General features: G+C 51.0%; 3 protein-coding genes across 11 annotated transcripts; 2 read left to right on the top strand and 1 right to left on the bottom strand.

Annotated features, from left to right (window-relative positions):
• Nucleotides 1-22,484: 22,484 nt before the first annotated feature.
• MON1A (MON1 homolog A, secretory trafficking associated) lies at nt 22,485-26,293 on the bottom strand. Its single transcript, XM_069736015.1, has 5 exons — nt 25,918-26,293; nt 25,436-25,798; nt 24,603-25,368; nt 24,018-24,165; nt 22,485-23,610 (listed from the first exon to the last, which is right to left on the bottom strand). The coding sequence occupies exons 1-5, from the start codon at nt 25,976-25,978 to the stop codon at nt 23,470-23,472; spliced, it is 1,479 nt and encodes a 492-aa protein (XP_069592116.1). The 5' UTR covers nt 25,979-26,293; the 3' UTR covers nt 22,485-23,469.
• Nucleotides 26,294-26,405: 112 nt separating this feature from the next.
• On the top strand, nt 26,406-87,427 carry LOC138647181 (RNA-binding protein 6-like). 7 transcript variants are annotated; one of them, XM_069736002.1, is made up of 20 exons: nt 26,406-26,535; nt 29,439-29,509; nt 30,225-32,088; nt 32,644-32,733; nt 34,431-34,500; nt 43,976-44,049; nt 54,175-54,249; nt 54,327-54,387; nt 54,703-54,882; nt 63,712-63,875; nt 70,939-71,036; nt 73,121-73,157; nt 73,240-73,291; nt 73,386-73,456; nt 81,892-81,981; nt 83,062-83,133; nt 83,509-83,763; nt 83,839-83,901; nt 86,113-86,196; nt 86,779-87,427. In XM_069736002.1, the coding sequence occupies exons 2-20, from the start codon at nt 29,475-29,477 to the stop codon at nt 86,779-86,781; spliced, it is 3,438 nt and encodes a 1,145-aa protein (XP_069592103.1). In that variant the 5' UTR covers nt 26,406-26,535; nt 29,439-29,474; the 3' UTR covers nt 86,782-87,427. The 7 variants fall into 7 exon arrangements, with proteins under 7 accessions (XP_069592103.1, XP_069592106.1, XP_069592101.1 ...); XM_069736003.1 differs by having other exon boundaries at nt 26,410-26,479; XM_069736005.1 differs by lacking the exon at nt 86,113-86,196.
• A 20,308-nt stretch (nt 87,428-107,735) lies between these two features.
• LOC138647180 (RNA-binding protein 5-like) lies at nt 107,736-142,055 on the top strand. Of its 3 annotated transcripts, none has more exons than XM_069735998.1 (24): nt 107,736-107,871; nt 120,489-120,559; nt 126,793-126,958; nt 127,045-127,203; nt 130,170-130,239; nt 130,664-130,737; nt 131,841-131,924; nt 132,004-132,064; nt 132,141-132,206; nt 132,573-132,733; nt 132,810-132,907; nt 133,021-133,108; nt 133,196-133,264; nt 136,617-136,748; nt 136,834-136,936; nt 137,016-137,107; nt 137,185-137,361; nt 137,439-137,585; nt 137,663-137,740; nt 138,810-138,992; nt 139,076-139,150; nt 139,225-139,322; nt 139,427-139,556; nt 141,673-142,055. In XM_069735998.1, the coding sequence occupies exons 2-24, from the start codon at nt 120,543-120,545 to the stop codon at nt 141,796-141,798; spliced, it is 2,454 nt and encodes an 817-aa protein (XP_069592099.1). In that variant the 5' UTR covers nt 107,736-107,871; nt 120,489-120,542; the 3' UTR covers nt 141,799-142,055. The 3 variants fall into 3 exon arrangements, with proteins under 3 accessions (XP_069592099.1, XP_069592098.1, XP_069592100.1); XM_069735997.1 differs by having other exon boundaries at nt 132,555-132,733; XM_069735999.1 differs by lacking the exons at nt 107,736-107,871; nt 120,489-120,559; nt 126,793-126,958; ... (1 more) ...; nt 130,170-130,239; nt 130,664-130,737 and having other exon boundaries at nt 131,662-131,924; nt 132,555-132,733.
• The last annotated feature ends 349 nt before the right edge of the window (nt 142,056-142,404 follow it).

Below are 142,404 nucleotides of genomic sequence, written 5' to 3'. Positions count from 1 at the left end.
TGATCTATGCCAGACTGAGGTTTTCTGCCGGACCCCGCAAGACCGCTTAATGACGATGCCGAGAATGTCTCCAAAGGAAGAAGTGAAGCAGTGGAAAGCTGATGGAGCACGTATGGACAATGGTCGCCGGAAAAAGGACCAACTTGTGTGTCTCCCTAAGCGGATGTACCCTGCTATTGCCACGTGGGCGCATGGGCCCACATATCGAGGTATCTGTCAGACCTGCAATCCCGGTCAACTTCAACGTGTACCCCCGAAGTATCTTGCTAAGCCCGACTATCCTTTCCAAAAGCTCCAGGTGGACCTCATCACGTTGCCGAAGTCTGGAAGGTATGAATATTGTCTGGTGGTTGTCGACATGTTCTCCAGTTGGCCAGAAGTATTCCCCGTTACCAACGTGACTGCAAAGACCACAGCAAAGAAACTGATGATAGAGGTTATATGCAGATATGGTGTTCCAGAAGTTGCTGAAAGTGACCAAGGCCCGGACTTTTCTTCTCATGTGTATCAGGAGGTTCTGACAATGCTTGGATCCACTGTAGCCCTCCATACTCTCCACAATCCAGTGGGAAAGTTAAGAGGCTGAACGGCACACTGAAGGGACAATTGACCAAAATGATGCAGGAGACTACGGCTCCATGGTCAGGGCTCTTACACATTCGTACTACCCCTATTTCAAAACATGGCCTGTCCCCATATGAGATATTGTTTGGTGCTAGGTTCTCAGTTGTAAATTTTCAGTCTCAGTAGTTGTCAGAAGAAACTTACTGTGCTGTTCAATATGTTATTCAGCTTAGTAAAAATGTTGCTAACACCCATGTTTTAGTTTCTTTTTCCCTTCCAGATTCAGCAGAAACCGATATTGGTCACAACTTGAAGTCTGGTGGTCTTATGGTCGTGAAAAGCTATGTCAGTAAAACTTGAAGGAAAGAGCACCTGGATCCACGCTTCACACTGCAAAAGAGACCGAACCAGCGCTTAGTCACAGTGATGATCGAAGGAAAATGTTGTTGTTGTTTTTGGTCCTGAGGCTGGGGGCCATCCTCGCCCCTACCTCCTCGGCCCCTATTGTAAATAAGAATTCCGGTGCCACTATTCTCTGGGTAAACCTAATGGCCCCGGTAAATATCTGGAGATTTGATTTCTGCGATGTAGTCAAGTGCCCCGAGACTCAGCGGGTGGTAGAGGGAATTATCCAGTATTATATATGTGTTACCAGAGATAACAATTGTGCTGGGAAGATATTTTCATAATGTGTTTTATAGTGGATACTATGGGAATTTAGGCCATATACAGCTCCAGGATATTAGCTTCAGACCAACCAAGGCCCCCGTTACCAGTACAGCTAAAACAGGCCCAGGTGAACGTTTGCAACATATAGTTAACAAAGCAATCCCCATTCCAGGTCTTAGTTGGCAAGAAGTCTTCTCCATAGAAACACAAACAGCCCCAAGGACAAATTTATGGTTAGAATGAGTAAGATACAATGTAAGAGTCCAGAATATCTCTGTAGGATGTATTGCTTGTGCTGCAGCGAATATATATCTATACACACATGCATTGTTTTTTCCTGATGACAATACCACTGCCTGTGTTATGAATCTGTTGAAGGGTTTAAAGCCCACTGATTGCTCAGATTATGTCCCACTGATTCATGAAGCACCTAAACTAAAGGTCCCAGGAGGGATAACTGTGTTAGCTGATAATTATACCTGCTATAATTCCCACGACACTACAGGTACACCAGTAGGGGTCTTCGAGACAGGTTTCTGTAAAGAGAACAGTTCCCTAGATACTGATTTGCTAGCTAATCATACACAGTATACAGTGGGGCAAAAAAGTATTTAGTCAGTCAGCAATAGTGCAAGTTCCACCACTTAAAAAGATGAGAGGCGTCTGTAATTTACATCATAGGTAGACCTCAACTATGGGAGACAAACTGAGAAAAAAAAATCCAGAAATTCACATTGTCTGTTTTTTTAACATTTTATTTGCATATTATGGTGGAAAATAAGTATTTGGTCAGAAACAAAATTTCATCTCAATACTTTGTAATATATCCTTTGTTGGCAATGACAGAGGTCAAACGTTTTCTGTAAGTCTTCACAAGGTTGCCACACACTGTTGTTGGTATGTTGGCCCATTCCTCCATGCAGATCTCCTCTACAGCAGTGATGTTTATGGCTTTTCGCTTGGCAACACGGACTTTCAACTCCCTCCAAAGGTTTTCTATAGGGTTGAGATCTGGAGACTGGCTAGGCCACTCCAGGACCTTGAAATGCTTCTTACGAAGCCACTCCTTCGTTGCCCTGGCGGTGTGCTTTGGATCATTGTCATGTTGAAAGACCCAGCCACGTTTCATCTTCAATGCCCTTGCTGATGGAAGGAGGTTTGCACTCAAAATCTCACGATACATGGCCCCATTCATTCTTTCATGTACCTGGATCAGTCGTCCTGGCCCCTTTGCAGAGAAACAGCCCCAAAGCATGATGTTTCCACCACCATGCTTTACAGTAGGTATGGTGTTTGATGGATGCAACTCAGTATTCTTTTTCCTCCAAACACGACAAGTTGTGTTTCTACCAAACAGTTCCAGTTTGGTTTCATCAGACCATAGGACATTCTCCCAAAACTCCTCTGGATCATCCAAATGCTCTCTAGCAAACTTCAGACGGGCCCGGACATGTACTGGCTTAAGCAGTGGGACACGTCTGGCACTGCAGGATCTGAGTCCATGGTGGCGTAGTGTGTTACTTATGGTAGGCCTTGTTACATTGGTCCCAGCTCTCTGCAGTTCATTCACTAGGTCCCCCCGCGTGGTTCTGGGATTTTTGCTCACCGTTCTTGTGATCATTCTGACCCCACGGGGTGGGATTTTGCGTGGAGCCCCAGATCGAGGGAGATTATCAGTGGTCTTGTATGTCTTCCATTTTCTAATTATTGCTCCCACTGTTGATTTCTTCACTCCAAGCTGGTTGGCTATTGCAGATTCAGTCTTCCCAGCCTGGTGCAGGGCTACAATTTTGTTTCTGGTGTCCTTTGACAGCTCTTTGGTCTTCACCATAGTGGAGTTTGGAGTCAGACTGTTTGAGGGTGTGCACAGGTGTCTTTTTATACTGATAACAAGTTTAAACAGGTGCCATTACTACAGGTAATGAGTGGAGGAAAGAGGAGACTCTTAAAGAAGAAGTTACAGGTCTGTGAGAGCCAGAAATCTTGATTGTTTGTTTCTGACCAAATACTTATTTTCCATCATAATATGCAAAAAAAATGATAAAAAAAACAGACAATGTGGTTTTCTGGATTTTTTTTTCTCACTTTGTCTCCCATAGTTGAGGTCTACCTATGATGTAAATTACAGACGCCTCTCATCTTTTTAAGTGGTGGAACTTGCACTATTGCTGACTGACTAAATACTTTTTTGCCCCACTGTATGTACGACATTTATTGGTTATGTGGAGATGGTAAGCTCCGTCCTGGGTTGCCTAATGCCTGGACAGGTCAATGCACCCTTGTTAAACTAACTATGCAGATTAAGATTTTACCTTGGGATCCAGAGATACCTGATGAATATACCGGAAAGAGGAGAAGTCTCGATCAGCTCCACATGAGTTATGAAGAAGATCCATTGGTATATGTCGATGGCATTGGAGTGCCAAGGGGGGTGCCTGACCAATTTAAAGCCCAGAACCAGATCTATGCTGGCTTTGTTTCTTTAATCCCACAGGTGCAGATTAATAAAAATGTTGATTGGATCAATTACATATATTACAGTGAACAAAGGTTTGTCAATTTTATCTGTGATGCTTTCCAAGGTATAGTTGAGGAGTTGAGCCCTAACACTAGAATGACCCTCCAAATCCGACTAGCCCTTGATATGATCTTAGCTGAGAAAGGAGGAGTCTGTGGGATGGTGGGAGAGGAGTGTTGTACCTATATCCCTCAGAACTCTGGGGTAAATGGAAAGACCATGATAGGCCTTAAAAAGATAAATGGGTTAGCAGCAGAATTAAAACCTAATGCTGGAGTAGACACATCTTTCTTTTCCGGTTGGTTGGGTGGGCTCAAAGGATTCCTTCAACAAGCTTGTCTAGTACTGATTGCCCTTCTTGTAGTTGGATCGATAATCCTCTGTTGTGTTATTCCCCTGTATAAAAAGGTTATCACTGAGGCAACTCCGACTGGCACCTTCCTCAACCAAGAAGTAGACTCACCAGAGTACGATGGCACTGATCCGGGGGAAATCCCTAAGTACGCCCCCTCAAGATGTTAGACAAAACCCCTTACTCTCAGATGATGCAAAGAGATTTAGTTTAGGGACAGCGGGAGAACTCCATGTGAAGCTAGTGAAGGGTTCAGCTGCCTGGTGGCCTCTCACAAGGGGAGAGCTTCTGAGGTGTCTGGATGAAGAAATCCACCTCCCCTTTCCCCATCACATGGACAGTCTCGAAGGATCTTTCTTTTTAGGGAAAAACTTAGTGTTTAGGGGGGATTGTCAAGGTAAAAATATACGTCTTTATACACTTTTGTACTTTTATATATTCTTATGCTGTGAAACAATAAGTTTTTCCCCTTCGCTTGCTAATGCAAATTTAACTGTATTTAAGATGGCTGCCAGTATTCACCTTTGCCCCATTTTCAGGCTGAAGGAACAAGTTGCACATTCCAGAAGGACAAGTAACATTTCTCTGGAATTCGAAACTTAACAAGATGTGGACAAAGAAAGATTCATCAGATGATGTCAGAGCCAATCAGAAGGACTGAATACTAGATACATTGCTTAACCCCCGCCTATCCCCGCCCTCTGCACACCTTCCCCCAATAGATCATGTAATATTGTGTATCAGGAAATAAAGTTCAGTTGTTGCTGTGACGTTACACACGAGCGTGCAATGAGTTTGAACCAGCATTGTGTCTGACTCATTCTTATCCGGTACCAACATGCTCCTAATCTGATTTGGAATGACTGGTGGATGAAGGGTATTGTCGTGACGACCCCGACAGTAGTTCCCAAGAAGTATAGGCAGGAGTTACTGCGAATCTCTCATGACATACCCTTGGCCGGGCACTTCGGCGTCAGTCGCACCAGGCATCGTCTGACACAAAACTTCTTTTGGCCGGGGGTAACCTATGATGTTCGTCAGTACTGCCAGACCTGTGACAGTTGCCAGCGCATTGGCAAGAGGGGAGATCGATGCAAGGCCAAATTACGCCCCCTCCCCATTGTGGAGGAACCATTTAGCCGAGTAGCGGTCGGTCTGATAGGGCCGTTAATCAAACCCAGTCCGTCAGGGAAAAGGTATATATTGACAGTGGTAGATTATGCCACACGGTATCCAGAGGCGGTTGCGTTACCTAACATACTGGCAGAGACGGTGGCGGCCGCCCTGCTCCAGGTTTTCTCACGGGTTGGATTTCCCCGAGAGATTATCTCGGACCAGGGTATGCAGTTTACAGTAGAGGTGACCAACCAACTGTGGAAGCTGTACGGCGTAAAGTCCATTAGAAGCGCCCCATACCACCCGCAAACCAATGGGTTGTGTGAACGCTTTAACGGGACGTTAAAACAACTCATTGGGACTTTTATCAGGACCTACAGGGACTGGGAGAAATTCTTGCCTAACCTCCTGTTTGCCTATGGAAAGGTGCCCCAAAAATCCACGGGGTTCTCCCCATTCGAACTGGTATACGGGAGACTGGTAAGGGGACCCCTAGACTTAGTGCTAGAACACTGGGAAGGGGAGGGCATCATAGAAGGGGTACCTATTGTACCCTATGTGCTGGAATTCCGGGACCGCCTACAGGAGCTGACCCAGGCTGTACGTGGGAACATGCAGGTGGCCCAGCAGCGCCAGCGCGTATGGTACGATCGGAGGCCCAGAGAGCGCACCTTGGAAGTAGGGCAGAAGGTCCTGGTGTTAGAGCCCACTAGGCAGAACAAGTTCCAAGCTGCATGGCAGGGGCCCTACCAGGTAGTGGGGAAAATAGCCGACACCACCTATAATGTCGCCGATTGTGACGACCCCAGGGTTATCCGCATGTTCCACGTGAATATGCTGAAGCCCTATCGGGAGCGCCCTGAAGAGGTAGTGGCCATCTGTGCACCTGAAGCAGAGGATTTAGCCGGACTTCCCTTGCTGGATGTCTTAGGGGAAAGGACTCAGTCTAAAACATGGGACCAGGTACACTGGGGTGAAGACCTAGGCCCCCGGGAGAGACAGCAGGCAGAGGAGTTGTTGAGGCAGCGACAGAGGATGTTTTCGGGGAAACCCGGGTACACTCACCTGGCACAACACAAGGTTGAGACCCAGGATCAGACCCCCATGCGACAAAACCCCTTCCGCGTCCCTGAGTCTGTACGAGAAGGGATGCGACAAGAGATACAAGAGATGTTGCTTTTAGGGGTCATTGAAGAGTCAGATAGTCCCTGGGCATCCCCCGTAGTGTTAGTGCCCAAGAAGGATGGGACTACACGGTTTTGTGTAGACTATCGTAAGCTCAATGAGAAAACAGTGACGGATGCATATCCCATGCCGCGTGTGGATGAGTTGTTAGACCGGCTGACGGGGCAAAGTATTTGACCACCATCGATCTATGCAAAGGCTACTGGCAGACTCCCCTTAGTCCTGACGCTATTCCCAAGTCGGCATTTGTCACCCCGTTTGGCTTATTCCAGTTTCGAGTTATGCCATTCGGGATGAAGACTGCCCGGCGACCTTCCAGAGGCTGGCTGACCGGCTTCTGGATGGTCTCCAGGACTATGCGTGTGCCTACCTGGATGACATCACCATCTACAGCGCGACATGGGAAGAGCATCTAAATCACCTAGAGACAGTATTAGACAGGATCCACAAGGCCGGAATCCCCCTAAACCCAAACAAGTGTCACGTGGGCAAAGCAGAGGTTCAGTATTTAGGGCATTGGGTGGGAAGTGGGAAAGAGACCAGAACCAGCCAAGATTGAGGCCATAGCCAAATGGCCCACCCCACGCACTAAAACCCAGGTCATGGCGTTTCTAGGGACAGCGGGGTATTACAGAAAATTTGTTCCCAATTACAGCAGCATAGCCAAGCCCCTCACTGATCTGACCCGTAAGAACCAACCACGCCAGGTAACTGTTGTGAATTCTGTGGCAGAGCTCCCTCCTGTGGTCAAAAGTGGTACTTCGGCTGATTCTGTCTGTGAGCTTCCGTTGGTGGAGGAGAGTGGTACTGCGGCTTCTGAGTTTCCTTCCTCAGGTGATGTGGTGAAGTCGTTAGGTGCTGCTCTATTTAACTCCACCTGGTGCTTTGATCCTGGCCTCCAGTCAATGTTCCAGTATTGGACTTGCTTCCTTCTGGATCGTTCCTGTGGCCTGCTGCTCTGCATAGCTAAGTTTCACTTGTGTTATTTTTGTTTTCTGTTTTTTCTGTCCAGCTTGCTTATTTGGTTTTTTCTTGCTTGCTGGAAGCTCTGGGACGCAGAGGGTGTACCTCCGTGCCGTTAGTCGGTACGGAGGGTCTTTTTGCCCCCTTTGCGTGGTTGTTTGTAGGGTTTTGTGTTGACTGCAAAGTTACCTTTCCTATCCTCGCTCTGTTCAGAAAGTCGGGCCTCACTTTGCTAAATCTATTTCATCTCTACGTTTGTCTTTTCATCTTTACTCACAGTCATTATATGTGGGGGGCTGCCTTTTCCTTTGGGGTATTTCTCTGAGGCAAGGTAGGCTTATTTTCTATCTTCAGGCTAGCTAGTTTCTCAGGCTGTGCAGAGTTGCATAGGGAGCGTTAGGCGAAATCCACGGCTGCCTCTAGTGTGGTTGGAGAGGATTAGGGATTGCGGTCAGCAGAGTTCCCACGTCTCAGAGCTCGTTCTTTGTTTTTGGGTTATTGTCAGGTCACTGTATGTACTCTGACTTCTATGTCCATTGTGGTACTGAATTACCTAATCATAACAGTACTGGAGGCCCAAAGTACTAATGATTCTCAATAGAGGGAAAAAAGAAGTTCTGAGACCATTTTTTTTTTCTTTGCACTGTGTTTTGCCTTTTTTTCCCCTAGACATTTGGGTGGTTCAGGACACAGGTGTGGACATGGTTATTCAGGGTCTGTGCTCTTCGATGGATAATCTCGCTATAAATGTACAAAAGATTCAAGATTTGGGGGTACAGAATCCTATGTTGGAACCAAGAATTCCTATTCCTGATTTGTTTTATGGTGATAGAGCCAAGTTTGTGAATTTCAAAAATAATTGCAAACTGTTTCTGGCCTTGAAACCTTGCTCCTCTGGTGACCCAGTTCAACAAGTTAGGATTATTATTTCTTTATTACGTGGCGACCCTCAAGACTGGGCATTTTCCCTTGCGCCAGGAGATCCTGCATTAAGTAATATTGATGCGTTTTTCCTGGCGCTCGGATTGCTGTACGATGAACCTAATTCGGTGGATCAGGCAGAGAAAAATTTGCTGGCTCTGTGTCAGGGTCAGGATGAGATTGAGATTTACTGTCAGAAATTTCGAAGGTGGTCCATGCTCACTCAATGGAATAAAGGTGCGCTCGCAGCTATTTTCAGAAAGGGTCTCTCTGAAGCCCTTAAGGATGTCATGGTGGGATTTCCTATGCCTGCTGGTCTGAATGAGTCTATGTCTTTGGCCATTCAGATCGGTTGACGCTTGCGTGAGCGTAAATCTGTGCACCATTTGGCGGTATTATCTGAGCATAAACCTGAGCCTATGCTGTGCGATAGGACTTTGACCAGAGTTGAACGGCAAGAACACAGACGTCAGAATGGGCTGTGTTTCTACTGTGGTGATTCCACTCATGCTATCTCTGATTGTCCTAAACGCACTAAGCGGTTCGCTAGGTCTGCCACCATTGGTACAGTACAGTCAAAATTTCTTTTGTCCGTTACTTTGATCTGCTCTTTGTCATCTTATTCTGTCATGGCATTTGTGGATTCAGGCGCTGCTCTGAATTTGATGGACTTGGAGTATGCCAGGCATTGTGGGTTTTTCTTGGAGCCCTTGCAGTGTCCTATTCCATTGAGAGGAATTGATGCTACGCCTTTGGCCAAGAATAAGCCTCAGTACTGGACCCAGCTGACCATGTGCATGGCTCCTGCACATCAGGAGGATATTCGCTTTCTGGTGTTACATAATCTGCATGATGTGGTCGTGTTGGGGTTGCCATGGCTACAGGTCCATAATCCAGTATTAGATTGGAAATCCATGTCTGTGTCCAGCTGGGGTTGTCAGGGGGTACATGGTGATGTCCCATTCCTGTCTATTTCATCATCTACCCCTTCTGAGGTCCCAGAGTTCTTGTCGGATTACCGGGATGTATTTGATGAGCCCAAGTCCGATGCCCTACCTCCGCATAGGGATTGTGATTGTGCTATCGATTTGATTCCTGGTAGTAAATTTCCAAAAGGTCGACTGTTTAATTTATCTGTGCCTGAGCACGCCGCTATGCGGAGTTACGTGAAGGAGTCCTTGGAGAAGGGGCATATTCGCCCGTCATCGTCGCCATTGGGAGCGGGGTTCCTTTTTGTGGCCAAGAAAGATGGTTCGCTGAGACCTTGTATAGATTATCGCCTTCTGAATAAGATCACGGTCAAATTTCAGTACCCCTTGCCGCTGTTATCTGATTTGTTTGCTCGGATTAAGGGGGCTAGTTGGTTCACCAAGATAGATCTTCGTGGTGCGTATAATCTTGTGCGTATTAAGCGAGGCGATGAATGGAAAACTGCATTTAATACGCCCGAGGGCCATTTTGAATACCTAGTTCTGCCATTCGGACTTGCCAATGCTCCATCAGTGTTTCAGTCGTTAATGCATGACATCTTCCGAGAGTACCTGGATAAATTCCTGATTGTATACTTGGATGATATTTTGGTCTTCTCGGATGATTGGGAGTCTCATGTGAAGCAGGTCAGAATGGTGTTCCAGGTCCTGCGTGCTAATTCTTTGTTTGTGAAGGGATCAAAGTGTCTCTTTGGTGTTCAGAAGGTTTCATTTTTGGGGTTCATTTTTTCCCCTTCTACTATCGAGATGGATCCTGTTAAAGTTCAGGCCATTTATGATTGGACTCAGCCGACATCTCTGAAGAGTCTACAAAAGTTCCTGGGCTTTGCTAATTTTTATCGTCGCTTCATCAATAACTTTTCTAGTATTGCTAAACCATTGACCGATTTGACCAAGAAGGGTGCTGATGTGGTCAATTGGTCTTCTGCTGCTGTGGAAGCTTTTCAAGAGTTGAAGCGTCGTTTTTCTTCTGCCCCTGTGTTGTGTCAGCTAGATGTTTCGCTTCCGTTCCAGGTTGATGCTTCTGAAATTGGAGCGGGGGCTGTTTTGTCGCAGAGAAGTTCTGATTGCTCGGTGATGAAACCATGCGCCTTCTTTTCCAGGAAGTTTTCGCCTGCTGAGCGAAATTATGATGTGGGCAATCGAGAGTTGCTGGCCATGAAGTGGGCATTCGAGGAGTGGCATCATTGGCTTGAAGGAGCTAAGCATCGCGTGGTGGTCTTGACTGATCATAAGAACTTGACTTATCTCGAGTCTGCCAAGCGCATGAATCCTAGACAGGCTCGCTGATCGCTGTTTTTCTCCCGTTTTTACTTTATGGTTTCGTACCTTCCGGGCTCTAAAAATGTGAAGGCGGATGCCCTGTCTAGGAGTTTTGTGCCCGACTCTCCGGGTTTATCCGAGCCGGCGGGTATTCTCAAAGAGGGAGTAATTGTGTCTGCCATCTCCCCTGATTTGCGGCGGGTGCTGCAAAAATTTCAGGCTAATAAACCTGATCGCTGCCCAGCGGAGAAAATGTTTGTCCCTGATAGGTGGACGAATAGAGTTATCTCTGAGGTTCATTGTTCGGTGTTGGCTGGTCATCCTGGAATCTTTGGTACCAGAGAGTTAGTGGCTAGATCCTTTTGGTGGCCATCTCTGTCACGGGATGTGCGTTCTTTTGTGCAGTCCTGTGGGATTTGTGCTCGGGCTAAGCCCTGCTGTTCTCGTGCCAGTGGGTTGCTTTTGCCCTTGCCGGTCCCGAAGAGGCCTTGGACACATATCTCTATGGATTTTATTTCAGATCTTCCCGTCTCTCAAAAAATGTCAGTCATTTGGGTGGTTTGTGATTGCTTCTCTAAGATGGTCCATTTGGTACCCTTGTCTAAATTACCTTCCTCCTCTGATTTGGTGCCATTGTTCTTCCAGCATGTGGTTCGTTTACATGGCATTCCGGAGAATATCGTTTCTGACAGAGGTTCCCAGTTTGTTTCGAGGTTTTGGCGAGCCTTTTGTGCTAGGATGGGCATTGACTTGTCTTTTTCCTCGGCTTTCCATCCTCAGACTAATGGCCAGACCGAACGAACCAATCAGACCTTGGAAACATATGAGATGCTTTGTTTCTGCTGATCAGGATGACTGGGTGTCCTTTTTGCCTTTGGCTGAGTTCGCCCTTAATAATCGGGCCAGCTCGGCTACCTTGGTTTCGCCGTTTTTCTGCAACTCTGGGTTCCATCCTCGTTTCTCTTCAGGGCAGGTTGAGTCTTCGGACTGTCCTGGTGTGGATACTGTGGTGGACAGGTTGCAGCAGATCTGGACTCATGTAGTGGACAATTTGATCTTGTCCCAGGAGAAGGCTCAACGTTTTGCTAATCGCAGACGCTGTGTGGGTCCCCGACTTCGTGTTGGGGATTTGGTTTGGTTGTCATCTCGTCATATTCCCATGAAGGTTTCCTCTCCTAAATTTAAGCCTCGTTTCATTGGTCCATATAGGATTTCTGAGGTTCTTAATCCTGTGTCTTTTCGTTTGACCCTTCCAGATTCTTTTTCCATCCATAACGTATTCCATAGGTCATTGTTGCGGAGATACGTGGCACCTATGGTTCCATCTGTTGATCCTCCTGCCCCGGTTTTGGTGGAGGGGGAGTTGGAGTATATTGTGGAGAAGATTTTGGATTCTCGTGTTTCGAGATGGAAACTCCAGTATCTGGTTAAGTGGAAGGGTTATGTTCAGGAAGATAATTCCTGGGTCTTTGCCTCTGATGTCCATGCTCCCAATCTTGTTTGTGCCTTTCATATGGCTCATCCTGGTCGTCCTGGGGGCTCTGGTGAGGGTTCGGTGACCCCTCCTCAAGGGGGGGTACTGTTGTGAACTCTGTGGCAGAGCTCCCTCCTGTGGTCACAAGTGGTACTTCGGCTGATTCTGTCTGTGAGCTTCCGTTGGTGGAGGAGAGTGGTACTGCGGCTTCTGAGTTTCCTTCCTCAGGTGATGTGGTGAAGTCGTTAGGTGCTGCTCTATTTAACTCCACCTGGTGCTTTGATCCTGGCCTCCAATGTTCTAGTATTGGACTTGCTTCCTTCTGGATCGTTCCTGTGGCCTGCTTCTCTGCATAGCTAAGTTTCACTTGTGTTATTTTTGTTTTCTGTTTTTTTTCTGTCCAGCTTGCTTATTTGGTTTTTTCTTGCTTGCTGGAAGCTCTGGGACGCAGAGGGTGTACCTCCGTGCCGTTAGTCGGTACGGAGGGTCTTTTTGCCCCCTTTGCGTGGTTGTTTGTAGGGTTTTGTGTTGACCGCAAAGTTACCTTTCCTATCCTCGCTTTGTTCAGAAAGTCGGGCCTCACTTTGCTAAATCTATTTCATCTCTACGTTTGTCTTTTCATCTTTACTCACAGTCATTATATGTGGGGGGCTGCCTTTTCCTTTGGGGTATTTCTCTGAGGCAAGGTAGGCTTATTTTCTATCTTCAGGCTAGCTAGTTTCTCAGGCTGTGCCGAGTTGCATAGGGAGCGTTAGGCGAAATCCACGGCTGCCTCTAGTGTGGTTGGAGAGGATTAGGGATTGCGGTCAGCAGAGTTCCGACGTCTCAGAGCTCGTTCTATGTTTTTGGGTTATTGTCAGGTCACTGTATGTACTCTGACTTCTATGTCCATTGTGGTACTGAATTACCTAATCATAACAGGTAACCTGGACCCCAGAGTGTGAGGAAGCCTTCCGCCAGCTAAAGGACGCCCTCACCAATACCCCTGTATTGGCCGCACCCGATCCAACTAAACGTTTCCTTGTTCACACAGACGCTTCTATGTTTGGATTGGGGGCAGTACTGAGCCAAGTCGGGCCGGACGGCCAAAAACACGCGGTAGCTTACCTGAGTCGGAAACTACTGCCCCGTGAAGTGAGCTATGCGGCCATCGAGAAGGAGTGCCTGGCAATAATATGGACACTCAAAAAGTTACAACCATATTTGTACGGACGACAGTTTTCCCTCTTAACGGACCATAATCCCCTAGTCTGGCTTAATCTGGTCTCCGGAGACAACGTCAGATTACTGCGGTGGAGTTTAGCCCTGCAACCTCTGGACTTCACCATCCACTACAGACCCGGCAAACAAAACGGTAACGCCAATGTACTAAGTCAACAAACGGAACTTGTACCAACCCCATAAACTTCGGTCATCCCCAAACCGATCCGTTAAGGATCAGACTGTGTATGCTGATCGCGTCGCTGAAAAGGGGAGCCGTGTTACAGAACCCCCAGCACCACGAATATGTTATGCTATATATATATATTATAACCAAACAGAGAACACACAACCGAACAAATGCCCAAAAATAAATTAAATTCAAAATAAATTTATTTATACAAAAATATATACCTGACGAAGGCTGACGCCGAAACGCGCGTCGGGGACTGGCACATCCAGGAGGAGGGCAGCATTACAGGTATAGCCTGCTTTGAGACACTCTATTTTGCTATTTGCAGTAATAACATTATTTACTCGATGTGTTACACGTTACAGTGTCTCCTGATCTATGCAGCAGCTCCCTGTACCCCTTACTAATATTTAAGTATATTAGTATATATTATATGTAGCCGCACATTTCCACATTTTCTAGTACTGGGTTTTACACATCCTACCGCTATAGACATTATATTAACCCCTTTGGGTCTCTCTTAAAGGTGTACCACCCATTTTTTCATTCATTTATTTTTTCATTATTTAATTTTGTTGAGTGCGGTCATATTACATATATATATATATATACATATCTTTTTATAATTATATATATATATTTTTTCTACATATTTTTGTGTATATATATATATATATATATATATATATATATATAATCATTCAATTCTGTGGTTGGCTTTATATTTATTATATATTTTTTCTTCCGCCATTATTCTACCAGTGCAGGATTGTATGTTGCCCTGTCTCCTTGTTGTTGTGCCTCTCTTTTGGTTTCTTTTCCCCCTACCAATTGGTATATATTTTTGTATAAATAAATTTATTTTGAATTTAACCCCTTCATGACCCAGCCTATTTTGACCTTAAAGACCTTGCCGTTTTTTGCAATTCTGACCAGTGTCCCTTCATGAGGTAATAACTCAGGAACGCTTCAATGGATCCTAGCGGTTCTGAGATTGTTTTTTCGTGACATATTGGGCTTCATGTTAGTGGTAAATTTAGGTCAATAAATTCTGTGTTTATTTGTGATAAAAACGGAAATTTGGCGAAAATTTTGAAAATTTCGCAATTTTCACAATTTGAATTTTTATTCTGTTAAACCAGAGAGTTATGTGACACAAAATAGTTAATAAATAACATTTCCCACACGTCTACTTTACATCAGCACAATTTTGGAAACAAAATTTTTTTTTGCTAGGAAGTTATAAGGGTTAAAATTTGACCAGCGATTTCTCATTTTTACAACGAAATTTACAAAACCATTTTTTTTAGGGACCACCTCACATTTGAAGTCAGTTTGAGGGGTCTATATGGCTGAAAATACCCAAAAGTGACACCATTCTAAAAACTGCACCCCTCAAGGTGCACAAAACCACATTCAAGAAGTTTATTAACCCTTCAGGTGCTTCACAGCAGCAGAAGCAACATGGAAGGAAAAAATGAACATTTAACTTTTTAGTCACAAAAATGATTTTTCAGCAACAATTTTTTTATTTTCCCAATGGTAAAAGGAGAAACTGAACCACGAAAGTTGTTGTCCAATTTGTCCTGAGTACGCTGATACCTCATATGTGGGGGTAAACCACTGTTTGGGCGCACGGCAGGGCTTGGAAGGGAAGGAGCGCCATTTGACTTTTTGAATCAAAAATTGGCTGCACTCTTTAGCGGACACCATGTCACATTTCGAGAGCCCCCGTGTGCCTAAAAATTGGAGCTCCCCCACAAGTGACCCCATTTTGGAAACTAGACGCCCCAAGGAACTTATCTAGATGCATAGTGAGCCCTTTAAACCCCCAGGTGCTTCACAAATTGATCCGTAAAAATTACAAAGTACTTTTTTTTCACAAAAAAAGTTTTTTAGCCTCAATTTTTTCATTTTCACATGGACAACAGAATAAAATGGATCCTAAAATTTGTTTGGCAATTTCTCCTGAGTACACCGATACTTCACATGTGGGGGTAAACCACTGTTTGGGCACATGGTAAGGCTCGGAAGGGAAGGAGCGCCATTTGACTTTTTGAATGAAAAATTATCTCCATCGTTAGCGGACACCATGTCGCGTTTGGAGAGACCCTGTGTGCTTAAACATTGGAGCTCCCCCACAAGTGACCCCATTTTGGAAACTGGACCCCCCAAGGAACTTATCTAGATGCCTAGTGAGCACTTTAAACCCTCAGGTGCTTCACAAATTGATCCGTAAAAATGAAAAAGTACTTTTTTTTCACAAAAAATATATTTTCGCCTCAATTTTTTCATTTTCACATGGGCAACAGGATAAAATGGATCCTAAAATTTGTTGAGCAATTTCTCCCGAGTACGCCGATACCTCATATGTGGGGGTAAACCACTGTTTGGGCACACGGCAGGGCTCGGAAGGGAAGGCGCGCCTTTTAACTTTTTGAATGGAAAATTAGCTCCAATTGTTAGCGGACACCATGTCGCATTTGGAGAGCCCCTGTGTGCCTATGCAATGGAGCTCCCCCACAAGTGATCCCATTTTGGAAACTAGACCCCCCAAGGAACTTATCTAGATGCATACTGAGCACTTTAAACCCCCAGGTGCTTCACAGAAGTTTATAATGCAGAGCCATGAAAATAAAAAATAATTTTTCTTTTCTCAAAAATGATTTTTTAGCCTGGAATTTCCTATTTTGCCAATGATAATAGGAGAAATTGGACCACAAATGTTGTTGTCCAGTTTGTCCTGAGTATGCAGATACCCCATATGTGGGGGTAAACCACTGTTTGGGCGCACGGCAGGGCTTGGAAGGGAAGGAGCGCCATTTGACTTTTTGAATGAAAAATTGGCTGCACTCTTTAGCGGACACCATGTCACATTTCGAGAGCCCCCGTGTGCCTAAAAATTGGAGCTCCCCCACAAGTGACCCCATTTTGGAAACTAGACGCCCCAAGGAACTTATCTAGATGCATAGTGAGCCCTTTAAACCCCCAGGTGCTTCACAAATTGATCCGTAAAAATTACAAAGTACTTTTTTTTCACAAAAAAAGTTTTTTAGCCTGAATTTTTTCATTTTCACATGGACAACAGAATAAAATGGATCCTAAAATTTGTTTGGCAATTTCTCCTGAGTACACCGATACTTCACATGTGGGGGTAAACCACTGTTTGGGCACATGGTAAGGCTCGGAAGGGAAGGAGCGCCATTTGACTTTTTGAATGAAAAATTATCTCCATCGTTAGCGGACACCATGTCGCGTTTGGAGAGACCCTGTGTGCTTAAACATTGGAGCTCCCCCACAAGTGACCCCATTTTGGAAACTGGACCCCCCAAGGAACTTATCTAGATGCCTAGTGAGCACTTTAAACCCTCAGGTGCTTCACAAATTGATCCGTAAAAATGAAAAAGTACTTTTTTTTCACAAAAAATATATTTTCGCCTCAATTTTTTCATTTTCACATGGGCAACAGGATAAAATGGATCCTAAAATTTGTTGAGCAATTTCTCCCGAGTACGCCGATACCTCATATGTGGGGGTAAACCACTGTTTGGGCACACGGCAGGGCTCGGAAGGGAAGGCGCGCCTTTTAACTTTTTGAATGGAAAATTAGCTCCAATTGTTAGCGGACACCATGTCGCATTTGGAGAGCCCCTGTGTGCCTATGCAATGGAGCTCCCCCACAAGTGACCCCATTTTGGAAACTAGACCCCCCAAGGAACTTATCTAGATGCATACTGAGCACTTTAAACCCCCAGGTGCTTCACAGAAGTTTATAATGCAGAGCCATGAAAATAAAAAATAATTTTTCTTTTCTCAAAAATGATTTTTTAGCCTGGAATTTCCTATTTTGCCAATGATAATAGGAGAAATTGGACCACAAATGTTGTTGTCCAGTTTGTCCTGAGTATGCAGATACCCCATATGTGGGGGTAAACCACTGTTTGGGCTCACGGCAGGGCTCAGAAGGGAAGGCACGCCATTTGGCTTTTTAAATGGAAAATTATCTCCAATCATTAGCGGACACCATGTCGCGTTTGGAGAGCCCCTGTGTGCCTAAACATTGGAGATCCCCCACAAATTACCCCATTTTGGAAACTAGACCCCCAAAGGAACTAATCTAGATGTGTAGTGAGCACTTTGAACCCTCAAGTGCTTCACAGAAGTTTATAACGCAGAGCCATGAAAAAAAAAAAAAAAAATTATTTTCTCAAAAATGAATTTTAGCCCGCAATTTTTTATTTTCCCAAGGGTAACAGGAGAAATTTGACCCCAAAAGTTGTTGTCCAGTTTCTCCTGAGTACGCTGATACCCCATATGTGGGGGTAAACCACTGTTTAGGCACATGCTGGGGCTCGGAAGTGAAGTAGTGACGTTTTGAAATGCAGACTTTGATGGAATGCTCTGTGGGCGTCACATTGCGTTTGCAGAGCCCCTGATGTGGCTAAACAGTAGAAACCCCCCACAAGTGTCCCCATTTTGGAAACTAGACCCCGAAAGGAACTTATCTAGATGTGAGGTGAGCACTTTGAACCCCCAAGTGCTTCACAGAAGTTCATAACATAGAGCAGTGAAAATAATAAATACGTTTTCTTTCCTCAAAATAATTTTTTAGCCCAGAATTTTTTATTTTCCCAAGGGTTACAGGAGAAATTGGACCACAAAAGTTGTTGTCCAGTTTCTCCTGAGTACGCTGATGCCCCATGTGTGGGGGTAAACCACTGTTTGGGCACACGTGGGGGCTCAGAAGGGAAGTAGTGACTTTTGAAATGCAGAATTTGATGGAATGGTCTGCAGGCGTCACGTTGCGTTTGCAGAGCCCCTGGTGTGCCTAAACAGTAGAAACCCCCCACAAGTGACCCCATTTTGGAAACTAGACCCCCCAAGGAACTTATCTAGATATGTGGTGAGCACTTTGAACCCCCAAGTGCTTCACAGACGTTTACAACGCAGAGCCGTGAAAATAAAAAATCATTTTTCTTTCCTCAAAAATGATGTTTTAGCAAGCAATTTTTTATTTTCTCAAGGGTAACAGGAGAAATTGGACCCCAGTAATTGTTGCGCAGTTTGTCCTGAGTATGCTGGTACCCCATATGTGGGGGTAAACCACTGTTTGGGCACACGTCGGGGTTCGGAAGTGAGGGAGCACCATTTGAATTTTTGAATACAAGATTGGCTGGAATCAATGGTGGCGCCATGTTGCGTTTGGAGACCCCCTGAAGTGCCTAAACAGTGGAAACCCCTCAATTCTACCTCCAACACTAACCCCAACACACCCCTAACCCTAGTCCCAACTGTAGCCATAACCCTAATCACAACCCTAACCCCAACACACCCCTAACCACAACCCTAACCCCAACACACCCCTAAACCTAACCACAACCCTAATTCCAACCCAACCCTAAGGCTATGTGCCAACGTTGCGGATTCGTATGAGATTTTTCAGCACCATTTTTGAAAAATCCGCGGGTAAAAGGCACTACGTTTTACCTGCGGATTTTCCGCGGATTTCCAGTGTTTTTTGTGCGGATTTCACCTGCGGATTCCTATTGAGGAACAGGTGTAAAACGCTGCGGAATCCGCACAAAGAATTGGCATGCTGCGGAAAATACAACGCAGCGTTCCCGCGCGGTATTTTCCGCACCATGGGCACAGCGGATTTGGTTTTCCATATGTTTACATGGTACTGTAAACCTGATGGAACACTGCTGCGGATCCTCAGCCAAATCCGCACCGTGTGCACATAGCCTAATTCTAAAGGTATGTGCACACGCTGCAGAAAATGCTGCGGATCCGCAGCAGTTTCACATGAGTTTACAGTTCAATGTGAACCTATGGGAACCAAAAATCGCTGTACACATGCTGCGGAAAAACTGCACGGAAACGCAGCGGTTTACATTCCGCAGCATGTCACTTCTTTCTGCGGATTCCGCAGCGGTTTTACAACTGCTCCAATAGAAAATCGCAGTTGTAAAAAACCGCAGAAAAACCGCGGTAAATCCACGATAAATCGGCAGCGGTTTAGCACTGTGGATTTTTCAAATCCGCTGCGGAAAAATCCGCATTGGACCAGAATATGTGTGCACATACCGAAACCCTAACCCTAGCCCTAGCCCTAACCCTACCCCTAACCCTAGTGAAAAAAAAAATTCTTTATTTTTTTTATTGTCCCTATCTATGGGGGTGACAAAGGGGGGGGGGTCATTTACTATTTTTTTTATTTTGATCACTGAGATAGGTTATATCTCAGTGATCAAAATTCACTCTGGAACGAATCTGCCGGCCGGCAGATTCGGCGGGCGCACTGCACATGCGCCCGCCATTTTGGAAGATGGCGGCGCCCAGGAAAGAAGACGGACGGACCTCGGGCGGCCAGGTAAGTATAAGGGGGGGGGGGGGGAGATCAGGGCACGGGGGGGCGTCGGAGCACGGGGGGGTGGATCGGAGCATGGGGGGGGTGGATCGGAACACGGGAGGGAGGATTGGAGCACGGGGGAGGATTGGAGCACGGGGTGAGGGATCGCTGTGCGGGGGGGTGGATCGGAGCACGGGGGGGGGGGTCGCTGTGTGCGGGGGGGGGATCGGAGTGCGGGGGGGTTTGATTGGAGCGCGGGGGTGTGATTGGTGCACGGGGGAAGCGGACAGGAGGATGGGGGAGCGGAGCACAGGACGGAGGGGAGCGGAGCACAGATCGGGGGGCGATCGGAGGGGTGGGGTGGGTGCTCATAAGTGTTTCCAGCCATGGCCGATGATATTGCAGCATCGGCCATGGCTGGATTGTAATATTTCACCAGTTTTTTAGGTGAAATATTACAAATCGCTCTGATTGGCAGTTTCACTTTCAACAGCCAATCAGAGCGATCGTAGCCACGAGGGGGTGAAGCCACCCCCCCTGGGCTAAACTACCACTCCCCCTGTCCCTGCAGATCGGGTGAAATGGGAGTTAACCCTTTCACCCGGCCTGCAGGGACGCGATCTTTCCATGACGCATATGCTGCGTCATGGGTCGGAATGGCACCGACTTTCATGACGCAGCGTATGCGTCAAAGGTCGGGAAGGGGTTAATTTATTTTTGGGCATTTGTTCGGTTGTGTGTTCTCTGTTTGGTTATATATATTTTTCCGATTTGTCCTCCTTATGTCCATCTTGGGATACATATAATATACACACACATTGGGCATATTATTGAGTTACTAAAGTACTTATGTATCCCTTGCTCTGAGTTTTTCATTTAATATATATATATTATGTATAATAGGTTCCATGTGAAATGCATCAGTCCACAGGCTGCATCCCTGGGCAGAGGCTGACCTCCCCCACCTTTGTAATTCCCACAGTAAATACCAGCAGGCTCCGGCCCCCTGCGGCTATTGTAATGTATGTCTGGCCTGCTTTTTCTATTGGCCTGCCCTTTGTATCTGTGTTATATATTCTGTGTGTTGTAAAGTGTGTTCTTTTAGACTGGAAATACGTGGAGACGCAGTCAGCTTTTATATGCTCCCATGTAATCAAGAAATTCTAGCCAGCGTCCTTCATTTAGAATCCAGCAAAAGCAGAGTGGACCTCCTGAAACACGGGGGGTTCTGAAATAGGTACTACAGCACAGTAGACCCCGTTACATATGTGTATATATATATATATACTAGATTGTGGCCCGATTCTAACGCATCGGGTATTCTAGAATATGCATGTCCCCGTAGTAGATTCCAGAATTCGCGGCAGACTGTGACCGTCGCCGATTGGTCGAGGCAACCTTTATGACATCATCGTCGCCATGGCAACCATTATGAGATCTACGTCGATACTGTGCCCGTCGCTGAATCAGAAGCGTGGGATTTCTACGTCCTTTATGACATCATCGTCGCTGTGTCCGTTGCTGATAGGCCTCGACCAATCAGAGACGCGGGATTTCCAGGACAGACAGAAAAACCCTTAGGCAATTATATATATAGATATGTGTGTAGGGACATATGTCTAGGGTTATATGTGTGACTAGTGATAATGTAACATCTGTCCTGAAGGCAAGTCGCACCTAGGTGTTAATAGGTACTTCCTTGGGACTAGTAGAAATTCTGTCTCCATCTCTCACCAGGAGGTCTAGCTAGGGCCAAGAAGAAAAGCAACATTTGGCACCTCTAAGGTCTTGGAGGGGAGATGCTAAATTGCGGCCTGAGGTGATGTATTCCTGGGAACCTGGTCACAATATATATTCATTAGTAGAGCGGCCGTGCCCAATCAAACAGACCGCAATTATGATATTAACCTGGGAGGCCGCTCTAGAAACCTGACCTCAGACCAAAGTTATAAATTCAGGCTGCAGACAGAGAATTGTGTTCACATGATGGGGGCAGCCTGAGAAGCTGGTGTGATTCAATCTACATTCTTCCTACCCTCAGGGAGCAGAAAGCAACTACCAGTTAGATAATCTCTGGAAGTTTCTCCTGTTGCCCCAGCTGGCCCCCACAGGCCAATGCCCACGAGCAGCCCCAGCTGGCCCCCACAGGCCATGCCCACAAGCAGCCCCAGCTGGCCCCCACAGGCCATGCCCACGAGCAGCCCCAGCTGGCCCCCTCAGGCCATGCCCACGAGCAGCCCCAGCTGGCCCCCTCAGGCCATGCCCACGAGCAGCCCCAGCTGGCCCCCACAGGCCATGCCCACGAGCAGCCCCAGCTGGCCCCCTCAGGCCATGCCCACGAGCAGCCCCAGCTGGCCCCCAGAGGCCGTGCCCATGAGCAGCCCCAGCTGGCCCCCCCACTCCTCAGGCTGCTGCAATTGTTGGCGAATTTCTTCCGTCGATAACCGGGCGGCTGTGACACTGCCCCCACGACAGCGCAGCAGTGATACACAGGGGTTAATGAAAACTGAAAGTAAAACAATAAGTGACGCCGCACCGGACCTAGGATCCATCACTATTCAGATCAGGAGCAGGAATCTGGTGACTGGATCCCTATTTAATGCACGATCATGAATATTGCTGCCTGGAAAATCCAGAAAAACGTAGAACCAGGAGAGTCTGCACTGAATGTGGACGATAAATCTATCCCAGCCGCTGGTTTCCATAGACTGACAGCAAGCAGAGATTTTGTAAATTTGTTATATTCATGGATAAAGGCTTATTATTCCACATTGACTTATCCTCCAGAGCTGCACTCACTATTCTGCTGTTACATTGTATCTATTCTCCAGTCACCTCCAGAGCTGCACTCACTATTCTGCTGTTACATATCTTATCCTCCAAAGCTGTACTCACTAGTCTTCTATTACATTCGGTCTCATCCTCCAGAGATGCACTCACTATTCTGCTGTTACATCGTATCTATTCTCCAGAGCTGGACTCACTATGCTGCTGTTACATATCTTATCCTCCAGAGCTGCCCTCACTAGCCTGCTGTTACATTGTATCTATTCTCCAGTCACCTCTAGAGCTGCACTCACTATTCTGCTTTTACATTGTGTCTTATCCCCCAGAGCAGCACTCGCTATTCTGCTGTTACATATTATACTCCAGTCAGATTACAATACAAGTGACATGAGGCAGGGGTACAAACAATGCTGCTGCTCATTTTGCTCAGTGTTCATAGGAGAGTGACAGGAGAGCGATGGCGGCAGAACACAGACTGCTGCACCTGTTATAATGTAGTGTTCTTTATAAAGTCTGTGCATCCAGAACAGCAGAAATCCCTGATGATGGATCAGATGCAGTCACTATAACTGTCCATGTGGAAACTTGTTTTTTGGCGCAGGGTCCCTGCAGAGATTCCTCTGCTTGTTTTTTTGGCGCAGGGTCCCTGCAGAGATTCCTCTGCTTGGTTTTTTGGCGCAGGGTCCCTGCAGAGGTTCCTCCGCTTGGTTTTTTGGCGCAGGGTCCCTGCAGAGATTCCTCTGCTTGGTTTTTTGGCGCAGGGTCCCTGCAGAGGTTCCTCTGGTTTGTTTTTGGCGCAGGGTCCCTGCAGAGGTTCCTCCGCTTGGTTTTTGGTGCAGGGACTCTGCGGAGACTCCGCTGCTTAGTGCGGGGTCCAAGCACATACATGGAGGTGCCAGTGGATGGAGGCTGCACTTTTTGGGTCAGTATGTGGGGGAGCTCAGGATGAACAGTTTTTCCTCCTCTTTGCGGATCCAGCGCAGGAGACGGGAGACGCCATTCACGGCGGACGACTTGCTTCCCAGGGGGCTGAAACAGACGTAGAGCTCGAAGGCCTCGGTCACCTGGGGAGAGACACGAGCGTGAGACATGCGCACATCTGCCGCCATGTAGACGCAGGACTCCGGGTGCAGTGAACCACGTGGCAGGTGTCATGGCGGCCATGGATGTTACTGCAGGCCAGAGCCTGCGGCCGCAGAGGTCGGCACACAGGTCGTGAAATTCATAATGCTCCACCATTTTCAATATCTCTACTTGCAGTCAGTGAGTGGGAACGATCCCGGTTACAGGGTCTCAACGTCTCTTGTAAGAAGCCATGGATCAGTTGGACACAGCCAGGACATTGTTTTCAACCTCAATAATTACATTTACTGACAGCAAGCAGAGGTCTCGACCATACTGAGAAATGGAGACATAAATGGTCTTGTGAAGCTGCACTAGTGGGCGCTCAGCAGATGTGGCTGCTACTCACCCAGGCCAGGACGCTCTCTCGGGGCCCCATGTGGTAGACGGTGGTGAGCGGGCGGGAGCTGCAGTGGGCGCGTCCGTGCAGGTGCTGGTACAGCGACACCAGGCGCTTCTGTTCTCCCTCCGTGTTGTACGGAGCGGCCATCGCCGGACTGCGGAGACATCAGCAACATTTACCCAATACCTCCAGCAATCAATATGGAGGTTCTGACTTGTGTGTCTCCGCCGCGCCTCCTGACACTTTGTGCTTCACCTCTGCTTGCTGTCAGTGAACTGGAATATTTACCCCAGCGGCTGAAGCCTGTCCTGACTGTGTCCTGCCCATGGTCAGCCTGGATCCACGGCAGAGGCACAAGTCTGCCGATAGCTTGTTACAATGTTTCAGGGCAGGTAACTTGTTTGCCTCACAGAGGATAGCCTAGACTGATGCATTGTAACGAACCCACAGCAGAGGAAGAACAAGGTCAGGACAGGGTTCACAGCAAGCAGAGATCTTGAGTCACAGTATCAGAAAGCTGGAGGATGACGAATATTCAGTGACATCCTGCAGAGCCCGACACTGGGCGCCGCTGATCTCCGTCCTTCTCACCTGGTGAAGAGCCCTGAGCTCTTGGATTTGTAGAGGAAGTGTCGGAGTTCTGGGATCCCGACCTGTGCGGCGTCGTACGGGGAGTTGGTCAGCGCCTCCGTCAGTGCCGCCCAGGTCCCGCGCTTCTCCAGGCGCTCCACAATCTTCCGCTTGCAGTCGGAGGCGGTGAAGAAGTCCTCGCGGTCGGTGGACACCATCAGGAGGAGCAGCTCCGGCTCGTGGCTCAGGTAGGAGATGTGTGTGTGGAAGAAGCCGGACGGGTTGAACTTTGGGAGGCACACGGGTGTCCAGGCCTCGCCCTCCCGGAAGGAGCTGGAGGAGGTGACCAGGTTGAAGAGCAGGTGGATGTCGATGGGGTGCAGATAGTGGTCCTTCCTCCGGACCAGGGTGAGCAGCTGCTGCTGGGACATCAGGATGGAGAACACCAGGCTCCGGGCCTTGGCCTGCTGCAGACAGTACGTGGCCGTGTCCCGCAGGGCGGGGGGCAGAGGGAGGCAGCGCACAGCGGCCAGGAGGAAGCTGGGGTCCGTGTCCATGGCGGCCAGCAGGTTGTCCGTGATGCGCTCGGAGCCGGAGAGCAGCCGCCGCAGGTCGTAGCTGGGCCGCTGCTGGAACAGGTGGTGGAGCTGCGCCCCGGTCACCAGGCTGACCACCTGGTAGTAGACGTAGAGCAGCTCCTGCGCCATCTCCTGCTCCGACTGCTGCGCGTGCGACACCGAGACCAGCACCAGCGGGGAGCGCCGCACAAACACCGCCGTGTAGCCATCTGCGGGAGGAAGGCGGCATGTAACACAGGCAAGATGGCGGTGACGTTGAGCCCCTCCCCCACACACCTGCATGGATGGAGCGGAGGGCATTCTTCTCGGTCTCCAGGAAGGACACGAGCGCCATCATGACCCCAGCCGTGCTGGACAGCGCCTCCTCGGACCGGAAGCGAGAATACACCGGCTTCCCGGCCTCGCTCAGGACAAACACGTGCTTCTGCTGCCGGTACCAGTCCTCCGCTGGGCTGGCGGGGTCCCCGTGGCTCTGGCCGCTGACGCTCAGCTGCGTGCTCAGCTTACTGAAGTCATGCGTGATCTCCTCCATGCTCTCCGTGTCGCCCTCCACCTCTCCGGTCAGGTCCTCGTAGGACTGGGCGTGGACGATCCGGGCGTGGACGATCCGGGCGTGGACGATCCGGGCCTGGCCGGCCCCTGCGGAGAGAGCGGCAGCGTCAGACATGGCGGCAGACATGGCGGCAGCGGCAGACATGGCGGCAGCGGCAGACATGGCGGCAGCGGCAGACATGGCGGCCCGGGCTGCGGACACTCACCCGGCTCCGGCCCCTGGAGCAGCGCGGGGGCTGGGCTCTCACTCCGCTCGCCAGACGCCATGACAGAAACCGCAGGGAGACGGTGTGTGCCACAACCAAGGACACTGGGCTCCGCAGACAGCACCACAAGTCCCAGCACAACCCCAGGTGTTCACTCTCAGGCTGTCGTCGGCTGGGACTTGTGGTGCCACCAGTGCTTGACATACAGTACACACAGAGCCCTTATAACCGCAGACTATACAATGTACGGCCCACCTAGAGCCGCAGGGGCACTACTACTCCCAGCATGCCGCGCACGGCCCTCATAGTCTCCGCTTCCGCTGCGCCTCTCTGTCTCCTCCGCTGGACTACACTTCCCGGCATCCCGCGCGCGCTGCTCTTCGGGACTTGTAGTCCACACCGGGCCGCTTACGCTGTTTTTGAAGCATGAAGACTGCAGTTCCCGTGATGCAACGCGGGGAGAGGCGAGTGACGTATTTCCGTTCCAGAGCGGAAGTGTCTGCTGTCTTCTTGTGAGAGGGACGGAGAAGAGCTGAGGCGCCGCGGCGTGGACTGGACAGCGGTGCGTGTGCGGGTCTGCGGCTGCTGGGACTTGTAGTGCTACCACACAATATCCAGGTGAACGTGGCGGATAATATCGGCCGGGAGCAGAGGATGCTGGGAGCACTGTCCCTGGCGTTGCTGGGTCTTGTGGTCCCCGCAGTGCTCGTCCTGTTACATAATTACAGGCTCCGCCCCTCCTGGCTGCCGCCATGTTTGGATTTGCTCATCTCAGTTTTGCAGGTTTTATTTAGATTTTTTTTGTCATTTTTAGCAAACATCAGGTTTGGCAGCGACTTCAGCTCAGGCCTCCGATTATTACCATAAAAGGCCCAAAGACATAAACCTGGTTATAGGGGGCAATATAAAGATCAATGGTCGGTGGGTTCTACTGTGCTGCGACCAATGTCAGGGGCAAGGTGCCCAGAAAACGCTCGGGAGGGGGCAATCACAGGGTGTGGGGGGCAATAAGCTCAGGAGGGGGCAATAAGCTCAGGAGGGGGCAATCACGGTGTGGGGGGCAATAAGCTCAGGAGGGGGCAATCACAGGGTGTGGGGGGCAATAAGCTCAGGAGGGGGCAATCACAGGGTGTGGGGGCAATAAGCTCGGGAGGGGGCAATCACAGGGTGTGGGGGCAATAAACTCAGGAGGGGGCAATCACAGGGTGTGGGGGCAATAAGCTCAGGAGGGGGCAATCACAGGGTGTGGGGGGCAATAAGCTCAGGAGGGGGCAATCACGGTGTGGGGGGCAATAAGCTCAGGAGGGGGCAATCACAGGGTGTGGGGGACAATAAGCTCAGGAGGGGGCAATCACAGGGTGTGGGGGCAATAAGCTCGGGAGGGGGCAATCACAGGGTGTGGGGGCAATAAACTCAGGAGGGGGCAATCACAGGGTGTGGGGGCAATAAGCTCAGGAGGGGGCAATCACAGGGTGTGGGGGGCAATAAGCTCAGGAGGGGGCAATCACGGTGTGGGGGCAATAAGCTCAGGAGGGGGCAATCACAGGGTGTGGGGGCAATAAGCTCAGGAGGGGGCAATCACAGGGTGTGGGGGCAATAAGCTCAGGAGGGGGCAATCACAGGGTGTGGGGGCAATAAGCTCAGGAGGGGGCAATCACAGGGTGTGGGGGGCAATAAGCTCAGGAGGGGGCAATCACGGTGTGGGGGGCAATAAGCTCAGGAGGGGGCAATCACAGGGTGTGAGGGGCAGTAAGCTCTGGAGGGGGCAATCACAGCGTGGGGGACAGCAAGCTCGAGGGGGCACTCATGGGGCATGAGGGGCAGCAGGCTCAGGTGGGGGCACTCATGGGGCGTGGGGGGAAATAAGCTCGGGAGGGGGCAATCACAGGGTGTGAGGGGCAGTTAGCTCAGGAGGGGGCAATCATGGGGCGTGAGGGGCAGTAAGCTCGGGTGGGGGCAATCACAGGGTGTGGGGGGCAATAAGCTCATGAGGGGGCAATCACAGGGTGTGGGGGGGCAATAAGCTCGGGTGGGGGCAATCACAGGGTGTGGGGGGCAATAAGCTCGGGAGGGGGCAATCATGGGGCGTGAGGGGCAGTAAGCTCGGGAGGGGGCAATCACAGGGCGTGGGGGGCAATAAGCTCGGGAGGGGGCAATCACAGGGTGTGGGGGGGCAATAAGCTTGGGAGGGGGCAATCACAGGGTGTGTGGGCAATAAGCTTCGGAGGGGGCAGTCACGGGGCGTGAGGGGCAGTAAGCTCGGGAGGGGGCAATTCCAGGGTGTAAGGGGGGGCAATAAGCTCGGGAGGGGGCAATCACAGGATGTGGGGGGGCAATAAGCTCGGGAGGGGGCAATCACGGGGCGTGAGGGCAGTAAGCTCGGGTGGGGGCAATCATGGGGGGTGGGGGCAATCACAGGGTGTGAGGGGCAGTAAGCTCGAGAGGGGGCAATCCCAGGGTGTGGGGGGGCAATAAGCTCGGGAGGGGGCAATAAGCTCGGGAGGGGGCAATCACAGGGTGTGGGGGGGCAATAAGCTCGGGAGGGGGCAATCACGGGGCGTGAGGGCAGTAAGCTTGGGTGGGGGCAATCACGGTGTGAGGGGCAGTTAGCTCAGGAGGGGGCAATCATGGGGCGTGAGGGGCAGTAAGCTCGGGAGGGGGCAATCACGGGGGGTGGGGGGCAATAAGCTCGGGAGGGGGCAATCACAGGTTGTGAGGGGCAGTAAGCTCGGGGGGGCAATAAGCTCGGGAGGGGGCAATCACAGGGCGTGGGGGGCAATAAGCTCGGGAGGGGGCAATCACAGGGTCTGGGGGGCAATAAGCTCGGGAGGGGGCAATCGCAGGGTGTGATGGGCAGTTAGCTCAGGAGGGGGCAATCATGGGGCGTGAGGGGCAGTAAGCTCGGGTGGGGGCAATCACAGGGTGTGGGGGGCAGTAAGCTCGGGAGGGGGCAATCACAGGGTGTGGGGGGCAATAAGCTCGGGAGGGGGCAATCACAGGGTGTGGGGGGGCAATAAGCTCGGGGGGGGCAATCACGGGGCGTGAGGGGCAGTAAGCTCGGGAGGGGGCAATCCCAGGCATGAGGGGCAGGAAAGCGAGGAATAGTACGGAACTTCCATGACTCGTGTGAGAATTCTCCTGTAAGGCGTGATGCCATAAATCATAGTACAGACCAGTGACACAGATAATCGGTCCCTCTATTTGTATGTCATGCAGGATGATATTGGAAGACAAGAAAATAAAAGCTTTATCAGTCCATATCTAATATAAAGGTAGTATAGAGCTTACCCATACTGTGGTGAAGGAACCCCACACACAGACACCGGCGCCCCGACGCGCGTTTCGCTTCTCCAGGGGTTATTGTGCCGCTCCCTTTATGATTGTTGGGCTCCGCCTTCTTGTCCTACACTTGTGGGCAGAGCCTGATGTGGCGGTCCTATCAGGATGTGATCAAGTGCCCATGTTGTATGTGACGCGGGTGATTTTGATTGGCCGCTGAGCTGTCCGTGTTTTCTCTGCAGATTCACCTTCAGGAGACGGACCCTCAGACCAGGAGGATGTGGGACGACCCGCGGCAGACACCCAGATTCCGGTGAGATCATTTATACAACTGTCTTATAGGAGTTCAGTACAAGGATGGAGCGGGGGCCCATACGCTGAGGCATTAATACCGCTCCTCGGCTCGCTCCGCTCTGGTGAAGCAATGGCTGTGATTGGCTGCACTGGTCGGGTGATCCGTGGTACCGTGACCATACAATGGGAAGCCATCGTTCCACCAGAGCGCCTTGCTCTGCCACCCACATAGTCACAGCCAGGTGGCGCCATTCTCTCCACCTTTTCTTTCTGTGACTCTCATCAGACCACCCATCTACAATGTACTAACGTGCTCGTGGGGGTCCAATATTCAGATCTCCCCTCTGGGCCTTTGTACAAGAGCTCCGCTTCTGGCTGGTGACTTCTGTCCTGACATAGCTGCGGTGAGATGCAGCCAGCCCCCTCCACACAGCGTGTGATGGAGCCCGGGGCCTGTACTGATGCAATGTATGGTGCTTTGTCACACACTGACGATGTCCGATCAGAGTGTGCGGGGGCCGTAGTGAGCTTGTGTCCAGTGCTTCCTTCACACTGCGGCACCATTCACACAGGCATCAGGTCTTGGTGCCCCTCCCCGTACAGTCCAGATGAGGCAATGGTCCCACTATCGTCCCCCTCATATAATCATATATACAGCTGACTGCCCCACCCCCTCCTCCCTAAAACGTTGTTTACTATTTTTAATGCACGTTCTGGCCTTTCTTTCCATACAGGGGGCACTTCGGAGAATCAATTCCACCCCTAATACCTCCAGGCTCCAAACCGAGACTGCGAGGACGTCATCCGTTCCACTTCCAGGGTGGCCCATGTCTTCCTAACACCCGCTTTGATAGCCCAGGATCTGCCGTCATGCACAGAGACATGGATGGGCGCTGGGAAGAGGACACGATGCCGGAAGAGGAGCCACATCTCTGGAGGGCGAGAAGTAACACTGACTACAGGGATGACGATTACAGAGGAGAGGAGGTGATGGACATGCGCTACAGGGAGGTGGGCAAGCCAGAAAGCGAGTTCAGGGCCCACTTAGCCCCCGATATGGACTATAGAGAGAGGGCTCAGAGAGGGCCACCTGATGTGGACTACAGATGTGAGGAAGGCCCCACCGTCGCCTACAGAGAGAGATTCCAACCCCCTCCGTTATATAGAGAGCGAGAGAGCCTGGAATCCAGGAGGCGAATGCAGGAAGAGCTAGACCTCCGACGGCAGGAGGTCTTGGAGCACAATCGTCAGAGAGTCACGTCTGTGCTGGACATCTTACTACAGCAGCAACAGAGACAAGAGATGTCCCAGAGAGCGCGCCAGGACAGGGAGACGTCTGCGCCTTCACTTTACCAAGAGTCTGCGGACCGTGACTTACGGTTCAGGAAGCCAGACGCGAACTACGTGGACATGCGCTACATGGACCAAGAGCCAGGCTTGGACTACAGAGAGCGAGTTGTCGTGGATTACTCACACACTTCGGTGGCTGGGGATTATAACACCAGCGAGAATCCACAGCGCGCCCCGGTGCTGCAGGAGACGGCCGGCGTGGCACCTGGGGCCCTGGAGACCGTCGTAACATCGCAGGCTGCCTATGATAATAGAGACCTGAAGATGCCAGGGATGAGGAGAGACGCCGACTATCGGGAGACCGAGAAATCCGATTCTGACTACCGTGGCCGGGATTGCAGAGATGTCAAGACTGTCGACTCAGATTACCGAGGCAAGAAGAGCGCCGATGCAGACTATCGGGACAAAGAGCTCGCTGCTGCCACTGAGACCAGTGAGAAAAAGAGCGCAGGTGCAATGAAGACACAAGACCAGCCCAAGACGGTGAAAAATCCAGAGGCGCTCCAGAGTGTAATGGCCGCTCCAGATCTAGCGCTAGCCTCTCTCCCCAGCACCGGGCAGGTAATCCCATTCTTGTCTTACGACAAACCGCAGATGCCACCTGTGTCCAAGGTAAATGTGGTTCAGGAGCGGGCGCAGTCTGCCGCGAAGAGGGAGGCACCGAGCGAGGCAAACAAGGGCAGCTTCCCCGGGAAACTGGACGTAGACTTCAGAGATCGGCCCAAGCCAGAAGCTCCAGCCCAAGAAGCCAAAGAGAGGCCGAGCAAGGTGATGAGACTCACTGCAGACAGCAAGGAGCCCTGTCCTAGTGACCAAGACCTCCGCAGTAAGGAACCCACCCAGGGGGGATCAGATCAAGACTTCCGTACAGGTAAATTCGTGCAGAAGGACGAGGACCTTCGGGCTGGGAAGAATCCCACCTCAGCTGACCATCTGCAGAACACTGTGCTCTTTGACTTCCTAAGACTAGCAGCCAAGGAGTTAAGGCTGCAGCAAGAGAAAGGACATGTCAGTGATGAGACCAAAGGGCCAGCGGGGTCACATGAACCCCAGAAACCACAAGCAGCCAGAACGTCTAACCCGGCCCCAGCTGCAAGCAGCGTTAAGTCAGCAGGAGCTCCTTCCTCCATGGATTTTCTGGGCCGGCAGGACGCAGACTACAGGAAAAAGGCCTTCAATGATGTCGACCTACGAGTCGGCCATGGCTCCAACAAAAAAACGCGTGAAGACCCACAGCCTGGAAGTAAGGTACGGAGGCAAGGGTGACCGTGCATGTATATATAGAGAGGTGAAAAAAGGGGGCCGCATGGACCTCTACTGGGGATGATGGGTGGAGTTCGGTAACCAGAGCTATAGAGTTGCTATAAAATGGAGCGACTCCTATCTTCTATAACACATTGGGGGCAGTAGTACAGTGCAGGATGTCCCATAAATGTCTGTTCTGTTCCTGATCTCAGAATCTCCGCTTTTAGAGGAGATGAATCTGCTGGACATGATGTCCATGTCAGTGGTGACCGGGGCTGTGGAGTGGGAGGATTAGGGTACCGACCAGGGCTGTGGAGTCTGTAAGCCAAACCTCCGACTCCTCAATGCCCTGGTCCCGGGTGTGCGGCCCTGGTCCCGGGTGTGCGGCCCTGGTCCCGGGTGTGCGGCCCTGGTCCCGGGTCTGCTGCCCCTATGTCTAACCTGTCGCTCAGAGCTGGGAACTAGTACAGTAATGAGAGATGTAGAAAGGTTCAGCATGGTGGATGGAGACGTAATGGCTGACTGGAGTTTGATCTAATGCATTGTTTCACTCCACAGGATAAAGACTACAGGCGGACGGCTGTCCCCGACGGCGCTACCAGGATAATATGGCTGGACGGTCTTCCAACTGGAGCTTCTAGAGAAGATGTAAGTCTGGGTAGCGGGGTCCGCTGGGTGCAATGTGCCAGTTCTGCTGATAATCGTCAATGTTTGAGATGGTGGGTGATCCGTTCATGATTACCCATGACGGGGGTGTGCGGGGGTCTCAATCGTGGCTTATGCCTGAGGAAGGACCCCACTAGTGAGAATGAGGTAAGTATAATGGATGGGTCAAAATTTAGGATTATGCTCTGGCCCTTGTGCAGCAATGTCGTAGTCACCAGCACACATGTTATCGTGGAGTCGCGGTAACTTGGGAATTGTGGGTTTTCTGGGGTCACTTATTGCGAGTTGTTGTCATGAGCCCCCAATCCCATCTCTGCATTCACTGCCTCGCGTTTTACAGATGCAGATCTTTATAGATCAGGGGTAAGATGGGGCAGGAGCTCTATAGATGAGCTGTATGATGGGGGCAGGAGCCCTATAGATGAGCTGTATGATGGGTGCGGGAGCCCTATAGATGAGCTGTATGATGGGGCAGGAGCCCTATAGATGAGCTGTATGATGGGGCAGGAGCCCTATAGATGAGCTGTATGATGGGGGCAGGAGCCCTATAGATGAGCTGTATGATGGGGCAGGAGCCCTATAGATGAGCTGTATGATGGGGGCAGGGAGCCCTATAGATAAGCTGTATGGTGGGGCAGGGAGCCCTATAGATGAGCTGTATGATGGGGGCAGGGAGCCCTATAGATGAGCTGTATGATGGGGGCAGGAGCCCTATAGATGAGCTGTATGATGGGGCAGGAGCCCTATAGATGAGCTGTATGATGGGGGCAGGGAGCCCTATAGATAAGCTGTATGGTGGGGCAGGGAGCCCTATAGATGAGCTGTATGATGGGGGCAGGGAGCCCTATAGATGAGCTGTATGATGGGGGCAGGGAGCCCTATAGATGAGCTGTATGATGGGGGCAGGAGCCTTATAGATGAGCTGTATGATGGGGGCAGGAGCCCTATAGATGAGCTGTATGATGGGGCAGGAGCCCTATAGATGAGCTGTATGATGGGGGCAGGAGCCCTATAGATGAGCTGTATGATGGGGGCAGGAGCCCTATAGATGAGCTGTATGATGGGGCAGGAGCCCTATAGATGAGCTGTATGATGGGGGCAGGAGCCCTATAGATGAGCTGTATGATGGGGGCAGGAGCCCTATAGATGAGCTGTATGATGGGGCAGGAGCCCTATAGATGAGTTGTATGATGGGGGCAGGAGCCCTATAAATGAGCTGTATGATGGGGGCAGGAGCCCTATAGATGAGCTGTATGATGGGGCAGGGAGCCCTATAGATGAGCTGTATGATGGGTGCGGGAGCCCTATAGATGAGCTGTATGATGGGGCAGGAGCCCTATAGATGAGCTGTATGGTGGGGGCAGGGAGCCCTATAGATGAGCTGTATGATGGGTGCGGGAGCCCTATAGATGAGCTGTATGATGGGGGCAGGAGCCTTATAGATGAGCTGTATGATGGGGGCAGGAGCCCTATAGATGAGCTGTATGATGGGGCAGGAGCCCTATAGATGAGCTGTATGATGGGGGCAGGAGCCCTATAGATGAGCTGTATGATGGGGCAGGAGCCCTATAGATGAGCTGTATGATGGGGGCAGGAGCCCTATAGTTGAGCTGTATGATGGGGGCAGGGAGCCCTATGGTGGGATTGTGCCCGTCCTCTCATGGTTTCTCCCTCCACAGATCCTCTCCGCTCTCTCTGGCTCGCGGCCTCTGCCTGAACACGGAGTGAACCTCATCGGATACATGCCAGGTGAGTGATGTCTGACGTCATGATTGACCCACAAGTTCTGTGTCTTGACAACCGGCAGCTCCATAGTGATAGTGTCCCCTGACCTCCGGCCGATGGAAACCACCGCTGTCGGCCCGGGATTTACACTGGACCTTCATGGCATCCTCTTTGGGGGTCCGGAGGATATTGGTTCGAGCCCTCGTGACAGATATAACTGGGGCCGTCACTTTTTTTAGCCGTTGACCTTCACAGATAATAATAATTTTATTTATATAGCGCCAACATATTGCGCAGCGCTTTACAAATTATAGAGGGGACTTGTACAGACAATAGACATTACAGCATAACAATAATCACAGTTCAAAACAGATACCAGGAGGAATGAGGGTCCTGCTGCTCGCAAGCTACAAACTATGAGGAAAAGGGGAGACACGAGAGGTGGATGGTAACAATTGCTTTAGTTATTCGGACCGGCCATAGTGTAAGGCTCGGGTGTTCATGTAAAGCTGCATGAACCAGTTATCTGCCTAAGTATGTAGCAGTACAGACACAGAGGGCTAATACTGCATAAAGTGTATGAGAACATGATGCGAGGAACCTGGTTATGGTAAAAGATATTGAATGGGCCACACAGGGATCGTTAGGTTAATGCATTGAGATGGCAGGCCAGTCTGAACAGATGAGTTTTTAGGGCACACTTAAAACTGTGGGGATTGGGGATTAATCGTATTAACCTGGGTAGTGCATTCCAAAGAATCGGCGCAGCACGTGTAAAGTCTTGGAGACGGGAGTGGGAGGTTCTGATTATTGAGGATGCTAACCTGAGGTCATTAGCGGAGCGGAGGGCACGGGTAGGGTGGTAGACTGAGAACAGAGAGGAGATGTAGGGTGGTGCTGAGCCATGGAGTGCTTTGTGGATGAGGGTAGTAGTTTTGTACTGGATTCTGGAGTGGATGGGTAGCCAGTGTAATGACTGGCACAAGGTAGAGGCATCGGTGTAACGGTTGGTGAGGAATATGATCCTGGCTGCAGCATTCAGGACAGATTGGAGCGGGGAGAGTTTTGCAAGAGGGAGGCCGATTAGTAGAGAGTTACAAAATAGTCCAGACGGGATGAATAAGTGAAACAGTAAGAGTTTTTGCAGAGTCGAAAGTAAGAAAAGGGCGAATTCTAGAAATGTTTTTGAGATGCAGATAAGAGCGAGCCAATGATCGGATGTAGGGGGTGAATGAAAGCTCGGAATCAAGTATGACCCCAAGGCAGCGGGCATGTTGCTTTGGAGTAATGGTGGAACCGCACACGGAGATGGCAATGTCAGGCAAAGGTAGGTTAGTAGTGGGAGAAAACACAAGGAGTTCAGTTTTTGACAGTTTCAGTGTCAGAGAGAGGGAGGACATGATGTTAGAGACAGCGGTAAGACAATCACTGGTGTTTTCTAAAAAGGTCGGCGTGACAACAGGAGAAGAGGTGTATAATTGGGTGTCGTCAGCATAGAGATGGTACTGGAAACCAAATCTACTGATTGTTTGTCCAATAGGGGCAGTATACAAAGAGAAGAGGAGGGGGCCTAGGACTGATCCTTGAGGAACCCCAACAGTAAGGGGAAGGTGAGAGGAGGAGGAACCAGCAAAACATACAGTGAAGGATCGGTCAGAGAGATAGGAGGAGAACCAGGACAGAACGGTGTCCTTGAGGCCGATGGAGCGGAGCATAGCGAGGAGGAGCTGGTGATCCACAGTGTCGAATGCTGTGGAGAGATCTAAGAGAATTAGCCTGGAGTAGTGACCATTAGATTTAGCTGTTAGTAGATCATTAGAGACTTTAGTGAGGGCAGTTTCAGTAGAGTGTAAAGAGCGGAAACCAGATTGAAGAGGGTCGAGAAGAGAGTTATCTGAGAGATAGCGGATAAGACAGGAGTGGACCAGGCGTTCGAGGAGTTGAGAGATGAAGGGAAGATTAGAGACAGGTCTATAGTTAGCGGCACAGTTTTGATCGAGGGAGGGTTTTTAGTGATGGCTGTATGATGGCATGCTTAAATGAGGAGGGAATGATACCAGAAGAAAGAGAGAGGTTGAATATTTTTGTTAGGTGAGAGGGGACAGCCGGGGAAAGGGACTGGAGGGGATGTGACGGAATGGGGTCACTGGTGCAAGTGGTTGGGCGAGAAGATGCAAGGAGCCTGATTACTTCTTCTTCTGTAACTGCTTCAAAGTCAGAGAGTGAACTAGATGCAGTGGGGGAGGGAGGACAGTGCATGGTATGAAGAGATTGGGAGATGATTTCCTGTCGAATGTGGTCAATTTTTTCTTTGAAGTAATTGGCCAGATCGCCAGCGCCTAGATCTGTGGTTGGGGCCTGCTCTCTTGGGTTGAGTAGGGACTGGAACGTGTCAAAGAGACATTTAGGGTTATTGGACAGCGAGGTGATCAGGGTGTTGAAATAGGTTTGTTTGGAGAGGTGAAGGGCAGAGTTGTATGTTTTAAGCATGAACTTATAATGGATGAAATCTTCGGGTAGATTAGATTTTCTCCAGACATTCGGCGCACATGGAGCACCGCTGCAGGAAACGTGTTTGCAGCGTGTGCCACGGTTGTCGCCGTCTGTGCCGAGTTGTTTTATGTATAGGAGGAGCAGCTTCATCCAGAGCACTTTGCAGGGTTTCATTGTAATGCTTCAGAGCAGAATCAGGACATGAGATGGAGAAGATTGGGGCCAATGAGGACTGCAAATTCTTCATAAGTTTCTGGGTATTAATGGCCGGTATGTTTCTATAAGTGTGGAAAGTGGGGTTGACCTGAGCGGGATGGCAGTTCTTGATAGAGAATGAAAGAAGGTTGTGGTCAGAGAGCGGGAGAGGGGAGTTTGTGAAATCATGCACTGAGCAAAGCCGGGAGAAGACCAAGTCGAGGGAGTTTCCATCTTCATGCGTTGGAGAGTTAGTATGATGAGAGAGGCCAAAAGAGGAGGTTACAGATAAAAGGTGAGAAGGGGAGAGGGGAAAAGCAATGGGGATGTTGAAATCACCCATGATGAGGGTGGGGATGTCACAGGAGATAAAGGAAGCCAGGTGGCAAAGTGATCCAGGAACTGATGAGGGGCCAGGAGGACGATACACCACCGCCACCAGATATTTACAGCTGAACTGTAGATTCCTGGGAGCCGGATCCAGTTCTTCAGACGATCGGTCAGGTGTGTGGTGCTCGGCTCCTGGCGGGGGGCTGTATGCGCTCAGTCCATGGGGTGCTGTATGCGCTCAGTCCATGAGGCGCTTGGGGTGTTCGGCTTCTGGCGGGGGCGGTATGCTCAGTCCAATGCACCGCTCGGCTCCTGGCGGGGGGGCGGTATGCGCTCAGTCCATGCACCGCTTGGGGCACTTGGCTCCTGGCGGGGGGCGGTTTGCGCTCAGTCCATGCACCGCTCGGGGCGCTCGGCTCCTGGCAGGGGGTGGTTTGCGCTCAGTCCATGCACTGCTCGGGGTACTCGGCTCCTGGTGGGGGGTGGTTTGCGCTCAGTCCATGCACCGCTCGGGGTGCTCGGCTCCTGGTGGGGGGCGGTTTTCGCTCAGTCTATGCACCGCTCGGGGTGCTCGGCTCCTGGTGGGGGGTGGTTTGCGCTCAGTCCATGCACCGCTCGGGGTGCTCGGCTCCTGGTGGGGGGCGGTTTGCCCTCAGTACATGCTCGGCTCCTGGCAGGGTGCGGTATGCGCTTAGTCCATGCACCGCTCGGGGCGCTCGGCTCCTGGTGGGGGGCGGATTGTGCTCAGCCCATGCACCGCTCGGGGTGCTCGGCTCCTGGAGGGGGGGCGGTTTGTGCTCAGTCCATGCACCGCTCATACAGGAGCCGAGCGCTCTGCTTCCTGGCTTCTCATATCTCCCCAGCCTACAAAGTAATCACAGGGGTCTTCAGACCCCTACCTCTGCATCTTTGTACCCTTTTACAATGACATCTGAGCCTGACATTTTAGATGACTTTAAAGGAGTCTCCTGCCTCCAGATTAATTACATATGATTTGTAATGGTGTAGAATACCAGTAGTAGTAACACTTCAGTCCTGTGCTGATGCTTTCCTGGTCTTCACCGGGGTCAAGAGATGATGTCGCCATTAATAATTGATTTTGCCCACACGAGGTCTCTGGGGCCCAGGGAGCGGTCGGCACCCGACATCGCCCCACTACTAGCTGCATTACAAGCTCCAAGAAGTAACTTTGGCTTCATCTGGAGGGCGTTCTCTTCAGACACTGGCATGTCTGGCGGCCTGTGCCGGCCATACCCCTTGGCGGCCTGTGCCGGCCATACCCCTTGGCGGCCTTGTCACGGATCCCTTCTCCATGGTGTCACTTATTTGTCACGTGCCTGCTCTCACGTGACTTGGGGTTGTGCCTGCAAGGGTTAATCTATCTCCCCACTCAATCCAGCATTCAACCTCTGTCCTATGCTGTAATGGGAGCATAAATCACACACCGACCCAGGCCACACACCCGCTCATACGCGCTGCCACCACTCATCGAATACACAGGCGATGAGTCCTGGAAGTAATAATACTAATAAAAATATGTCTAGCACTCATAAGGCTCACACACCTTTAGGCTATGGATTCTTTTAGAAAATTCAAGGTTCAACTTGTTAAAGTTTTACACTTTAATAATAAAAGGTTCAATGCTTACAATAAGAAAAAGGTATAAAAATATGATAATAAAAAGACATACAACTTATGCAAAACAGTGTCAAAATAAACAGGAGAAAACTTACAGAAATCATCTAACTGGTAGTTTGCTTTCTGCTTCCTGAGGGGGGCGTGGATGGAGTTGGTGGAACACATCAGCTTCTCAGGCTGCCCTCACATGTGAACACAATTCTCTGTCTGCAGCCTAAATTTATAACTTTGGTCTGAGGTCAGGTTTCTAGACCGGCCCCTCAGGCCAATATCATAACTGCTGCCTGTTTGATTGGGCCACGGCCGCGCCCCCAATGAATATATTATTTTCTCTTGTGGAGAGGTTCTCAGGGATAGATTACCTCAGGCCGAAATTTAGCATCTCCCCTCCAAGACCTCAGAGGTGTCAAGTGTTCCTTTGTTCTTGGCCTTAGCCAGACCTCCTGGTGGGATATGGAGACAGAATTTCTACTAGTCCCAAGGAAGTACCTATTAACACCTAGGTGCGACTTGCCTTCAGGACAGATGTTACATTATCACTAGTCACATATATTACCCTAGATGTATATGTATACATACATACACACACACACACACACACACACACACACACACACACACACACACACACACACACCTACACACCTACACACACCTGTGCCAGCCATACCCCATGGCTGTCAGCGTACATACAGGCATCTACATTTCCTTTTTGTGCAGAACAGAATAAGCAACTGCCCCCGATGCTGGACTGCCCAATCCTTATCCTCACAGATGACAAGACCCCCCCATGTACCTTAGGTGGTGGTCCGGCCAGGAGCTTACAATAATCTGCAGAGAAATATATTGTCTGTGCCCCCCATAAACCTCAAATCTGAGATGTCTGCAGGACCTGATGTCAGGGCAGTAGATGAGGATTCTTTACATACGCAGCTCCTTGTGTAGGTCCCCTCCTGTGGTGTTGGCTGGCGGGGGTCCCCTCCTGTGGTGTTGGCTGGCGGGGGTCCCCTCCTGTGGTGTTGGCTGGCGGGGGTCCCTCTGCTCTTGTGCGTCTCATGTACCTGGTTATGGAGAAGCCGATTATCCCTTGTGCAGACACTGAGCCCTCATCTGTGTGTGATGTACAGTCATGGCCGTCAGTGTTGTCAGCCTTGAATTTGTTCCAGAACATGAAGTGTTTCCTCCAGAACATTATCACAATTCCCCGTGTTTGTTACTCAGGTTTGTTTCCTTTATGTGTTTTGGAACACAACAAAAAAACTGAAAAAAGTAAAATTGAACATAAATTCTCACAAAACCACAAAAATGGTCCGGACCAAATTGCTGACACCCTCCACCCAATATTTGGCTGCACGTCCTGTGGAATAAACCTCTGCGATCAGTCGCTCCCTATCACCATCACAGCTTCTTCCTCCTCTCTGCCAGGCTCTTGGACTTTTCCTACAATCTGCTCCCGCTCTCATATTTCATCTTCTCCCTACAGTCCTTGTGAGATCTCTCCACAGGGGATCTATGGGATTCAGATCCACACTCATTGGTGCTACTTCAGAACCCTCCGGCGCTTTGTTTCCATCCATTTCTGGGGCCGCCTTCAAGTTTATTTGGGGGTCAATGTCCTGCTGGTAGACCCGTGACCTAGGGCACACACTCAGCTTTCTGACGCTGGGCACTACATTGCCACCCAAAATCCTTTGGTAAACGCCAGGTTTAGTGATGCCTTGCACAGAGTCTGGGCCCCCAGTGCCAGAGGCATCAAAACATCGGTGACCCTCCACCATATCTGACTGTAGGTACAGTGTTCTTTTCTTTGTAGGCCTCATTCCGTTTTTTTTTTTTTTTTTTAAACCGTAGAATGATGTGCTTTACCAAAAAGCTCAATCTTGGTCTCATCTGTCCACAATACACTTTCCCAGAAGCATTTTGGCTTACGTCCATTTTGGCAGACTGCAGTCTAGCTTTTTTTATGACTGTCAGCAGTGGGGTCCTCCGGGGTCTCCTGCCATAGTGATTAATTTCATTCACATGTGAACGGATAGTTCACGTTGACAGTGATGCACCCTGAGCCGACAGGACAGCTTGGATTTCTTTGGCCCTCGATTGGGGCTGCTTATCCACCGTTCAGACTATGCGGTATTACAACCTTTCAATAATTTTTCCCTGCCGTCCACGTCCAGGGAGATTAGCTACAGTGCCATGGGTTGTAAACGTCTTGATTATGTTGTGCACCGTGGACAAAGGAACATGAAGATCTCTCATTTTTGGGGTTTTGCGTGAAATTATGTCCAATTTGGCTTTTGCGAGGAACAAGAGCTGGGAAATAGATATCCCCCTGCCGTCACCAATCTGGCGGAGCTTACACAGTCACAGCTCTCTGGCGCCCCCTTAGCCTCAGGTCACTTTGGGAACTGACTGACCTAGGATATGTAGTCGCCAGAGAGGCTGCCCTGTCACATACTGGTTATCGGGGCACTCGGCAGTGAGGGCGGTGTATATTGTGAGGCAGTGACTCATGTCACAGGTAGGGTCGCTGTGTCTTCTCCCCAGGTTGTGCATGCAGTCATGGATTTCCGATCTGGGTTTTCCATATGGCTGAAGGCCACAGGTTTGTGTTAAAAGCCCTGCAGTAAGAGGTATTAGTGTGTCAGGTGTGTGAGGTTCACGTCAGTGTCAGTCTGGTATGTGCTGGTGTGCAGAGCAGAGGCCTGCAGAGCGCTGGCTGAGTGCATGGAGGCACAGGCCAGCAAAGCCAGCACCCAGGGCAGCTGAATAGCCTGGCACCCGCAGCGAATACAGCGATGCATGTCGTCTATGGTACTGGTCTCGGATGTGGACAGTCCTGTGCCCGAAAGACAGATGTGGACAGTCCTGTGCCGAAAGAGGACTAGCATGTGTAACGATTGCAAACAGGTGGATATGGTGCCCTGCTGCTATCCGCAGGATATCCTGGGCTGTGTACGGTTTTGTGAGTAAAGAGACTGTGATACAGCGATGGAGGACACCCACGGGAACTTGTTGGAGGGGGCTGGTGTGTGTAGTGTCTGAACATATGAGGCTGTGTGTGTGTATGGAGACTGTAATATGGCGTGCGGCCGCCCAGGGATACTGGACAAGGAGAGCTCCGGCCTGTTTAGGGACTGTAAATCTAAAGCCATGTGATATGTCTTGCTATACGGGTGTGAACTGAACACTGATAATATACACTGAAGTTATATGCATTTGTGTGAATTGGACTTTAATGCTGTGAGGAAACACATTAAAGAGACTTTTGTTTTGGAACTTTGTGGGTCACTGCCTCTTCACTGCGTCCGATGCTACTACAATCTTACAATATATATCACCAGTCCCAGGCCGGGAATATATAATAACACCAGAATGGTATACTGCCACCAGTTCCTCGTTAGATATAAGCCCAGTCCGTTAACAAGCTTATATGGGGTCAGAAACCAACCCTAGGTAGCGTATAAGGACTAGTCGGACTCACGGACGTGGGAAATCGGATTTGAGACAAAAGAGCAGCCCAAGATTAATTGATATTTTAATTGATGAAAGGCGCACTAGAAACTACAAATTTATACAGGGTAATATACAGATAATACATCCAGAGGTACAGATAAAGGGAGAGTACAGGTTGGGGGTGGCAGTTAGCTGTATGTGTCATGTTACCATTCTTATAACTTGTGGATGGAGGGAAGCTCTCGTATCCACAGGCACCTTCTTAGTTTCTGGTCCGTCTCCACGCGTGACGCGGTTCTGTGGCAGAACAATGACACTTGCTGAATGTGTGTAGCTAGCTTTTAACCCCTAGTTCGCCCCCTCCCATATTCGCAACTGCCCCTTTGAGTTGGACTGAAATCTCCCCTGACCTCCTAGCTGAAATAATTCCCAATATCTAGGATGGGTCATAACTTCCTAGTGGGAGGTCCAAATGGAACGACTGACGTCTCAACAGGTTCGTTGGGGCTGGACCGATGCGGAGAGTCCAAACTCTGGTCGGCTAAGTAGTTCTGGAGAGCCAGTCTCGATAGCTCGGTATCTGGGACACCTATAGAAAGACGAGACACAGGGGTGCGTGCAGGGGGCTCCCAGGGTTCTGGTGGTATATCGGACCTCTCATAATTCATCTCTAGGTGTCGGTGCCCCTCGGTCAACGCTTTCCCTTGATAGCTGACTGATGCGGGGCTCCCAGCTCTGCTCCTCCTCGCCTTCATTAACACGTGGCCTCTAATTCTCTGGCCAGATGGCAGGTTCTTGTTCTTTTGGGAATTCGTGTACTTATCCCATGGGTGGGAGGCACAATTCAGGGGTGAAGGGAGATCTGTGGTTAATCTATTGGGCCTGAAATTAATAAATCAAAATGGAGTCTCTTTCGTCGCTCACGCTTTTCTTTTCTTTTTTTTTTTTTTTTGTGGTGTTCCAATAAACACAAAGGAAATAAACCGGAGTATTAACAAACCTGGAGAATTGTAATAATTATCTGGGAGAAATACTTTATTTTCTGGAACAGTTTCAGGGGTGCCAACACTTTCGGCCATGACTGTATATGTATGGGCTGAGACGTCTTGTCCAGTCATGTCTTGTGACCCCATCGCTGCTGGGGGATGATGCTATGGACGCTGCTCCTCGGGGGCTGTGTGTTCAGTAGGGTTATTACGGGGGGACGCTGAGACTCATGTGATGGGTGAATGTGGTCCTGGTGGTGGTACTCCCTCCACGTCTCATTGTACTCTATGTGCAGTATGTCGGGGAGAACACTGTATATTTTGGGGGAGGGGGGCTGGAAGTAAATGCCATTTTTCTGGATGTAATACTGACTGAGATCCCGTCTATCACATGCTGTCCCCAGGTTACAGCTCCGGCTCTGTCTGCGTGGAGTTTTCCCTCGTGGAAGAGGCCGTCGGATGCATGGAAGCCAACAAGGTTACTTCTCCACCCGTGCAGCGGTGCCCTGGAAAGATGGAGGGGAGACTGGGAAACTCGGGGTCTCCTATGGCCCCAGTAGATGGTCCGCTAGTTTGTAGGGTGCAGCTATTTACCTGCCCCTGACACACTATGGGAACATCTGCACGGCATATAACCAATGTGTATAGCCCAGCGGAGGACGTGATATATAGCCCAGCGGAGGATGCGGTATATAACCTGTGTATATATCCCAGCAGAGGACGCGGTATATAACCTGTGTATATAGCCCAGCAGAGGACGCGGTATATAACCTGTGTATATAGCCCAGCAGAGGTCGCGGTATATAACCTGTGTATATAGCTGAGGACGCGGTATATAACCTGTGTATATAGTCGAGCGGATGACGCGGTATATAACCTGTGTCTATAGCCCAGCACAGGACACGGTATATAACCTGTGTCTATAGCCCAGCACAGGACACGGTATATAACCTGTGTATATAGCCCAGCACAGGACACGGTATATAACCTGTGTCTATAGCCCAGCAGAGGTCGCGGTATATAACCTGTGTATATAGCCGAGCGGAGGACGCGGTATATAACCTGTGTATATAGTCGAGCGGAGGACGCGGTATATAACCTGTGTCTATAGCCCAGCACAGGACACGGTATATAACCTGTGTCTATAGCCCAGCACAGGACACGGTATATAACCTGTGTATATAGCCCAGCACAGGACACGGTATATAACCTGTGTCTATAGCCCAGCACAGGACACGGTATATAATATGTGTCTATATCCCAGCGGAGAATGCGGTATATAACCTGTGTATATAGCCCAGCGGAGGATGCGGTATATAACCTGTGTATATAGCCCAGCGGAGGATGCGGTATATAACCTGTGTATATAGCCCAGCAGAGGACGCGGTATATAACCTGTGTATATAGCCCAGCAGAGGTCGCGGTATATAACCTGTGTATATAGCCGAGCGGAGGACGCGGTATATAACCTGTGTATATAGTCGAGCGGAGGACGCGGTATATAACCTGTGTCTATAGCCCAGCACAGGACACGGTATATAACCTGTGTATATAGCCCAGCACAGGACACGGTATATAATGTGTCTATATCCCAGCGGAGAATGCGGTATATAACCTGTGTATATAGCCCAGCGGAGGATGCGGTATATAACCTGTGTATATAGCCCAGCGGAGGATGCGGTATATAACCTGTGTATATATCCCATCGGAGGACGCGGTATATAACCTGTGTATATATCCCAGCGGAGGACGCGGTATATAACCTGTGTATATATCCCAGCGGAGGACGCGGTATATAACCTGTGTATATAGCCCAGCGGAGGACGCGGTATATAACCTGTGTATATAGCCCAGCGGAGGACGCGGTATATAACCTGTGTATATAGCCCAGGGGAGGATGCGGTATATAACTCTCCGCTGTCCCTTCTCCTCGTCGGCTGGTCTGCTGTCCCCTCGTCGGCGGCTCTGCTGTCCCCTCGTCGGCTGCTGCTGTCCCCTCCTCGGCTGCTCCGCTGTCCCCTCCCCTCGTCTGCTGCTCCGCTGTCCCCTTGCCTCGTCGGTGGCTTTGCTGGGAATGTTTTTAGCGGTGGGGTTGCTGCACCCGGTAACTTACAATGAGGAGAGGAAAGTCCTTGATATAATGCTGCACACGCTGAGGGGTCTCCTGCCGCTGCTATTGTCGAGTGCTGATAACGGCCCCTCAGCCTTACATGGGGCCTGCACTTGAGGCTCCAGCAGCCACTAGATTTGGCGTCTAATGACATAATGTGGCATTATTATTATTATTTATTATCATAGCGCCATTTATTCAATGGCACTTTACATGTGAGGAGGGGTATACATAATAAAAACATGTTGCCACCAATTGTCACGGATCCCTACTCCGTGGTGTCACTTACTCGTCACTTGCCTGCTCTCACACGTGACTTGGGGTTGTGCCTGCAAGGGTTAATCTATCTCCCCACTCAATCCAGCATTCAACCTCTGTCCTATGCTGTAAAGGGAGCATAAATCACAGACCGAACCAGGCCACACACCCGCTCTTACGCGCTGCCACCACTCATCGAATACACAGGCGATGAGTCCTGGAACTAATAATACTAATAAAAATGTCTATCACTCATAAGGTTCACACACCTTTTGGCTATGGATTCTTTAGAACATTCTAGCTTCAACTTGTTAAAGTTTTATACTTTAATAGCAAAAAGTTCAATGCTTACAATAAGAAAAAGGTATAAAAATATAATAAAAAGACATACAAGTTATGCAAACAATGTTAAAATAAATAGGAGAAAACTTACAGAAATCATCTAACGGGTAGTTTGCTTTCTGCTCCCTGAGGGGGCGGGGGGGTGAATGGAGTTGGAACACATCAGCTTCTCAGGCTGCCCTCACATGTGAACACAATTCTCTGTCTGCAGCCTAAATTTATAACTTTGGTCTGAGGTCAGGTTTCTAGACCGGCCTCCCAGGTTAATATAATTGCGGTCTGTTTGATTTGGCACGGCCGCGCTACTAATGAATATATATTATTTTCCTCTGGAGACACTTGTGAGGTGGTTCCCAGGAATACATCACCTCAGGCCGCAATTTAGCATCTCCCCTCCAAGACTTCAGAGGTGCCAAATGTTGCTTTTGTTTTCATCCCTAGCCATACCCCCTGGTGAGATCTGGAGACAGAATTTCTACTATTCCCAAGGAAATACCTATTAACACCTAGGTGCAACTTGCCTCCAGGACAGATGTTACATTATCACCAGTCACACATATAAACCTAGACATATGTCCCTACACACATATAGATATATGTATATATATTCATATTTCACCACAATGTACAATAATCTTAAACAATACAAGTCACAACTGGTACAGGAGGAGAGGACCCTGCCCGCGAAGGCTCACAGTCTACAAGGGATGGGTGAGGATACAGGAGGAGAGAGGACCCTGCCCGCGAGGGCTCACAATCTACAAGGGATGGGTGAGGATACAGTAGGTGAGGGTAGAGCTGGTCGTGCAGCGGTTTGGTCGATCGGTGGTTACTGCAGGTTGTAGGCTTGTCGGAAGAGGTGAGTCTTCAGGTTCTTTTTGAAGGTTTCGATGGTAGGTGAGAGTCTGATATGTTGTGGTAGAGGGTTCCAGAGTAGGGGTGATACGCGAGAGAAATCTTGTATACGATTGTGGGAAGAGGGGAGTAGAGAAGGAGATCTTGTGAGGATCGGAGGTTGCGTGTAGATTAGTACCGGGAGACGAGGTCACAGATGTATGGAGGACACAGGTTGTGGATGACTTTGTATGTCATGGTTAGGGTTTTTGAACTGGAGTCGTTTGGTAATGGGGAGCCAGTGAAGGGATTGACAGAGGGGAGAGGCCGGGGAATAGCGGGGGGACAGGTGGATTAATCGGGCAGCAGAGTTTAGAATAGATTGGAGGGGTGCGAGAGTGTTAGAGGGGAGGCCACAGAGCAGGAGGTTGCAGTAGTCAAGGCGAGAGATGATGAGGGAATGGACTAGGGTTTATGCAGATTCTTGGTTGAGGAATGTACGGATCCGTGAAATATTTTTGAGTTGAAGGCAGCAGGAAGTGGAAAGGTTTGAAGGAGAGATCAGTGTCAAGGATTACCCCGAGGCAGCGCGCTTGTGGGACTGGGGAGAGTGGGCAGCCATTTACTGTAATGGATAGGTTCGTTGGAGGGTCACGTGAGATAAGGGAAAGATGATGAATTCTGTTTTGTCCATGTTACGTTTTAGAAATCTAGCGGAGAAGAAGGATGAAATAGTGGACAGACATTGAGGGATTCTGGTTAGTAGGGAGGTGATATATGGTCCAGTGATGTAGATCTGTGTGTCGTCAGCATAGAGGTGATACTAACATAGTAACATAGTAAGGCCGAAAAAAAACATTTGTCCATCCAGTTCAGCCTATATTCCATCATAATAAATCCCCAGATCTACGTCCTTCTACAGAACCTAATAATTGTATGATACAATTACTGAAAGCCATGAGATTCTATGAGCTGTCCCAGGCCAAAGGTGTAAATGGAGAAGAGCGGGGGCCCCAAGGACTGAACCTTGTGGGACTCCGACAGATAGGGGGCGAGGTGAGGAGGGGGTGTGTGAGTGGGGGACGCTGAATGTCCGGTCAGGTATGACGAGATCCAGGATAGGGCCAAGTCTGTGATGCCAAGGGGTGAGAGGGTCTGTAGTAATAGGGAATGGTCCACTGTGTCAAAGGCAGAGGACAGGTTCAGGAGGAGGAGGACAGAGTAGTGTCGCTTGCTCTTGGCGGTTAATAGGTCATTGGTGACCTTAGTTAGGGCAGTTTCAGTGAAGTGGTGTGACCGGAAGCCAGATTGTAAGCGGCCGAAGAGGGAACAGGAAGATAGATTGGAGGACAGTTCAAGATGGACATGTTGTTCCAGTAGTTTTGAGGCATAGGGGAGAAGTGATATAGGGCGATAGTTAGATACAGAGGATGGGTCAAGAGAGGACTTTTTGAGGATAGGTGTGATGGAGGCATGTTTAAAGCTTGAGGGGAAAACACCAGTTGTTAGTGATAGGTTGAAGAGATGGGTTAGAGTTGGGATGAAGACTGTGGAGAGGTTTGGGATGGAAGTGGGATGGGATCGGGTCAAGTGCACAGGTGGTGAGATGTGATCTTGAGAGTAGAGTGGAGAGTTGATCTTCTGTAATGGTGGAGAAGTTGGTTTTGGAGGTGGAGGGCTGGGAAGTCGGGAGGAAGGGCTCTGGGGGTTGTCGACTAAAACTGTCTCTGATGTTGTTAATCTTCTGCTTGAAAAATGAGGCAAAGTCTTCAGCGGAGATAAATGGGGAGAGGAGGTGCTGGGGGACGGAGGAGAGCGTTGAAGGTGTTGAATAACTGTTTAGGGTTGTGAGACAGGGAGGATATGAGAGATGAGAAGTAGGTTTGTTTAGCTGTGGCGGGGATTTAGTCGGGGATCGTCTCCTGGGATTTGATTTCTGCCAGTAGAGATGGTTTGGGGAAGGAGTGATTTCTGGTGGGTCCGTCGGATGGTTCCACTGATGTCGAGGGACATGGACGCCGAGCAATTTTAAGGGGTTTGGAGCGTTGGCACCGTGATGTGACATCCAGGAGGATCTTGCGTCTTAGATCTGCTGCTCTGGAGTGCGGCACACTGGTGCTAGGGCCCCAATGCTCACATCTCTCGGTATCTCTTTCGGTGCGCCCTGTTCCCGTGCCTTCTCTGCGCTGTAATCCAAGCGTGACTATTTCACAAATTACTGACTGAGCAGCTGTAAACCTGGTGCGACCGCACTGCGAAATGCACTGGCAAGAACCCTTTAGGCGATGATCCCCACGGTTCATCCATGATGTGGTGAGCGGCCTCGTGGCTCCTGGGTCTCTGTCCCTGGCTGGGCGGCCTGGTGGCACCAGGCTCTCTGTCCCCAGCGGGGGGGGGGGCCTGGTGGCTCCGGGGTCTCCGTCCTTGGCTGGGGGGGCCTGGTGGTGCTGTGGTTTCCGTCCCTGGCTGTGTGTCTGCGGGGTCTCCATCCCCGGCTGGGCGGCCTGGTGGCGCTGGGCGGCCTGGTGGCTCCCGGGTCTCCGTCCTCGGCTAGGGGGCCTGGTGGCGCTGTGGTCTCCGTCCCCAGCTGTGCGGCCTGGTGGCACCGGTCTCTCTGTTTCTGGCTTGGGGGGCCTGGTGGCGCTGTGGTCTCCGTCCCTGGCTGTGCGGCCTCGTGGCTGCGGGGTCTCTGTCCCCGGCTGGGCGGCCTGGTGGCACCGGGCTCTCTGTCCCCAGCTGGGGGGCCTGGTGGCTCTGGAGTCTGTCCTCAGCTGGGGGGCCTGGTGGCTCTGGGGTCTCCATCCTCGGCTGGTGGCTCTGGGGTCTCCGTCCTTGGCTGGTGGGGCCTGGTGGCTCCAGGTTCCCCGTCCACGGCTGGTGGGGCCTGGTGGCTCCAGGTTTTCCGTCCTCGGCTGGGCGGGCCTGGTGGCTCCGGGGTCTCCGTCCTCGGCTGGGGCGGCCTGGTGGCTCCGGGTTCTCCGTCCTCGGCTGGGGTGGCCTGGTGGCTCTGGGTTCTCCGTCCTCGGCTGGGGCGGCCTGGTGGCTCCGGGTTCTCCGTCCTCGGCTGGGGCGGCCTGGTGGCTCCAGGTTCTCCGTCCTCGGCTGGGGCGGCCTGGTGGCTCCAGGTTTTCCGTCCTTGGCTGGGGCGGCCTGGTGGCTCCAGGTTCTCCGTCCTCGGCTGGGCGGGCCTGGTGGCTCCGGGGTCTCCATCCCCACCTGTGCGGCCTGGTGGCTCCAGGTTTTCCGTCATCGGCTGGGGCGGCCTGGTGGCTCCAGGTTTTCCGTCCTCGGCTGCGGCGGCCTGGTGGCTCCAGGTTCTCAGTCCTTGGCTGGGCGGGCCTGGTGGCTCCGGGGTCTCCATCCCCATCTGTGCGGCCTGGTGGCTCCAGGTTCTCCGTCCTCGGCTGGGCGGGCCTGGTGGCTCCGGGGTCTCTGTCTCAGCATGGAGTCTCCGTGGGTGCGCGGGGGGTCCCTGGATAGTGGTTTGATGGAAATGGCGGCTCTTGTAATCTCATGGTTGTACTGTGCGTCTCTTTGTCACATCTGACGGTGGATGTGAGGATGGCGGCTGCTGAAGAGCTGAAGTCCGTCCTGTGAGAAGAGATGGCGGGGTCTGATCACATGAGGGTCTCCGGGGTGAGTCGGCGGCCCCCCGTCCTGGGAGGGCAGCGGCCGCTGGGACATGTCCTCTGCGTTCTGTAGATGCGGAGGTAGATTTTCTATCCTCCTTCCAGAGAGCAGCGGTGCCGAGCAGCGTCAGATTTGCAGAGATTTCCCATCACCCGGAGAAGGTGATTTCCAGCGACTCGGGTCAGTGTACAATAATATAATAATTATAATAATAATTTTTATTTATATAGCGCCAACATATTCCGCAGCGCTTTACAAATTATAGACGGGAATTGTACAGACAATAGACATTACAGCATAACAGAAATATAGTTCAATACAGATACCAGGAGGAATGAGGGCCCTGCTCGCAAGCTTACAAACTATGAGGAAAAGGGGAGACACGAGAGGTGGATGGTAACAATTGCTTTAGTTATTCGGATCGGCCATAGTGTAAGGCTCAGGTGTTCATGTAAAGCTGCATGAACCAGTTACCTGCCTAAGTATGTAGCAGTACAGACACAGAGGGCTAATACTGCATAAAGTGCATGAGAACATGATGCGAGGAACCTTTTTTTTTTTTTTTTTTTTTATAAATAGGCCACACAGGGATCGTTAGGTTAATGCATTGAGGCGGTAGGCCAGTCTGAACAAATGAGTTTTTAGGGTACGCTTAAAACTGTGGGGATTGGGGATTAATCGTATTAACCTAGGTAGTGAATTCCAAAGAATCGGCGCAGCACGTGTAAAGTCTTGGAGACGGGAGTGGGAGGTTCTGATTATTGAGGATGCTAACCTGAGGTCATTAACGGAGCGGAGGGCACGGGTAGGGTGGTAGACTGATACCAGGGAGGAGATGTATGGTGGTGCTGAGCCATGGAGTGCTTTGTGGATAAGGGTAGTAGTTTTGTACTGGATTCTGGAGTGGATGGGTAGCCAGTGTAATGACTGGCACAAGGTAGAGGCATCGGTGTAACGGTTGGTGAGGAATATGATCCTGGCTGCAGCATTCAGGACAGATTGGAGCGGGGAGAGTTTTGCAAGAGGGAGGCCGATTAGTAGAGAGTTACAAAATAGTCCAGACGGGATGAATAAGTGAAACAGTAAGAGTTTTTGCAGAGTCGAAAGTAAGAAAAGGGCGAATTCTAGAAATGTTTTTGAGATGCAGATAAGAAGAGCGAGCCAATGATCGGATGTAGGGGGTGAATGAAAGGTCAGAATCAAGGATGACCCCAAGGCAGCGGGCATGTTGCTTTGGAGTAATGGTGGAACCGCACACGGAGATGGCAATGTCAGGCAAAGGTAGGTTAGTAGAGGGAGAGAACACGAGGAGTTCAGTTTTTGACAGGTTTAGTTTCAGATAGAGGGAGGACATGATGTTAGAGACAGCGGTAAGACAATCCCTGGTGTTTTCTAAAAAGGTCGGCGTGACAACAGGAGAAGAGGTGTATAATTGGGTGTCGTCAGCATAGAGATGGTACTGGAAACCAAATCTACTGATTGTTTGTCCAATAGGGGCAGTATACAACGAGAAGAGGAGGGGGCCTAGGACTGATCCTTGAGGAACCCCAACAGTAAGGGGAAGGTGAGAGGAGGAGGAACCAGCAAAACATACAGTGAAGGATCGGTCAGAGAGATAGGAGGAGAACCAGGAGAGAACGGTGTCCTTGAGGCCGATGGAGCGGAGCATAGTGAGGAGGAGCTGATGATCCACAGTGTCGAATGCTGCGGATAGATCCAGGAGAATCAGCATGGAGTAGAGACCATTAGATTTAGCTGTAAGTAGGTCATTAGAGACTTTAGTGAGGGCAGTTTCAGTAGAGTGTAAAGAGCGGAAGCCAGATTGAAGAGGGTCAAGAAGAGAGTTATCTGAGAGATAGCGGGTAAGACGGGAGTGGACCAGGCGTTCGAGGAGTTTAGAGATGAAGGGAAGATTAGAGACAGGTCTATAATTTGCGGCACAGTTTTGATCGAGGGATGGTTTTTTAAGTAATGGATGTATGATGGCATGCTTAAATGAGGAGGGAATGATACCAGAAGAAAGAGAGAGGTTGAATATTTTTGTTAGGTGAGAGGTGACAGCCGGGGAAAGGGACTGGAGGAGATGTGACGGAATGGGGTCACTGGTGCAAGTGGTCGGGCGAGAAGATGCAAGGAGCCTGCTTACTTCTTCTTCTGTAACTGCTTCAAAGTCAGAGAGTGAACTAGATGCAGTGGGGGAGGGAGGACAGTGCATGGTATGAAGAGGTTGGGAGATGATTTCCTGTCGAATGTGGTCAATTTTTTCTTTGAAGTAATTGGCCAGATCGTCAGCACAGAGATCCGTGGTTGGGGCCTGCACTCTTGGGTTGAGTAGGGACTGGAACGTGTCAAAGAGACGTTTAGGGTTATTGGACAGGGAGGTGATGAGGGTGTTGAAGTAGGTTTGTTTGGAGAGGTGAAGGGCAGAATTGTATGTCTTTAGCATGAACTTATAATGGATGAAATCTTCGGGTAGATTAGATTTTCTCCACAGACGTTCTGCGCACCTGGAGCACCGCTGCAGGAAACGTGTTTGCAGCGTGTGCCACGGTTGTTGCCGTCTGTGCCGAGTTGTTTTATGTATAGGAGGAGCAGCTTCATCCAGAGCACTTTGCAGGGTTTCATTGTAATGCTTCAGAGCAGACACAATAACTCAGACTAGTTTTCTTAAAGGGCCAATCCAACCCTTGGACATTGGTCACTGTGTACTGCACGGTTCTTCTTCCTTTCCTTCTCCAGTACAGTTCCTCTCCATTTTGGAGATTGTTGTCAGTGAATTGTGCACCAAGAATCTGATCCTCCACAACTGGGGAATTGTTACAATGTACCAGTGTAGGCGAGACCTACTGCCTGTATGCCCGGTCAGGGGACAGGGCAATGTGCGGCATCTTGGCCACACTGACACATTGTGAGACTGAGGACCGAGGGTCGGCAGAGATCTCACAATGGCGAGAAGTGAAGGATCCAGAACTGCTCATTACACAGTGATGGACGGCAGACGCTCTGCGTGGACGCGTCCCTGCCAGGGGCTGTGCACGCCGTATATGCTGGGGGTCACTTAGTTTTTCTGACGCTGTCTGTCAGTTTCTGCACAAGGAATACGTTGGCGGCTCCCCTGACCCCGGCACCTCCGCTAATACCAGTGTAGCCAATGATATGGATCAGAACCACATCTGGACAGAAGGATCCGGCGAGTGCAGCCTTTCTTGTTACTTTCTCCGATATAATACACGTTCTTTATGCACGCACCACCCAGAAGAGATCCGACGAGGCTATTTCTGAGGACTTGGGTCTAAATAACACACAGAATAAAGTGACTTGGTGCCTGGAATCACCCTCCTTTTTATAAATACGTTGGCGGCGGCGCCTCTTCTGTTTTCGCTTCCCGCCTCGTTGTTTGCTGTTTTATATGTTTCTTTCGGTTTTTAGGGCGTCCTACATTTTAAAGGAAAGAAAGTCAGTCTGAAGTATAAGTCCAATTCAGACCGGTGGAACTGTCAGCAGGTGAGCTGTGTGGCCCCGGACCGGCAGGACATGTGGCCCCGCTCCTCCTCTCATCTTCTCTGTTGTCTCTCCCGCAGTGCAAGGCAGTGAACATCGTATCTAAGGAAAGGTGCTGGCAGTGCAGCGCACTCCGGGCAGGTAGGTCACCGGACTATGCTCCTCATCCTCCTCTGCTTCTCTCCTACACATAGTAGTAACATCCAGAGCTGCGCTCCCATATTCTGCAGTCACTCCCACAATGCACCACAGCGAGACGGATAGCCGAGGTCCTGCAGCCTGAGAGAACCAGAAGTGACCGGAGTATAAGGGGTTAAACAGCACCTCGTATTCTATGGTGTATGATACCTGGCAGGCCTGTGACACGCCCCATCACCCCGGCCTCCCGATCCAGAAGTGAGGGCCACCAGAGCCATCAGAGTATCTAAATTTAATCTAAATCCTTCTTTCATGTAGGGTCCGACCACCTGCCTCTCCGAGATGCCCAGAAAGACGCTACAGTGTCACCTTCTGCTACTTCTCGGCGTGCCATGAAGCGTGCGGCCAACCTGAGCGTCTCTGGCCACAGTCCTGATGATCATAAAGGCTCCTCGCCTAAGAAAGAGAAGGAGCAAAACCTCACCAAGTCAGGCAAAAGTGAGTAACGGGTGGGAGATGGGGAGCTCCGAGAGAAATAGGCAAGGGATGACAATTACCGAGAGAAACGGGCAGGGGATGGCGAGCACCGAGAGAAACGGGCAGGGGATGGGGAGCACCGAGAGAAACGGGCAGGGGATGGCGAGCACCGAGAGAAACGGGCAGGGGATGGCGAGCACCGAGAGAAACGGGCAGGGGATGGCGAGCACCGAGAGAAACGGGCAGGGGATGGCGAGCACCGAGAGAAACGGGCAGGGGATGGCAAGCACCGAGAGAAACGGGCAGGGGATGGCGAGCACCGAGAGAAATGGGCAGGGGATAGAACGGGGAGGAAATGGTTGAAAAAGTAAAGGTGGCTGTGAATTTAGGAGGCAGTGATCATGCTATTCTTGAATTTTGGATTATAAGAGGAGGAAGACCAACAGGGACTCGGTCTTTAAGGTCGGACTTCAGAAAGGTCAGATTTTAATGGACTTGGCAAGAGGGTAGGAAAGGTCCAATGGCCGGATGTTGTAAAGGACAGAAATGTCCAAGAAGGATGGGAGACTTTACTAAATGAAACTCTCACTGCACAATCGGTAACTATCCCAAAAAGGACAAATTGGAAGCATTTAAAGAGACCAGTATGGATGAACACAGATCTTAATCACTTGTTAAAAAGGAAAAAAGAAATGTATATTAAATGAAAAGAGGGGGCATATCTACAAAAGAATATAATGTCTGCAGGGAATGCAGGGCAAGAGTTAGAAAAGCAATAAAAAAGGATTTGGAGGTATGTAAAAAGTAAAAGAAAAGTCAAAGCTGCTATAGGACTTATACAGGATCAAAAGGATGAGGTGGTCAGAAATTATATTGAGAAACCAAACTTTAAAATTCCTATTTTGCCTCTCTGTTCTCTAAGAAAGCAAATGTATCATCACCTGATCTTCACGGTGTCATCGAAGGAATAAAAGAATCCACACTATCCATAAACAGAGAGATGGTGAGGGAACACTGAGCTAGTTTACATGAATTTACATCTGGCCCAGATGAATTACATTCTAGGGGACTGAAAAGAGTTAGCAGAGGAAATTGCAGAACCACTAGCCAGAATCTCTGAAATATCCTGGAGAACAGAAGATTGTAGAAGGGCAAATGTCCCTATCTGCAAAAAAAGGAAAGAAGACGGAGCCAGGAATTTACAGACCAGTGAGTCTTCTGTCTGTGAACAAATTATTACACAACATGTATGTAAGTACTTGGATAAGAATACAGTAATTAACCAGAGCCAGCATGGGTTTGTAGCAAACAAGTCATATCAGACTCCTCTAATTTCCTTCTATGATGGAATCACTGACTGGATGGATCAGGGAAATGCGGTAGATATAGTATATCTCGACTTCAGCAAAGTATTTGATAAAGTCTCTCATACCACCCTTATTGAAAAAATGACCCAAGTATGGGATTGACAAGGCTACGGTTAGGTGGATTCATAACTGGCTCAGTGATCTTTAGTGATAATAAATGGTTGCACATCCAATTGGAAAAGTGTTTCAAGTCGGGTACCACAAGGCTCTGCCCTGGCTCCAGTGCTACAAGTGGTGACCACAAGGCTCTGTCCTGGCTCCAGTGTTACAAGTGGGGACCACAAGGCTCTGTCCTGGCCCCAGTGTTACAAGTGGGGACCACAAGGCTTTGTCCTGGCCCCAGTGTTACAAGTGGTGACCACAAGGCTCTGTTCTGGCCCCAGTGTTACAACTGGGGACCACAAGGCTCTGTCCTGGCCCTAGTGTTACAAGTGGGGACCACAAGGCTCTGTCCTGGCCCCAGTGTTACAAGTGGGGACCACAAGGCTCTGTCCTGGCCCTAGTGTTACAACTGGGGACCACAAGGCTCTGTCCTGGCCCCAGTGTTACAAGTGGGGTACCACAAGGCTCTGTCCTGGCCCCAGTGTTACAAGTAGGGACCACAAGGCTCTGTCCTGGCCCTAGTGTTACAACTGGGGACCACAAGGCTCTGTCCTGGCCCTAGTGTTACAACTGGGGACCACAAGGCTCTGTCCTGGCTCCAGTGTTACAACTGGGGACCACAAGGCTCTGTCCTGGCCCCAGTGTTACAAGTGGGGACCACAAGGCTCTGTCCTGGCCCCAGTGTTACAAGTGGGGACCACAAGGCTCTGTCCTGGCCCCAGTGTTACAAGTAGGGACCACAAGGCTCTGTCCTGGCCCTAGTGTTACAACTGGGGACCACAAGGCTCTGTCCTGGCCCTAGTGTTACAACTGGGGACCACAAGGCTCTGTCCTGGCCCTAGTGTTACAAGTAGGGACCACAAGGCTCTGTCCTGGCCCTAGTGTTACAACTGGGGACCACAAGGCTCTGTCCTGGCTCCAGTGTTACAACTGGGGACCACAAGGCTCTGTCCTGGCCCCAGTGTTACAAGTGGGGACCACAAGGCTCTGTCCTGGCCCCAGTGTTACAAGTAGGGACCACAAGGCTCTGTCCTGGCCCTAGTGTTACAACTGGGGACCACAAGGCTCTGTCCTGGCCCTAGTGTTACAACTGGGGACCACAAGGCTCTGTCCTGGCCCTAGTGTTACAAGTAGGGACCACAAGGCTCTGTCCTGGCCCTAGTGTTACAACTGGGGACCACAAGGCTGTCCTGGCCCTAGTGTTACAACTGGGGACCACAAGGCTCTGTCCTGGCCCTAGTGTTACAAGTAGGGACCACAAGGCTCTGTCCTGGCCCTAGTGTTACAAGTGGGGTACCACAAGGCTCTGTCCTGGCCCCAGTGTTACAAGTGGGGTACCACAAGGCTCTGTCCTGGCCCCAGTGTTACAAGTGGGGTACCACAAGGCTCTGTCCTGGCCCCAGTGTTACAAGTAGGGACCACAAGGCTCTGTCCTGGCCCCAGTGTTACAACTGGGGACCACAAGGCTCTGTCCTGGCCCCAGTGTTACAAGTGGGGTACCACAAGGCTCTGTCCTGGCCCCAGTGTTACAAGTAGGGACCACAAGGCTCTGTCCTGGCCCCAGTGTTACAACTGGGGACCACAAGGCTCTGTCCTGGCCCCAGTGTTACAACTGGGGACCACAAGGCTCTGTCCTGGCCCTAGTGTTACAAGTAGGGACCACAAGGCTCTGTCCTGGTCCTAGTGTTACAACTGGGGACCACAAGGCTCTGTCCTGGCCCTAGTGTTACAACTGGGGACCACAAGGCTCTGTCCTGGCCCCAGTGTTACAACTGGGGACCACAAGGCTCTGTCCTGGCCCTAGTGTTACAAGTAGGGACCACAAGGCTCTGTCCTGGTCCTAGTGTTACAACTGGGGACCACAAGGCTCTGTCCTGGTCCTAGTGTTACAACTGGGGACCACAAGGCTCTGTCCTGGCTCCAGTGCTCAACATTTTTGTAAATGATTTAGATAAGGGAACTGAAGGTAAACTGATCCAATTTGCACTCCGAGTTCAATCGATGATTACAGCACAGTACGTCTCCATGTTGTCTGTTTGTTCAGCCTGAGCTATCCCTTTGCTTAATGGCTACCTCGGCCCCCAGGGGACTAATTGTCATCACCCGAGGACTAATGTGAGTCAGAGGTGAATCAGGCCAGGGCTTCCGTACCTCATCATTTTTCCTGACAGTGTTTATTATATACCACCCTCAGTTTTTGAATTTCCACAAAAATTTAAAATAACCAATAAATTTCGTTCAACTTCACAATTGTGTTCCACTTGTTCATTCTTCACCAAAAATGTACATTTGGTATCTTTGTTTGAAGCTCATCAAGAGAATGCCAAGAGTGTGCATAGCAGTCATCAAAGCAAAAGGTGGATACTTTGGAGAACCTAGAATATAAGACATAATTTCAGTTGTTTCACACTTTTTTGTTAAGTACCGTATATACTCGAGTATAAGCTGACCCCCCCCCCCCTAATTTTGCCACAAAAAACTGGGAAAACTTATTCACTCGAGTATAAGCCTAGGGTGGGAAATGCAGCAGCTACTGGTAAATGTCAAAATAGATACCAATAAAAGTAGTTAATTGAGACATCAGTAGGTTAAGTGTTTTGGAATATTCATATTGAATCAGGAGCCCCATATAATGCTCCATACAGTTTATGATGGGCCCCATAAGATGCTCCATATTAAAATATGCCCCGTATAATCCTGCATAAATGTGGATTATGGCCCCATAAGATGCTCCATACAGATATTTGCCCCCATATCATGCTGCACATGGCCACATGCAGATGCCCCATACAGATATTTGCCCCACATAATGCTGCACATGGCCACATAAGATGCCCCATACAGATATTTGCCCCCATATAATGCTGCACATGGCCACATAAGATGCCCCATACAGATATTTGCCCCCATATAATGCTGCACATGGCCACATGCAGATGCCCCATACAGATATTTGCCCCCATATAATGCTGCACATGGCCACATAAGATGCTCCATACAGATATTTGCCCCCATATAATGCTGCACATGGCCACATGCAGATGCCCCATACAGATATTTGCCCCACATAATGCTGCACATGGCCACATAAGATGCCCCATACAGATATTTGCCCCCATATAATGCTGCACATGGCCACATAAGATGCCCCATACAGATATTTGCCCCCATGTCATGCTGCACATGGCCCCATAAGATGCTCCATACAGATATTTGCCCCCATATAATGCTGCACATGGCCACATGCAGATGCCCCATACAGATATTTGCCCCACATAATGCTGCACATGGCCACATAAGATGCCCCATACAGATATTTGCCCCCATATAATGCTGCACATGGCCACATAAGATGCTCCATACAGATATTTGCCCCACATAATGCTGCACATGGCCACATAAGATGCCCCATACAGATATTTGCCCCCATATAATGCTGCACATGGCCACATAAGATGCTCCATACAGATATTTGCCTCCATATAATGCTGCACAAATGCTGATTATGGCCACATAAGATGCCCCATACAGATATTTGCCCCATATAATGCTGCACATGGCCACATAAGATGCTCCATACAGATATTTGCCCCATATAATGCTGCACATGGCCACATAAGATGCTTCATACAGATATTTGCCTCCATATAATGCTGCACAAATGCTGATTATGGCCACATAAGATGCCCCATACAGATATTTGCCCCCATATAATGCTGCACATGGCCACATGCAGATGCTCCATACAGATATTTGCCTCCATATAATGCTGCACATGGCCACATAAGATGCTCCATACAGATATTTGCCCCCATATAATGCTGCACATGGCCACATGCAGATGCCCCATACAGACATTTGCCCCATATAATGCTGCACATGGCCACATGAGATGCTCCATACAGATATTTGCCCCCATATCATGCTGCACATGGCCCCATAAGATGCTCCATACAGATATTTGCCCCCATATCATGCTGCACATGGCCACATAAGATGCTCCATACAGATATTTGCCCCCATATCATGCTGCACATGGCCACATAAGATGCTCCATACAGATATTTGCCCCCATATCATGCTGCACATGGCCACATAACATGCTCCATACAGATATTTGCCTCCATATAATGCTGCACATGGCCACATGCAAATGCCCCACACAGATATTTGCCCCATATGCTGTTGCTGCGATTAAAAAAAAAAAAAAAAATTACATACTCATCTCTCCGGCACTTGCTATACTCACCTTTCCTGTTCCGCCGCTGTGTCTTCCCATCCTCTGCACCGATGTTCAGGAAGAGGGGGATGTGCACTAATCACGTCACCGCGCCCTCTGACCTGAGCGTCACTGCAGAAGACACAGCGGCGCCGACGGTGGAACGAGGAGCAGGTGAGTATTGCGCACTGGCCCCGTCATAATCACCTGTTCCTGGCGCCGGCGCTGCAGGTCTGTTCCCCGGCACCGCATTTTCTTCCTGTAGTGAACAGTCACCGTTACCGCTCATTACAGTAATGAATATGCGGCTCCACCCCTATGGGAGGTGGAGCCGCATATTCATTACTGTAATGAGCGGTACCATGTGACCGCTCAGTACAGGAAGAAACTGCAGCGCCAGGGAAGCAGGGACCGCGCCAGGAGTAGGTGAGTATAATTAGACAGCCACCGCCCCCCTCACCTGCCGCCCCCTGCGCATGACTCGAGTTTAAGCCGAGAGGGGGACTTTCAGCTCAAAAAAGTGGGCTGAAAATCTCGGCTTATACTCGAGTATATACGGTATATAATTCCACATGTGTTAATTCATAGTTTTGATGCATTCAGTGTGAATGTACAATTCTCATAGTCATGAAAATACAGAAAAATCTTTAAATGAGAAGGTGTGTCCAAACTTTTGGTCTGTACTGTATACACATATACACACTAGATGGTGGCCCAATTCTAACGCATCGGGTATTCTAGAATATGCATGTCCACGTAGTATATTGCCCAGCGACGTAGTATATAGCAGAGCCACGTAGTATATTGCCCAGGCACGTAGTATATTGCCCAGCGACGTAGTATATAGCAGAGCCACGTAGTATATTGCCCAGGCACGGAGTATATTGCCCAGCGACGTAGTATATAGCAGAGCCACGTAGTATATTGCCCAGGCACGGAGTATATTGCCCAGCGACGTAGTATATAGCAGAGCCACGTAGTATATTGCCCAGGCACGTAGTATATTGCCCAGCACATTGCCACGTAGTATAGAGACGTAAAAAAATAAATAAACATATACTCACCTTCCGAAGGCCCGTTGGAAGTCCTGCTATACTTACCATCCGCCGCCTTTGCCGCTCTTCGCCACGCTCCTGGGACCGCTCCATTGCAAGCGGCAAGGTCCTTGTCGTGCAGGACCTGCTGTGACATCGCGGTCACATGACAGTGACGTCACTGCAGGTCCTTTTCGCGCAGGCGCACTGGACTTGTGATGACGTCGCGGTCACATAACCGTGATGTCATGGCAGGTCCTTCTGCCACACCATCCGTGCGACCGGAACGTGCCAGTTGCATCGCGAGGAGCGGGAAAGGCGGCGTAGGTGAGTATATAATCATTTTTTTAATTATTATTTCTAACATTCGATGTTTTTACTATTGGCGCTGCAAAGGCTGCGTCAATAGTAAAAAACATGGTCACACAGGGTTAATAGCAGCGGTAACGGACTGCATTACACCGCGGCATAACGCGGTCCGTTACCGCTGCCATTAACCCTGTGTAAGGGCAGACTGGAGGGGATTATGCGGGCGCCAGGCAGTGAGTGCGGGGAGTAAGGAGCGGCCATTTTCTTCCGGACTGTGCGCGTCGCTGATTGGTCGCGGCAGCCATGACAGGCAGCTGCCGCGACCAATCAGCGAACGAATAACCGTACCCCTTAGACAATTATATAGTAGAATATATATATATATATATATATATATATATATATATATATATATATATATCTACACATATACAAACAAAATTGGAACAGCATCTACAAAATACCTTGTGCCGTGCAGAGCTTTCCCAGCCAGTAGTCCAATGACTTCCAACAATATAAGCAAAAAAAGAAAAGCAGCACACAAAAATAAAGAAGACGTGGACTTTATTGCCGTTCAGGCAATAAAGTCCACGTTTTCTTTATTTTTGTGTGCTTTTCTTTTTTTGCTTATATATATATATATATATATATATATATATATATATATATATATATATATATATATATATATATATATATATATATATATATATATATATATATAATGTATATATATGTATGTGTGTGTAGGGACATATGTCTAGGGTTTTATGTGTGACTAGTGATAATGTAACATCTGTCCTGAAGGCAAGTCACACCTAGGTGTTAATAGGTACTTCCTTGGGACTAGTAGAAATTGTCTCCATATCCCACCAGGAGGTCTAGCTAGGGCCGAGAAGAAAAGCAACATTTGGAACCTTCTAGGTCTTGGAGGGGAGACGCTATTTGCGGCCTGTGGGAATCTATCCCTGAGAACCTTTCCACAAGAGAAAATAATATATTCATTGGGGGCGCAGCAGTTATGATATTAACCTGGGAGGCCGGTCTAGAAACCTGACCTCAGACCAAAGTTATAAATTTAGGCTGCAGACAGAGAATTGTGTTCACATGATGAGGGCAGCCTGAGAAGCTGATGTGATCCAATCTACCTTCTTCCTTCCCTCAGGGAGCAGAAAGCAACTACCAGTTAGATAATTTCTTTAAGTTTTCGCCTGTTTATTTTGACACTGTTTTGCATAAGTTGTATGTGTTTTTATTATCATATTTTTATACCTTTTTCTTATTGTAAGCATTGAACTTTTTTCTATTAAAGTATAAAACTTTAACAAGTTGAACCTTGAATGTTGTAAAGAATCCATAGCCTAAAGGTGTGTGAGCCTTATGAATGATATACATATTTTTATTAGTATTATTGTTAGTTCCGGAACTCATCGCCCGTGTATTCGATGAGTGGTGGCAGCTCCTATGAGGGGTGTGTGGCCTGGGTCAGTGTGTGATTTATGCTTCCATTACAGCATAGGACAGAGGTTGAATGCTGGACTGAGAGTGGGGAGATAGATTAACCCTTCCAGGGGAGATAGATTAACCCTTCCAGGCACAACCCCAAGTCACGTGTGAGAGCAGGCACGTGACGAATAAGTGAAACCACGGAGAAGGGATCCGTGACAGTGGCAAAGGCCTTGTGTGGGACTATTGAGGCGGACTGTTGGCAACATACAGGAGTTCAGGGAGGACTATCACTTAATGATGTTGATTCTCCCAACTACTGTCAGAGGGACCGCTGTTCTAGTTTAAGACTTGTCATCTTCTCAATCCACAGTCATCGTCATCAATGGAATCCCGCTATGTACGACACCAAGGAACGTGGTGAAAGCACTGCAGCCGTTCGTGCCATACCTGTTGGTGGGTAAGGTCGAAATTGTGAAGAAAAAACGCCGGAACAATCAGGAGAAGATGGCCTTCATTGAGCTCAGGAGCCACAAGGTAGAGATCCGGGCCGCGACAGATGGGCGACTCTGGGGTTATGGCCGTTCTCCATGTGAATCTGGGTTACACCCCTGATCTTCCCATAGTGTCCTGGATGTTATCGGGTGGGGACACGTGCTGGCCACAGTCTTACCCTGGGTGGAAGCGGGGCCTTGTGCTCCAGTATGCCCCAAAGATTGCCTTTTAAACCTCATTCCTCTGTGTCAGGGTCACACGGATATTTACTGCACCCCTCCGTGACATACAGTTGTGGCCAAAAGTATTGACACCCCTGCAATTCTGTCAGATAATACTCAGTTTCTTCCTGAAAATGATTGCAAACACAAATTCTTTGTTGTTTGTTCTTTGTTCATGTATCTTCCTCCTTCTTCTCCTCTCGCTTCCTCAAGCTCCATGTGGACAAATCTGAACTCATCATCTTCCTCCATCACGAATATCTTCCCTACCTGATCTATCTATCAAAATAAATGAAATCACACTTTCCCCTGTCCCCAAAATCTGCTCCCTCGGAGTAACCCTTGACTCTGCCCTGTCCTTCAAACCGCACTTCCAAGCTCTCGCCACCTCCTGTCGCCTCCAACTCAAAAATATTTCCAGAATCCGTCCTTTCCTCAACCCACACTCTACCAAAATGCTCGTGCACGCCCTCATCATCTCCCGCCTCCATTACTTCAACATCCTCCTCTGTGGCTTACCTCTAACACTCTCGCACCCCTCCAGTCCATCCTTAACTCTGCTGACCGACTAATTAATCACTCTCCTCGCTACACTCCTGCTTCCCCTCTTTGCAAATCTCTTCACTGGCTCCCAATTTCCCAGCGTATCCAGTTTAAATGACTAACACTGACCTACAAAGCCATCCGTAACCTTTCTCCTCCGTTTATTTCCACACTAATCTCTCAATATCTTCACTCACGTAATCTCCGGTCCTCCCAAGACCTCCTCCTTTCCTCCACGCTTATTCGCTCCTCACCCAACCGCCTTCAGGACTTCTCCTGAATATCCCCCATCCTCTGGAATTCTGTGCCCCAACAAGTCCGGTTATCTACCACATTTGGATCCTTCAAAAGAAACCTGAAAACCATCTCTTCAAAGAAGCTTACAGCCTGTAATGATCACACGGCCACCTCAACACCATTGGTGCTACTGCAACCCTCGCATAATCCTGTAGAATGTAAGCCCGCAAGGGCAGGGTCCTCTTCCCTCTGTACCAGTCTGTCATTGTTCGTTTTTTAGTATATAAATAAAATAATAATAATTTAATTTGTCTTAAATGAAAAAACACAAAAAGAATCGTCCTAAAGCCAAATTGGATATAATTCCACACCAAACATAAAAAAGGGGGTGGACAAAAGTATTGGCACTGTTAGAAAATCATGTGATGCTTCTGTAATTAGTGTAATTAACAGCACCTGTAACTTACCTGTGGCCCCTAACAGGTGTTGGCAATAACTAAATCACACTTCCAGCCGGTTGACATGGATTAAAGTTGACTCAACCTCTGTCCTGTGTCCTTGTGTGACCACATTGAGCATGGAGAAAAGAAAGAAGACCAAAGAACGGTCTGAGGACTTGAGAAACCAAATTGTGAGGAAGCATGAGCAATCTCAAGGCTACAAGTCCATCTCCAAAGACCTGAATGTTCCTGTGTCTACCGTGCGCAGTGTCATCAAGAAGTGTAAAGCCCATGGCACTGTGGCTAACCTCCCTAGATGTGGACGGAAAAGAAAAATTGACAAGAGATTTCAACGCAAGATTGTGCTGATGTTGGATAAAGAACCTCGACTAACATCCAAACAAGTTCAAGCTGCCCTGCAGTCCGAGGGTACAACAGTGTCAACCCGTACTATCCGTCGGCGTCTGAATGAAAAGGGACTGTATGGTAGGAGACCCAGGAAGACCCCACTTCTTACCCCGAGAGATAAAAAAGCCAGGCTGGAGTTTGCCAAAATTTACCTGAAAAAGCCTAAAACGTTTTGGAAGAATGTTCACTGGTCAGATGAGACAAAAGTAGAGCTTTTTGGGCAAAGGCATCAACATAGAGTTTACAGGAGAAAAAAAGAGGCATTCAAAGAACAGAACACGGTCCCTACAGTCAAACATGGCGGAGGTTCCCTGATGTTTTGGGGTTGCTTTGCTGCCTCTGCCTCTGGACTGCTTGACCGTGTGCATGGCATTATGAAGTCTGAAGACTACCAACAAATGGTTCAGCATAATGTAGGGCCCAGTGTGAGAAAGCTGGGTCTCCCTCAGAGGTCATGGATCTTCCAGCAGGACAATGACCCAAAAACACACTTCAAAAAGCACTAGAAAATGGTTTGAGAGAAAGCACTGGAGACTTCTAAGGTGGCCAGCAATGAGTCCAGACCTGAATCCCATAGAAACCTGTGGAGAGATCTAAAAATGGCAGTTTGGAGAAGGCGCCTTCAAATATCAGGGACCTGGAGCAGTTTGCCAAAGAAGAATGGTCTAAAATTCCAGCAGAGCATTGTAAGAAACTCATTGATGGTTACCGGAAGCGGTTGGTCGCAGTTATTTTGGCTAAAGGTTGTGCAACCAAGTATTAGGCTGAGGGTGCCAATACTTTTGTTTGGCCCATTTTTGGAGTTTTGTGTGAAATGATCAATGTTTTGCTTTTTGCTTCATTCTCTTTTGTGTTTTTTTCATTTAAGACAAATTAAATGAAGATAATAATAACAAAGAATTTGTGATTGCAATCATTTTCAGGAAGAAACTGAGTATTATCTGACAGAATTGCAGGGGTGCCAATACTTTTGGCCACAACTGTATGGTGGAAGTCAATTCTACCAAGCAGAATAATTTCAGAACTATTTCCGCTCCTCTGTTGCCTAGAATTTGTACATAATCCACCGAGAAACTGAAATCTTTTGAAGTGGGGGAAAAAAAAAAAAAAGTAAAATAATGCAGATGTATAAATCTACACGCCCTTACACTAATAGTTTGCTGCAGTCTCCTGTGAATTTCAGGCATTCTGTGTTTTTGGGTTGGGGGTCGATTGCTCGGCACATCTGGGATTGATGATCTTTGCCGACTCCTCGTGGCAGCAGCTCCACATGTCAGATTTGCGGGGACATCTCCTGTGTAGAGCGCCCTCTTCAGGTCACCACAGATTGCGGGGACATCTCCTGTGTATAGCGCCCTCTTCAGGTCACCACAGATTGCGGGGACATCTCCTGTGTACAGCGCCCTCTTAGGTCATCACAGATTGCGGGGCACCTCCTGTGTACAGCGCCCTCTTCAGGTCACCACAGATAGCGGGGACATCTCCTGTGTACAGCGTCCTCTTCAGGTCACCACAGATTGCGGGACATCTCCTGTGTACAACGTCCTCTTCAGGTCACCACAGATTGCGGGGACATCTCCTGTGTACGGCGTCCTCTTCAGGTCACCACAGATTGCGGGGACATCTCCTGTGTATAGCGGCCTCTTCAGGTCACCACAGATTGCGGGACATCTCCTGTGTAGAGCGCCCTCTTCAGGTCACCACAGATTGCGGGGACATCTCCTGTGTACAGCGCCCTCTACAGGTCACCACAGATTGCGGGGACATCTCCTGTGTACAGCGCCCTCTTCAGGTCACCACAGATTGCGGGGACATCTCCTGTGTACGGCGTCCTCTTCAGGTCACCACAGATTGCGGGGACATCTCCTGTGTACAGCGCCCTCTTCAGGTCACCACAGATTGCGGGGCATCTCCTGTGTACAGCGTCCTCTTCAGGTCACCACAGATTGCGGGGACATCTCCTGTGTACAGCGTCCTCTTCAGGTCACCACAGATTGCGGGGACATCTCCTGTGTACAGCGCCCTCTTCAGGTCACCACAGATTGCGGGGACATCTCCTGTGTACGGCGTCCTCTTCAGGTCACCACAGATTGCGGGGCCTCTCCTGTGTACAGCGCCCTCTTCAGGTCACCACAGATTGCGGGGACATCTCCTGTGTACAGCGCCCTCTTCAGGTCACCACAGATTGCGGGACATCTCCTGTGTACAACGTCCTCTTCAGGTCACCACAGATTGCGGGGACATCTCCTGTGTACAGCGCCGTCTTCTGGTCACCACAGATTGCGGGGACATCTCCTGTGTACAGCGTCCTCTTCAGGTCACCACAGATTGCGGGGACATCTCCTGTGTACAGCGTCCTCTTCAGGTCACCACAGATTGCGGGGACATCTCCTGTGTACAGCGTCCTCTTCAGGTCACCACAGATTGCGGGGACATCTCCTGTGTACAGCGTCCTCTTCAGGTCACCACAGATTGCGGGGACATCTCCTGTGTACAGCGTCCTCTTCAGGTCACAACAGATTGCGGGACATCTGTGTACAGCGCCCTCTTCAGGTCACCACAGATTGCGGAGACATCTCCTGTGTACAGCGTCCTCTTCAGGTCACCACATATAGAGGGGACATCTCCTGTGTACAGCCCCCTCTTCAGGTCACCACAGATTGCGGGGACATCTCCTGTGTACAGCGCCCTCTTCAGGTCACCACAGATTGCAGGGACATCTCCTGTGTACAGCGTCCTCTTCAGGTCACCACAGATTGCGGGGACATCTCCTGTGTACAGCGCCCTCTTCAGGTCACCACAGATTGCGGGGACATCTGTGTACAGCATCCTCTTCAGGTCACCACAGATTGCGGGGACATCTCCTGTGTACAGCGCCCTCTTCAGGTCACCACAGATTGCGGGGACATCTCCTGTGTACAGCGCCCTCTTCAGGTCACCACAGATTGCGGGACATCTCCTGTGTACAACGTCCTCTTCAGGTCACCACAGATTGCGGGGACATCTCCTGTGTACAGCGCCGTCTTCTGGTCACCACAGATTGCGGGGACATCTCCTGTGTACAGCGTCCTCTTCAGGTCACCACAGATTGCGGGGACATCTCCTGTGTACAGCGTCCTCTTCAGGTCACCACAGATTGCGGGGACATCTCCTGTGTACAGCGTCCTCTTCAGGTCACCACAGATTGCGGGGACATCTCCTGTGTACAGCGTCCTCTTCAGGTCACCACAGATTGCGGGGACATCTCCTGTGTACAGCGTCCTCTTCAGGTCACAACAGATTGCGGGACATCTGTGTACAGCGCCTTCTTCAGGTCACCACAGATTGCGGAGACATCTCCTGTGTACAGCGTCCTCTTCAGGTCACCACATATAGAGGGGACATCTCCTGTGTACAGCCCCCTCTTCAGGTCACCACAGATTGCAGGGACATCTCCTGTGTACAGCGTCCTCTTCAGGTCACCACAGATTGCGGGGACATCTCCTGTGTACAGCGCCCTCTTCAGGTCACCACAGATTGCGGGGACATCTGTGTACAGCATCCTCTTCAGGTCACCACAGATTGCGGGGACATCTCCTGTGTACAGCGCCCTCTTCAGGTCACCACAGATTGCGGGGACATCTCCTGTGTACAGCGCCCTCTTCAGGACACCACAGATTGCGGGGACATCTCCTGTGTACAGTGGCCTCTTCAGATCACCACAGATTGCGGGGACATCTCCTGTGTACAGCGCCCTCTTCAGGACACCACAGATTGCGGGGACATCTGTGTACAGCATCCTCTTCAGGTCACCACAGATTGCGGGGACATCTCCTGTGTACAGCGTCCTCTTCAGGTCACCACAGATTGCGGGGATATCTCCTGTGTACAGCGTCCTCTTCAGGTCCCCACAGATTACGGGACATCTCCTGTGTACAGCGCCTCTTCAGGTCACCACAGGTTGCGGGGACATCTCCTGTGTACAGCGCCCTCTTCAGGTCACCACAGATTGCGGGGGCATCTCCTGTGTACAACGCCCTCTTCAGCTCACCACAGATTGCGGGGACATCTCCTGTGTACAGCGTCCTCTTCAGGTCCCCACAGATTGCGGGGAGATCTCCTGTGTACAGCGCCCTCTTCAGGTCACCACAGATTATCCCTTGTGTCCATGTCTGGACTCGCCGCTCCCGAATGTCCATCTTCTTCTGGTGAAGCCGATATTTTGGTGATTTGGAGGTAATTTAGAGTCGTGTAGCTGACAGGTGAAATTCCTCCTCATCTTTAGCTTTTAGTGAAATATAACTTTTGGAATTCTGGCAACAAACTTCCCCCTCGGTCTCCTCAGACAGAACATGTTTCCTACTTCTGGCTGATGTGATGGAGGTTTTGGCAGAACATCTCTGGCCTCGATGTTCTTCTTTGTGAGGAAAGGCTCCATCTTGCCCCTTCTGACCCCGCTGGTCGGACAGATGAATACATGGGATTGTCACCACCAGCTTTACTGCAGATCCTCTAATGTTGCTGTCAGCCTCTTGCTTTCTCCGGACCAATTTTGTTCTGGTCTTTTGATAAATTTCTGAGGGACGTCCAGTTCTCGGTGATGTCCCTGTTCTGCAGGATTTCAGCCCCTTTTTTATGACATCTTCAGTGTACGTAGTAGATCTGATGTTTGGAAAATGCTTTCATTTTTCTCCTGACAACTTTCCACGCTGATATCCTCTGCTGTGTTGTCAGCTGTTTACAAAATCCTCTGCGAGCAGCGACACTTTCTCTGGGGTTCATCAGTCGCTGTAAATGATGGCGGCCAAGCGCTGACTACTGTTTAACACGAGGAGATGTGATTGGCTGGTTCTGAGCACAACCCCAGCCCCGATATGAGGGTGTGCACACTTATGAACCACATTATTGTAGTTATTTTTATGTTCCGTCAAAATGCCTTCAGTTTGTTCTCAGTGGATTTGCGCAGGATTTGGGCGACATTAATGGGGGAGAAGTCCTGAAATGTTTCTTCGTAGTAGGATTATTTTACATGACAGAAACCTGGGATTTATTGGGCGTGTAGACTTGTTATATCCCTTGCACCCCAATGAAGTCCAGGACAGTTTTATGAGGGTTTTTTTTAATATACATTTTTCTGAACCACATTTCACAATGAAAGTCTGATTCTCGCTATTCAGGGAATTCACGTAGAACTCGCCTTGTCAGTCTCCGGTTATTTCACTGACCGCTGGGGGTTCTCTTTTTTCAGTGTGTGTATACCGTATACTTCTCTTGTAGGAAGCCGTCCGTCTCACCACGTTGATTCGTTACCGGATACCTCCGCTCTCAATTGAAGGGAAGCCGGTGACCATGGACTTGGCTCATGCGGATAGGAAGTGAGTGTTAAGTGTCCGACCTGCCATGAGAATTAAAACTGACTTTATATAGTAATTCCATTTTCTAAATCTGAACTTGTCTTACTGCCTGTAGTCACTGAGCACAATCCTGATTACAAGTATCAGTGTAATCAGTATAACGGCACCGACCTGACACTGCCTGTAGTCACTGAGCACAATCCTGATTACAAGTATCAGTGTAATCAGTATAACGGCACCGACCTGACACTGTAGTCACTGAGCACAATCCTGATCACAGGTATCAGTGTAATCAGTATAACGGCACCGACCTGACACTGCCTGTAGTCACTGAGCACAATCCTGATCACAGGTATCCGTGTAATCAGTATAATGGCACCGACCTGACACTGTCTGTAGTCACTGAGCACAATCCTGATCACAGGTATCAGTGTAATCAGTATAACGGCACCGACCTGACACTGCCTGTAGTCACTGAGCACAATCCTGATCACAGGTATCAGTGTAATCAGTATAACGGCACCGACCTGACACTGTCTGTAGTCACTGAGCACAATCCTGATCACAGGTATCAGTGTAATCAGTATAACGGCACCGACCTGACACTGCCTGTAGTCACTGAGCACAATCCTGATCACAAGTATCAGTGTAATCAGTATAACTGCACCGACCTGTCACTGTCTGTAGTCACTGAGCACAATCCTGATCACAGGTATCAGTGTAATCAGTATAACGGCACCGACCTGACACTGTAGTCACTGAGCACAATCCTGATCACAGGTATCAGTGTAATCAGTATAACGGCACCGACCTGACACTGTAGTCACTGAGCACAATCCTGATCACAGGTATCAGTGTAATCAGTATAACGGCACCGACCTGACACTGCCTGTAGTCACTGAGCACAATCCTGATCACAGGTATCAGTGTAATCAGTATAACGGCACCGACCTGACACTGTAGTCACTGAGCACAATCCTGATCACAGGTATCAGTGTAATCAGTATAACGGCACCGACCTGACACTGCCTGTAGTCACTGAGCACAATCCTGATCACAGGTATCCGTGTAATCAGTATAATGGCACCGACCTGACACTGTCTGTAGTCACTGAGCACAATCCTGATCACAGGTATCAGTGTAATCAGTATAACGGCACCGACCTGACACTGCCTGTAGTCACTGAGCACAATCCTGACCACAGGTATCAGTGTAATCAGTATAATGGCACCGACCTGACACTGTCTGTAGTCACTGAGCACAATCCTGATCACAGGTATCAGTGTAATCAGTATAACGGCACCGACCTGACACTGTCTGTAGTCACTGAGCACAATCCTGATCACAGGTATCAGTGTAATCAGTATAACGGCACCGACCTGACACTGCCTGTAGTCACTGAGCACAATCCTGATCACAAGTATCAGTGTAATCAGTATAACTGCACCGACCTGTCACTGTCTGTAGTCACTGAGCACAATCCTGATCACAGGTATCAGTGTAATCAGTATAACGGCACCGACCTGACACTGTAGTCACTGAGCACAATCCTGATCACAGGTATCAGTGTAATCAGTATAACGGCACCGACCTGACACTGTAGTCACTGAGCACAATCCTGATCACAGGTATCAGTGTAATCAGTATAACGGCACCGACCTGTCACTGTCTGTAGTCACTGAGCACAATCCTGATCACAGGTATCAGTATAACGGCACCGACCTGACACTGTAGTCACTGAGCACAATCCTGATCACAGGTATCAGTGTAATCAGTATAACGGCACCGACCTGACACTGTCTGTAGTCACTGAGCACAATCCTGATCACAGGTATCAGTGTAATCAGTATAACGGCACTGACCTGACACTGCCTGTAGTCACTGAGCACGATCCTGATCACAGGTCACTTTAAGGTCAAATGACAGTAAGTCCGTAAACAGCTGCTGCCATGACAACACTAGAACTAGCACATGGTACGTCAGCGCCGCAGTGATCGGATCAGGAGACCATTGGAGATGCCGGTCACGCACCGCCCTACTTACACGACGCGCTGCTATCAGGCGGCAAAGTAGTAAATCTTCACCTCTTTTCCACATCTCCACAGGCTCAAAAAGAAAAATGTTAAAGCTGCGACAAGGAGGGTGAGTCCATGCCCGTCTCCCCTGCCTCCTGCGGACGCCCTTGCTGCGGACCACCATTAACCACTTGTCTGTCTGTTTACAGAAACGCCAAGCGCAAAAGAGGTCTGCCGCTCGCCCAGGACACAAGGGGCACAGTAAGAACGGGGAGAGGGTCCTGATCCTGGCTTAATTTTGACTTTGGGGAAGATTTTTACTTCATTTGTTAATTGTCCTTTTATTTTGCATCAGCTGATCGTCCGATTTATGACCCCAGAATCGGCAGATATGTGAACCCCCAACCCAGTAACTGCGAAAACCAGGTAAATTCTGGACCCACCTTAGTCTGGGGTGCATGTTCTTCCAACTCAAGAGCTGCAATCACAATTCAAAACTGATAAGTGGGAACCCTGTCTCCCCCCACCCCCTGAAAGGTATTATAGGATCTCAGCTACACTGCCGAGGGGATGTCCGTCCACAAGCTTTTCTGCGAAAAAAAAAAACGCATTGCGGTAAAAAAAAGCACCATGTTCATTAATTTTGCGTTTTTCCCGCTATTCTATGTATCTGGGAAAAACGCAAGAAAAAACGCATCAAAAATGCGCAAAAAAACACATCAAAACCGCGAAAAAAAAAACGCATGCAGATTTCTGGCAGAAATGTCAGGTTTTTGTCAGGAAAATTTCTGCCAGAAATCCTGACGTGTGTACATAGCCTAAGAGCTGATGTAGTTACTCTGTAGACGTGGGCGTCAGCTGTAGTAAATATACAGAAGCCCGGTGCAGTGAAGTATATATATGTATGGATGTATGACCAGCAGTTAAGCCCCCGTCACACATAGCGAGATCGCTAGCGAGATCGCTGCTGAGTCACAAGTTTTGTGACGCAACAGCGATCTCAGTAGCGATCTCGCTATGTGTGACACGTAGCAGCGATCAGGCCCCTGCTGTGAGATCGCTGGTCGTGTCGGAATGGCCTGGGCCATTTTTTGATCGTTGAGGTCCCGCTGGGTAGCACACATCGCTGTGTTTGACACCTTACCAACGACCTCGCTGACAGGACGTCCCATTGAATCGTCATGAAATAGCATCGTTCTACAGGTCGCTACAGGTCGCCGCATCGCTGCTGCGTCGTTGGTGAGATCTCACTGTTTGACATCTCACCAGCGACCACATAGCGACGCTTGAGCGATCCCTGACAGGTCGTATCGTTGTCGGAATCGCTCAAGCGTCGCTATGTGTGACGGGGCCTTAAATTGGCATCAGTCCTGAGACTGCAGCTCTCACACAGGTCCTTACATGTGTTATCCTGAGAAAAGGCAGTCTCCTGGCTCCAGTCACCCCAGGGGGCCTTGCTCAGACACTTCACACCTTCTGACTCCTATGAAGAGATGCCAAATTTCAGCCTGACACTGTATATTTACTCAGAGAACGACAGATTACATGAAGAGTGTTCAAAGAAAAATGTTAAAATAGCCAGGATCCAGTCACAAACCAAGGATTAGAATATTAACCTGAGAGGCTGCTCTAGAAATCTGACCTCCAGGTTAAAGGGAACCTGTCACCCCCGTTTTTTGAGATTGAGCTATAAATACTGTTAAATAGGGCCTGCGCTGTGTGTTCCTATAGTGTATGTAGTGTACCCCGATTCCCCATGTATGCTGAGAAATAACTTACCAAAGTCGCCGTTTTCGCCTGTCAATCAGGCTGGTCAGGTCGGGAGGGCGTGGTGACATCGCTGGTTCTTCCTCAGCTTTACGTTGGTGGCGTAGTGGTGAAGACACAGCGCGCGATCTGCGCTGTCATCCCTTTCGTCGGTGGGGGCGGCCATCTTCCTGGGGCCGCGCGTGCGCAGATCGAGTGCTCTGCTGCACGGGGCTTCAGGAAAATGGCCGCGGGATGCCGCGCGTGCGCATTAGAGATCGCGGCGGCCATTTTCCCAAAGCCGAGATGCAAACTCGGCTTTGGGAAAATGGCCGCCGCGATCTCTAATGCGCACGCGCGGCATCCCGCGGCCATTTTCCTGAAGCCCCGTGCAGCAGAGCACTCGATCTGCGCACGCGCGGCCCCAGGAAGATGGCCGCCCCCACCGACGAAAGGGATGACAGCGCAGATCGCGCGCTGTGTCTTCACCACTACGCCACCAACGTAAAGCTGAGGAAGAACCAGCGATGTCACCACGCCCTCCCGACCTGACCAGCCTGATTGACAGGCGAAAACGGCGACTTTGGTAAGTTATTTCTCAGCATACATGGGGAATCGGGGTACACTACATACATTATAGGAACACACAGCGCAGGCCCTATTTAACAGTATTTATAGCTCAATCTCAAAAAACGGGGTGACAGGTTCCCTTTAACTATAAATCAGGCCTTTACACATAGAAAGTTGCTCACAGATTGAGGGGCAGCCACGCTGGTGTGAGCCATTCCATATTCATCCCCCCTCAGGGAGCAGAGTGCCGGACTGCAAACTTTAGATATTTCTGTCAGTTTTCTCTTTTTATTTTTATAACTGTTTTGCATATTTGGATGTCATTTTTTATTTCTGTATTTTTATTATCTTTTATTCTTAGCACTGTACCTTTTTATATTAACCCCTTAATCCCATTGGACGTACTATCCCGTCAAGGTGATCTGGGACTTAATTCCCAGTGACAGGACAGTACGTCCAGCGCGATCAGCTGCGCTCACGGGGGGAGCGCGGCCGATCGCAATCGGGTGTAAGCTGACTATCGCAGCTCACTTCCGGCACTACGTGCCAGGAGCGGTCACGGACCGCCCCCCGGCACATCGCGATCAATCATGATCGCAGTGTTCGGCGGTATAGGGAAGCATCGCGCAGGGAGGTGGCTCCCTGCGTGCTTCCCTGAGACCCTCGGAGCAACGCGATGTGATTGCGTTGCTCAGATGGTCTCTTACCTCCTCCTCTCTGCAGGCCTGGATCCAAAATGGCCGCGGGGCTGTATCCAGGTCCTGCAGGGAGGTGGCTTCTCAGCGCCAGCTCAGAGCAGGCGCCGGGAAGCTTCCAGAAGTGCACGTCAGATCGCTGATCTGACACAGTGCACAGCAAAGTGTCAGATCAGCGATCTTACACTATAACATGATGCCCCCCTGTTCTGTCCCCACATGAGGCGAATGGAGGTGTCGTTGACTATAAAGGGTTGTGAGAGAGAAAATCGTACCTTCAGTATTTCCTCGCTATAGGGCAGACAGGACCGATGCTGCTCAGTGTCCGAAGAGATGATGCACACAAGGGATTGTGCAACCCAGAATTGTTTATTTTGTAAATCTGGACATACGGTGTATAACTGGTAATACAGTACTTTCTCCAGAAATGCAGGTGTAGACAAGGTACAGTAAGATGTAACACCAAGTATGACTGCAAGTGTGAGCAACAAAAAATCGAAAGACTGATGCCTTCCTAAGCCCAGTTCAAGAGCATCCTCTCACAACAGCATGAAACTGAAATGGCTGCTAGAGGAAGAGAAGACTTGACCCCTGAACCGGAAGTGGGAGACATGCCTACAAGAATTAATGAATAACCAGCTGCCATACGGAAAACGGCCACTGGGTGGCAGCAGAGAAAAGTATAACAACATACATAGCATGAATATATATAAAACTAAAGAACACAACTTACACGGAACAGCACACTCCCCGTCTGAAATTCCGTAAGGGATTTCACTATATTAATGTCCTTGAAATAAAGTCCAACAATCTAGAAAATGAAACCAAACATGCATGCAATGCCATAACAACTTTAAACGAGATAAGACATTAATTTAAGTCAGTTCCTGAGATAATCCAAAGGAAAACCCATCTTCGGATCAGAGAATCTGCACTAGGCCAAACTATCTCTGACCCACTGTAATCCAATGGGCAAAAGTACTATTGCAGAGTTCTGTTTATAGTTTATCCTACCGGAATGTCCTTGATCGAGAGTGGTTTTTGGCAGACGTGCCAACCATGACAGTCTTTGTCTCCATGTGAATTGTGATAAGATCTCGCAATGTGGACTAACCTTGTGATAGTCTTGACAAATTTCATCCAATTGGAGAAGCGTTCGAAGCGCTGGCAACCGAGGGTGGAGGTTGGTTTAGCGTTCGTGGCCAGAGCACTGACCTCGGAGCGGACTTCTGGATCATCATCCGGATCCTGGATGCTGAAGGCTTCCTGGAAACATTCACTTCCCTTCTGTTCCAGCAGAAACTTTGGACCTGAAAGCCAAGAAGAGTTAGCGAAAGAATTTATAGACATAGGTCTAGTGGCATGGTCGGCTGGATTAAGATCAGATGGGATATAGTGCCACTGTTCAGGTTTGGAAGACCTTGTTATTTTCTCAATGCGGTTACTGACGTACACGTAGAAGCGCCTTGTTTGGTTGTAGATGTAACCTAAGACAACTTTACTGTCACTGTAGTATTGTACGTCATCTATGTGAGTGTCCAGCTCATGCTGAATAAAGTCTGCGAGTTCTACTGCAAGCACAGCCCCACAGAGTTCCAGCCTGGGAATAGTGTGGTCAGGCTTGGGAGCCAACTTAGCTTTGCCGAAAACGAACCCAACATGATCTTGATTGTCAGATCCCGTTACCTTCAGGTAGACAACAGCTGCAATGGCCTCCGTGGATGCATCCGAGAACACATGGAGTTCCGTCCTAGTGCTAGCAGCAAGTGAGATTCCAGCGTAGCATCTCGGTATATGGATTTCATCCCAAGCACACAAAGACTGCTTCCAGGTTTCCCATTTTGGTTCCTTATCAGGAGGTAGAGGGGTATCCCAGTCCTTGACAGTTTCGGACAGCTGTCTCAGAAGGGATTTACCTTGTATGGTAATTGGTGCCACGAATCCCAGTGGGTCATACAGGCTATTTACCACTGACAGGACACCATGTTTAGTGAATGGTTTGTCTTCACAGTTGATTTGGAAACCGAAGGTGTCGGCTGACAGGTTCCACCTCAGGCCTAAGCTTCTCTGCACAGGCGGACGGTCTGGTCCCAGGTCTATGTCCTTGAATCCAGGTGCGTGGTCACTTGACTCAAAGGCTCTCATGACAGCCGGGCTGTTTGAAGCAATTTTGTGCAGTCTAAACTTCGCTCGGCACAGCATATGTTTGGTCCTTTTAAGTAGGTCGATTGCCGCTTCTTCTGTGGGTAGAGATTTTAGTCCATCATCTACGTAGAAGTCTTTCTCTACAAAGTCTCTGGCGTCTGTTCCATACTCGGACTCTCCTTCTTGTGCGGTTCTCCGCAGGCCAAATGTTGCCACTGCGGGTGAAGGGCTGTTCCGGATACATGCACCCGCATGCGATACTCCACCATCTCTTTGCTGGGGTCATTGTCCTTGTACCACAGGAACCTGAGGAAATTCCTGTGGTCCTCTCTGACTATGAAACAGTGGAACATCTGTTCAATGTCGGCGGTGATGGCAATGGGCTCTTTCCTGAACCTCATCAACACTCCTACTAGGTTGTTTGTCAGATTAGGACCTGTGAGGAGGACATCATTGAGAGATGCGCCTTGATGTTTGGCGCTTGAATCAAAGACCACTCTAATTTGTTTAGGTTTCTTCGGGTGATATACTCCAAATGAGGGTAGGTACCAGCACTCTTCATTTTCCTTTAAGGGAGGCGCTGGCTCCGCATGGTTGTTATGGAATATTTTGCCCATAAAGGTGATGTTCTTTCATCTCCGGTTTATTGCTTAGCGTGCGCTGGAGAGAGTTGAATCTGGACAAGGCTTGTTCACGATTGTTCGGGAGCCTTTCCCTGGTAGCTCGGAAGGGTAAGGGAAAAACCCAGTGATTGGTCTCGTCCTTACGGAACTCATTGTCCATTATCCTGATGAATTACTTGTCTTCCATAGACGGGGCTACTTTGTCATCCTTAGTGGTATGAAACACCGATCTTCCCAAGACGTCTGCATAGGGAGAAGGGATAACATCAGGCAGCTGTACAGGATCTGGAAGCTTTTCCTTCACCTCATAGTGATGAGGACATGGTTTGCAGAAAGTAGTGCGCCCGTCTCGGCGTATGTAGGTCTTAAAGGAATGGACTCCTGTTCGGTCCAAGCATACATTTCCTATGACTACCCACCCCAAGTCAAGTCTCTGGGCGTAGGGGGTGTAGTCAGGACCATTACACTGTTGGCGGACCTTATGTATCCTCAAATTGTCTCTGCCGAGCAGAAGTAGGATTTCAGCATCTGTGTCCAAAGGTGGGATAACGCTGGCTAGGTGCCTTAAATGTGGTTGGTGGAAAGCAGCTTCCGGGGTAGGGATCTCATCCCTTTGGTCTGGTATTTGATCGCACTCGATTAGCGTAGGTAGGGGTATTTCTAAGTCTCCGTTGATAGGAGAAGCAATGAAACCTTGTGCTCTTCTGCCCCTAGTCTCTATGCGCCCCAAGCAAGTATTCAGAGTGTAGGGCATTGCTGGTCCCTTGATTCTAAAGGCTTCAAAGAACTTAGGTCCAGCTAGAGATCGATTGCTCTGATCATCAATGATGGCATACGTTTTTACTGCCTTCCCTAGTTGCCCTTCCGGATAGACTCTGATTAGGCATATCCTGGCACAGCATTTAGCACTTTGACTCTTCCCACATACCTCTGAGCATGAGCAGGAAACCGCTGTGGTGGACTTGGCGTGGTTCTGTGGCTCCCCGCCATGGCTTGTAGCGCGACCAGAGGTAACTGCAACTGCTGGATCGCCGGTGACTGAGGCTGGGTGCAAGGCTGATGGGTGTCTGTAACTATGACACTCTTCACACTTAATGACAGATTTACAGTCCTTGGCCATGTGTTCTGATGAAGCGCAGCACTTGAAACATACCCCAAGTTCGCTGAGGATTTTCTTGCGCTCTTGCATGGTTTTGGACCTGAAGCCTCTACATTTGTTCAGTGAGTGTGTTTTTTTTTTTGTGGATGGGACACTCACGATTGAAGGACTTATCACTCGACGGAATAGTGTTCTGCTTATCGGCAGGTACTGCAGGAGATGGCAGGTTTTTCTTCCTGACGCTTACACTGTTCCTCGAGTCTTTGCGTCTATGTGCGGTGCCTTCATACCTAGATTACGGTGTTGCTGGAGCTGCAGTGTTAGACTCCAGGAAGTCGAGGCTAGGGTCGTTCCTCATTTGGGCCTGTTCGTCAATGAACTTGCAGAACTGAATGAACGGAGGAAAGGTGACGTCATGTGACCTTTTATACCTGGAGACGCACACTGCCCACTTCTCTTGCAGACTATGTGGCAGCTTTGAGACAATTGGGTCCACCCCATGGGCAGAGTCCAGGTAGCACAGTCCAGACAGACGAGGGTCTCTTTTAGCAAGTTCCAGCTCCATAAGCAGGTCACTTTTTTTTACTTCGGCTAATGCGATTTCTTCCTCCATTTCTGTTTGAAGAATCTTTGCTTGAGCCTCTGCTTCTGTTTGAAGAATCTTTGCTTTATCCTCTGCTTCTGCTTCCTTTTCTGTGTATGAACGTCTTAGTTTGGATCGCTCTGCGTTTAAACGGGCCTCTAAAATTCTGTTGCTGAGGGCTGAAGTCCTTGAGCAGGATGATTTGTATGACCGAACAGAGTGTTTAGACGAGGCTGACCTGTGCGATCTAGTTTCTTGCAGATGGGCGATACGAAGCTCCACTTTATCTTTGGCGTCTTGCACAGCGGCGTCCCTTTCTCTGTGGAATCTGCCTTGCTTAACTCTGAGAGGGCCTCGTCGATTTTAGAGTCTTTCAGGAAGGCAGCGTACTTTGCGGACAGTCTCTTGTATCTGCCGTGGGCCACGTCTAGCTGTCTTATAGTGTCCTGTAAACTCGCTGCATCATCTTTGTGGCGTTGGACGCTTGACATGAGGGAGGTGACAGGTTAGATAATACTCACCCAGGGGCGGTGCTGCTGCGGTCTGGTTCTGATGGACGTCGCGGTCCGGGGCCTCCCATCTTCTTATGATGACGTCCTCTTCTTGTCTCCCTGCCGCGGCTTCGGCGCAGGCGTACTTTGTCCTGTTGAGGGCAGAGCACAGTATTGCAGTGCGCACGCAGCGGGAAAGGTCAGAGAGGCCCAGCGCCTGCGCACTGCAGTACTTTGCTCTGCCCTCAATAGGACAAAGTACGCTTGCGCCGGAGCCACAGCGTGAAGACCAGAAGAGGACGTCATCTGATGAAGATGGGAGGCACGGGACCGGACCGCGACACCCATCGGATCGGACCGCCCCTGGGTGAGTATAATCTAACCTCTTTTTCTCATCTTTCAGGACACATCGGGGCTTATCTACAGCATTACAGAATGCATTACAGAATGCTGGAGATAAGCCCCTGATGCCGGTGGGCTTAGCTCACCCTCGATTTTGGGGGTGACAGGTTCCCTTTTAAAGTGTGTGAGCCTTATGATTGGCAGACAGTAGTAATATTTCCGGTACTCATCGCCCGTGTATTCGATGAGTGGTGGCAGCGTGTATGAGCGGGTGTGTGGCCTGGGTCGGGGGTGATTTATACTCCCATTACAGCATAGGACAGAGGTTGAATGCTGGACGGAGAGTGGGGAGATAGATTAACCCTTGCAGGCACAACCCCAAGTCACGTGCTGAGAAGTGGGTACGTGACATTTGGCTGTCCCCCAGGTCTGGGACTGTGAGGCGGACGTCCTGACTGTCATTCAGCTTTCCTGGAGGCGGCAAGAATCTGATGGGGATAATGCAGTAACCAGGTATTACAACCCCTGTCCTGCCTGTTCCTCTGATAGTCCGTCTTGTCTCCTCAGCGTAAAAATGACAATCGTAAGCAAACTCCAGGCAGCAGCAAAAAGGTGCCAGCGAGCCGCCCGCCGAGGAGAGGCTTCACCGAGGAGAAGGTGAGCGGGTGATGGAGTGCCTCCCCTCCGCCACCTTGTGCTGCGCGCTCGCCCTCCCCTCTGCTGCCTTGTTCTTCGTGCTCAGTCTCCCCTCCTTGTGCTGTGCTCTCGCCCTCCCCTCTTCCTTTTGCTGCGTGCGTCGCCCTCCACCGCCTTTTGCTGTGCGCTCGCCTTCCCCTCCTCAGCCTCCTTGTGCTGTGCGCTCGCCCTCCTCAGCCTCCTTGTGCTGTGCGCTCGCCTTCCACAGCCTCCTTGTGCTGTGCGCTCGCCCTCCCCTCTGCTGCCTTGTTCTTCGTGCTCAGTCTCCCCTCCTCCTTGTGCTGTGCTCTCGCCCTCCCCTCTTCCTTTTGCTGCGTGCGTCGCCCTCCACCGCCTTTTGCTGTGCGCTCACCTTCCCCTCCTCCGCCTTCTTGTGCTGTGCGCTCACCCTCCTCAGCCTCCTTGTGCTGTGCGCTCGCCCTCCACAGCCTCCTTGTGCTGTGCGCTCGCCCTCCACAGCCTCCTTGTGCTGTGCGCTCGCCCTCCACAGCCTCCTTGTGCTGTGCGCTCGCCCTCCACAGCCTCCTTGTGCTGCGCGCTCACCCTCCACAGCCTCCTTGTGCTGTGCGCTCGCCCTCCACAGCCTCCTTGTGCTGTGCGCTCGCCCTCCACAGCCTCCTTGTGCTGCGCGCTCGCCCTCCACAGCCTCCTTGTGCTGCGCGCTCGCCCTCCACAGCCTCCTTGTGCTGCGCGCTCGCCCTCCAGCCTCCTTGTGCTGCACGCTCGCCCTCCACAGCCTCCTTGTGCTGCGCGCTCGCCCTCCACAGCCTCCTTGTGCTGCGCGCTCGCCCTTCACCGCCTCCTTGTGCTGCGCGCTCGCCCTTCACCGCCTCCTTGTGCTGCACGCTTGCCCCGCCCTGTGCTGCACGCTTGCCCCGCCCTGTGCTGCCCGCTTGCCCCGCCCTGTGCTGCCCGCTTGCCCCACTCCGTCGCTCTGTGCTGCGCGATTGCCCCACTCCGTCGCCCTTTGCTCCGCTCTCTTCCTCCCCTCAGCCGCCCCGCGTCTTTTTATGCTTTCTCACTGCTCGGTTTTATTTTCAGGATTTGGAAAACGATCCGTTTAAGAGACCGCTGCCCCCTCCAGTGACAAGCAGGGTTGAGCCGCCCCCAGAGGTAATTTCTGTACATGTGTAATTCCTGGTGGTGTCTCAGCCGACTGATATCAACTCCTCATTAGTGATGAGTGTGCACGGGTAAGGCGTTATCTGAGCGTACTCCAGTGCTAATGGAGAATCTGTAGCGTGCTCGAATACTGTGTACGAGTCCCCGTGGCTGCATGTTGTGTGTTGGCAGCAACACATGCAGGGAATGGCCTAACAAACAATCAATTGCTGCATGTTTTGCAGCTGTCTAACACACAAGACATGCAGCTGTGGGGACTTGTACACAGTATTTGAGCACGCTGTAGATTCTCCATTAGCACTCGACCATGCTCCGATAACGTCTTATCCGTGCACGCTCGCTAGTGTCCTCATCCTTTCTCTGCAGCCAAAGGACAACCCTCTAATAAAGCTTCTGGGGGAATATGGTGATGACAGCGAGGAAGAGGAGGAAGAGTTGCCGCCGCCCCGGGCATCTCCAAGCCCTGCTCCAAAACCTACCCCGAAGCCCGCTGCACCCAGCACTGAGGTCACCCGTGACGAGGTAACAGATTGGAAGAAGATGGCTTGTCTGTTATGTCTCCGTAAGTTTCCCAATAAGGCGGCATTAATCCGGCATCAGAAGTTATCAGATCTGCACAAGGTAGGACCCCGCACGGCACAGTGTAACGCCCCCGCCTTGCTACATAACGTGTGTAATGCTGTCCCCTCTCCACAGAGAAACCTCGCCATCCAAAAGCTCAGAAAGTGCTACAACCAGCAGGCCTACCTGGAGCAGAAGGTAGGGGGCGCTCACAACGTCTGAGGCTTGTTACATACTAGTCTTCTGCCTATGTGTTATTTCCCACTGTGTCTCATCTGGTATTGGCCCCTGGAGGAGGCTATAGCTCCCTCCGACATTGGCCCCTAGAGGAGGTTATGCCCCCCAGACATTGGCCCCTGGAGGAGGTTATAGCCCCCCAGACATTGGCCCCTGGAGGAGGTTATAGCTTCCTCCGACATTGGCGCCCGGAGGAGGTTATAGCCCCCTCCGACATTGGCCCCTGGAGGAGGTTATAGCCCCCTCCGACATTGGCCCCTGGAGGAGGCTATAGCTCCCTCCGACATTGGCCCCTAGAGGAGGTTATGCCCCCCAGACATTGGCCCCTGGAGGAGGTTATAGCCCCCTCCGACATTGGCGCCTGGAGGAGGTTATGCCCCCCAGACATTGGCCCCTGGAGGAGGTTATGCCCCCCAGATATTGGCCCCTGGAGGAGGTTATAGCCCCCTCAGACATTGGCCCCTGGAGGAGGTTATGCCCCCCCAGACATTGGCCCCTGGAGGAGGTTATAACCCCCTCAGACATTGGCGCCTGGAGGAGGTTATGCCCCCCATACATTGGCCCCTGGAGGAGGTTATAGCCCCCTCCGACATTGGCGCCTGGAGGAGGTTATGCCCCCCAGACATTGGCCCCTGGAGGAGGTTATAGCCCCCTCCGACATTGGCCCCTGGAGGAGGTTATAGCCCCCTCCGACATTGGCCCCTGGAGGAGGTTATAGCCCCCTCCCAACATTGGCCCCTGGAGGAGGTTATGCCCCCCCCCCCCAGATATTGGCCCCTGGAGGAGGTTATAGCCCCCTCCGACATTGGCGCCTGGAGGAGGTTATAGCCCCCTCCGACATTGGCGCCTGGAGGAGGTTATGCCCCCCAAACATTGGCCCTTGGAGGAGGTTATAGCCCCCTCCGACATTGGCCCCTGGAGGAGGTTATAGCCCCCTCCGACATTGGCCCCTGGAGGAGGTTATAGCCCCCTCCGACATTGGCCCCTGGAGGAGGTTATACCCCCCAGACATTGGCCCCTGGAGGAGGTTATAGCCCCCCAGACATTGGCCCCTGGAGGAGGTTATAGCCCCCCAGACATTGGCCCCTGGAGGAGGTTATAGCTTCCTCCGACATTGGCGCCCGGAGGAGGTTATAGCCCCCTCCGACATTGGCCCCTGGAGGAGGTTATAGCCCCCTCCGACATTGGCCCCTGGAGGAGGTTATAGCCCCCCAGACATTGGCCCCTGGAGGAGGTTATAGCCCCCCAGACATTGGCCCCTGGAGGAGGTTATAGCCCCCTCCGACATTGGCCCCTGGAGGAGGTTATAGCCCCCTCCCACATTGGCCCCTGGAGGAGGTTATAGCCCCCTCCGACATTGGCCCCTGGAGGAGGTTATAGCCCCCTCCGACATTGGCCCCTGGAGGAGGTTATAGCCCCCAGACATTGGCCCCTGGAGGAGGTTATAGCCCCCAGACATTGGCCCCTGGAGGAGGTTATAGCCCCCAGACGTTGGCCCCTGGAGGAGGTTATAGCCCCCAGACGTTGGCCCCTGGAGGAGGTTATAGCCCCCTCCCAACATTGGCCCCTGGAGGAGGTTATAGCCCCCTCCCAACATTGGCCCCTGGAGGAGGTTATAGCCCCCAGACATTGGCCCCTGGAGGAGGTTATAGCCCCCAGACATTGGCCCCTGGAGGAGGTTATAGCCCCCAGACATTGGCCCCTGGAGGAGGTTATAGCCCCCAGACATTGGCCCCTGGAGGAGGTTATAGCCCCCTCCCAACATTGGCCCCTGGAGGAGGTTATAGCCCCCTCCCAACATTGGCCCCTGGAGGAGGTTATAGCCCCCTCCCAACATTGGCCCCTGGAGGAGGTTATAGCCCCCAGACATTGGCCCCTGGAGGAGGTTATAGCCCCCGACATTCTGTAGGATTTCAGTGTCACTGACCCAGTCAAGACTAGCAGAATGAAAGCCTCCATTCTTTACACTGAAGGCTGTGATAAATCTAGAAGACTCTGCACAATAAATTAAATGTAACAAAGTGACAGTGGATCAGCTGTACATACAGCTCCCATTAGACCTGTATAGATCCAGTAGCTGCTGTCCCCTGTACCCCGTTGTGTATGTCTGGGGGCTGCTGTGCGGGGGGCTGTATGGAGCGGCCGCACATTGAATGTGGATGTTATTGGCAGGAGGATGAGGCCATACAGAGGAGGCTGCTGCAGGCCAGGAGAGAGCTGGAGAGGCTGGAGCGAGCGGAGGAAAGCGCGCAGCAGGTGACTACTCTGCGCACACTCCGACTGCATGTCTCGCCCCTCCGGCTGCATGTCTCGCCCCCTGTCTTTGTGCCGCCCTCTGCAGTCAGTGACGCCTGTCTTGTCATTTTACTCTGATAAGAAAGGGACGTCCTGGACTCCGAGGTTCTGATACAGGCAGGTGATGTGCGCTCCAGTATATGGTGTCACCCCGGCCAGAACTTCCAGAGATTCATTTCTAGTCATCTCTGGTGCAGATCTGTCAGGAAGTGGGAGAGTTCCCGGTGCACCTTCCTGTGCAACAGGAATGAATTTCCCAGCCGCATCCTACATGTCAGGCTGATGGTGGGAGCGGTCGGGGGGCCCTGCTGGACTGTCCAGGCTGGAACATGATCCTGAGCCTGGACAGCTACTGTCCTCTGTTATCAGCAGCACGTGAAGCATGGCGGGGAGATTCCAGGACTAACTAAATGGACACAGTTCTTCTGAGTTGGCACTGCGTAGTGATGTCATGGCACAGCGCCCTGTCTGTTTTCACGTGTGCCCCTCTCCCCACCTGTCAATGCGCTACGCACCTCACAGTCTCCTCTACTTACATTACAGTGAACAAAAAGCGAAGAGCACATCCGGTGGGAGAAACGTACCGGGAGAACGTAGAGGGATGGATCCTGGAGCGAACTCCACCGTTTGTGTATGCCGCCTCCTGGGTGCACCGCTGTCTGCGTACGCCGCCTCCTGGGTGCACCGCTGTCTGCGTACGCCACCTCCTGGGTGCACAGCTGTCTGCGTACGCCGCCGCCTCCTGGGTGCACAGCTGTCTGCGTACGCCGCCGCCGTCTCCTGGGTGCACAGCTGTCTACGTACGCCGCCTCCTGGGTGCACCGCTGTCTGCGTACACCGCCGACGCCTCCTGGGTGCACCGCTGTCTGCGTACGCCGCCTCCTGGGTGCACAGCTGTCTGCGTACGCCACCGCCGTCTCCTGGGTGCACAGCTGTCTGCGTACACCGCCGCCGCCTCCTGGGTGCACAGCTGTCTGCGTACGCCGCCGCCGTCTCCTGGGTGCACAGCTGTCTGCGTACGCCGCCGCCGTCTCCTGGGTGCACAGCTGTCTGCGTACGCCGCCGCCGTCTCCTGGGTGTGCTGCTGTCGGCGTACACTGCCGCCGTTTGGGTGCGCTGCTGTCTGCGTACACCACCGCTGTCTCCTTGTTGCTGTTATGTGTTTTTATAATAAAATGATAAAACTATTGTAGTGAAACGTCCTTGTCCATAAGTCACCGGTGCAGAGGATGAGGACGAGGCTCCTCCCACAGCAGGGCGGCGTACATACTGGGGGATGACTTTACATGTATATTTGAAGTGTAGGTGACGTTTCGATGTACACGTGGACTATAAGGCTCTGTGCACACGTTCAGGATTTGCAGCAGTAAGAGCGGTGTGTAAAATACTCGTCATTTGATGCATTTTCCATATTTACTTGAATGGATGAAAAACGCTGAGAGAACAGAAAAATGAGCAGCGAGAGCACGAACGGCAGGAATCCAACTCAATTTGTTGCCATTTTTTTGTGGCAAAAACACAACCTAACTTGGGTGTGAATATTAACCTAAGGGACAGCAAAACTTGTGAAGACAAGAACTGGGGGGTCTCCGTAACGAAGAACAGCCCACCGAAGAGATTCTAACTTCAGGATCTACTGGCTGGAGGGCAGCTCATTTCTTTGTAGCACTTAGGGTCTGGTTGCTAGGTGCGGCTCATTTCTTTGTAGCACTTGGGGTCTGGTTGCTAGGTGCGGCTCATTTCTTTGTAGCACTTAGGGTCTGGTTGCTAGGTGCGGCTCATTTCTTTGTAGCACTTAGGGTCTGGTTGCTAGGTGCGGCTCATTTCTTTGTAGCACTTGGGGTCTGGTTGCTAGGTGCGGCTCATTTCTTTGTAGCACTTGGGGTCTGGTTGCTAGGTGCGGCTCATTTCTTTGTAGCACTTAGGGTCTGGTTGCTAGGTGCGGCTCATTTCTTTGTAGCACTTAGGGTCTGGTTGCTAGGTGCGGCTCATTTCTTTGTAGCACTTAGGGTCTGGTTGCTAGGTGCGGCTCATTTCTTTGTAGCACTTGGGGTCTGGTTGCTAGGTGCGGCTCATTTCTTTGTAGCACTTGGGGTCTGGTTGCTAGGTGCGGCTCATTTCTTTGTAGCACTTAGGGTCTGATTGCTAGGTGCGGCTCATTTCTTTGTAGCACTTGGGGTCTGGTTGCTAGGTGCGGCTCATTTCTTTGTAGCACTTAGGGTCTGGTTGCTAGGTGCGGCTCATTTCTTTGTAGCACTTGGGGTCTGGTTGCTAGGTGCGGCTCATTTCTTTGTAGCACTTAGGGTCTGGTTGCTAGGTGCAGCTCATTTCTTTGTAGCACTTGGGGTCTGGTTGCTAGGTGCGGCTCATTTCTTTGTAGCACTTAGGGTCTGACTGCTAGGTGCGGCTCATTTCTTTGTAGCACTTGGGGTCTGGTTGCTAGGTGTGGCTCATTTCTTTGTAGCACTTAGACCAGGGGTGTCAAACTGCATTCCTCAAGGGCTGCAACCAGGTCATGTTTTCAGGATTTCCTTGTATTGCACAGGTGATAATTTAATCACCTACACACATAATGATTGCAGCACCTTGTGCAAAGCTAAGGAAATCTTGAAAACACGCATGGTTTGCGGACCTCGAGGAATGCAGTTTAACACCCCTGACCTAGGGTCTGGTTGCTAGGTGCGGCTCATTTCTTTGTAGCACATCGGGTCTGGTTGCTAGGGGCGGTTCCTTTTTTTGTAGCACATCAGGTCTGGTTGATAGGGGCAGTTCCTTTCTTTGCATATCTTCAGGTGTGGTTGCTAAGTGCGTGTAGTGAAATATGTATAGGTATGAATGTATGACTTGCAGTAATTTAACCTTTTTATCATCTGTCCTGAGACTGCAGGGGTCACAGCATATGTTATCCTGAGAAGGCAGTCTACTGTCTCCAATCTCACCAGAGGGCCTTGCTAAGAACCAGGAAGGGGAAACATAGTAACATAGTTAGTAAGGCCGAAAAAAGACATTTGTCCATCCAGTTCAGCCTATATTCCATCATAATAAATACCCAGATCTACGTCCTTCTACAGAACCTAATAATTGTATGATACAATATTGTTCTGCTCCAGGAAGACATCCAGGCCTCTCTTGAACCCCTCGACTGAGTTCGCCATCACCACCTCCTCAGGCAAGCAATTCCAGATTCTCACTGCCCTAACAGTAAAGAATCCTCTTCTATGTTGGTGGAAAAACCTTCTCTCCTCCAGACGCAAAGAATGCCCCCTTGTGCCCGTCACCTTCCTTGGTATAAACAGATCCTCAGCGAGATATTTGTATTGTCCCCTTATATACTTATACATGGTTATTAGATCGCCCCTCAGTCGTCTTTTTTCTAGACTAAATAATCCTAATTTCGCTAATCTATCTGGGTATTGTAGTTCTCCCATCCCCTTTATTAACGTTTCACACCTTCTGGCCCTTTTGAAGAGAGAGATGTCAATTACATTCTGACACTATCTATGAGAAACGTTACACAAAGAGTTTCAGAGGAAATAATATATTCATTGGTGGCGTGGCTATGGTCCAGTCACAAACCAGCAATTATAACATTAACCTGAGAGGCTGTTCTAGAAATTTGACCTTCAGGTTGACTCTAAATTAGGCCTACACATAAAGAAAGATGTTCGCGTGTGGGGGCAGCCTGGAAGCTGTGAGCCATTCCATATTTCTCCCTCCCCCAGGGACAGAGATTCAGACTGCAAAGTTCGGTATTTCTGTAAGTTATCCCTTTTATTTTGTAACTTTTTGCATATTTGTATGTCACTTTTTGTTCCCATATTTTTCTACATTTTATTGTAAGCCCTGTACCTTTTCTATTAAAGCTTAAAACTTTAATAAGTCTGAACCTTGTATGCTCTTAAAGAATCCACAGCCTTAAAGGGAAGGTGCCACCAGTTTTCTCATATTTTGTTTTTTTGTGAAATTAAGCTTAAAATAGTAATTAAAATGTATTAATGCAATGTTTGCACTGTTTGCAAACATTTCTATATGAAAAATATTATATATTTTTCTACAAATATACATATTTACCACTAGGGGGAGCATTTTCCGTTTTAGACCTCAAGCAGCTATAGTAAGATTTAGCAGCTCTGCCCCAGGGATATTAGTCTAAGTTCACATTAGCGTTGCGCCGCTGTTGCGTCGGCGACGCGCCCCTATGTTTAACATAGGGGACGCGTGCGTCTTTTTGGTTGCGTTTTTCGCCACGTGCGTCGTTTCCGACGCTGGCGTCGGACGCACGAAAACGCTACAAGTTGCATTTTCTGTGCGTCCGATTTTGGTCATAAACGACGCACGCGTCGCAAAACGCGCGCGTTTTTGCGCGCGTTTTTCGATGCGTTGCGTCGCCGACGCAGGGCGGCGCAACGCTAGTGTGAACGTACCCTTAGACCACCCAAAAGGGGAGGGAAATGGTGATGTCAGCAGTTACTGCCCCAACAGTAAGAATGAAGAGCAGCATCACAGGGCAGAGCCATTTTGTGTGTGACCGCCCTGTGACCTGCTGTCACCAGCAGTTACTGCATCAGAGGAGCAGAACACAGTGGGCTCAGCAGAATCTGGACCCCAGAAGAGTGAAGACATGTGGTGTGAATGGAGCAGCATTAGGAGCTGTCTGGGAGCTCCAGCTCTGCAGTGAATAGCCCGGCATTATGGAGGGAGGGGAGAGATGCATTGTATGGCTCAGGCCGGGGTCACACTAGACCGTAATACGGACGAGTGCAATGCGATAAAAAATCGCACAGCGCTCGTCCCAATGTTAATCAATGGGGCAGCTCCCATCATCCGATATTCTCTCGGCCGTATTCAGGATCCGAGTGAAATCGCAGCATGCTGCAATTCTCAGCGTATCTTGGCCGAGAATCGCCAATGAAAGTCTATGGGGGTGAGAAAAAATCGCAGAGCACACGGACCGTCAGTGTGACGTGCGAGAAATTCTCAGGCATTGGGCAGGTGACAGGAAAGGCTCAGCCATTATTTGCTCATTTTGCAAGTGTGTGAGAAAATCTCACCATACGGACGCCATACGGATGTCACACGGATGCCAAACGGATCATTGGATGCGAGAAAATCGCATCCTCGCACTGCACACGGATCACTGTTTTGGTAACATTTGTGCAATTCTCGTCCATCAAAATCGGACCGTTTTTTTATACGTTGTGTGTGTCCCCGGCCTAAGAGTGACTGATGGGAGAGAGAGACGTGAAGTATGATGAGTGAGACACATATGGAGTGTGATGGGGAGATACACCTTGAGGCTGTGTGCACACGTTCAGGATTTTTCGCATTTTTTTGCGTTTGTTCGCTATAAAAATGTGATAAAAACAATTTAAAAATGCATACATATGCATCCCATCATTTATAATGCATTCCGCAATTTTTGTGCATATGTTGCGTTTTTTCTGGGGGGAAAACGCATCGCAGTAAAAAACGCAACATGTTCTGCGCATGTCGTGTCTCCTCCTTTGATGTGGGCTCCGGCGCTGAGCCCACATCAAAGTCACGACATGTCGGCTGTTTTGTACAGCTGACATGTGCGCGCAATAGCGGCAGGTGAAATCGCAATTAACCCGCCGCTATTAACCTGTTAAATGCCGCTGTCAAATGCTGACAGCGGCATTTAACTACCGCTTCCAGCCGCGCGGCCAGAAATGGGCGTATCGTCCACCCCTGTCACATGATCAGGGGTTGGCGATGCGTCAGGATGGTAACCATAGAGGTCCTTGAGACCTCTATAGCTACTGATGCCGGCCTGCTGTGAGCGCCACCCTGTGGTCGGCGCTCATAGCAAGCTTGTAATTCAGCTACGGAGCAGCAATCTGATGATCGCTGCTATGTAGCTGAGCCGATCGAGTTCTGCCAGCTTCTAGTTTCCCATGGAGGCTATTGAAGCATGACAAATGTAAAAAAAAATGTTTTTAAAAATATGAAAAAAAAAAATAAAAATTAAAGTTTAAATCACCCCCCTTTTGCCCCATCAAAAATAAAACCATAAAAAAATCAAACTTACACATATTTAGTATCGCCGCGTTCAGAATCGCCCAATCTGTCAATAGAAAAAAACATGACTGACATGTGCCCGCAATAGCGGCAGGTGAGATCGCGATTCAACCGTTCCTCTGTAGGTGTTTTCCGTCCGGCGGAAACAGCTGTTTTGACGGATCCTGCAAAAAACGGATGAAACGTGTGGCCATCCGGCGCTAATACAACTCAATGAGAAAATAACAGATCCGGCGGAAAAAACTGATCTGGCAGAAAAAAAAGTAAATTGTGGAAAAAAACGGATCTGGCGTGAAAAAACGGATCCGGCGGAAAAAACGGATCTGGCAGAAAAAAAAGGAACTTGTGGGAAAAAAACGGATCCGGCGGAAAAAAACGGATTAGGCGGGGAAAAAAGGATCCGATGGAAAAAAAACTGATCTGGCAGAAAAAAAGGGAAATTGTGGAAAAAAACTGATCCGGCGGGAAAAGACGGATCAGGCGGGAAAAAAAGGATCCGATGGAAAAAAACTGATCTGGCAGAGAAAAAAGGAAATTGTGGAAAAAAACGGATCTGGCGGGAAAAAACAGATCAGGCGGGAAAAAAAACTGATCTGACAGAAAAAAAGGAAATTGTGGAAAAAAACGGATCAGGCGGGAAAAAAAGGATCCGATGGAAAAAAAACCTGATCTGGCAGAAAAAAAAGGAAATTGTGGAAAAAACCGGATCCGGCGGGAATTAACGGATCCAGCAGGAAAAAATGGATCCGGCGGAAAAAAAGGATCTGGCGGAAAAAAACGGGTCCGGCGGGAAAAAATGGATCCGGTGGAAAAAACGGATCTGGCGGAAAAAAACGGATTCTGCAAATGTGCTCGCAGGATGCGTTTTTTCCCCATAAACTTGTATTAGCGACAGATCGTGACGGATGGCCACACGTCGCGTCTGTCGTGCAACGGATCCGTCGTGTTTTGGCGGACCGTCGGCACGAAAAAACGTTCAAGTGAACTTTTTTTGTCCAGCGCGTCCGCCATTTTCTACCGCGCATGCGCTGCCAAAACTCCGCCCCCTCCTTCTAGACTTCAGAACGGGCAGTGGATGTGTTGAAAAACTGCATCCGCTGCCCACGTCGGGCACAAATTTCACAACGTGCGTCGGTACGTCGGCCCGACGCATAGCGACGGATTCGTACCGACGCAAGTGTGAAAGAGGCCTTTGTGAGGGTTGAATAAATAAAAAAAAAAAAACGCGTGGGCGCCCGTGCAATTTTCTGCGCCAGAGGGGGAAAGCGATCGCCCGGGGGCCAATATTTGTAGCCTGCTATGAATACCAGCCCGCAGCTGTCTGCGTAGTCTTTACTGGCTATTAAAATAAGGGGACCCCAAAAAAAAAAATTGCGTGGGGTCCCCCTATATTTTATAGCCAGAAAGGCTACGCAGACAGCTGCAGGCTGATATTCATAGCCTAGAGAGGGGCCATGGATATTGCCCCCCCCCCCCCAGGCTACAAATACCAGTCCGCAGCCGCCCCAGAAATGGCGCATCTGTAAGATGCGCCAATTCCGGCACTTAGCCCCTCTCTTCCCACTCCCGTGTAGCGGTGGGATATGGGGTAATAAGGGGTTAATGTCACCTTGCTATTGTAAGGTGACATTAAGCCGGGTTAATAACGGAGAGGCGTCAATAAGACGCCTATCCGTTATTAATCCAATAGTAAGAAAGGGTTAAAAAAACACGCACACATTACATAGTTACATAGTTATTAAGGTTGAAGGAAGACTATATGTCCATCTAGTTCAACCCATAGCCTAACCTAACATGCCCTAACATGTTGATCCAGGAAAAAAGTATTTTAATATTCTTAATTTCACAATACTTACCATACTTCAGCGCCTGCAAAAAACGTAAAAAAAATAATAAACCGTATATTACCTGTCCGCCATAGTCCAATTAATATCGAGTGTCCCACGACGATCTCCCCTATAGAACAGTGACATCGGGCGATGTCACTGCTCTATAGGACCCTCAGTGACACACTGACAGGAGACAATGGCTCCTGCAGTGCATCACTGAGAGGTTACCTTAGGACAAGGTCTCACTTTATGGCAATTGCTGCCTGGGAAAATTTCTCATACACCAATGGCATAAAGTGAGACTAGGGACTTTTTTTTTACAGCGGCGGAGGAATACAGTGGTGGAAGGATACCTTCCTGCTGTCATTGTGTTCCTGGAGCCCCTGGAGAGCAGTCGCATTATCTGATGCTGCTGCTCTCCACGGGAGATCGTCGTGGGACACTCGTGGATTTCTGCGGACAGGGAGTATATTGGTTGTTTGTTTTTTTTAATATTTTTTTTACAGATGACACTGGCTTCGGGGAACAAAGTGACAAGTAATGGTGAGTATGAAATCTATGTTTAATGTACTGTATGTCTATATGTATGTAATGTATGAATGTATTGTATGTAGCATGTATGTAGCATGTATGTAGCATGTATGTGGCATGTATGTGGCATGTATGTATGGAGTATTTTTTTTTTTTCATTCAACACATTAGCCGGATGATTGGACTATTACTGTCCCATAATTGGCTAATGTGTCAATCACTGTCATTGTAGCAGGCATCGTCCGATGGGACTTGTAGTCCCATCGGACGATGCTTGCATACACGCACAGAGACCCCCCCCCACGCCGCACAGAGACCCCCCCCACGCCGCACAGAGACCCCCCCCCCACGCCGCACAGAGACCCCCCCCACGCCGCACAGAGACCCCCCCACGCCGCACAGAGACCCCCCCACGCCGCACAGAGACCTCCCCACGCCGCACAGAGATCCCCCGACGCCGCCCAGAGACCCCCCCCCACGCCGCACAGAGACCCCCCCACGCCGCACAGAGAGAGAGAGCGACACAGGGGGAGAGTGCAGTTTACCGCAGATCACTGGGACTGTGTGCAAGTGGGGAGGCGGAGACAGAGCAGGAGAAGCACACGGCAGCGTGTGAGAGCAGAGGAGGTCTGCCCAGAACCTGCAGTACAGAGGAGAAGTGAGGGCTTCTGTCCTGCGATAGAGAGTAAGTGGAGCTCAACAAATAGCACTGGACTATAATAAAAAGGCAGCTAGTCACACCTACAGCAGTGAGTTGTGCAGCCCACAGAGGCGCGCCCAGCTCCCTGCTAATGCTGCTGCAATGTTACAGATAGGGTCCGAGCCGGTCTATTATCTCCTATGTCCATGGGGTGCCGTAATCTGACACTGATAGTGACGTGCTACTGCTGCAAATCCAAGATGTCAGCCCCCAGTTCCTTCTTTCTACTCATATATCACACGAAATCTGTTTTACATGCATTCAAATCTGGGTTATAACAGCATGTTATGCTACATTACATTGATTAATTAATGATCTACAAACGCGGTACCTTCCCTTTAAAGTGTGTGATCCTTATGATTGACAGACAGTAGTAGTAATATTTCCGAGACTCATCGCCTGTGTGTTCGGTGAGTGGTGGCAGCGTGTATGAGTGGGTGTGTGGCCTGGGTCGGTGTGTGATTTATGCTCCCATTACAGCATAGGACAGAGGTTGAATGCTGCACTGAGAGTGGGGAGATAGATTAACCCTTGCAGGCGCAACCCCAAGTTTAAGGGAGGATATTAGCGAAGGAAATGAGGATGTCGAGTCCATATTACTTGTACGATGGACTCCTCGCCAGAGACGGACTACACCTCAACAAACCTGGGAAACACACATTCGCCAGAAGACTCGCTACACTCATCAGGAGGGCGCTAAACTAGAAGAAGAGGGGACGGGAAGAAAAACATTAGACTCGAACAAAGACGACCCAGGAAAACATACTCAGAAGGGAGGTAAGAACATTTCTAAAATAATCCACAGCGAGGAGATTGGAACAAAACAAAATCCTCTAAACTGCATGCTCGCAAACGCCAGAAGCCTGACAAACAAGATGGAAGAACTAGAAGCAGAAATATCTACAGGTAACTTTGACATAGTGGGAATAACCGAGACATGGTTAGATGAAAGCTATGACTGGGCAGTTAACTTACAGGGTTACAGTCTGTTTAGAAAGGATCGTAAAAATCGGAGAGGAGGAGGGGTTTGTCTCTATGTAAAGTCTTGTCTAAAGTCCACTTTAAGGGAGGATATTAGCGAAGGAAATGAGGATGTCGAGTCCATATGGGTCGAAATTCATGGAGGGAAAAATGGTAACAAAATTCTCATTGGGGTCTGTTACAAACCCCCAAATATAACAGAAACCATGGAAAGTCTACTTGTAAAGCAGATAGATGAAGCTGCAACCCATAATGAGGTCCTGGTTATGGGGGACTTTAACTACCCGGATATTAACTGGGAAACAGAAACCTGTGAAACCCATAAAGGCAACAGGTTTCTGCTAATAACTAAGAAAAATTATCTTTCACAATTGGTGCAGAATCCAACCAGAGGAGCAGCACTTTTAGACCTAATACTATCTAATAGACCTGACAGAATAACAAATCTGCAGGTGGTTGGGCATTTAGGAAATAGCGACCACAATATTGTGCAGTTTCACCTGTCTTTCACTAGGGGGACTTGTCAGGGAGTCACAAAAACACTGAACTTTAGGAAGGCAAAGTTTGACCAGCTTAGAGATGCCCTTAATCTGGTAGACTGGGACAATATCCTCAGAAATAAGAATACAGATAATAAATGGGAAATGTTTAAGAACATCCTAAATAGGCAGTGTAAGCGGTTTATACCTTGTGGGAATAAAAGGACTAGAAATAGGAAAAACCCAATGTGGCTAAACAAAGAAGTAAGGCAGGCAATTAACAGTAAAAAGAAAGCATTTGCACTACTAAAGCAGGATGGCACCATTGAAGCTCTAAAAAACTAATAGGGAGAAAAATACTTTATCTAAAAAACTAATTAAAGCTGCCAAAAAGGAAACAGAGAAGCACATTGCTAAGGAGAGTAAAACTAATCCCAAACTGTTCTTCAACTATATCAATAGTAAAAGAATAAAAACTGAAAATGTAGGCCCCTTAAAAAATAGTGAGGAAAGAATGGTTGTAGATGACGAGGAAAAAGCTAACATATTAAACACCTTCTTCTCCACGGTATTCACGGTGGAAAATGAAATGCTAGGTGAAATCCCAAGAAACAATGAAAACCCTATATTAAGGGTCACCAATCTAACCCAAGAAGAGGTGCGGAACCGGCTAAATAAGATTAAAATAGATAAATCTCCGGGTCCGGATGGCATACACCCACGAGTACTAAGAGAACTAAGTAATGTAATAGATAAACCATTATTTCTTATTTTTAGTGACTCTATAGCGACAGGGTCTGTTCCGCAGGATTGGCGCATAGCAAATGTGGTGCCAATATTCAAAAAGGGCTCTAAAAGTGAACCTGGAAATTATAGGCCAGTAAGTCTAACCTCTATTGTTGGTAAAATATTTGAAGGGTTTCTGAGGGATGTTATTCTGGATTATCTCAATGAGAATAACTGTTTAACTCCATATCAGCATGGGTTTATGAGAAATCGCTCCTGTCAAACCAATCTAATCAGTTTTTATGAAGAGGTAAGCTATAGGCTGGACCACGGTGAGTCATTGGACGTGGTATATCTCGATTTTTCCAAAGCGTTTGATACCGTGCCGCACAAGAGGTTGGTACACAAAATGAGAATGCTTGGTCTGGGGGAAAATGTGTGTAAATGGGTTAGTAACTGGCTTAGTGATAGAAAGCAGAGGGTGGTTATAAATGGTATAGTCTCTAACTGGGTCGCTGTGACCAGTGGGGTACCGCAGGGGTCGGTATTGGGACCTGTTCTCTTCAACATATTCATTAATGATCTGGTAGAAGGTTTACACAGTAAAATATCGATATTTGCAGATGATACAAAACTATGTAAAGCAGTTAATACAAGAGAAGATAGTATTCTGCTACAGATGGATCTGGATAAGTTGGAAACTTGGCCTGAAAGGTGGCAGATGAGGTTTAACAATGATAAATGTAAGGTTATACACATGGGAAGAAGGAATCAATATCACCATTACACACTGAACGGGAAACCACTGGGTAAATCTGACAGGGAGAAGGACTTGGGGATCCTAGTTAATGATAAACTTACCTGGAGCAGCCAGTGCCAGGCAGCAGCTGCCAAGGCAAACAGGATCATGGGGTGCATTAAAAGAGGTCTGGATACACATGATGAGAGCATTATACTGCCTCTGTACAAATCCCTAGTTAGACCGCACATGGAGTACTGTGTCCAGTTTTGGGCACCGGTGCTCAGGAAGGATATAATGGAACTAGAGAGAGTACAAAGGGGGGCAACAAAATTAATAAAGGGGATGGGAGAACTACAATACCCAGATAGATTAGCGAAATTAGGATAATTTAGTCTAGAAAAAAGACGACTGAGGGGCGATCTAATAACCATGTATAAGTATATAAGGGGACAATACAAATATCTCGCTGAGGATCTGTTTATACCAAGGAAGGTGACGGGCACAAGGGGGCATTCTTTGCGTCTGGAGGAGAGAAGGTTTTTCCACCAACATAGAAGAGGATTCTTTACTGTTAGGGCAGTGAGAATCTGGAATTGCTTGCCTGAGGAGGTGGTGATGGCGAACTCAGTCGAGGGGTTCAAGAGAGGCCTGGATGTCTTCCTGGAGCAGAACAATATTGTATCATACAATTATTAGGTTCTGTAGAAGGACGTAGATCTGGGGATTTATTATGATGGAATATAGGCTGAACTGGATGGACAAATGTCTTTTTTCGGCCTTACAATGTTACTATGTGCTGAGAAGCAGGTACGTGACAGTGCGGCTCCTTTGCAGCTCGTCAGGTCTGGCTGATATGGACGGTTCCTTTCTTTGCAGTGTACTATGCTAAACTAATTATATATCAGTAATGATGCTGGGGGGGGGCTCTGCGACTGCCTGTTAGGTTTAATGGCTCCTTACATGCATACTGTGTAATATGAGATATATATATTGTGCAGTGATCTTATGTATAGGTATTGTGTGACTAGGAACATCTGTCCTGAAGGTTGCAGGTTCGCGCCCAGGTGTTAATATGTATTTTCCTGGGACAAGTAGAATACTGTCTCCAATCTCACCAGGGGGTCCTGCTGGAAGCCAAGAGGAAAGGTAACATTTGACACCTCCTAGCTTTTGGAAGAGAGATGTTAATTACGGCCTGATAGTATCTCTTTGAGAACTTTTACACAAAGGATCTCAAGAGAAAATAATATTCATTGGTAGCGCAGCCGTGGTCCAATCAAAAAAACAAGCAATTATATTAAACTGAGGGGCTGGTTTAGAAACCTGACCTCCAGACCAAAGCTATAAATTAGACCTGTGTACCTAGAATCGTGCTCACATAATGGGGGCGGCTGAGCTGTTGTGATCCAATCTACATTCATCCTACCCTCAGGGAGCAGAAAGCAGACTACCAAGTTAGATGATTTCTGTAAGTTTTCTCCTGTTATTTTATACTGTTTTACATAGTTGTATGTCTTTTTATTACCATATTTTTTATAACTTTTTTTAATGTAAGCACTGAACCTTTTTGTATTAAGAGTATAAAACTTTAACAAGTTAAACCTTGAATGTGCTAAAAGAATCCATAGCCTAAGGCAGGGCTGCCACTAGAAATTTCTGGGCCCTATGCTGGCAAAATTTCCGGGGCCCCCTTGAGACTCCGCCCAGGCTCCACCCCAGCCCCGCCTCCACGCTCCACCCCTCGAACTGTCCACAGTCCCACCACTCTTTCTTGGAAAAACTCCACTGCTCACCTATCACACATTAACAGTTCCCATCACCAGATCACACATATAGCCGGCAGCTTTTGTTTTGGCCAAAAGATTTGTTAAGCCACCAAAATGACAAGGTAGACACTTTTGGCCGGGCCCTACTCTACTGTAACCTATTAAATATTTGTTAAAATATGCAATACAATTTAGGTATATTTTTCTTTATTTTTCAATTTTTAAAATGACCTATAATACCACATACAAGGAACAAATACCACAGCACCATGACCAGACACCATATCACCACAGTGACCTATAATACTATCTACAAGGCACAAATACCGCTACACCATGACCAGATGACATATTACCACCACAGTGATCGAATAATATCAAATACAAGGAACAAATACCACAACATCATGACCAGACCACATATTACCACCACCACATAGTGACTGAATACTACAATACTAATCAATAATAAAAAAAAACCCCACAATACTATCACCATCAGTGCCCATTATACACAGGAGATCTGTACTTAGTAAGCAGTGTCTGTGTACAGGTAATACAGTGATCACCAGTGACATTATACACAGGAGCTCTGTATATAGTGTATAGGTAATCCAGTGATCACTGGTGACATTATACACAGGACCTCTGTATATAGTATACAGTGTATAGTGTCAGTGTATAGGTAACACACTGACTCACCAGTGACGTCTCTAGGTGAAGTCCTTCATCTTTCATACAGCACAGACCGCCATCACTTCATCCAGCCAGGACTCGTCTCTGCAGGAAATAACACCGTTATCTCGAGTTCCACTTGCAGAACACCTTACTTAATTTTCCCAACTTCTACATTACACCACATGAAGAAGGCGACATAGTATCACTCTACACAGTAATAGGACCGCCCCCCCATTTAGAACAGTATACTCAAAAAAATAAAATAAATACATCACTGCAGTAATAATATCCCTTAATTAGCCCCTATGGTAATAATATTCGCCATCCTAGCCCCCGTGTGTCTCATTCCTGGCGTCAGCTATATGTTCTCCCATCCTGCCCTAATGAGTATCCATCCTGCCCCATATGATCTCCCCATCCTGCCCCATCTGTCTCCAGTCATGCCCCAGTGTTTCCAGTCATGCCGCCATGTCTGTCATCCTGCCCCCTGTGTCTCCAATCATGCCCCGTTTCTCCATTCTGCCCGTGTCCAGCAATCTGCCCGTGTCCAGCAATCTGCCCCTGTCCAGCTTTCTGCCCCCCGTGTCCAGCGTTCTGCCCCCCGTGTCCAGCGTTCTGCCCCCCGTGTCCAGCGTTCTGCCCCCCGTGTCCAGCGTTCTGCCCCCCGTGTCCAGCTTTCTCCCCCCCCCCCCTTCCCCCAGATCGCCGCTCTCAATAAAAAAAAAATAATAATTCTTACCTGCCGCGCTCCTGCTCTCTCCACGCAGCTGCAGCGTGCACTCGCCGGCGACAATGACGTCAGACGCCGGCGACCTGCACGCTGCGGCTGTTAACTATTGACGTGCGGGCCCGCACGTCAATAGCGTTAAACAGCTGCAGCGCCGGCCGCTGCTAAGGGCCCGGTTCGGCTGCCGGTAGGGTCCCGGTGAGCAGGTAAGAGGGGGCCCGATGCGGGCCCCCTCTGCTCACCGGGCCCCATACGCCAGTCACGGCTGTAATGCCCTGATGGCGGCCCTGGCCTAAGGTGTGTGAGCCTTATGAGTGGTAGACATTAGTATTAATATTTCCGGGACTCATCGCCCGTGTATTCGGTGAGTGGTGGCAGCGTGTATGAGCGGGTGTGTGGCCTGGGTCGGTGTGTGATTTATGCTCCCCTTACAGCATAGGACAGAGGTTGAATGCTGGACTGAGTGGGGAGATAGATTAACCCTTGCAGGAACAACCCCAAGTCACGTGTGAGAGCAGGCAAGTGACGAATAAGTGACACCACGGAGAAGGGACCCGTGACAGACAAATATGCTGAATACTTCTTGTCACCTCAAGGAAGAGTAGACTGGCAGGATGAGAGAGTTTGAAAATTGTGTTTTGTACATTATCAAAATTATTTCACCTTGTGTTACCCAAAGTATTGTACCCGATTGGGATTTTCCCAACATTTACTACCTTTTTTTTACCCAATATTACCTTGTTTATTACCTTTTGTTAATCAATGTACTGTACATTATTGCGTTTTCCCAAACGCTTATTACCTTTTTTATAAAACAAAGTATTGTACTTTTTTACCAATGGTAAACCTTATGTAATAAATGACACATTTTTTTAAACCAAAAAAAGTGATTTATTTTATAAAAAAAAAAAACTTTCATAAATGTAAAAACGGTGGGGGGGGGGGGGGGATAATACTGGAGGGGCTGTCAGATTGGGACACTTCGACAGTGGGAGTATTGAGAGAGGATGGTGGTGGAAGAAGGATCAGGAGGAAAAACAGAAGAAGGTGTGGAGAAAGTAAGAGAACGGGTGGACATGAAACCGAGAGTAGGGATGGGAATTTGGAAGGTATGAGGGGTGGAGGGATTGGGATACAGAAGAAGTGGAGGGTGTGTTTGGGGCAGGATGGGTGGTGTAGGAGACTGGTGTTACTGGGTACGGAGTGCAGGTACAGATGAGGTAGGGAACTGGTATGGGGCAGGATGCTGGTATTGTAAAGGGGGTGGCGGAGGGACTGGCTGGAGGGGGCCAGGTGTGAGAGCAACTACTGCGGCGAGTGAAGGGTCTTGGGAGGTAACTTGCGCTAGAGCAGACTGGCAGGCTTGCATTACATGCGTCTGCTGGTCAGGAGAGAGCTTTTCTATGCGCTCGACAACCGCCTGGAAAAACGTGTGGTTAGCCGATCAACTTGCTATCCAGGCGTGTGTGCAGCTCAAGAATACTGTTGCTGAGCAAATTAAAGCCTGCAGTCATTTGCTCAAACAACAATTTCAGACAGTTCTGGAAGGCTGCATTCAGATGGAAGAAATCAGGCGCATAGCTCTGTACCTGACCCCTCTGGCGCTGCCGCCCAGAACCCACAGGTGTACTAGAGGTGGCAGCAGAGGGGTGGGGTAAAGGAAAAGCTATATCCTCACCAGCAGCTTCATGCAACGCAGGCGGCCATAATGCTCCAGCGCTGGTGGATGGGACCGAGGGATCAGATGTGAGGGAAGGTGCAGAGGGGACGGTCGGAGTGTCACTTGGTGGCGAACTCCTGAGGGATCGCCCCAGAAGAGTTCAACTCTGCTGCAGGCTCCCAAGTGCTGCAGACGGTGCTGTGGAACAAAGAAAAAAAAAGGTAATATATTGATATTACATGGCCCTGGCTGAAACCAAAAATAAGGTTAGACATGTAAACATTAAAATGGGGGGGTAATATTTACTTTCGGCTCACCATCGTTGTCCTGAGGAATGACAGGGCTCTAGCATACTTATACTTGCTCCTGCATCCTCCGGATCCACTCGGGGCCCGCATCTCCTTGTTGAACTCCTTCTTGAAGCGATCCCGGAGTGACCGCCACTGCTTGACAATTCTTTCCCCTGTAAAGTCGAAGCACAAATTGGTTAGTATACAACACATTCCATCCAGCTACATAACTGAAATGTGAATACTTACGTGCTTGATTCTGGGCTTGTGCTGAGTGAGCAGCCGCCATCTTGGATACGGGGCATACGAACAGAGATTGGCGTGACTCCATTTTGTCTCCTATTCAAATTCACCATGTCGCACATCTGCAGGGATGAACACTCCTGGTTCCCACCTTTCCCCCTACCTGCATACAGTTCCTTTTAGTACGGTAATGAACTGAGCGCAGTGTAGCAGGCAGATGGCACTTCACAGCTTGAGTGAGGAAGCCACTCCAGCAGGGGACATGGAGGTGCTTGGGAGCTCAATTAAAGCATACATGTCAGGTGGCTCCAGGAGCCTAAGTCTATTATCTGCCCAGCCGGATCGTCTCCGCCGTGAAATTATGAATTATAGACGCGTCGTCCGAGGTACAGGCTCATAAAAAATATCCTCATGGCCCTAAAGAAATTGTGCATCTGACAGTGCAACTCCCGGGTCCGTGGGAGTTCTGGAAACTGATATAGAGTTCAGCCTCCCACAGCGACCTAATGGGTCCAGGTTTGATCCCTGTACGACCGGCAGAACAAACCACATGCGCTGGTACTGCCTGTATACTGATCCGATCATCCTGAGACAAGTTATTCCATTTATTAGGTATTGGGAATAAATCTTGCAGGGAAGCTGAGGGGTGGAGATTGCTAGCCCACCCAGTTACAGGGGGGAGGGACACGGAAGGTTTAAGAGCTGAGGACACTTGAAGAGTGACTCTCACTCAACAGAAGAAGATGATGATGAACTAAGGAACAGGGTATGCCAGCCAGAGGGGAGCAAGCACACATTTTCTGGGGGCTGCCCGGCAACTAAGTCTTGTACCTGTGGAATGCAGAGCCCCCCGGCTTTCATAAGCGACCTTCAACCTGGTAAATTGACCTACAGCTTTATACCTCTAAGCCTTGTATTATGATTGTTATATTTTACTCTGACTGTAACTCTTGATATATTTTGACTGTATATTTCTTGTAATTACCTAGTGCGCCCTTAAGGCAATTAAATCAAATTAATTTTGGGCTGATACTTTTACTCTGATTGCGAATCTTAGAATACCCAGCGTGGGTAACAGGGCAGTCATTTGCTCTAGGTGCAGTTCCCTTATTGACCTGAGAGACAAAGCGGGCGCTGGAGAACTGTTGCCGGAGAGCTGGGCCTGTGTAGTGACATCTCGGATTGGTGACGTGGAAGGAACCGGGTTTCCTTCACATTAGTGGCAGCGTGTGGGATCAGAGTAATACTGTGCGTGGGACCCCTACTCATAGACACTAAAGACTACCAGTGTTAACTTTCGCTGCTGGGGTCTTAAGGTCAGCCCAGCACTAGACGGTCAGAGTGTAGATGTAAGTTGTGTGCAAGGTCAGGGTTACAGCTGTGTCAGTAACCAGAGGTTCCAAAGATGGCGGATGGCACCAGGAGTGCAGTGAGGGCGCAGGCCAGTGCTATGGTCTATGAGGCGGTGCTGGTGGACGGCACTGTTCAAGGCGAGGGGGAGCTCAGCCCGGACTCCCCAAGGAGCCAGCCACCCGTGCTTAGTCCAGCAAGGGACTACCCACCACCTGCCCGCCCCAGCCTGTCCACATCAGAGGCCCTTGTTGTAGCAGCAGTGGCACTTCTCGAGGCGGGGAATGAAGACGCTTATATGAGACTCATGGCAGCTGCAGAGAAAGCAGCGGAGGCCGAGCGTGCAGAACGCCGAGGAGCGAGAGCGGGCAGAACGCCGTGAGGCAGCGGAGCGAGCAGAGAAAGCTACAGAGTGGGCAGCGGAGCAAGCAGCGGCAGAGAGAGCAGCAGAGCGCAAGCACCTACTGGAGACAGCTCAACACACGCTCCCGCACCACCAGAGTCCAGGGCTTCCAAAGTCCGGGACAAAGACTTCCCTCTGCTTGAGGATGGAGACCTGATACCTTCTTGCTGGCCTGTCACGGATCCCTTCTCCGTGGTGTCACTTATTCATCACATGCCCGCTCTCACACGTGACTTGGGGTTGTGCCAGCAAGGGTTAATCTATCTCCCCACTCTCAGTCCAGCATTCAACCTCTGTCCTATGCTGTAAAGGGAGCATAAATCACACACCCGCTCATACACGCTGCCACCACTCACCGAATACACGGGCGATGAGTCCCAGAAATAATAATACTAATAAAAATATGTCTATCACTCATAAGGCTCACACAGCTTAGGCTATGGATTCCTTTAGAACATTCAACGTTCAACTTGTTAAAGTTTTATACTTTAATAATAAAAGGTTCAATGCTTACAATAAGAAAAAGCTATAAAAATATGATAAAAAGACATACAACTTATGCAAAACAGTATAAAATAAACAGGAGAAAACTTACAGAAATTATCTATCTTGTAGTTTGCTTTCTGCAGAGACAGTCGCTGACTGTGAAAAGCAGGAATCCAGCGACGGACGCCGTCTTTTCAAACTGAGCATGAGCGGAAGAATTTCTAATTACTGTAATTTAACCCATTTTTCCATTCAGGGAAAAAATCTTTCGAATTTTGTTCCTTTAAATTCTTGTGGCAGCTGCTCCGACAAAAAAATCCAGAGCATCCGGTTTTTATAATCTGCACAGGATGCGACTCTTCAACACTAGATTGTAAAAAACTGATGTGTGAAAGACACTGGGCAGCCATGTGCCCTCCCATCCGTCGCCCCTGCCCCCCAAGGCTGTGCCCCCCCATCCATCCCTGCCCCCCACGGCTGTGCCCCCCCCATTCTGCACCCTTGCCCCCCACGGCTGTGCCTCCCCATCCATCGCCCCTGCCCCCCCATCTTGTGCCCCTGCCCCCCAAGGCTGTGCCCCCCCCATCCGTCCCTGCTTCCCACGGCTGTGCCCCCCCATCCATCCCTGCCCCCCATCTTGTGCCCCTGCCCCCCACGGCTGTGCCCCCCCATCCATCCCTGCCCCCCACGGCTGTGCTCCCCCATCCTGCGCCACTGCCCCCATTTTGTGCCCCTGCCCCCCCATCCTGCGCCCTTGCCCCCCACGGCTGTGCCTCCTTATTCGTCCCTGCCCCCCCATACTGCACCCCTGCCCCACGGCTGTGCCCCCCCCATCCTGCGCCCCTGCCCCCCCATCCTGCGCCCCTGCCCCCACGGCTGTGCCCCCCCATCCGTCCCTGCCCCCCATCCTGCGCCCCTGCCCCCACGGCTGTGTCCCCCCCCATCCTGCGCCCCTGCCCCCACGGCTGTGCCCCCCCCCATCCTGCGCCCCTGCCCCCACAGCTGTGCCCCCCCATCCTGCGCCCCTGCCCCCACGGATGTGCCCCCCTATACTGCGCCCCTGCCCCCACGTCTGTGCCCCCCCCATCCTGCGCCCCTGCCCCCACGGCTGTGCCCCCCCCCATCCGGCGCCCCTGCCCCCACGGCTGTGCCCCCCCATCCGTCCCTGCCCCCCATCCTGCGCCCCTGCCCCACGGCTGTGCCCCCCCATCCTGCGTCCCTGCCCCCACGGCTGTGCCCCCCCCATCCGTCCCTGCCCCCCATCCGGCACCCCTGCCCCCACGGCTGTGCCCCTCCATCCGTCCCTGCCCCCCATCCTGCGCCCCTGCCCCACGGCTGTGCCCCCCCATCCTGCGCCCCTGCCCCACGGCTGTGCCCCCCCATCCTGCGCCCCTGCCCCCACGGCTGTGCCCCCCCCATCCGTCCCTGCCCCCCATCCGGCACCCCTGCCCCCACGGCTGTGCCCCCCCCATCCGTCCCTGCCCCCCATCCTGTGCCCCTGCCCCCCACGGCTGTGCCCCCATACCCCCCCCCTCCCCCCGCCCCCCATCCTGCGCCCCCGCCCCCCTCATCCTCCCCATCTTTCCGGCAGAATTCGGATGATGACTGTTGAGCTGTGGTTCTCTGTTATCAGCCGCAGTGAGGGCCTCATGTAGTGCGCAGATGACCCTGGTGACTAATATATGCCCCCCCCCCCGTGAGGTTCTGCAGCAGCTAGTGACAGTATGACGTAATTATGACCCGCGCCTGTGACGAGGTTGTGCAGCAGCTGTGACCGCGGGACTCGCCGCCATCACTCTCCTCCTGGCTGACAGCTCCTCCTCCCATGATGCCCCGCGGCTCTCGGCCTCCAGTTGCTGTAACCGCCAGCGCATGCGCCAGACGTGGAAGCTTCGAGGCGCAGAGCCGGGCGCGCTGCACTCTGGGTAGGAGACGGGTGGATCCGCCGCCATTTCGTGCAGAAAGAGAGAAACGAGAAGACGCCGCGACCAAGGAGCGGCCTGAAGGTGAGTGCGGCCCGGGCTGTATACTGAGGTGTATAGTGCGGGGGGAGCCGTATACTGAGGTGTATAGTGCGGGGGGAGGGGAGGGGAGGGGAGCCGTATACTGAGGTGTATAGTGCGGGGGGAGGGGAGCCGTATACTGAGGTGTATAGTGCGGGGGGAGGGGAGCCGTATACTGAGGTGTATAGTGGGGGGGAGGGGAGGGGAGCCGTATACTGAGGTGTATAGTGCGGGGGGAGGGGAGCTGTATACTGAGGTGTATAGTGCGGGGGGAGCTGTATACTGAGGTGTATAGTGCGGGGGGAGGGGAGCTGTATACTGAGGTGTATAGTGCGGGGGGAGCCGTATACTGAGGTGTATAGTGCGGGGGGAGGGGAGGGGAGCCGTATACTGAGGTGTATAGTGCGGGGGGAGGGGAGCTGTATACTGAGGTGTATAGTGCGGGGGGAGCTGTATACTGAGGTGTATAGTGCGGGGGGAGGGGAGCTGTATACTGAGGTGTATAGTGCGGGGGGAGCCGTATACTGAGGTGTATAGTGCGGGGGGAGCCGTATACTGAGGTGTATAGTGCGGGGGGAGCCGTATACTGAGGTGTTTAGTGCGGGGGGAGGGGAGCCGTATACTGAGGTGTATAGTGCGGGGGGAGCCGTATACTGAGGTGTATAGTGCGGGGGGAGCCGTATACTGAGGTGTATAGTGCGGGGGGAGCCGTATACTGAGGTGTATAGTGCGGGGGGAGCCGTATACTGAGGTGTATAGTGCGGGGGGAGCCGTATACTGAGGTGTATAGTGCGGGGGGAGCCGTATACTGAGGTGTATAGTGCGGGGGGAGCCGTATACTGAGGTGTATAGTGCGGGGGGAGCCGTATACTGAGGTGTATAGTGCGGGGGGAGCCGTATACTGAGGTGTATAGTGCGGGGGGAGCCGTATACTGAGGTGTATAGTGCGGGGGGAGCCGTATACTGAGGTGTATAGTGCGGGGGGAGCCGTATACTGAGGTGTATAGTGCGGGGGGAGCCGTATACTGAGGTGTATAGTGCGGGGGGAGCCGTATACTGAGGTGTATAGTGCGGGGGGAGCCGTATACTGAGGTGTATAGTGCGGGGGGAGCCGTATACTGAGGTGTATAGTGCGGGGGGAGCCGTATACTGAGGTGTATAGTGCGGGGGGAGCCGTATACTGAGGTGTATAGTGCGGGGGGAGCCGTATACTGAGGTGTATAGTGCGGGGGGAGCCGTATACTGAGGTGTATAGTGCGGGGGGAGCTGTATACTGAGGTGTATAGTGCGGCCCGGGCTGTATACTGAGGTGTATAGTGCGGGGGGAGCCGTATACTGAGGTGTATAGTGCGGGGGGAGCTGTATACTGAGGTGTATAGTGCGGCCCGGGCTGTATACTGAGGTGTATAGTGCGGGGGGAGCCGTATACTGAGGTGTATAGTGCGGGGGGAGCCGTATACTGAGGTGTATAGTGCGGGGGGAGGGGAGCTGTATACTGTGGTGTATAGTGCGGGGGGAGGGGAGCTGTATACTGAGGTGTATAGTGCGGGGGGAGCCGTATACTGAGGTGTATAGTGCGGGGGGAGCCGTATACTGAGGTGTATAGTGCGGGGGGAGGGGAGCTGTATACTGAGGTGTATAGTGCGGGGGGAGGGGAGCTGTATACTGAGGTGTATAGTGCGGGGGGAGCTGTATACGAAGGTGTATAGTGCGGGGGGAGCCGTATACTGAGGTGTATAGTGCGGGGGGAGGGGAGCCGTATACTGAGGTGTATAGTGCGGGGGGAGGGGAGCCGTATACTGAGGTGTATAGTGCGGGGGGAGCTGTATACTGAGGTGTATAGTGCTGGGGGAGGGGAGCTGTATACTGAGGTGTATAGTGCGGGGGGAGCCGTATACTGAGGTGTATAGTGCGGGGGGAGGGGAGCCATATACTGAGGTGTATAGTGCGGGGGGAGGGGAGCCGTATACTGAGGTGTATAGTGCGGGGGGAGGGGAGCCGTATACTGAGGTGTATAGTGCGGGGGGAGGGGAGCTGTATACTGAGGTGTATAGTGCGGGGGGAGGGGAGCCGTATACTGAGGTGTATAGTGCGGGGGGAGGGGAGCCGTATACTGAGGTGTATAGTGCGGGGGGAGGGGAGCCGTATACTGAGGTGTGTAGTGCGGGGGGAGGGGAGCCGTATACTGAGGTGTGTAGTGCTGGGGGAGGGGAGCCGTATACTGAGGTGTATAGTGCGGGGGGAGGGGAGCCGTATACTGAGGTGTATAGTGCGGGGGGAGGGGAGCCGTATACTGAGGTGTATAGTGCGGGGGGAGGGGAGCCGTATACTGAGGTGTATAGTGCGGGGGGAGGGGAGCCGTATACTGAGGTGTATAGTGCGGGGGGAGGGGAGCCGTATACTGAGGTGTGTAGTGCTGGGGGAGGGGAGCCGTATACTGAGGTGTATAGTGCTGGGGGAGGGGAGCCGTATACTGAGGTGTATAGTGCGGGGGGAGGGGAGGGGAGCCGTATGCTGAGGTGTATAGTGCGGGGGGAGGGGAGCCGTATACTGAGGTGTATAGTGCGGGGGGAGCTGTATACTGAGGTGTATAGTGCGGGGGGAGCCGTATACTGAGGTGTATAGTGCTGGGGGAGGGGAGCTGTATACTGAGGTGTATAGTGCTGGGGGAGGGGAGCCGTATACTGAGGTGTATAGTGCGGGGGGAGCTGTATACTGAGGTGTATAGTGCGGGGGGAGGGGAGCCGTATACTGAGGTGTATAGTGCTGGGGGAGGGGAGCCGTATACTGAGGTGTATAGTGCGGGGGGAGGGGAGGGGAGCCGTATGCTGAGGTGTATAGTGCGGGGGGAGGGGAGCCGTATACTGAGGTGTATAGTGCGGGGGGAGCTGTATACTGAGGTGTATAGTGCGGGGGGAGCCGTATACTGAGGTGTATAGTGCTGGGGGAGGGGAGCTGTATACTGAGGTGTATAGTGCTGGGGGAGGGGAGCCGTATACTGAGGTGTATAGTGCGGGGGGAGCTGTATACTGAGGTGTATAGTGCGGGGGGAGCTGTATACTGAGGTGTATAGTGCGGGGGGAGGGGAGGGGAGCCGTATACTGAGGTGTATAGTGCGGGGGGAGCCGTATACTGAGGTGTATAGTGCGGGAGGGGAGGGGAGCCGTATACTGAGGTGTATAGTGCGGGGGGAGCTGTATACTGAGGTGTATAGTGCTGGGGGAGGGGAGACGTATACTGAGGTGGGGAGGGGTTGCAGTGTATAGGAAGGTGTATGGCGGTGGGGGGGAGGGGTTGCAGTGTATAGGAAGGTGTATGGCGGTGGGGGGGAGGGGTTGCAGTGTATAGGAAGGTGTATGGCGGTGGGGGGGGAGGGGTTGCGGTGTATGGCGGTGGGGGGGAGGGGTTGCGGTGTATGGCGGTGGGGGGGAGGGGTTGCGGTGGGGGGAGGGGTTGCGGTGTATGGCGGTGGGGGGAGGGGTTGCGGTGTATGGCGGTGGGGGGAGAGGGGTTGCGGTGTATGGCGGTGGGGGGGAGGGGTTGCAGTGTATAGGAAGGTGTATGGCGGTGGGGGGGAGGGGTTGCAGTGTATAGGAAGGTGTATGGCGGTGGGGGGGAGGGGTTGCAGTGTATAGGAAGGTGTATGGCGGTGGGGGGGAGGGGTTGCGGTGTATGGCGGTGGGGGGGAGGGGTTGCGGTGTATGGCGGTGGGGGGGAGGGGTTGCGGTGTATGGCGGTGGGGGGAGGGGTTGCGGTGTATGGCGGTGGGGGGAGGCGTTGCGGTGTATGGCGGTGGGGGGAGAGGGGTTGCGGTGTATGGCGGTGGGGGGGAGGGGTTGCAGTGTATGGCGGTGGGGGGGTTGCGGTGTGTAGGGAGGTGTGTGGCGGTGGGGGGGAGGGGTGTGGTCATGGAGTTCACCCTGTGACTAATTGCTGTTCGGAGGGGGGGGGGGTGGAGTCGTCATGGAGCTTTGGGCCCTTTGGTGCCTTTTTTGTTTTTAATCTGTGTAGTGTTTGATAGTGTCGCGCCTCGGTGTCTTTGAAGTGAGTGCACCCCGCACGCCGTGGTTGTGATGTCCTGAGTGTGTGTAGTGCCGCAATCCTGCCGCTTGTGAAGCGTAAAGTGCCGTTCCTGCTTTTTCAGGAGACTGAGCTGCTGATACCATGTTAGTTTCCTGTGAGAAGACCCCACATGCACTGCCAGTGTCTGAATCCGGATACTCTGGGCTGCAGTTCTTCGGTTCTGTACTGAATCCGGATACTCTGGGCTGCAGTTCTTCGGTTTCGTGCTGAATCCGGATACTCTGTGCTGCAGTTCTTCGGTTTACTGTATCCGGATACTCTGGGCTGCAGTGCTTCGGTTTCTTACTGTATCCGGTTACTCTGGGCTGCAGTTCTTCGGTTTCGTGCTGAATCCGGATACTCTGGGCTGCAGTTCTTCGGTTTCTTACTGTATCCGGATACTCTGGGCCGCAGTGCTTCGGTTTCTTGTTGTATCCGGATACTCTGGGCTGCAGTTCTTCGGTTTCGTGCTGAATCCGGATACTCTGGGCTGCAGTGCTTCGGTTTCTTACTGTATCCGGATACTCTGGGCTGCAGTTCTTCGGTTTCTTGTTGTATCCGGATACTCTGGGCTGCAGTTCTTCGGTTTCGTGCTGAATCCGGATACTCTGGGCCGCAGTTCTTCGGTTTCGTGCTGAATCCGGATACTCTGGGCTGCAGTTCTTCGGTTTCTTACTGAATCCGGATACTCTGGGCTGCAGTTCTTCGGTTTCGTGCTGAATCCGGATACTCTGTGCTGCAGTTCTTCGGTTTACTGTATCCGGATACTCTGGGCTGCAGTGCTTCGGTTTCTTACTGTATCCGGTTACTCTGGGCTGCAGTTCTTCGGTTTCGTGCTGAATCCGGATACTCTGGGCTGCAGTTCTTCGGTTTCGTGCTGAATCCGGATACTCTGGGCCGCAGTTCTTCGGTTTCGTGCTGAATCCGGATACTCTGGGCTGCAGTTCTTCGGTTTCTTACTGAATCCGGATACTCTGGGCTGCAGTTCTTCGGTTTCGTGCTGAATCCGGATACTCTGTGCTGCAGTTCTTCGGTTTACTGTATCCGGATACTCTGGGCTGCAGTGCTTCGGTTTCTTACTGTATCCGGTTACTCTGGGCTGCAGTTCTTCGGTTTCGTGCTGAATCCGGATACTCTGGGCTGCAGTTCTTCGGTTTCTTACTGTATCCGGATACTCTGGGCCGCAGTGCTTCGGTTTCTTGTTGTATCCGGATACTCTGGGCTGCAGTTCTTCGGTTTCGTGCTGAATCCGGATACTCTGGGCTGCAGTTCTTCGGTTTCTTACTGGATCCGGATACTCTGGGCTGCAGTTCTTCGATTTCGTGCTGTATCCGGATACTCTGGGCTGCAGTTCTTCGGTTTCTTACTGATTCCGGATACTCTGGGCCGCAGTTCTTCGGTTTCGTACTGAATCCGGATACTCTGGGCTGCAGTTCTTCGGTTTCTTACTGTATCCGGATACTCTGGGCTGCAGTGCTTCGGTTTCTTACTGTATACGGATACTCTGGGCTGCAGTTCTTCGGTTCTGTACTGAATCCGGATACTCTGGGCCGCAGTGCTTCGGTTTCTTACTGTATCCGGATACTCTGGGCCGCAGTTCTTCGGTTTACTGTATCCGGATACTCTGGGCTGCAGTTCTTCGGTTTCGTGCTGAATCCGGATACTCTGGGCCGCAGTGCTTCGGTTTCTTACTGTATCCGGATACTCTGGGCTGCAGTGCTTCGGTTTACTGTATCCGGATACTCTGGGCTGCAGTTCTTCGGTTTCGTGCTGAATCCGGATACTCTGGGCCGCAGTGCTTCGGTTTCTTACTGTATCCGGATACTCTGGGCTGCAGTTCTTCGGTTTCTTACTGTATCCGGATACTCTGGGCCGCAGTTCTTCGGTTTCTTACTGTATCCGGATACTCTGGGCCGCAGTGCTTCGGTTTCTTACTGTATCCGGATACTCTGGGCTGCAGTTCTTCGGTTTCGTGCTGAATCCGGATACTCTGGGCCGCAGTGCTTCGGTTTCTTACTGTATCCGGATACTCTGGGCTGCAGTGCTTCGGTTTCGTACTGAATCCGGATACTCTGGGCTGCAGTGCTTCGGTTTCGTGCTGAATCCGGATACTCTGGGCCGCAGTGCTTCGGTTTCTTACTGTATCCGGATACTCTGGGCCGCAGTTCTTCGGTTTACTGTATCCGGATACTCTGGGCTGCAGTTCTTCGGTTTCGTGCTGAATCCGGATACTCTGGGCTGCAGTTCTTCAGTTTCTTACTGTATCCGGATACTCTGGGCTGCAGTTCTTCGGTTTCGTGCTGAATCCGGATACTCTGGGCTGCAGTTCTTCGGTTTCTTACTGTATCCGGATACTCTGGGCTGCAGTTCTTCGGTTTCTTACTGTATCCGGATACTCTGAGCTGTAGTTCTTCGGTTTCGTGCTGAATCCGGAGACTCTGGGCTGCAGTTCTTCGGTTTCTTACTGTATCCGGATACTCTGGGCTGCAGTTCTTCGGTTTCTTACTGTATCCGGATACTCTGGGCTGCAGTTCTTCGGTTTACTGTATCCGGATACTCTGGGCTGCAGTTCTTCGGTTTCTTACTGTATCCGGATACTCTGGGCTGCAGTTCTTCGGTTTCTTACTGTATCCGGATACTCTGGGCTGCAGTTCTTCGGTTTACTGTATCCGGATACTCTGGGCTGCAGTTCTTCGGTTTCTTACTGTATCCGGATACTCTGGGCTGCAGTTCTTCGGTTTCTTACTGTATCCGGATACTCTGGGCTGCAGTTCTTCGGTTTTGTGCTGAATCCGGATACTCTGGGCTGCAGTTCTTCGGTTTCTTACTGTATCCGGATACTCTGAGCTGTAGTGCTTCGGTTTCGTGCTGCATCCGGATACTTTGGGCTGCAGTTCTTCGGTTTCTTACTGTATCCGGATACTCTGGGCTGCAGTTCTTCGGTTTTGTGCTGAATCCGGATACTCTGGGCTGCAGTTCTTCGGTTTCTTACTGTATCCGGATACTCTGAGCTGCAGTTTTTCGGTTCTGTACTGAATCCGGATACTCTGGGCTGCAGTTTTTCGGTTCTGTACTGAATCCGGATACTCTGGGCTGCAGTGCTTCGGTTTCGTGCTGAATCCGGATACTCTGGGCCGCAGTTCTTCGGTTTCGTGCTGAATCCGGATACTCTGGGCTGCAGTTCTTCGGTTTCGTGCTGAATCCGGATACTCTGGGCTGCAGTTCTTCGGTTCTGTACTGAATCCGGATACTCTGGGCTGCAGTTCTTCGGTTTCTTACTGTATCCGGATACTCTGGGCCGCAGTGCTTCGGTTTCTTACTGTATCCGGATACTCTGGGCTGCAGTTCTTCGGTTTCGTGCTGAATCCGGATACTCTGGGCCGCAGTGCTTCGGTTTCTTACTGTATCCGGATACTCTGGGCCGCAGTTCTTCGGTTTACTGTATCCGGATACTCTGGGCTGCAGTTCTTCGGTTTCGTGCTGAATCCGGATACTCTGGGCCGCAGTGCTTCGGTTTCTTACTGTATCCGGATACTCTGGGCTGCAGTGCTTCGGTTTACTGTATCCGGATACTCTGGGCTGCAGTTCTTCGGTTTCGTGCTGAATCCGGATACTCTGGGCCGCAGTGCTTCGGTTTCTTACTGTATCCGGATACTCTGGGCTGCAGTTCTTCGGTTTCTTACTGTATCCGGATACTCTGGGCCGCAGTTCTTCGGTTTCTTACTGTATCCGGATACTCTGGGCCGCAGTGCTTCGGTTTCTTACTGTATCCGGATACTCTGGGCTGCAGTTCTTCGGTTTCGTGCTGAATCCGGATACTCTGGGCCGCAGTGCTTCGGTTTCTTACTGTATCCGGATACTCTGGGCTGCAGTGCTTCGGTTTCGTACTGAATCCGGATACTCTGGGCTGCAGTGCTTCGGTTTCGTACTGAATCCGGATACTCTGGGCTGCAGTGCTTCGGTTTCGTGCTGAATCCGGATACTCTGGGCCGCAGTGCTTTGGTTTCTTACTGTATCCGGATACTCTGGGCCGCAGTTCTTCGGTTTACTGTATCCGGATACTCTGGGCTGCAGTTCTTCGGTTTCGTGCTGAATCCGGATACTCTGGGCTGCAGTGCTTCGGTTTCGTGCTGAATCCGGATACTCTGGGCTGCAGTGCTTCGGTTTCGTGCTGAATCCGGATACTCTGGGCTGCAGTGCTTCGGTTTCGTGCTGAATCCGGATATTCTGGGCTGCAGTGCTTCGGTTTCTTACTGTATCCGGATATTCTGGGCTGCAGTGCTTCGGTTTCGTGCTGAATCCGGATACTCTGGGCTGCAGTGCTTCGGTTTCGTGCTGAATCCGGATACTCTGGGCTGCAGTGCTTCGGTTTCGTGCTGAATCCGGGTATTCTGGGCTGCAGTGCTTCGGTTTCGTGCTGAATCCGGATATTCTGGGCTGCAGTGCTTCGGTTTCTTACTGTATCCGGATATTCTGGGCTGCAGTTCTTCGGTTTCGTGCTGAATCCGGATACTCTGGGCTGCAGTGCTTCGGTTTCGTGCTGAATCCGGATACTCTGGGCTGCAGTGCTTCGGTTTCTTACTGTATCCGGATACTCTGGGCTGCAGTGCTTCGGTTTCTTACTGTATCCGGATACTCTGGGCTGTAGTGCTTCGGTTTCGTGCTGCATCCGGATACTCTGGGCTGCAGTTCTTCGGTTTCGTGCTGAATCCGGATACTCTGGGCTGCAGTTCTTCGGTTTCTTACTGTATCCGGATACTCTGGGCTGCAGTTCTTCGGTTTCGTGCTGAATCCGGATACTCTGGGCTGCAGTTCTTCGGTTTCTTACTGTATCCGGATACTCTGGGCTGCAGTTCTTCGGTTTCTTACTGTATCCGGATACTCTGAGCTGTAGTTCTTCGGTTTCGTGCTGAATCCGGAGACTCTGGGCTGCAGTTCTTCGGTTTCTTACTGTATCCGGATACTCTGGGCTGCAGTTCTTCGGTTTACTGTATCCGGATACTCTGGGCTGCAGTTCTTCGGTTTCTTACTATATCCGGATACTCTGGGCTGCAGTTCTTCGGTTTACTGTATCCGGATACTCTGGGCTGCAGTTCTTCGGTTTCTTACTGTATCCGGATACTCTGGGCTGCAGTTCTTCGGTTTCTTACTGTATCCGGATACTCTGGGCTGCAGTTCTTCGGTTTTGTGCTGAATCCGGATACTCTGGGCTGCAGTTCTTCGGTTTCTTACTGGATCCTGATACTCTGGGCTGCAGTTCTTCGATTTCGTGCTGTATCCGGATACTCTGGGCTGCAGTTCTTCGGTTTCTTACTGATTCCGGATACTCTGGGCCGCAGTTCTTCGGTTTCATACTGAATCCGGATACTCTGGGCTGCAGTTCTTCGGTTTCTTACTGTATCCGGATACTCTGGGCTGCAGTGCTTCGGTTTCTTACTGTATACGGATACTCTGGGCTGCAGTTCTTCGGTTCTGTACTGAATCCGGATACTCTGGGCCGCAGTGCTTCGGTTTCTTACTGTATCCGGATACTCTGGGCCGCAGTTCTTCGGTTTACTGTATCCGGATACTCTGGGCTGCAGTTCTTCGGTTTCGTGCTGAATCCGGATACTCTGGGCTGCAGTTCTTCGGTTTCTTACTGGATCCGGATACTCTGGGCTGCAGTTCTTCAGTTTCTTACTGGATCCGGATACTCTGGGCTGCAGTTCTTCGGTTTCGTGCTGAATCCGGATACTCTGGGCTGCAGTTCTTCGGTTTCTTACTGTATCCGGATACTCTGGGCTGCAGTTCTTCGGTTTCTTACTGTATCCGGATACTCTGAGCTGTAGTTCTTCGGTTTCGTGCTGAATCCGGAGACTCTGGGCTGCAGTTCTTCGGTTTCTTACTGTATCCGGATACTCTGGGCTGCAGTTCTTCGGTTTACTGTATCCGGATACTCTGGGCTGCAGTTCTTCGGTTTCTTACTGTATCCGGATACTCTGGGCTGCAGTTCTTCGGTTTCTTACTGTATCCGGATACTCTGGGCTGCAGTTCTTCGGTTTACTGTATCCGGATACTCTGGGCTGCAGTTCTTCGGTTTCTTACTGTATCCGGATACTCTGGGCTGCAGTTCTTCGGTTTCTTACTGTATCCGGATACTCTGGGCTGCAGTTCTTCGGTTTTGTGCTGAATCCGGATACTCTGGGCTGCAGTTCTTCGGTTTCTTACTGTATCCGGATACTCTGAGCTGTAGTGCTTCGGTTTCGTGCTGCATCCGGATACTTTGGGCTGCAGTTCTTCGGTTTCTTACTGTATCCGGATACTCTGGGCTGCAGTTCTTCGGTTTTGTGCTGAATCCGGATACTCTGGGCTGCAGTTCTTCGGTTTCTTACTGTATCCGGATACTCTGAGCTGCAGTTTTTCGGTTCTGTACTGAATCCGGATACTCTGGGCTGCAGTTTTTCGGTTCTGTACTGAATCCGGATACTCTGGGCTGCAGTTCTTCGGTTTCTTGCTGTATCCGGATACTCTGGGCTGCAGTGCTTCGGTTTCGTGCTGAATCCGGATACTCTGGGCCGCAGTTCTTCGGTTTCGTGCTGAATCCGGATACTCTGGGCTGCAGTTCTTCGGTTTCGTGCTGAATCCGGATACTCTGGGCTGCAGTTCTTCGGTTCTGTACTGAATCCGGATACTCTGGGCTGCAGTTCTTCGGTTTCTTACTGTATCCGGATACTCTGGGCCGCAGTGCTTCGGTTTCTTACTGTATCCGGATACTCTGGGCTGCAGTTCTTCGGTTTCGTGCTGAATCCGGATACTCTGGGCCGCAGTGCTTCGGTTTCTTACTGTATCCGGATACTCTGGGCCGCAGTTCTTCGGTTTACTGTATCCGGATACTCTGGGCTGCAGTTCTTCGGTTTCGTGCTGAATCCGGATACTCTGGGCCGCAGTGCTTCGGTTTCTTACTGTATCCGGATACTCTGGGCTGCAGTGCTTCGGTTTACTGTATCCGGATACTCTGGGCTGCAGTTCTTCGGTTTCGTACTGAATCCGGATACTCTGGGCTGCAGTGCTTCGGTTTCGTACTGAATCCGGATACTCTGGGCTGCAGTGCTACGGTTTCGTGCTGAATCCGGATACTCTGGGCCGCAGTGCTTTGGTTTCTTACTGTATCCGGATACTCTGGGCCGCAGTTCTTCGGTTTACTGTATCCGGATACTCTGGGCTGCAGTTCTTCGGTTTCGTGCTGAATCCGGATACTCTGGGCTGCAGTGCTTCGGTTTCGTGCTGAATCCGGATATTCTGGGCTGCAGTGCTTCGGTTTCGTGCTGAATCCGGGTATTCTGGGCTGCAGTGCTTCGGTTTCGTGCTGAATCCGGATATTCTGGGCTGCAGTGCTTCGGTTTCTTACTGTATCCGGATATTCTGGGCTGCAGTGCTTCGGTTTCGTGCTGAATCCGGGTATTCTGGGCTGCAGTGCTTCGGTTTCGTGCTGAATCCGGATATTCTGGGCTGCAGTGCTTCGGTTTCTTACTGTATCCGGATACTCTGGGCCGCAGTTCTTCGGTTTCGTGCTGAATCCGGGTATTCTGGGCTGCAGTGCTTCGGTTTCGTGCTGAATCCGGATACTCTGGGCTGCAGTGCTTCGGTTTCGTGCTGAATCCGGGTATTCTGGGCTGCAGTGCTTCGGTTTCGTGCTGAATCCGGATATTCTGGGCTGCAGTGCTTCGGTTTCTTACTGTATCCGGATACTCTGGGCCGCAGTTCTTCGGTTTCGTGCTGAATCCGGATATTCTGGGCTGCAGTGCTTCGGTTTCTTACTGTATCCGGATATTCTGAGCTGCAGTTCTTCGGTTTCGTGCTGAATCCGGATACTCTGGGCTGCAGTGCTTCGGTTTCGTGCTGAATCCGGATACTCTGGGCTGCAGTGCTTCGGTTTCTTACTGTATCCGGATACTCTGGGCTGTAGTGCTTCGGTTTCGTGCTGCATCCGGATACTCTGGGCTGCAGTTCTTCGGTTTCGTGCTGAATCCGGATACTCTGGGCTGCAGTTCTTCGGTTTCTTACTGTATCCGGATACTCTGGGCTGCAGTTCTTCGGTTTCGTGCTGAATCCGGATACTCTGGGCTGCAGTTCTTCGGTTTCTTACTGTATCCGGATACTCTGGGCTGCAGTTCTTCGGTTTCTTACTGTATCCGGATACTCTGAGCTGTAGTTCTTCGGTTTCGTGCTGAATCCGGATACTCTGGGCTGCAGTTCTTCGGTTTCTTACTGTATCCGGATACTCTGGGCTGCAGTTCTTCGGTTTCTTACTGTATCCGGATACTCTGAGCTGTAGTTCTTCGGTTTCGTGCTGAATCCGGATACTCTGGGCTGCAGTTCTTCGGTGTCTTGTGCAGGGTGCTGCTTCTGAATGTGAGGTTGGCATGCTGGGCCCCCTGTAGTGCCATCTGTGTACTGGCCGCCGGGCACCCTGCTGCTGGATGTGTACTGCTTTTGTCAGGTGGTGACCAGTGCTGCAGAGACACATGACAATGGAGTTCTGGAAACTGACGTGGGTCTATTTTCTTTTTCATCTTCAGTTGCATCAACCATAACCCCCGAGAGGATCCAGACTGGACACTTGGAGGCCTGCCATGGGCTCAGACAAGCGGTAAGTCAGCTGCTGTTAATGATTTTTAGGCCGGGGTCACACTTGTAACTCGCGCCTCAATACCTGGCAGCATGGAAACACCTGCATCCGCACACTGCGGTCCCAAGTGGCGGCGGCGGTGCCAGGTATTGAGGCGCGAGTTGCAGGCGTGACCCCGGCCTTAGCTGCTGTGCTCTTAACACTGCGTGAATTCTCGGATTTGTTTGTTTCTTGTGCCCTTTATCCTCTTCCGGTTTTCAGGGCTGCAGCAATATTTGTACAGTCAGTGCCCGGGTCAGGAGCTGCATCGGGCTGTGGGTTTGTGTATATATGTGTGTGTGTATATATATATTTGTATGTGGCAAAATTATGCAAAACATTTTCGATGCTTCTTCCAGTGGCACATTGCGCAGCACTGCTGCTGCTACTATACTTAGGGCAAACATCTAATGCCTCATCTAAGAGTAGGTGGGGAAGGGATAGGAAAAAGTCAGAATGAAAGAAAAAATGGCACGTAACATCAGTTGGTTAGTTACATAGTCTTCGCATGGAGAACAGATGCGATTGAACAAACTGTTATGGGCGGCACGGTAGCGCAGTGGTTAGCACTGCAGCCTTGCAGCGCTGGGGTCCTGGGTTCTAATCCCACCAAGGACAACATCTGCAAAGAGTTTGTATGTTCTCTCCGTGTTTGCGTGGGTTTCCTCCGGGCACTCCGGTTTCCTCCCACATTCCAAAGACATACTGATAGGAATTCTAGATTGTGAGCCCAATCGGGGACAGTGATGATAATGTGTTCAAACTGTAAAGCGCTGCGGAATATGTTAGCGCTATATAAAAATAAAGATTATTATTATTATTATTAATACAGGCCGTAAGATTCTCCATACGTCTCATTTCTTTAATCTTCTTTCATGGAGGGAGATGATCTTCCAGTACGAGGCTAATAGACACTTCACCGATGTTAGGATATGGAGGAGCAGCCTGGCAGGGTCCTTTGTCATGGGCAGGGGGGCAACATTAAGCAAAAAAGTCACAGGATCCATTGGAATCTGTACATCTAACACCTGAGAAATCAACCCCTGTACTCCCTGCCCAGAATGGGGCTATAGTCTGGCAATCCCAGAATGTATGTGTCAGTGAGCCCCCAGGCATCTCCAGCATTTATCTGACGAGGCAGGGTAAATATTATGTAAAACCTCCGGGTATGATACCAATGCATCAGTATCTTGTGCTGATTTTCCCTTTGTCTTCTGCATGGTGACGATTTAGCTGCCTTAAGGTACCGTCACATTTAGCGACGCTGCAGCGATCCAGACAACGATCCCGATTGCTGCAGCGTCGCTGGAGAGTTGTCACACAGACAGCTCTCCAGCGACCAACGATGCCGGTTCCCAGGTAACCAGGGTAAACATCGGGTTACTAAGCGCAGGACCGCGCTTAGTAACCCGATGTTTACCCTGGTAACCAGTGCTAATATGAAAAAAAAAACAACACTACATACTTACCTTCCGCTGTCTGTCCCCCGGCACTGGGCTTCTCTGCACTGACTGTGAGCACAGTGGCCGGAAAGCAGAGCGGTGACGTCACCGCTGTGCCCTGCTTTCCGGCCGGCGCTCACAGTGCAGAGAAGCCCAGCGCCGGGGGACAGACACCGGAATGTAAGTATGTAATGTTTGGTTTTTTTTTTACGTTTACGCTGGTAACCAGGGTAAACATCGGGTTACTAAGCGCGGCCCTGCGCTTAGTAACCCGATGTTTACCCTGGTTACCAGTGAACACATCTCTGGATCGGCGTCACACACGCCGATCCAGCGGGTGATCAGCGACCAAAAAAGGTACTGATCATTCCCAGCGACCAACGATCGCCCAGCAGGGGCCTGATCGTTGGTCGCTGTCACGCATAACGATTTCGTTGCTACGTCACAAAAAGCAACGATATCGTTAACGAAATCGTTGTGTGAAGGTACCTTTAGTTTACTGAGTAGTTGATGTGGTAGGCTTGTTTGAAGAGATGGGTTTTTAAAGCGCTCTTGAATAGGTCGGGGCTAGGTATCAGTCTGATCGTCTGGGGAAGTGCATTCCAGAGAGCTGGCGCAGCACGAGAGAAGTCCTGGAGACAGAGGTGCGAGGTTCGGATTACGGGGGATGTTAGTCTTAGGTCATTTGTAGAACGGAGGGCACGTGTAGGGCGATAGACGGAGATGAGAGAGAAGATATAAGGCGGTGCAGTACTGTGGAGATCTTTGTGGGTGAGAGAGATGAGTTTATACTGGACCCTGTAGTGAATGGGTAGCCAGTGTATTGACTGGCACAAGATGGAGGCATCGGTGAAGCGGCTGGACAGAAATGACTCTGGCTGCCGCATTCAAGATGGATTGGAGAGGAGAAAGTTTGGAAAGAGGGAGACCGATCAGAAGAGAGTTGCAGTAGTCCAGACGGGAATGAATGAGAGCGACAGTAAGAGTCTTAGCAGTTTCAACGGTGAGAAAAGGTCGGATTCTGGAGATGTTTTTAAGATGCAGGTGACAAGAGCGAGTGAGTGATCGGATATAGGGAGTAAAGGAAAGTTCGGTGTCGAATATGACCCCAAGACAGCGGGCATGCTGCTGGGGAGTTATGGTTGAACCCTCCAGGGTAATTTCGATGTTTGGTAGAGTGAGGTTAGTAGAAGGGGGAAACACAAGAAGTTCAGTTTTGGGGAGATTTAGTTTCAGGTAGAGGGAGGACATGATGTTAGAGACAGCAGACAGACAATCCTTGGTATTTTGAATTGGGGCAGGGGTGATGTCGGGGGAAGAAGTGTATAATTGGGTGTCGTCAACATAGAGATGATACTGGAACCCAAATCTGCTGATTGTCCAATAGGGGCCGTGTATAGAGAGAAAAGGAGGGGCCCCAGGACTGAGCCCTGCGGAACCCCGATAGTAAGGGGACAAGGAGAGGAAGAGGAGCCGGCAAAAGATACAGTGAAGGAGCGGTCAGAGAGGTAGGAGGAGAACCAGGAGAGGGCTGTGTCCTTGAGGCCTATAGAGCGGAGCATAGTGAGAAGGAGCTGGTGATCCACAGTGTCAAATGCTGCGGAGAGGATGCTACTGTCACTTTACAGATGTCTCCACTCGGTGTGGATAGTGTGGTCTTCCCTGTGGAAACTGCTAAAATATTCTTTGTATGTAGGCTCCATGGAGCCCTCTGATACCAGGGTATCATCCACTACGCTTTATTAGTATAAGGCATGTTTTGATACCTTTGTCTGGGATGTTCATACTCCTTCTGAATAGTAGCTCCCTATAGAACTCTAATTATAGAGATATCGAAGTCCTTTCTCCTTTAAATTCCTCCCCTGGACGATTGGGTTTCTGCAGCAGAAAGTCCTCGGGATCATGGAGGAAACTGCAGTTCAAGTTGCATTCCAAAGGGCTGACGTGGTATATACTCCACTGCACGCTTTGGTGTAGACACCCGGAGATGATCGGAGTATGCGCACAACCTGGGAACACCGGATGTGTTCTGTCCTACGTTTCCAAGAGGCGGAAGTAAGAGTTACGACACGCCTCTCGGCATCGGAATCAGGGCACCGGACGTTATACGCAGGCGTTCCAGAGGGAATCGGGCACATGCGCAAAACACTTCCTAGGGCAAGGTGCGGGCACTGCATGTGATGAATTTCCTAAGCATGCGCTGTGCAGGTCGGAAGTGACGTCCTGCACACCGGGGAGCTGGATGCTCCACTACAATTTAAAAAGAGCCTGGGAAGTAGCTTCAGTACAAGAGGTGAGGGTACATACCCCTTACTAGGCTACGGACCCCTTACTAGGCTACTAGATCCCCTGATAACTCCGAAGGAGGGAAGAACCTTGTGGGGAGGTGGTCGTTTGTCCCTTTAGTATCCCCTTATACTGCCCCGAGGTCTCTTGTTATGCATCCATTGCTATCTGCCTCTGTGTCCTGATGGGCTTTCTATAGGGGCTGATATGTTTTGAAGTGGACTCAATCAAACTTTCAGTGACCGTTCCACTATGAGCTATTGAATTATTGTAAATGTATTCAGCCTGGAATGATTCTCGCCTTGTTTGTATATTCGCCACATGCCACTCATCTGCTGGGCTCCTGCACGGGATTGAGGTGGAGTTTATTATGAGCTGAGGGCTTAAAGGTGTATAATACATGTACAGGGGTTACAAGGCCTCCGGTTATTTGCAGTGGATTATTTTCGGCTAGGTGTATGGTGCACAATTCTCACCTTATTTTAGGATACCTAAGGCCTCTTTCCTACTAACGTCTTTTTCCGTCACAATGCGTCGTTTTGTGAAGAAAAAAAAACGGATCCAGCAAATGTTTCTGCTGGATCCGTTTTTTTCTCAGACTGTCACAGATCCCCCTACTCCGTGGTGTAACTAATTCGTCACGTCACCACTCTTAGCACGTCACGTGGGGTTGTGCCTGCAAGGGTTAATCTATCTCCCCTCTCTCAGTCCAGCATTCAACCTCTGTCCTATGCTGTAATGGGAGCATAAATCACACACCGACCCAGGCCACACACCCCGCTCATACGCGCTGCCACCACTCATCGAACACACGGGCGATGAGTCCCGGAAATATTAATAATAATGTCTACCACCCATAAGGCTCACACACCTTAGGCTATGGATTCGTTAGAACATTCAAGGTTCAACTTGTTAAAGTTTATACTTTAATACAAAAAGGTTCAGTGCTTACAGTAAGAAAAAGGTATAAAAATATAAGTCAACTTACGCAAAATAGTATAACATAAACAGGAGAAAACTTACAGAAATCATCTAACTTGGTAGTCTTTCTGCTCCCTGAGGGGGGTTGAATATGGAGTTTGTGGAACACATCAGCTTCTCAGGCCGCCCTCACATGTGAACACAATTCTAGGTATACAGGTCTAATTTATAGCTTTGGTCTGGAGGTGAGATTTCTAGACCAGCCCCCTCAGGTTAATATCATAATTGCTTGTTTTTGATTGGACCACGGCGCTACCAATGAATATATTTTCTCTTGAGATCCTTTGTCTAAACATTCTCACAGAGATACTATCAGGCCGTAATTGACATCTCTCTTCCAAGAGCAAGGAGGTGTCAAGTGTTACCTTTCTTCTTGGTCCTAGCTAGACCCCCTGGTGAGATTTGGAGACAGATCCTGCTCTGCCAGTCATTGGCTATAATGGAAGCCTATGGATGCAGGATCTGTCGCTGTGTGTCAAAAGCAGGAATCCAGCGACGGTTTTGACACGGAGCATGAGCGGAAGAATTTCCAGTCAGGGAAATTCTCGCTCTCTTTTTACTATGGATGCTGCCTATGTTGCATCAATAGTAAAAAGATATAATGTTAAAAATAATAAAAATTAAAATTGTGATATTCTCACCTTCCGGCATCCCCCGCAGGCTTCCGGTGTCCCCCGCAGCCTTCCCGATGCTCGCGATACTGCCAGCAGCTTCCGTTCCCAGTGATGCATTGCGAAATGACCCGATGGCGTCGCAGTCTCGCGAGACCGCTACATCATCACAGGTCATTGTTTTGCAAGGCATTACTGGGGACTGGAGCTGCTGGCAGTATCGCGATCATCGGGAAGGCTGCGGGGGACACCGGAAGGTGAGAATATCACAATTTTTTATTTTTAACCTGGGTTGTGTTGTGTATGCGTTTTCGCAGCGGAAAAACTCTGCAAAGACACATACACAATGTGTGCATATAACCTTGACAGATCCATAAAAAAAAAACGGACCCAGTTCTTCCATTTTTTACAATCTGCACAGGATCTGTCATTTCAACATTTTAACGGATTGTGACTGATTGTAAAAAAACGCAAGTGTGGAAGAGGCCTAAGTTGCATACAACTAGGACACTGGGGTTCATTCTTAAAACCCCTTTTTTGGCTGATTGATTGGTAACTGGTTTTGATACCTGACCCAGGATGCACGAGGGTCTCTTATATGTTGTGTGTCTCACACTGTGGTTTTTGTTTTTTTAGGAAAATTTATTTCAAACCGGCATAAGATAGTTTTATAATTCCCTTTTTTGCTATAGCTAAACTGAGCAGAATCTCATGGTCTTTGTTTTTATGTTGAGCTTTTGAAGCAGAAACTCCTCAAACTGCACACAGCCTTGGCGTTCTGTGCCGGATTATCAGATGTAGCCTGTAGTCCAGCAGTGTTGATGTGTTGCTCCGCGGCCGGACGTCTTACTCTTCCTTGGAAGGTTTTACCCTCGGGCCTTTTCTTCTCTTGCAGCGTGAGCCGCAGTGAGCGCAGTGGGAGATACGGGTCCGCGTTTGATAGAGACGATCGTGATGACCGGGTGTCCAGGAACAGGCGCAGAGACTCTAACGACTACAAAAGATACCGGGATGATCGGGACGATAGATACGATGACTACAGAGATTACGACAGTCCTGAGGTAGGTCCCAGATCCCCGGTGTGGACCCTGGTATGATGTCCCCGCCCTGCAGCCTAGTCTGAAGGATAAATCTCTGCTCCTTCCAGCACGACCGCGAGCGAAGGAACAGCGACCGCTCAGAAGATGGCTACCATTCAGACGGTGACTACACGGACCACGACTACCGCAATGATTACTACGTGGATGAGAAGGAGAGCAAGACCATCATGCTGCGAGGCCTCCCAATAAACATCAGTGAGAGCGATGTGAGTGCCACCCATGCGCCCGGTACATCTGCGCCCGGTACGTGACGCTCCTTACATGCAATCGGTCAGTCGCATCATGTGGCCCAAGCCACGGATCGCATCAATCAGAAAACGCATGACGAGCTGCGGGGACTGTAAGGGTGGATGAGACCGGTACCGGCTGGCCTCTCCTCATACTGTGTTACTGACTGATATATCCCAGATTGAACAGGTCTCCAGCCGGATCTTCATTACTCAAGCCCTGGAGTGTTTTACATAAGACCTGACGTCAGCCATACAGTCGGCTTCAGTGTGTGCGCCACTGTGTTTCAGATGTGGCCTGACAGCCGGGCTCTGATGTTTGGGCCGTGGTGTTTGCTATGACCTGACAGCCGGGCTCTGGTGTTTGGGCTGCGGTGTTTGCTATGACCTGGTGACAGCCGGGCTCGGTGTTTCGGCCGTGGTGTTTGCTATGACCTGGTGACAGCTGGGCTCTGATGTTTGGGCCGCGGTGTTTGCTATGACCTGACAACCGGGCTCTGATGTTTGGGCCGCGGTGCTTGCTATGACCTGACAGCCGGGCTCTGATGTTTGGGCCGCGGTGTTTGCTATGACCTGGTGACAGCCGGGCTCTGATGTTTGGGCTGCAGTGTTTGCTATGACCTGACAGCCGGGCTCTGATGCTTGGGCCGCGGTGTTTATGACCTGGTGACAGCCGGGCTCTGATGTTTGGGCCGTGGTGTTTGCTATGACCTGACAGCCGGGCTCTGATGTTTGGGCCGCGGTGCTTGCTATGACCTGACAGCCGGGCTCTGATGTTTGGGCCGCGGTGCTTGCTATGACCTGACAGCCGGGCTCTGATGTTTGGGCCGCGGTGTTTGCTATGACCTGGTGACAGCCGGGCTCTGATGTTTGGGCTGCGGTGTTTGCTATGACCTGACAGCCGGGCTCTGATGCTTGGGCCGCGGTGTTTATGACCTGGTGACAGCCGGGCTCTGATGTTTGGGCCGTGGTGTTTGCTATGACCTGACAGCCGGGCTCGATGTTTGGGCCGCGGTGTTTATGACCTGGTGACAGCCGGGCTCTGATGTTTGGGCCATGGTGTTTGCTATGACCTGACAGCCGGGCTCTGATGTTTGGGCCGCAGTGTTTGCTATGACCTGGTGACAGCCGGGCTCGGTGTTTGGGCCGCGGTGTTTGCTATGACCTGACAGCCGGGCTCTGATGTTTGGGCCGCGGTGTTTATGACCTGGTGACAGCCGGGCTCGGTGTTTGGGCCGCAGTGTTTATGACCTGGTGACAGCCGGGCTCGGTGTTTGGACCGCGGTGTTTATGACCTGGTGACAATGACCTGGTGACAGCCGGGCTCTGATGTTTGGGCCGCGGTGTTTATGACCTGGTGACAGCCGGGCTCTGATGTTTGGGCCGCGGTGTTTATGACCTGGTGACAGCCGGGCTCTGATGTTTGGGCCGTGGTGTTTGCTATGACCTGACAGCCGGGCTCTGATGTTTGGGCCGCGGTGTTTGCTATGACCTGACAGCCGGGCTCTGATGTTTGGGCCGCGGTGTTTGCTATGACCTGACAGCCGGGCTCTGATGTTTGGGCCGCGGTGTTTGCTATGACCTGACAGCCGGGCTCTGATGTTTGGGCCGCGGTGTTTGCTATGACCTGACAGCCGGGCTCTGATGTTTGGGCCGCGGTGTTTGCTATGACCTGACAGCCGGGCTCTGATGTTTGGGCCGCGGTGTTTGCTATGACCTGGTGACAGCCGGGCTCGGTGTTTGGGCCGCGGTGTTTGCTATGACCTGACAGCCGGGCTCGGTGTTTGGGCCGCGGTGTTTATGACCTGGTGACAGCCGGGCTCTGATGTTTGGGCCGCGGTGTTTGCTATGACCTGGTGACAGCCGGGCTCGGTGTTTGGGCCGCGGTGTTTGCTATGACCTGGTGACAGCCGGGCTCTGATGTTTGGGCCGCGGTGTTTATGACCTGGTGACAGCCGGGCTCTGATGTTTGGGCCGCGGTGTTTGCTATGACCTGGTGACAGCCGGGCTCTGATGTTTGGGCCGCGGTGTTTATGACCTGGTGACAGCCGGGCTCGGTGTTTGGGCCGCGGTGTTTGCTATGACCTGGTGACAGCCGGGCTCGGTGTTTGGGCCGCAGTGTTTATGACCTGGTGACAGCCGGGCTCGGTGTTTGGGCCGCGGTGTTTATGACCTGGTGACAGCCGGGCTCGGTGTTTGGGCCGCAGTGTTTGACCTGGTGACAGCCGGGCTCTGATGTTTGGGCCGCGGTGTTTGCTATGACCTGGTGACAGCCGGGCTCTGATGTTTGGGCCGCGGTGTTTATGACCTGGTGACAGCCGGGCTCTGATGTTTGGGCCGCGGTGTTTGCTATGACCTGGTGACAGCCGGGCTCGGTGTTTGGGCCGCGGTGTTTGCTATGACCTGGTGACAGCCGGGCTCGGTGTTTGGGCCGCAGTGTTTATGACCTGGTGACAGCCGGGCTCGGTGTTTGGGCCGCGGTGTTTATGACCTGGTGACAGCCGGGCTCGGTGTTTGGGCCGCAGTGTTTGACCTGGTGACAGCCGGGCTCTGATGTTTGGGCCGCGGTGTTTGCTATGACCTGGTGACAGCCGGGCTCGGTGTTTGGGCTGCTGGTCTCATGGTGGGATCAGCAGGCCTCATGTCTGCAGCAGATTGAGGACCTGACTGTGCTGTGCGCTCGGGTGAATGTTCCCTAACCCTGCTGGGATCTTCTAGTCGTGGATTTTCCTTTTCGTAGTCTTTCCCTTTGTCGTCTTTCCGTGTAGTTTCCTTGTCCGGAGACTGTTCGGCCATCTGTTATCCGGTGTGTGGCTGGGGCCGCCAGTCTCCTCATCTGGGCTGTGTGCGCCCGGCTTCCTGCCGCTGCTCCTCATCGGGGTGTGTATACTTGTGCACAGCCATGTTTACCTTCTCTCAGCCTTGGTTTTGCTCATACCTTACAGATTCGAGAATTGTTGGACACCTTTGAAGGCCCGCAGCCTGCGGACGTGAGGCTGATGAAGCGAAAGACAGGTGAGTGTCTGGTGTGCGGTGCGCTCCCACGCCGTCTGTGTTCCCACCCTCTGATTGCTTTCCCTGGGGACTAGCCCCCTCTTCACCCCATACACCATCAGGTGCCGGATGGACTTGCCATGGCTGAGGAGCCTCTAGGGTCTGTAGACCCGTGTGGGGTTGGGGTGCAATGATTTTCACCACCCTAATATCTGCTGAGGATCTGGTCGCCTCCGGCGTGAGGATTACTGTCGGGGGTGAAATGTCGTTGAGGCTCCTTTTCATGGCAACCCATGTGCGGCAGGTAACGGGACTGCACCCATGGAAGCCATGCCATAAAGCACTGCTAGAACATGGGCTTTGTCAGTTGGAGATGCAGCTGTGTTTTCTGTAAAAGGAAGTGACTAACACTAGTATCCCGTCTATATCTGAATGCTGTCTCTAGGTTTAAGCCGCGGTTTCGCCTTCGTGGAGTTTTATCACTTGCAAGATGCTACCAGCTGGATGGAAGCCAATCAGGTTGCTTCACTCGCCAAGTCTAGAAACCTCCTGAGAAATGGCACATGACATATGTCTGTAACCGAGATCGAAAAGCAGAACGTGGCTGGGGGGAGGGGGCGAGGCTGCGGTCAGGATTCAGGAGATCACCGGGACGCGCCCTCCGTACATTAAAGCTGCCCCCGGTGATGGTCCTCCTTCCATGGAGGCCGTTCATTACCGATGGACACGGGTAGCAGCCGCCCGACAGGTCACCGGCCGGCGGGGCCGCAGCCCTTTAATGTACGCAGAGCCCCAGCGCATGGTCGGCATGAAGTGCAGGTCCCCCTCTCCCTGGGTTACTGCTGAGTACATCTGACAGACACATGTTCTGCAATAACTCCACAGGGGCCGCACAGCTCGCTAATGCTGGCAGGTACTAGTCAGGGGCCCATTAGGGGCCAGCCCATGTGGGCATGGACGGGACACGTGACTGGAGCCGCCGATAAGCCCCCGGCTCCTGAAAAAGCAGATTATGATAGTCTGGAAGGACATGAAGACGGTGTCCGTACCCGCAGGGCCCTCGTGTACCCGCAGGGCCCTAGTAACGTCCTGGGAGCAGCCGTAGATGGCAGGATCACTGGTAGAGAAAGCCTGAAGCCCATGTTGTATCCCGACTGCGGGGGGAGCGGGGAGCGTGCCGGGAAGGTGACGCCTCTGGTACAAGATTAGGATTTGTGCACCCAAAATAAGCTGTTGCTGGTTTCCTCATCTTAACCCTTCCTGTGCCAGAAGAGGCGGCCTATTGTGCCTCCAGGGGATCGCCTCTGCTGACCACGTGTGTTCCCAGACGCCACGCTCAGACTGGGAATACTGCCTGCGCTATTAAGACTTTCTTCTGGAGCCCCGAGCCCTTGACTTTACTGCACCCCACTCTTTATTTCTTCCATTGGTAGCTCTGTGCGCCGCCTCCGAACCCCTCCTCTATCCGCCCCTTGTGGTGGGGCTGGCACAGCCGTTAGTTGGCAGTGGGTGGTCCTTCCCCACACGGCCGTCCATTATAGTCGGGTTCCCCTCCACCAGGGGATTGATGTCTGCTTATCACGATGCTGGGAGTAACTTGGCCCTTTTTTATGTTCTTGCAGAAGAAGCTGGTAATCCAGGGTAAGACCATCGCCATGCATTACAGCAACCCCCGGCCCAAGTTTGAGGACTGGCTGTGTAACAAGGTGAGAGCTGCGCTCGCTGCGGGGGGTGTCGGGGTGGTCCAGCAGCAAATGTTAAGTACAAAGCTCTCTGGTTTTATAGTGCGGCCTCTACAACTTCCGGAGGAGACTGAAATGCTTCCGCTGCGGCGCGCCCAAGACTGGTGAGTGTCTGTGCCTGCCGTCTGTGCCCCTCGCCGTTTGTCGGTGGCGCTCTAAAGCCGCCTCCTCTCCCCTCAGAGTCTGACATGGAGGCCCCTTCTGGAACGTCTGAAGCCCCCGAGTCGGCAGATTACTATAGTGACAGTAAGTGTTTGCACCAGCTTTTTTCAGCTCATTACTCGCCCCCATCATATCAGACTGGCAGAGATCCGAGCCCCGCTGCTGTCCTTGCCCTTCCAGTAATGTCCGTCGCTCCTGTGGGTGCGCATGCTGCTTCAGCCATTTACATCCCCCAGTTAACTGTATGGGGGTCCTGTACCTCATTATTACAGCAGAGTATTGTAATGGGCTGCTGGGAGCCGTCTGACGGTGCGGCCGCTCTGCTGCGAGGGGTCTGTAGATCAGCGGGAGCTTGGATTACTCGCTGTATGGGGGGCTTGGTGTACTGTGTGGTCTCCTCACTTGACAAACAGCTGGGTGTAACCTTATTAGGTGGCTATGTATCCTCAGCCATCATCCTGCGTAACATCGGGCCGCACACGGTGCTGGACTCCATCCTGTCGGCCCTGGCTCCTTACGTTTCACTGGTGTTGAGCAACATCCGGCTGATCAAAGACAAGCATACCCACCTGAACCGCGGCTTTGCCTTCATACAGCTGCCCTCCGCGCTGGTAAGTGGCGGCCCCTGGAGTTCTCCCTCCATAATAATGGCGGCTGCTGAGCTAACACTTCCTTCATCCCCTGCAGGAAGCCTCGCAGCTGCTGCAGATCCTCCAGACTCTTCATCCTCCTCTCAAAATTGATGGGAAAATAATTGGAGTTGATTTTGCCAAGAGCGCAAGAAAGTGAGTTCTGGGGTATTAACAAGGCAAAGTCCGGAGCGGCCACGTCCTCCCCACCTGTGGTGTCGGAGCCGCGGCGGTGGGCGCTGGAGAATAACTTCTCGTCTGTTTCGCAGGGATCTTGTGCTGGCGGATGGGAACAGGCTCAGCGCGTTCTCGGTGGCGAGCACGGCCATAGCGGCGGCTCAGTGGTCGTCCACGCAGGTAAGTCCTGGGGTAGAGCTTGGCGGATCAGATGTGATGTCGGCACTGATCGTTCTCATTCATTGTTGCTCTGCACTTTTATTTTAGGCTCAGCAAAGCGGGGACAGCGCTGAATATGGCTACTCGCAGGAGGGGTACGCACAGTACGGAGGACAGGTGGGCACTGCTCCGGCCGCCAATGACCGCTTAATGACGCAGTACGTAATACGTCCCTGCACCTTATTGATGCGGGACGGATTATTATGGCTACACAATCGCCGCCGGTTGTTGGCTGATTCTGACAGCCGGCACTAAGTGTCAGGAGTGGTCCCGCACCGCTCCCAGGACTTTAACCCCCTAAATGCTGCGATTGCAGCATTCCGGGAGCAGGCAGGGGATGACAGCCCCTCTGCCCTTGGATCGGAGACCCCACGGCGTGAGGGTCCCAATTGTTGCCATGGTGACCCGATGTCGTCATGTCACGAGCTGGGAAAGTTGCTAGATGAAGCACAGAGCTGACAGTTTACACAGCACAGGGACGCTGCTGCATCCCCATGCTATTAAAGCGATCAGCCTGCAAAAAATGATAGTCCCACTATGAGACTAAGTAAAAAAAAAAAAAAAACATTGTAAAAATATTTAAAAACAATAATAAAAATTCAAAAGGTATTGTATCTAAATATTTGTATGAAAAAATAAACAAACAAGGGTTAGTTCACACTCGGGGTTTTTGCTGCTTTTTTATGCTAATTTTCAGCTGCTTTTTACAATACCAGCAAAGTCTGAGATTTCAGAAATCTCCTGCACACATTTGCTTTTTGTGTGATCAGTATTTTGTGCTTTGCTGCATGTTTTGGACATAGAGCATGACCCATTGACTTGAATGGGTGTTGATTAAAAACGCAGCAGAAATGCAGGTATCATTATTTGCTGCGTTTTTGCTGCTGAAAATCCAAGGACATTAGCACAGACAAAGAGAAAAAAACGCACCTAAACCTGCACTTTCCTGCCAAGATCAGGTTTTGCTGCAGAATAAAAAGCAACAAAAATGCCCTGTGTGAACTTTCCCTTAAAGTTTGCATATTTGGTATCACTGCGTCCGCAACGGCCTGACTTATGAAACTGTCCCACTAGTTATTAACCCCTTTAGTAAACACCATAAAAAAACAAGGCAAAAACAACAATACTTTATTATCATACCACCGAACAAAAAGTGGAATGAAACGCAATCAGAAAGGATATAAACATGGTTCCGCTGAAAGCGTCATCTTGTCCCTCAAAAAACGAGCCGCCGTACAGCGTCATCAGCGGAAAAGTAAAAATGTTATAGCTCTCAGAATAAAGCAATGCTAAAATAATTTTTTTTCTATAAAATAGTTTTTGTGTAAAAGCGCCAAAACATAAAGAAATGATATGAGATATCGCTGTAATCGTACTGACCCGAAGAATAACACTCTGCCTTATCAATTTTACCCCACATGGACATAAACACACGCAAAATAAAAGATCCTAAATTGCTGTTTTTTTTGGACATTCTGCCTCCCAAAAGTCTGCATAGAAAGCGATCAAATATGCCATGTCTGAAAATGGTACCAATAAAAATGTCAGCTCATCCCACAAAAAACAAGGCTTCAAATGATTGTGGACCAAAATACGGAAAAATTATAGCTCAGAAAATGTGATGCAAGAAAGTGTCTTAGTGTGTGACAGCAGCCAAACATAAAACCCCGATATAAATGTGGTATCGCTGTAATCGCATCCACCCAAAGAATAAAGTCGCCTAATCCCTTATACCGCACGAGGAACGGCGTAACAAATAAAACAAATAGTTCACATGCTGTGGATTTTTTAATTCTGCCTTCCAAAGATCGCAGTTAGGCTACGTTCAGACTAGCGTTGTGCGCCGCTGCAACGCACAACGCACCGAAAAACGCGGCAAAACGCACGCAAAAACGCTGCGTTTTGCGACGCATGCGTAGTTTTTTGCCGAAAATCGGACGCAAGAAAAATGCAACTTGTTGCGTTTTCTTGGTCCGACGCTAGCGGCAAAAAAGACGCACGCGTCGCAAAACGCAACAAACAAAAACCCATGCGTCCCCCATGTTAAACATAGGGGCGCATGACGCGTGCGTCGCCCGACACTAACGCGATGCACACTAGCACAACGCTAGTCTGAACGTTGCCTAAGGCTCGGCGCACATTTATCCTGCGCTCTGCGCTGAGCGCTTTCCCCCGAGTTTCTATGTAAATCTCTGAAATGTGTGATTCAGACAGATCCCCTGGCGCAAGATTCACTATAGTGAGGCACTGTGGACACCGTCTGACCTGTGATCCGGGGGTGTCAGTCTTTTTAGGATTGCATAAAAGTGCCGTTGGCCACAGTTTTGTGCACTTCTGAATAGGACACTGCGGAACAGAGGCCAGACAGAGTCCAGAGTAACTCTGCCGCCTCCTTATAGGGAATGGATCCCTTGGGGGTTTCATCTGTCGCGTCACTCAGAGATTTACATGGAAACCACAAAGGAAGTGCTCATCGTAGAGCGCAGGATAAATTTGATCATAAATGTTATGTAAAATGTTCCCAATAAAAGCTTCAACGCAATCCACAGAAAAAGAAAGTCCCCACTCAGGTCCGTCACCTGTTAACGGAAATATAGGGGGCTTCCCAATTACTGGTAGCACAAAGGCTCTGGAAAAGCAAAATGGCTCCTCTGCCCTTCTGAGCCCCAGTGTGCCTAAACAACATATAGCGCCCACATGTTGGACATTTCTGTAGAGATGAGATCCTGCCTAATTTTACAAGTGCGTGTCTCGAGAAGCACTGACTGGGAATAATGTACTGGTGACTGTGGCGCCCTGGTGACTGTGGCGCCCTGGTGACTGTGGCGCCCTGGTGACTGTGGCGCCCTGGTGACTGTGGCGCCCTGGTGACTTTTATTTTATATTTTTATATAAATAATGATGAGTCCAGGAAACTTTACATGTAAAAAGTCCAATGGCGCTCCTTCCCTTCCGAGCCCTCCCATGCGCCCAAACAGTGGTTTACCCCCACACATGGGGTATCGGCGTACTCAGGACAAATTACACAACAAATGTTGGAGTCTATTTTTTCCTGTTACACTCATCAAAATAAAAATATTTGGCTTTGAAGTAAATTTGTGGGAAATAAAATTAAATGTTCATTATTTTTCCACATTCCAACACTTTCTGTGAAGCCCCTGGAGGGTTAATAAACTTCTTGAATGTGGTTTTGCACCTTGAGGGGTGCAGTTTTTAGAATGGTGTCACTTTTGGGTATCTTCTGTCATATAGACCCCTCAGTCACTTCAAATGTGAGGTGGTCCCTAAAAAAAAAAATGGAATAAATAAATAAACGGAAGTTATATGAAATAAATGTTACCACTGTCATAAAGTGCAATGTTAGGAGGAAACAATCTGCAACATCGGGCTCCGTTGATGCTCCAGAGGACAGTGGTCAGAGTTGTAATAATTGGCCCGGGGTTAATGATTGTCCTTGTGGTTCTCCCAGGAATATCAGCAGTTGTACCAGTCTCAGGCCGGAGAGCAGGCCGCATCGGCAGAAGGCAGCACGCAGGCGACCACCACGACGGCGGCCGTAGTGTGCCAGAGTCCGCAGCTCTACCAGCAGCCCGGTTCTCCGGTGAGTGGCCCCGGCGTCCACCAGGTGTTGTAGCAGTGCTCACCAAGTGATGGCAGATGTAGCAGTGCTGTCTTCTCCATTCTAGACTCAGCCGAACACCAGCGCGACCACCAGCGCAGCCCCCACAACGCCCACCACAGAAGAAACGCCCGCGACATCCAGCACCATCATCCCGGGTGTGAAATATGGTATGTGACCCTGAGCGGCCCCCGTGCCGGCCGTGCCCGCCAGAGCAGGGTGTAATGATTGTCACCGTGTGTTCGGCAGCTGTTCCAGACACGTCCACGTACCAGTACGACGAGTCCTCGGGATACTACTACGACCCCCAGACTGGTCTGTACTACGACCCCAATTCTCAGGTAACTTTCTGCTAAAAGGATATCATCCCGTTGGATGCAGGAAATGTGCAGAACGGTGACGAGTCGTCTCTCCGCAGTATTACTACAACTCTGCATCCCAGCAATACCTGTACTGGGACGGGGAGAAGCAGACGTACCTGCCCGCCGCCGACGGCACCGGCCAGGGCACCGCACCGGCCAACGGGGCAGCGGCCGCCGCCAACAAGGAAGGCAAGGAGAAGAAAGAGAAGCCGAAGAGCAAAACTGCCCAGCAGGTATCTGTGGCCCCAGGGTCCCCCTTGGCTTGTGCCCCGATGCCCACGTGTCTGACTCCTGGTTTGGTTTCCCTCAGATTGCGAAGGATATGGAGCGCTGGGCAAAGAGCCTTAATAAGCAGAAGGAAAACTTCAAGAACAGTTTCCAGCCGCTGAGCGCCCGGGACGAGGAGCGGAAGGAGTCTGCAGCCGCCGACGCTGGCTTTGCCTTGTTTGAGAAGAAGGTTCGGGTCTGTCTGTCATTCTCCTGCCGGTGAGTTTCCCTCTGCGTCTGAAGCTAAGCGGCTGCTTCTCTCCTCAGCAAGGAGCTCTGCTAGAGAGGCAGATTCTGCCGGACATGATGATGATGATGGCTGCGGAGGAGGAGAAGCCGCCCAAGGTGAGTGCTCAGGTCTCCTGTCAGACAGGTGCAGCCTGTGGTGTGTGCGCGCTCGGCCCATGTGTGCTTGCTCGGCCGTCACCCCGTGTGTGTGCGCGCTCGGCCCATGTGTGCTTGCTCAGCTGTCACCCCGTGTGTGTGTGTGCGCACTCGGCCCATGTGTGCTTGCTCGGCCCTCGCCCCGCTTGTGTGCGCTTGCTTGGCCCTCGCCCCGTGTGTTTTTTGCTTGCTCCGCTCTCGCCCCGTGTGTTTTTTTTTGCTTGCTTGGCCCTCGCCCCGTGTTTTTTGCTCGCTTGGCCCTCACCCCATGTGTTTTTTGCTCGCTCGGCCCTCGCTCCGTGTGTTTTTTTGCTCGCTCGGCCCTCGCTCCGTGTGTTTTTTGCTCGCTTGGCCCTCGCCCCGTGTGTTTTTTGCTTGCTCCGCTCTCGCCCCGAATGGTTTTTTGCTCGCTTGGCCCTCGCCCCGTGTGTTTTTTGCTCGCTTGGCCCTCGCCCCGTGTGTTTTTTGCTTGCTCCGCTCTCGCCCCGAATGGTTTTTTGCTCGCTTGGCCCTCGCCCCGTGTGTTTTTTGCTCGCTTGGCCCTCGCCCCGTGTGTTTTTTGCTCGCTTGGCCCTCGCCCCGTGTGTTTTTTGCTCGCTTGGCCCTCGCCCCGTGTGTTTTTTGCTCGCTTGGCCCTCGCCCCGTGTGTTTTTTGCTCGCTTGGCCCTCGCCCCGTGTGTTTTTTGCTCGCTTGGCCCTCGCCCCGTGTGTTTTTTGCTTGCTCGGCCCTCGCCCCGTGTGTTTTTTGCTCGCTCGGCCCTCGCCCCGTGTGTTTTTTGCTCGCTCGGCCCTCACCCCGTGTGTTTTTTGCTTGCTCCGCTCTCGCCCCATGTGGTTTTTGCTTGCTCCACTCTCGCCCCGTGTGTTTTTTGCTCGCTCGGCCCTCGCCCCGTGTGTTTTTTGCTTGCTCCACTCTCGCCCCGTGTGTTTTTTGCTCGCTTGGCCCTCGCCCCGTGTGTTTTTTGCTTGCTCCGCTCTCGCCCTGTGTGTTGCCCGCTAGTCTCACTAAACACCTGTACTATTGGCCCAGCGGGCGCTGGTTGCAGCCTACAGCGGTGACAGCGATAATGAAGAGGAGGCAGATCGGCTGCAGGGAATTCTGGATGAGGAAAAGCTGACGGATTGGAAGAAGCTGGCGTGCTTACTGTGCCGCAGGCAGTTTCCAAACAAAGATGCCCTGACCAGACACCAGCAGCTGTCGGACCTCCACAAGGTGAGTGCAGGACCCCTCCACGTCACATTATCACCGGTCCCTATCTGCCGAGCAAATGTCTGATAACGACTGTCGCCGAACAGCAAAACCTGGACGTGTACAGACGATCCCGCCTGTCCGATCAAGACCTGGAAGCCCTGGAGCTGCGGGAGCGAGAGGTGAGCGCCGCGATCTGCCGGGAAATGGGGCGGGTGAGGAGCAGCCGGTAACTGTGGCTTCTGGTCAAACACAGGCGAAATACCGTGACCGAGCGGCAGAGAGGAGGGAGAAGTACGGCATCCCGGAGCCGCCAGAGCCCAAGCGCAAGAAGCAGTATGACGCCGGCGTAGTGTGAGTGTGAGGAGTCCGCGCCGGCAGCAGCGTACGAGAGACCGCACCAAGGTCCACCCGCACTCACTTCACCCGCACTCACTCCATCCTGCTCTGTTTCACAGGAACTACGAGCAGCCAACGAAAGATGGTATCGATACCAGTAACATCGGGAACAAGATGCTGCAGGCCATGGGCTGGAAGGAGGGCTGCGGGCTGGGCCGGAAGAGTCAGGGAATCACTGCCCCAATTCAGGTGAGAGTTCTCCAGGGCGAGGTTTACACCCCATACACTGCCACACGTCCCGACTGACCCTTAAATGGGCAGCCTCCTGCTGTCCCTGGCCTCCCCGGAGGTCGCCTCTAGCCGTTCTTCCTTCACACGGGCGGCCTCTCTCTCTCTGGCCCTGGATTCTGTCTGTGTGTGTCTGTCTTTCTCTCTCTGACCTCTCCTCTCGCTCTCTCTGGCCTCTCGCTCGCTCTCTCTGGCCTCTCGCTCGCTCTCTCTGGCCTCTCGCTCGCTCTCTCTGGCCTCTCGCTCGCTCTCTCTGGTCTCTCGCTCTGGCCGCTCGCTCGCTCTGGCCTCTCGCTCGCTCTCTCTGGCCTCTCGCTCGCTCTCTCTGGTCTCTCGCTCTGGCCGCTCGCTCGCTCTGGCCTCTCGCTCGCTCTCTCTGGTCTCTCGCTCTGGCCGCTCGCTCGCTCTGGCCTCTCGCTCGCTCTCTCTGGCCTCTCGCTCGCTCTCTCTGGCCTCTCGCTCGCTCTCTCTGGCCTCTCGCTCGCTCTCTCTGGCCTCTCGCTCGCTCTCTCTGGCCTCTCGCTCGCTCTCTCTGGCCTCTCGCTCGCTCTCTCTGGCCTCTCGCTCGCTCTGGCCTCTCGCTCGCTCTCTCTGGTCTCTCGCTCTGGCCGCTCGCTCGCTCTGGCCTCTCGCTCGCTCTCTCTGGCCTCTCGCTCGCTCTCTCTGGCCGCTCGCTCGCGCTCTCTGGCCTCTCGCTCGCTCTGGCCTCTCGCTCGCTCTGGCCTCTCGCTCGCTCTCTGGCCTCTCGCTCGCTCTCTCTGGCCTCTCGCTCGCTCTCTCTGGCCTCTCGCTCGCTCTCTCTGGTCTCTCGCTCTGGCCGCTCGCTCGCTCTGGCCTCTTGCTCGCTCTCTCTGGCCGCTCGCTCTCTCTGGCCTCTCGCTCGCTCTCTCTGGCCTCTCGCTCGCTCTCTGGCCTCTCGCTCGCTCTCTCTGGTCTCTCGCTCTGGCCGCTCGCTCGCGCTCTCTGGCCTCTCGCTCGCTCTGGCCTCTCGCTCGCTCTCTGGCCTCTCGCTCGCTCTCTCTGGCCTCTCGCTCGCTCTCTCTGGCCTCTCGCTCGCTCTCTGGCCTCTCGCTCGCGCTCTCTGGCCGCTCGCTCGCGCTCTCTGGCCGCTCGCTCGCGCTCTCTGCGCGCTCTCTGGCCGCTCGCTCGCGCTCTCTGGCCGCTCGCTCGCGCTCTCTGGCCTCTCGCTCGCTCTCTCTGGCCTCTCGCTCTGGCCGCTCGCTCGCTCTGGCCTCTCGCTCGCTCTCTCTGGCCTCTCGCTCGCTCTCTCTGGCCTCTCGCTCGCTCTCTGGCCTCTCGCTCTGGCCGCTCGCTCTGGCCTCTCGCTCTGGCCTCTCGCTCTGGCCTCTCGCTCTGGCCGCTCGCTCTGGCCGCTCGCTCTGGCCTCTCGCTCTGGCCTCTCGCTCTGGCCGCTCGCTCTGGCCTCTCGCTCGCTCTCTCTGGCCGCTCGCTCTGGTCGCTCGCTCTGGCCTCTCGCTCGCTCTCTCTGGCCTCTCGCTCGCTCTCTCTGGCCTCTCGCTCGCTCTCTCTGGCCTCTCGCTCGCTCTCTCTGGCCTCTCGCTCGCTCTCTCTGGCCTCTCGCTCGCTCTCTCTGGCCTCTCGCTCGCTCTCTCTGGCCTCTCGCTCGCTCTCTCTGGCCTCTCGCTCGCTCTCTCTGGCCTCTCGCTCGCTCTCTCTGGCCTCTCGCTCGCTCTCTCTGGCCTCTCGCGCGTGCGCGCTCTCTCGCGCTCTGGCCTCTCGCGCGTGCGCGCTCTCTCGCGCTCTCTCTCTCGCTCTCTCGCGCTCTCTCTCTCTCTCTCTCGCGCTCGCGCTCTCTCTCTCTCTCGCGCTCTCTCTCTCGCGCTCTCTCTCGCGCGCTCTCTCTCGCGCGCTCTCTCTCGCGCGCTCTCTCTCGCGCGCTCTCTCTCGCGCGCTCTCTCTCGCGCGCTCTCTCTCGCGCTCTCTCTCTCGCGCTCTCTCTCTCGCGCTCTCTCTCTCGCGCTCTCTCTCTCGCGCTCTCTCTCTCGCTCTGTCTCTCGCGCGCTCTCTCTCTCGCGCTCTCGGATTTCTGGCTGGTGACTGTCCCATGTGTTTGCAGGCGCAGGTCCGGATGAGGGGTGCGGGTCTCGGAGCCAAGGGCAGTTCGTACGGTGTGAACACGTCGGATTCTTACAAGGACGCCGTCAGGAAAGCCATGTTCGCGCGCTTCACAGAGATGGAATGAATGGAGCAGAAGCCGGATGGCTGAATCCGTATGAACTTTCCCCTCTGGGGCAGAGGTGGTCCGAGCAGAGAAGCCCCCTAGGGCAGCCCCTGCCGCGGTGTACATATGTATTATACCCCTGTACAGTGTAAATATCTGTTTCGTGCGATGTTTGTATGTGGGGGGTGACCGTGTCCCCTCAGTAATAGAGGCTCGTCACCCGACCTTTCTACATTTGTACATTTTTCTTTTCCCAGAAGAATAAATTTTGGAGCAAACTCCTGTGATTTTTGTGCCGTCTGGTCCTGAAAGCGCCCGGTGCAGTCTGCAGAGCGACCACCAGGGGGCAGCACAGCTCAGTGCAGAACTGTCAGTGTCCAATAGAGGGGGAGGCAGTAAGTGGGGGTCCGCATCCGGCAGAACGCTGCGCTCAGTCACTGCTCTGCCCGTCTTCATGGTGCTTGGACCCGATGCTGTAACCTGGATAATCGTATGTGATGGGACAGAGACCACCCTGTGTAATGTGAAGCCCCCCATCTCTGAAGAGTCACGGCCTCCTGCTTCTCGGCGATTCGAGCTGTACCCTGTCTTGGTCGTTTCTTGGGCTGGTTATTAACCTGAGGCAGC

This window comes from Ranitomeya imitator, chromosome 8 (assembly GCF_032444005.1).
Source record: "Ranitomeya imitator isolate aRanImi1 chromosome 8, aRanImi1.pri, whole genome shotgun sequence".
Classification (NCBI taxonomy): domain Eukaryota; kingdom Metazoa; phylum Chordata; class Amphibia; order Anura; family Dendrobatidae; genus Ranitomeya; species Ranitomeya imitator.
Note: the sequence above shows the minus strand (reverse complement) of the source record. Positions and strands in the feature narration are given on the sequence as shown.

Excerpts from the sequence above, each read along its gene's own strand:
- MON1A (XM_069736015.1), bottom strand. The coding sequence starts at position 25,978 with ATGGCGTCTGGCGAGCGGAGTGAGAGCCCAGCCCCCGCGCTGCTCCAG. Across the intron at positions 25,799-25,917 it reads GCTCCAGGGGCCGGAGCCGG|GGGCCGGCCAGGCCCGGATC; the intron begins GTGAGTGTCCGC and ends CTCTCTCCGCAG. Across the intron at positions 25,369-25,435 it reads CCTCCGCTCCATCCATGCAG|ATGGCTACACGGCGGTGTTT; the intron begins GTGTGTGGGGGA and ends TTCCTCCCGCAG.
- LOC138647181 (XM_069736000.1), top strand. The coding sequence starts at position 29,475 with ATGTGGGACGACCCGCGGCAGACACCCAGATTCCG. Across the intron at positions 54,250-54,326 it reads ACCGGTGGAACTGTCAGCAG|TGCAAGGCAGTGAACATCGT; the intron begins GTGAGCTGTGTG and ends TCTCTCCCGCAG. Across the intron at positions 73,457-81,891 it reads CCAGTAACTGCGAAAACCAG|CGTAAAAATGACAATCGTAA; the intron begins GTAAATTCTGGA and ends TTGTCTCCTCAG.
- LOC138647180 (XM_069735997.1), top strand. Across the intron at positions 132,734-132,809 it reads TACAGCTGCCCTCCGCGCTG|GAAGCCTCGCAGCTGCTGCA; the intron begins GTAAGTGGCGGC and ends CATCCCCTGCAG. Across the intron at positions 139,557-141,672 it reads GAATCACTGCCCCAATTCAG|GCGCAGGTCCGGATGAGGGG; the intron begins GTGAGAGTTCTC and ends ATGTGTTTGCAG.